Source organism: Callospermophilus lateralis, unplaced genomic scaffold (genome assembly GCF_048772815.1).
Source record: "Callospermophilus lateralis isolate mCalLat2 unplaced genomic scaffold, mCalLat2.hap1 Scaffold_105, whole genome shotgun sequence".
Classification (NCBI taxonomy): Eukaryota; Metazoa; Chordata; class Mammalia; order Rodentia; family Sciuridae; genus Callospermophilus; species Callospermophilus lateralis.
The window spans coordinates 2,681,579-2,825,757 of record NW_027510702.1 but is presented as its reverse complement, the minus strand read 5'-3'; the positions used below and the strand labels follow the sequence as shown (position 1 = coordinate 2,825,757).

Sequence of the window (144,179 nt, the reverse complement as noted above, 5' to 3'; positions counted from 1 at the left end):
TCGGTTTTATAGACCATTTAAGTTACTGAAAAAAGATGCCATAAATGAGGTAGCTTATAAAAAACAGTAATTATTTTTTCACAGTTCTGAGGATCAGGAAGACCAAGATCAAAGCAGACAGATCCAGTGACAGTTCATTTTCTGGTTCACAAATAGTATTTTATAGCTGTGTCTACACATGGGTAAAGATAGTTCTCTTGGGCCCATCCATGAGGATTTTACCCTCATAACCTAATCATCTCACAAATATTTTCTAATACTACAAGAATTCCTATTTGAAATGGTGGTGGGGGTGGGGAATAACATGAGTGGTCCACAGTAGTTCTGAAATCCATTCGGCACACATTGAATGTTTCTTCATTAGAACTGAGTCCACCTCCCACCTTAAAATGACTTCCCATGGTATCCATCTTCTGGCAACCTGGTTCTGCCATTTTTCTTTTTACCTATAATGACATATATTCCCACAGGGGTTATATAAATATACTTGTTTCCCTATATTATAGCCAATACTTGATATTGTCATATTTTTAATCTTTGCCAATTCAATGGAGAAAATGAATTCCACATTAAGCTTTGCCAATTCAATGGTTTTAATTCAATCTTACATGATTTCTTAATATGCATTTTCTGATTGCAAATGAGTTTAAGTTAATCATCATATGTTTATTGGGTATGGTAGGCAGATTAATGCTCCCATAAGATATCCATGAGCTAAACCCCAGAACCTATAAATATGTTATCTTATATGAATAAGACCTTAAAGTGATTAAGGTTAAAGATTTTGTGAAGGTATCATTCCAGATTGGCTTTTTTCAGTATAATTACATGAGCTCTTAAAAGCATGAAAGATGACAGAAGAATCAGAGAAATCCAATGTAAGAAAGTCTCCTTCTGTCATTGCTGGCTTAAAGATGAAAGAAAGGGAACAAGATCCAAGGAATGTGCAAATTCTAAAAATTGAGTGGACTGTTTAGAGTATGCAAGAAAATAAGGACTTTAGTTCTACATCTTCAAAGAACTGAATTCTGCAAACAACCCAGATGAGCAGGAAATCATTCTTCCTCAGGTCCTCTAGAAGGAATGCAGTCCACTGACAAGTTCAATGTGGTGAGTTGACAACCATCAGACTTCTGACCTTCAAAACTATAAGATATAAATTTATGCTGCTTAATCCATTTGGTTTGTAGTAATTTATTATGGTAACTATAAAAGTTAGATATTATTGCTGATTTTTTATAGCTTACCCATTCATCTCATTTATCCATTTATCTGTCAGATTGTTGAGTTATACTTATTAATTTGTAGTTTTGTACATTTTTTTTCACAATCCTTTTTTTTATAGTCTCTCATATAAAAGTTGCAAAACTCTTCTTTAGGTCTATCACTTATGTTTTTACTTTCTTTATGGTCATTTTTATATACTTAGGCTTATAATTTAATGTAAAATTTACCAAAATATATCCACCAAAATATGTATCTTTGCTGTCTTAAGGAAACACTCTTTTTCTTTCATTACTAAATGATAACCAGACTATATGCTGAGTTAATTAGTAAGGAGATTTTTATCCTTTGAGTGCTGATAATGTAAATTGACTTCTTTAAGTTGCATATAATGAGATTCAGAAAAGGAGAGGTGAACAAGAGATAAAATTTCAGTACTTATAATTTTCATTATAGCACATAGTTGGCATTTAATTATTATAAACAATGTAAAACTGATATTTTTGGATCAAAACACACAATATTTTTCTCATCATTCAACATATATCCTCTGCACCCAGTTATTTAAATTCCTTGTAGTAATTTGTCCAGGTTTACAACTTTTACATGTCAGAGGAAGTGCTAATGTTACTTCAATAATTAGAATTCCCATACAAAATTCAAACTATTTCATAAATTATAGAAATTTATACATTTAAAAAATTAGAAATTTATACAAATTAATCTCAAAATAACAATGAAAAATATACAGAGAAATATGCACAGTTTTCAGGCAACATGTCTGGGATAGACATCTACAGCTTTTCTTGACCATGAGTTGCAGGATCTTGTAACTATGGCTAGACTTGCAGGCAGCAAGAAAAGAATTCTGCTTGGCCTAAATTTATCACTTAAATCATATTTATGTATTACTACTATCATGCAATGTGGTGATTTTCCATAGTGGACTTACCCTGGTTTCTGTTTTACTCTTCAGCATATGCATGCCCTTTCACTTAGATTTTTCTTGTCTGTCTTGCATGGTTATTTAGGAGCCCTATAGCTGATGTTGGTTTATCATTCAGTTGGAACATCTTTGCTTTTTTGCAGAGGTTGCAAGCTACCATTTTTCAAAACTGGCTTTGAAATGTTTTGCATTATTGTTATTTTTGTTGTTGTTTCGTTTTAAATAGAAATCAGGCAAAAAAGAGAGTTGGATACAAATACCAGCCCTTAGGCAGCAGACTGTTGGGGAAAGGGTAACCTCCAGTTTCTCTCATACATGTCATGAAATTTTGTGGATTTGAAAATGTAGATATAGTTTATGTATCTAGTGCAAAGGTTTAGATATTAAACCAGTGGGAGCTTTTCACATGTAATGAAGCTCTTCGTCATCCAGGGATGTAATCCAGAAAATACCTAATGCATTTTTTTCAAAGTCCAAATTTTGTGTTGGCAGATGGAATTAGACTAAGAATACCCAGAAGCCAGTTCTCTTTCTGAAGAAATAATAATGGTGATGAATATCATTATTACAATGATTTATTTCATCAAGAGTCTAAGTATTTTATTAACCAGAGTTACAGTTTGGTATACTCTCATGATAAAAATAGAGCTCTTTTCTCCCCTGCTGACAAACAAAGATTTCTGTGTTAAAATTAAAGCACATTTTAATAACAAACTTCTTTCATAGTTTGGACAAAAGGGAAAGGCAAACCAGAATATAGATAAAACCAGTATGTGATTTATTTATTTGAGATTGTTTATTATTATCTGGCCAGTTAAAAACCATTTAGTCTGATCATTAGTGAAATTCAACACACAATAGCAACCTTAAAAACATAATGGGTAAATTGACAAATATTGAATGGATAAAGTATATTATACAGAATTTACTCCCTAAGATACTTTCCAAGGATAAAAAAAAATAGTTCTAAATTTAAATGCATTTGAAAACTGGAGTATGTGAGTTTGTGTGTGTGTATGTGTGCATAACTATATGTATGTGATCACAGTCTGCATTAACATTTTATAGGCTCTGGGATGTACTTTAATAAGGAAATCTGTCTGGGGCTGGAAGTGTAGCTCAGTGGTAGAGTTCATGTTTATCATGAGGTTCTGGATTCAGTACCCAGCAAAAATAATATAAACATTAAGAAGGAGGAATCTGATTTGTTTAAACCAGTTTTTCCCAATTTAATTTGAACACAGATATTTTGTCCTGATTAATACATAATGGTATATTTTAAAACTACATTTCTAAGAAATATACATCTTGAAACTCTGTTTTACTTATATATATCATACTTGAAAGATCAGGACCTTAAATTTCAAATGCTTGCTTTAGATTTTTAAAAAATTTTTAAATTGTTTTGAGTACTAATCATGATCTATATAGAATATATATTTTAAAATATTTTTGCCCCATTCCTTTCCATTTCAAAAAAGTATCATTCCAAAACAGGAAATTGTCCACATCTGTTGCACTACTTCCTACCACTTTAAACTGGGAAAGAAAACGAACTTTTCTTTACAAAGAAAATAAACAAAGTGAATAATGTTTCTTTCCAACTGTTTACCAATTACACATAATGATGAATCATTTTCCCTATGAACAACAAAATTAGTAATGCATAAGCACAAAGTATCTGCTTTTAATAAAGAATCTGAAATCTGCCAGAATATTCTGATATCTTTTCCATTAATGCTATGGCCAGGCTCCCTAAAGAGATTTGGCCATACACACAGCTATCCAGATATCCATATTTTTCTTCTTATTTTTTAAACTAGATTTGAAAATCTAGCTGTGTAGATGCCAGATTCTAAAATGGATTTAGTATTTGCATGACTATCAAAAATCATCAGGCAGAAACTTATCTATCTTCAAATTATAGAGAGCCTGGTTATGAAGAAAATTATGATTTCAGTCCTTTTCAATGAATGAAGTAATATTTTTACAGGGTTCAAAACCATTACACATAAGGAATTAATAAAGAAAATTATTTCCTTCATTTATTTAAAAACTACCTACTAAAGTATAGGCACAAGTTTAAAGCATTATGTTAAGTGTTAGCAGAATGTCTAAAAAGATTGCAGAATCCCAGATTCCTGAAATCATGCAACTAGAAAGCTGCAAGAAGTATCCAATGATTACCACTCTGTGGAAAGACACTTTAGGAAAACTGATTATGGAGCAACTTTGATGTGAAGTTTCTTCGTTTTCCTCCTGGAGCACACTGAACTTAGTCATTGGTGAGTTCCAACCAGTACAAAGAAAGATACTGTAATCATTTTGATCCTCAAATTTTACCATTTTGAGGAATAGTAGATTCAGTCACAAATAAAAGGAAGAAAGTAACTTTTTAAAAAATTGCTATAATTTAACCTAACAAATTTCATTCTTGTAAAAGATACAGTTATCTTTTATAATTCTGCTATGACTTTTGTCTACATGTTTGAATTGGTTATGATTTGAAGATCCATTTTAAAATGTCTCCATCTGTAGAAAAATGGCCATCTGGGGTTAAAAATGAACTTTCTGACATTTTAAAACTCTGAAATTTTTTAACTGTGGTCTATTTATCTCCTTGAAATCAGTGGTGTGAATGAAGAAATGGAAGGTTATTGAGTTCCACCAAAAGTTTTCCGTCTATGGGTGTCCTTATAGGGATTCTAGTCTAGGAGTCATTAGTGGTTGTCAAGTGAGGCTACCCATCAAAAGCTAAATAAAGAATAATCCCAGGCCTCACTCCAGATGTTCATATGTTTCCACAACTTTTAAAAATGATTTCTAAAACTTCAGTATTTGCTGTAGTCAGGTTTTGGATTGCTCCTGGTAACTTTAATATAAAACAAAAGACTATACTCTTCAAAGAAGTACAGAGAATTATCTCAGTATTCCATATTTGAACCATTAACAACATTGTAAGTTAATTGAGGACAAGGAAGAAAACAAACTACTATCAAGATCAAAGGACAGGTAGCAAAGAAACTTAGAATCAGTACAATCAGTAACACAAATAAAGTAACATGCACCTGAGTTTATGCATAAGCGACACCACAGCCTTGGCTTATTCTTCATCAAAAGCTCCAAAGTAGACAGATATGGATCAGAAAAATTTACACAAAGTTATTTTATTCAATCATAGTTTGCAGGAAATAGAATTCCATTCAAAGTACTTTGAGTGAAAGTAGAGAGTCCCTTAAAAAAAAGCACAGATATTCCATAGAATGCAGGACAGACAGTATGCAGCCAGGTTTTAAAAACCAGAAATAAACCCTTTGTTTTTCTTTTTACTGCTGATATTTATTTTTCTTTTTTTTTCCCCCGAAATAGACATTGAATGAAGGGGTATTCTACCACAAAGCTAAATCCCCAGATCCTTTTTATTTTGAACAGAGTCTCACTCAATTGCTCAGGCTATCCTCAAAATTGTGATCCCCTGCCTCAGCCTCCGAGTAACTGAGATTACAGGTATGAAGCACCATGCCTGATGCGTATCTATTTTCTTTGTAGTCTTATCTTTCTAAGACCAGTTTTCTTTGCTTCTTTATGGCCAAGATACCAAGATATATCTTTTTTTTGCTTAAATACCCACAATAATGCACCAATGTGTTACAGATCCAATGTCAAGTACCCAAGAAAGATTATTTGATTTGCTAATTTGGGGCAGATGCTCATCAATGATTGAAGCAATCTTAATATAATAGGAAAGCATAACTAAAGAAGGTGAGCCTTATAGATAGAAGTATTTATTACAAGTAGTTGCTTAGAAAAGGAGCAGTGCTTTGGGAATTTTCAAAGGAAAAGGAAAAGATTATGATTCTGTATTGTGACTTAATGTTAATTTTGCAATGCCATTTAAAAACTTTGATCAGTGGAATTGTGGTTCACAGGTTAATTGATCCAATGGTACTGAGGATAACTAACTGTATATGACAAAAAGAGTTTGCCATTAAAATAAGCAGTCACATATTCCTTTAAATTTAGCTTCCTTCATCAGGCATTTATTTGTATTAAGGTTGTAAATCAACAATTCTCATAACAATAAAAAGTTTTTCAAAATTTATAGAAGATTCATCTGTCTTTGTGGTGAGCAGGTTTAAAGGCTAAAATTTATGACAGGTCACAAAATATTTAATGTAAGTATATGTTGCATCACATTTATACCATCATTATCCTTTTTTTATTACCCATAAAAACAAAGTCAATTGATAATTTAGTCCTGTATTTAGTCCTGTTTACTTTCAAAATAAGTTTTACTTTATGAAAACTTCTTATAATGTCACAGCTTAGATATGAGATGTCTTCCAAAAGCTCATGTGTGAGACAACACAAGAACATTCAGAGATGAAATGATTAGATGATTAGAGGTGTAACCTCATCAGTGGATTAATCCACAATATGAGTTAACTGGACAGTAACCATAGGCAGGTAGGGTATATACCTACCATAATTAGGTCACTGGGGACATGTTTTTGTCCCTGGTGAGGATAGTTCCCTCTTTCCTTCCTGTTTGCCATGTCCTGAAGTGCTTTCCTCTGTTATGCCCTTCTGACATGATGTTCTGCCTCACCTTGGGCCCAGAGCTGTGAAGTTGGCTGACTAGGTACTGAACCTCTGAAACGAAAGCTTTCATTTATAACTAACAGCCTCTGAATATTTAATATGAGTATTAGTTCTGGTTAGATTCAAGATGATGAAATAAAGATATGTTTACATTTCCCAATCTGTCTCTTCCCATAATACCTAACTATAATAAATGCCTACGTAAAAGAAAAACCAGAGACCTGTATATCTGTGAATGAGAGTATAGAGGATTATATGAACTTTTTTACTCTCGAATATGGAAGGATACAGAAATTAACAATAACAAACACTTTAAATATGAAATTTAAACATCATGTCTATATAAAATATATAGATTATTTTATCAATTTTAAGGATATGTAATATTTATCAATTTAAAATATATACACTACTTTGAGGCACCAAAGTCAATGTAAGTTTGCTAGCCTATAATAACATTGCAAGGAAGAAAATGCCTTACATAGGAGGCATTTCCTAATGTTCATATCATTAATACAATTATAAGTCAGTCTATGTCATGCTTCTAAATTAAATCCTAATTTTCTTGACTCAAATGTAAGTGACAAAATTTTAGGAACATTATGGGACTGTCTATATAGGGCATCTGTAACAGTTTCTAATAGGAAAAATAAATAGTTCACATAGTTCACCCAGAAAGAAGTTGGCAAGGAGCTGCTATGGGAAACTGTGGCACTGATGATTCAAAATTGGAAGAAGATCACAGATGTTTGGTTTCTGAAAAGAACGAGGTGCCTACTATAATTTTACTGTGCTGACCTTTTAAATAATGTCAAGTCCCAAAGAACTACCACCATCTGGATGGTTGCTGGCTCTAAGACATGGCATAGAAAGTAAACCAGGATTATCTTAAACAGTGACAAGCTGATTTAATTTGTAATTGTCATTTGTTGGCTCCCTGATTTAGACCCATTACCCTCTCTATGTGGTTCCTAATTTCCTGGGAAATAATAAACATTGGTCTTTTCAGTTACTGTCATCAGAAGCCAACTGACTCAAAGCACAAAGAAAATGCCCATTTTTTTCAGTCCCAAATTTCTTCTAGATGAAGAATCATGTCAAAAGTAGAGCACACAGTATATATGATTAGCAAGTGCATGATTTATTTTCTACACCTAATTCTATAAAAGTTATTGAGAGAGATGCATTGGGTATTTACTGTACTTGGGAACCCTTCAAACATGCAGGTTTAAAAGAATCCTTTTACATGTAACAAACTCAAATACACATTACCAAGCTCTCCCCATGTACTCTCCAGTCAGTCAAGAAAAGCAGAACTGACTAGACAATACAGAGGTCACCATTAATTACTATTTACTTGAGTTCTTTTGGTTTTTCTCATGATAAAGTTTTTCACCAGGTGCTGGTTCTGCGTCCAATAAACAGAAGGGATAAGAGGACATATAATCAATATTTAAAGTTCAATCCTCCTTAGATAAACTCCTGTTTTGTTCTTGACTCTCTTTACCATCTCTGTCAAAAACACAAACAAAAAAGACACACCATAGTTCTTCTGGCTTCGGCTCCTATCTTGTGTATTTATCTACAAACTCTTGGAGACCTAAATTCTTTTTTTCCTCTATGCACTGAAAACCTATTTTATACTTACAAGCTCTTCAAAATATCTTTTCTTCTTTCTGTAATTAAGCAATGAGATCAATTCAAGAATATTTGTATTTATAAATTACTTAATATTTTATTTCAAAATAGATCAGTTCCACAAATATTAGTAATTATTGTTTTCATTTTATGTTCTTAAACACACATGTGCACACACAGATAACTGGGTAGAAAATATGAAATATGTTAATGTAAACATTTTCAGTTATCTACCTCATAATCGAATTATACTACCTCATCAAGACACAGTGGCTCCTCATCTTTTTGCATATATACAATTTGAAAACAGAATCTTGGAAAAAAATCATCTTTATATGATTTGTCTATTTTATCTAAATTTTGAAATTAATGAACTTAGTATGAGGGTCCTGCTTATTGGTTTTGATCCTTTGACTCAGCTCTTTCTATGCTAATGTGTACAAATCATTGTTCTTTGGCCACATACTTATTTGGGAGAAATGGATTCTCAAAGTTCATTCCACCAACAAATATTTAACGAAGACCTAACTGCATCAGAGATGATACTATATGCTTAGGATATAAACATGATTCTTGTCTTTAAGGGCCACTATCTAGTGGGAAGAAAGCTGAGAGCAATGCTAAGTATAATAGTAGATAAACATAGTGTTTTGGTAATGCATAAACCATGGTATAATAGAAAATACAAGAAAGAGTTAAATATGTCCAGTTTCATCAACTCTGCTTAAAACACAACCAAAGAAATGTCATAGCATCTACAGATGTTTCCTTATCTAATATGTAGTATTTTACTCTATGACTGTTAAATGAATAAAGAGTAATGAAAATTTTTGAAAATTTTTGCCCTGCAGTTTTGAAGGTACACAAAACAGGCCAACTGTTTAATGGATCAAGAAGTGAAGTCAAGAAAAGAGGGCTTAATTCTTCTTGAAGGTGATGTGGAGAAAAGGATCTAAGAAGGGGTGACTCATAATTGCAGGCAAGCCAAATCCTAAACTTTGTGTATGTAGAGTTAAGGAGTGTGGACCTAAATATGAAGTTACTGTGAACAATTTTGATAAGATAAGTGGCATAATTAAATTGGCACTTTAGTCAAAAATATCATCTGGGTCACATGGAGAACATGAATTGGAGATGAACAATGTTTTGAAGAGGAAGGCTAATTGGGATGCTCTCAAATAACAAAAAAAAAACAGTTTTATGAAACTTAATTAGAGGAGTGGCAGTGGACAAGAACAAAACAGAAATTGGATGTTAGAGAGGATCTAAGTTTGACTATGAGGATGCTGATTTATAAGTACTGTGTATGTTGTCACCATTCAGTCACCAACAAAATTAAATATCAGATGAGCAGATCTGAGGAGAGAATGATGTTCCAATTGGAAGAGAAATGAAACTATTTTAAATATCAAGTTTCTATGATGAAATTAATCTGATGTTCCCTTGTAGTTTCTGCAACCAGATTGGTAACTTTGTGACTGTGCTGCATAAAAAAGAAAAATAGTTGTTTTGAGGGCAGTGCCAATTGTACATTGCAATCTACTGTTGAAATTTACTTTAGACTTTCTACAATCTGAAAACAGTCCCTTCTTCTTCATAGATATGTAATATTATTTTTTCTATATATATAGTCACACATATAGACTGTATCCCAAACTAGTAAAAAAAAAAAAAAAAAACGAAGCTTGAGGACACAATGGTCTTGTCTTTCTTAGTTAATGTCAATGATAAGCAATCAAATAAACAACTCATCCCTAACAAATGCTTTTGCATCTCATAGTCCCTCTTCTCCCTTATCTAAAAAAATATGATGTTTTCTGACAGATTGTACTTGCAAACACAAAATAACAAATCATCTCTAATGTGATTATGTCACATGTGGACTATCACAAAACCATCGCTGTATAATCTTAATATTGAAACTTTTTTTAAACACCAAATCATCTGTATTATACAATATTACATGATAGAAATCTCTTGAAACAACATGAAGTTCCGTAAATTGTCAGCAATAAATCTATGCATTAAGTTTGTGGACAATTAACAAGTATTTGCATTTTATGGTTGACTACAATCAGAATACAAAAAATAAATGGGGGTTAATATCAAGTCATGTTAGCCTGAATAATAGCCCCCAAAATGCTGATATAGTCATGTGTTGCTTAATGATGAGGATTGTGAGAAATGTGTCATTGGGTGATTTCATCATTTTATGAACAGTAATCGTGTGTGCTATACATTGACATGACTGGCAGTGCAGCAGCATCTTGTTTACACCAGCATTATTACAAACATCTGAGAAATGTATTATACTGTAATATTATTATGGCTATAAAATTTCTGGGTAGTGGAAATTTTTCAAGCTCCTTTATAATATTAAGGGACTATGGTACTATGTGCAGTTCATTGTTGACTGAAATGTCTGTGTGGAGCTTGACCATATTTGAATCCCCCAAATTTGTAAATATGTTACTTTATATAGTAAAAGAAGTTTTGCAGAAATGAGTGAGTGAGAGATTTGGAGAAGGGGAGATTATCCTGTGCCATCAGGGTGTATCCAATTCAATCACAAATACCCTTCTGAGTTGGAGATGGGGAGAGATTTGGCTAAAATAGAAATATTTGATCTATTTTGAGTTGATTTTTGTACAAGCAACAGATAACAGTTTAGTTTCATTCCTCTGCATATAGATAATCAGTGTTCCCAGTGCATTTTGTTTAAAAAAAAAAGTTGTCTTTTCTCCAATATATATTTTGGGCCCCTTTTTCAAAGAACAGAAGATGTGTGGGTTTGTCTCTGTGCCTTTTATACTATACTATCGGTCTATGTCTCTATTTTTATGTGAGAACCATGTAGGTTTTGTTACTATAGCTCTATAGTGTAATTTGAAGTCAGATATTATGATGTCTCCAGCATTGCTTTATTTTTTTATTAGTCAAACATAGTTTTGTAAAATGATAGAGATCAGTTTCTTAAGCCAGATCATTGAAATTTTTTAAATTAAATTATTTATTTATTCTAATATGTTATACACTATGGCAGAATGCAATTCATTTTATATTACACATATAGAGCACAATTTTTCAAGTCACAATTGTACACAATGTATTTTCACACCATTTGTATCTTCATACAGGCACTTAGACTATTGATGTCTAACTCATTCCACCATCATTCCTACCCCCTTACCCGCTCCCTTCCCCTCCTTCCCCTCCTTCCCCTTTGCCCTGTCTAAGGTTCCTCCATTCCTCCCATGCCCCCTCCATTGCCATTATGAGTCAGCATCCTCATATCAAAGAAAACATTTGGTCTTTGTTTTTTGGGGATTAGCTTGCTTCACGTAGCATTATATTCTCCAACTCTGTCCATTTACCCACAAACAGAATTGTTTGTCCTAGATTTTAAAGGAAATTCTTTCATTCTCCCCATTTGCTATGAGGTTGGCTTTGGGTTTTTTCATGTATAGCTTTTATGATGTTGAGATAGGTTCCTCTGTCCCTTGTTTCTTCAGTGTTTTTTCTATCACTAATTGGTGCTGAATTTCGCCCAAGGCTTCTCTGAATCTTGAGATGACTAAGTGACTTTTTCCCCTAATTCTATTTATGTGATAAGTTACATTTATTGATTTGCACATATCAAACCATCCTTGTATCTCTGGAATAAAACCAACTTAGTCATGGTATACAACATTCTTAATATGTTTTTGAAAATGATTTGCTTATATTTCATTAAGTATTTTGCATCCATTTCATCAATGATAATGGTCTGTACTTCTCTTTCCTTCATGTATCCTTATCTGATTTGGGTATGAGTTTGATACTGGCTTCAAACAATGAATTTGGAAGTGTTCCATCCCTTTTATTTCATGGAATAATTTGAGGAGTTTTGACATTATTTCTTCTTTAGAAGAAACCATTTCCAAAAACCAGTAAAAGAAAGAAAATAAAATCAGAGCTAAAATTAACAAACTTTAAAATAAAAAATAATCCAAAAGATCAATGAAATAAAGATTTGGTTCTTTGAAAAGATAACCAAGATTGATAAACCCCTGGAGGAAATAACCAAAAGAAAAAAAGAGAAAAAAAACCACAAATTATCAAAATTAGAGATGAAAAAGGAAATCACCACAGACATCTCAAAAATCCAGCAAATCCTTAAGGACTATTTTGAAACCCTATACTCCACTAAATTGTAAAACCCAGAAGAAATGTCTACATTTCTAAACAAATGCAATCTGCCAAGACTGAATCAAGAGGACATAGAAAACCTAAAGAGACTAATAACTTTAATGAGAGAAAAACAGTAATAAAAAAACTCCCAACAAAGAAAAGCCCAGCACCATATAGAGTCTCAGCTATCTAAATGTGGATATTTAACTGAAAATATTTCTACTAAAAGTACTGGAGGTGCAGCCTGGTTTATTCTTACTACTTTAGTAAAATGTGACAAGACAAAAAATGGAATAAATAATATCTGTTAATCAAAAGGGAACTAGGACTAGATGACAGGGAGTGTTGTCAGCCTATCTAGGTATATCAGAGATGCTAAATTAGAGATTCATTGTCAGAAAGTGGCTTGGCTTTGTATAAACTGAAAGGTGTGGTTGTATAACATTTTGCTAGTGTCTCTGAACAATGTACAAAGGTCAAATTGTAGCTGGGATGTGGTGTGTGCCTGTAAACTCAGCAATTTAGAAAGCTGAAGTAGGAGGATGGCAAGTTGGAGAATAGCCTCAGTAATTTAGCAAGACCTTCAGCAAATGAGCAAGACCCTGACTCAAAGTGAAAAATAAAAAGGACTGAGGTTGTAGCTCAGTGGTAAAGCACCTCTGACTTTAACCTCTAGTAATATAAAGAGAAAGTCAAAACGCTGAGATACAGAGACTTTTGAAGATTCTTGATATGAATTCCCTCAAATCCCTGATCCATCTCAGGAGAAGAGACCCTCTGTCTCCTAAAACTTGACATCTGTTTTAGTCAGCTTTTTCACTGCTGTGACGAAAGGACATGGCCAGCACAAAAATTATAGAGGAGGAAAGATTTATTTTGGGCTCACAGTTTCAGAGGACAAGGTATATGGAGAGGTGACTGTATTCCTCAGGGCTCAAGGTGAGGCAGGACATCATGGCAGGAGAAGGTATCAGGGTGAAGCAGCTCATATCATGGTGATCAAGAAGCAAAGAGAAAGACTCCACTTTCTAGATACAAATATAGACACCAAAGACATACCCTAATTTCTACTACCTCCAGCCTACCACTTCAGTTACCACTCAGTTAATCCCTATCAGAGGATTAAACCATTGATTGGGTTGATTCTTACAATGCAATCATTTTTTCCCCTGAGTCTTTTTTCATTGTCTCACATGTGAGATTTTGGGGGACACCACATCCAAACCATAACAACATCCTTCTCACATGCAATATTTTCACCCCATTGCAAGGTCTTGGACATTTTAAACTCATTAAATGATTAATTTAAATCTAAAAATCTCATAAATCTCATCAAATCAAAATTCTCAAATCTCATGGTTTCAATCATCTCAATTAGGGGTGGCTGAGACTCTAGCTCTAACCCAGCTTACAGCATAAATCCTGAATTTTAGAGACCATTTTGTACTTCTTCAAATTTTTGTTTGTTTGTGTTGAACCACTAATCCTCTAGTAACTTTTTAAAGCAGCAATTAGAAACTATAAAGGAAAATTTACAAGTTTAAAATTTTAATGCTAATATTTTGTGAGCCTTCCGAATTTTTTTTTAAAAAAGGTCTTATTTTAAATGGAGATTTAACCCACAAATGCTAAAAATTTAGTTAAATTTTTTTTAAGCCAACAAAATGGAAAAAAATTGCAGGTTAGTAGGGACTGAGTGAAGAGAGTCTGTTTCACATAATATATTTTCATCTTTGCTTGAATAAAAACTAAGATATTCTTTTAAATCTAATGTCATTATATTAATTTAGGTCAGAAATCTTTGACATGCTACTTAACTTTTCTGAGTTCAGATTGCTAATGTATAAAAGAAGCACAATAACAATATCTAATTTATGAGTTATCAGTGGAGATCATATTACATCATTTTAAAATGATAGCAATGTTAATCATTTATTACTTTCATCTTTCTTCACTATTTCTTTTATATATTTTTGCACATATATGTATGTATTTATATAAATCATTTTTGACAAGAAAGGAGAAAAGAAAGTTTATATTACATGAAAATTTATTTTTGGAGATTAGGTAAACACCCATGATTATTATCATTATAATAAATAAAAATTTTAAAAACTCAGACTCTTTATTTTTTAATTCATTTTAATTAGTTATTGTGACAACAGAATGCATTCTGATGCATTCTACACAAATGGAACACAATTTCTCATTCCTCTGTCTGTACTTGGTACAGAGTCACACAGTTAGTGTAAACATACATGTATGCCGGATAATAACATCCATCTAATTTCACAGCCCTTCCCATCCCCACACTTCTTCCCCTCCCCTCACTCCTCTCTGCAGAATCCAAAATTCCTTCATTATGCCCTATCCCTCTCCCTATTATGGATCAACATCCCTGTATCAGAGAAAACATTCATCCTTTGGTTGTTAGGATTTGGCTTATATCACTTCACATGATATTCTCCAGCTCCACTCATTTACCTGCAAATACCATAATTTTATTTAAGACTGAGTAATATTCCATTGTGTGTGTGTATATGTATATATCACATTGTCTTTATCTATTCATCTGTTGAAGGGCATCCAGGTTGATGCCATAGTTTAGCTATTGTGAATTGAGGTGCTATAAACATGATGTGGCTATGTCACTATAGTAGGTTGATTTTAAGTCCTTTGGGTATAAACCAAGGAGTGGCATAGCTGGGTCAAATGGTGGTTCCATTCCAAGTTTTCAGAGGAATCTTCATACTGTTTTACATAGTGGATGTACCAATTTGCAGTGCCATCCGCAATGTATGAGTGTACATTTTCCCCACATCCTTGCCAACACTTATTATTGCTTGTATTCTTTTTTATAACTTTTAAAAAATATCTTAAATAATTTTTAATATTTGTTTTAATTATACATGACAGTAGAATGCATTTATGCACTTTGATATATCATACAAAGATGGGATATAATTTCTCATTGTTCTGAGTGTATGTTTTGTAGAATCATTTTGGTCATGCAGTCATATATATACATAAGTTAATAATAACTATTTTATTCTACTATCTTTCCTATCCCCACATCCTATCCTATCCCCTCCCCTCCCCTCCTCATTCACATCCCTTTATCTAATCTAAAGTAACTCTATTCTTCTCTAGTGTCCTGCCTTATTGTGAATTAGCATCCACATACTAGAGAAAATATTTGGCCTTTGTTTTTTTGGGATTGGCTTATTTTGCTTAGCATGATATTCATCAACTCCATTCATTTACTGGCAAATGCCATAATTTAATTCTTCTTTAAAGCTGAGTAATATTCCATTGGGCACACACACACACACACACACCACATTTTCCTTATCCATTCATCTATTGAAGGACACTTGGGTGGGTTCCATAGTTCCATATTGTGAATTGAGCTGCTATAAATATTGATATGGCTGCATCATTGTAGTATGCTGATTTAAAGTCCTTTGGGTATAAACTGAGAAGTGGGATAGATGGGTCAAATTGTGGTTCCATTACAAGTTTTCTGAATAATCTCCATTCCGCTTTCCACAGTGGTTGTACCAATTTGCAATCCCACCAGCAATGTATGAGTGGACCTTTTTCTGCACGTCCTTGCCAACATTTATTGTTGCCTGTATTTCTTGATTATTGCTATTCTGACTGGAGTGAGAAATCTTAGTGTAATTTTAATTTGCATTTCTCTAATTGCTGGAAATGATGACCATTTTTTCATATATTTGTTGATCCACTGTATTTCTTCTTCTGAGAAGCATCTGTTCAGTTCCATAGGTCATTTATTGATTGTTTTTTTTTTTTTTTTGCTGTTAAGTTTTTTGAGTTCTTTATATATCCTGGAGATTAGTGCTCTGTGTTAGGTAAAGATTATCTCCCATTCAATAGGTTCTCTCTTCGGGTTATTGACTGTTTCCTTTGCTGAAAAGATTTTTAGTTTAAATCTATCCCATTTATTGATTCTAAAAATAGCATGGTATTGGCTCCAAGATAGACATGTAGACCAATGGTACAGAATAGAAGACAGAGACAAACTTACATAGATAGGGTTATCTCATAGTAGATAAGGGCACCAAAATCATACATTGGAGAAAATATAACTTATTCAACAAATGGTGCTGGGAAAATTGGAAATCGATGTGTAATAATATAAAATTAAGCCTCTATTAAATTAAACCCTGCACAAAAATCAACTCAAAGTGGATCAAAGACTTAGGCACTAGAACAGGTACCTACACCAAATAGAAGAAAAATTAGGCCCAAATATTCCTCAGCATCTTTATTTTTATACGTGAATTGTTAACAATTAATGATAGAATTTCAGGCAGACCTTATTTTAAGGACATTAGTTTTATGATATCCCATCCCTACAGAACAGATCAACGAATTATTATTTATTTTTAAATAATCACCCATGAGCTCCTTTCAATAGCCATTGGAAGAAAGAAATTTACATTTAAATGTTAAGTGTCTATGATACAATATTTTAAATAGCTAGGTTTGTGTGATGAGGTATTCTCTGGAATCAATTTGTTTTCTTTCCATGTATGTACATTTTCTTTAACTTAAAGAAATTCCCATCATGTATACAAAGGCTATGTTTAGCTCATAATGAATATTCAGGAGACTGTATGTTATTAATAATCTCAGAGTTGTTTGCTTTACACTTCTGAATTTCCCTTACATCTAGCATTACAAGACACATATTTCTAGATGAGCACTGTTATGTATTTCCTACCTTGGATTAGAGAAAATGTGTTTTAAATTAATTTTATTGCTAACAATTTTGTTCCAATTAAAAATAAATATGTTAAACAAGATATACACACACATATATAAGCTTTTATTATGAGTTGTTTTGTACACACACACACACACACACACACACACACACACACACACTTTCCATGTTTCAATTACCCATAGTCAACTACAGTTCAAAACATTAAATGAATTAAATCACAAAAATAAACAGAGATAACATTCACATTGTAACAGTAATTCACTTGCAGGTCAGCATGGGAAAAGAGAGAAGAAGAAGAAGCATAGCAAGCAAAGCAGCAGCAGAAAAAAAAAGTCCTTTATTGTGTACAAGCAATCTTTGTATAGTATTGTGAACAAAGAAGGCAGCCTTCCAACGTCAATAAATCAGGTCTTTCAGCTAATTAAACATAGCATACAGAAGTTTTACTTTCTAATCAGAAGTGACCCGCTTCTCATGGCTAATGTACTTTCGGCCCGGAGTATGTTGAGCTCTGCTCTTTGTTAAGAACAGATAATAAAATTTTTCTCAGCGCCCTCCTAGCCCACTTGGCAGAACATCCCTTTTGCAGGCAAGTCCTCCCAAGGACAGCAAACACCTCGTTATTCAAGCATGTCCGCTGTTACCTTATCTAAACCTTGAAGGAGCCTCTCGTTTGCGAGCAGGCATGTCCGCTGTTACCTGTCTATACCCTGACTGAATATCCCGTTTGCAGGCAGACTCCATCAAGGACAGTAATAGTAACACAGTCACATCTGATTCTCTACACACATAAATTTTATTTCAGTATATTTGTATGCATATAACTGTTTGATTCTACCATTTGTGATTGTTGCCAGTTTCTTACCATGCCAAATTTATAAATTAAAATTTATCATTCATATGCACCTGTGGGGGGGAAAAAACCTCTTAATATATTGTAGGATTCAGTACTATCTGCAGTTCCAGGCATCCACTGGTTCTCTCTTGGAATGCATCTTTCTTGAATATATTTATATATTTATTTCACATATACATATATATTCATATATATTATCAAAATACGATATCCACTTGAATATGAAATTAGAATTGGTACTGAAATTTGTCATTATCAGAACACTAGAAGCAGAAACAGAAATCCTCAGAATAATGCTATAAGACATATCTGCCTAACTTTAGACTTATAATCTTATTACTTAGAAAATCAATAAATCTCCTTTTTGATTTGAAAAGGTGAAAGCATTAAAACTTTTTGAATCCTATAAACTTGGAAGTTCTTTTTATCATCATCATTACTCATATACAATTTAATCACTACTGAATCTTAGGTGATATTCCCATAATAAAATTTTCTATATTTAGTCTTACTATGCCATCATTTTTACTTATGTTTATAGTAGAACATCTGTTTGGTTGATATTTTAAAGGTGCTTACACTGAATTAGGCTGACAAATGTTACTTGAAACTGCAAATAACTAAAATTAATAAATATCAAGATGTATAACAATAATACTAAGTGATATTTACATTGTTAAAAGAAAGACTACCTGAGTGACATAAACATAATTCACTGTTAAATAGCTTTATATAACAAGAAAATACTTTCAGAATTTCATATAAAAATAATCCATTATTAATGTATATAGCAAAACATTACCTTAGAACAAAAGGTGTGTTGCAGTATGAATAAAAATCTGACCCAATAAATAAAGGGTAATACTCTTTCTAGAAAGCAGAAATTGTTTTAACTTCAGCTTTCTATCAAGAGCAGCAATTTAAATACAACTAAGAGCAATGTTCATGAGAAGTATGGCAGATGGGAGGCACCCATCCCTTGGTGCATCTCTACAAAATACAACCAAACATCAGTTGTATAGCTGCATGTTGAGGTAAGTGGTTATAGGAGAGTGAGGCAGTTCAAGAGAAGAGTCAGTGGCCAGGTGAAGCCTAGAGATTTTGGATATTAGAATAGTTCAGAGAAAAAGAGTGCCCCAGCATCAAGCATTTGACCATCAGCAAGAAAGTACCCCTTGGTTGGATATAGGTGAAGGAGACAGAGTCACAGCATACTCCACAAGTATAGAATATAGCATTTTGCAAACATGTAGTCTCGGGAAATAAGAGTTCTGTTATCTATATAGCAAGGAAGTGTTGAGGAAGAAGTTTTCTGCATTACCCAATATGTTCACATGGTGCTAAAGCAGGAGCCATTTGAGAAGGACCCTGCTCTGAGGATCAGAAGTCCCTGCATTTTCTATCTCCAGGACTCAATGACCTCTCCTCTATACTGATCAAGCAAGTGGCCACCTTGTGCCATGGTTTGGTCTCAAGACAGTGACTCTAACACAAATCCATTGAGAATTCTACATTGTGGGAAACATACACTGTGGTGTGGTGAGATGGAAAAGGACTTCCCTCTAAAATTGGCAATTTGGGAAATCTGCTATTTTTATACAGCCGTGTGAACAGTGAATTTTCATTTAATATAGGATCCAAATTTGTGGGCTTTGAGATTTGGGACTGTGAGTGTCATGGAAACTGCCATCCCTGTCTCAGCACAAATCTTTGCAACTTTGTGGCCTCCCTCCACCTACAGAAGCAACTGGAATATGCATCAGCACTTGCCCCATTCTGAGTGTAGCCCAGGGAGCTCCAGAGAGAATCTTGGCTTAATAAGTTACGCATTCCAGGGGCTGGGGATGCGGCTCAGTGATAGAACACTTGCCTAGCATGGCAAGACCCTGGGTTCGATCCTCAGCACCACAAAAAGATAAATAAAATAAAGATATTGTGTTCAACTACAACTAAAAAAATAAAATAAAATAAATAAGATATGCAATCAATATTTGATAGTAAACAGGTCACAGAGGCAGCTTGTCCCAACCCTCAGAGTACATAGCCCCGTAGAGAGTCTTAGCCTAGTGAGATCCACATTCTGCAACTGGCTCATTAACATGCAGTGGCACCAGCACTGGTCATGCCCTTGAAGCATACAACCCAAGAAACTATGAAGAGAGTTATTACCTCGTAAGTTCCAACTCCACACTAGCCTATTCTAATGGAAAAAGCAGCAGAAAGGAACCCTAACTAACTACAGCACCAAATAACTCCCGCTTGTCACCTGGTGAGCACCATTCAGAAAGAATTGGGTACACGAACAATCCTCAGCATCCACTCTTTTTTTTATGCTGTTATTATTTTCTTCTTTTTTCTTTTCTCTTTTTTTATTTTGCGACTTTTTAATTTTTCTCCTTCTTTTCCTCTTATTAATTTTCACTTTTGTCTTCCTTCCTTTATTGTCTTTTTCTATTCTTTTGCCCTTTCTTTTCCGTTGTGGTTGCAGCTGTGGTTTTGCTGTTTTCTTGCTGGTCTGTAGATCAAGCCCATTCATGCACAGCAGGCATGTGCTCTGCCACTGAACTCTGCTCCCAGCACAGAGAAGACTAATTGCAAGTAGTTGCAGCCATGACTCAGGACTTCTTGAACCTTGATGGATACTTCAATTTAGAGAATAAGAGAGACAAAAGCCCCCGGCCAATGACTGACATGTCCCCAAGTCAGCACAGCATATGGGGTCTGATGTCCTTCTCCTCGATAGTCACACCCACAGTAACAGCAAAGACAGATAACATAACTATGTGGATCCTGAATCAATGAGGTTCCTCAGAATCAGCTGCTCTCACACACAGTCAGATCACACCCTACTGACAACACTAGAGTGTTGTGAGTGCCAAACACAGCAAGCTCTTATCCCAGCTCTCACCTATCCACATGAAACACCAGGAACTTCATCAGTATCTGAACAGAGTCTTTCACTACATTTGGAATAGCCAGTATCAGAATCTTTTTCAAGAGTCAAAATCAACAGTGCTTATGGAAAACCACACCACCTAAGATGGGCTTCCACTCCCATTGTGGGAGTATCTATATAGGTTGCACCCACATGCTGATGTTACACTTCACTAATCTCAGTTATCAGAGAGTCCCTGGACCACCAGGAGCCTCTGCACAGACAAAACCCTAGCTTCCAAGTTGATCACATGACCAAGAGCATCTGACTTCCAAAAACAAGAAGGTTCTATAAAGGATAAAGGGGCAGGTTTCCCACACCAAGTTTTTTGCAATATTTATAGTGATGAGGAAGTGGGGAGGGTAGCATTGTTAACTAGTGGAGCTCCCCCCACAGTGTGCAAGAAACTTTGAGGAAAATCAAATAAATGTTCTTCTGTCCAGAGTGAGTATTCACTAATCCCATGCACAAGAAATATGCATGAATGCAGTTCAGATTTTTTTAAAAGGCACAAGAGGATGTAACAAAAAAATTCAATAAAGGAATATAAATATCCTAACATCTGGATAATCTTTGGCATCCCCTGTGTGTACTGGACCCAAGTCCCCACAAGTGATTTTTTGGAAAAATCTATACAGGCAGGCATACCTGATTTTTGTTATAATCTCTTAAACTGATCTAGGAAAGTAAGTGTGCAGTTTACTAAAATAACTTAGACAAAGATTTATTTTTTTTCTCCCAATTAGGTCTATCTTTGAGTGAGTTGTACATTTTCTCCCTGTTCTTTCATCCTAAGAGGAGACTTTATAACGAATTTGTTTTCTCTTAAGTCTCTAGTTTTGAGTTTTTAATGCAATAATGACTCTTATATCTTAGTCATCTTACAGAATTGTGTTTTCAAGTATAAACAAAATTTCTATTCATTTATTCATAAATGAGAATATCACAGAAGTTTTAAGCCCTGTTTCTATCTTTCGATAGAGCTATGACTAAATATAGTTAAATTTTTTTGGTCTCTATCATTTAGATTGAACTATTGCATCAAATAGCCTTGTCTTTAGTATATTTCCTATTAGGCATCATTCCGATTCTTCTTTGCCAATTTAATTATATATATATATATATATCACTCTGCTGACACCCACAGTAACAGCAAAGACAGATAACACAACTAAACACACACACATGCCTTGATGAAAAGTTTTAAGATTAAATTAAAGAATATATAACTAATTTAAAATAATGAACTCAATTTTTATTAATTTTAGATTTATGTAAATAAATCTCCGTGAGATTCCTATGTGTTTATTTGCATATGAAAATCAATAATTGTAAACCAATTTGGAAAAATAGAAAGTGTGTTTGTTGGTTGGAAAAATAGAAAGTGTGTGTGTTGGCAGGGGGGATTGTAGAATGGTTGAAAATTTCCACACTTTACTCAGAACTTTTTTTCTGACACACAGAAAGCATCTAACTATTGCATGCTAATCCATCACTACTGAGAGTTTAATTTACACACCAGCAGCAGCATCTAGGAAATTCCTAGTAATTCAAGTTTGGGGTCACACCCCTGATCTACTGAATTGGCAATTAAACTTTAACAAGGACCCCAGTAGTTCTCATAGACGTTACATCCGAAGAATCACTATATTCATAATCCCTCTTTTATTGGTTGAATTGTTGAGAATCTATATCTAAAAATCAGATGTTCTTGATTTACCTCAAGGAAGAGGGGTTGAAGCTGGTCTGGAGAATAATAAAGTTAACTTTTGGAGGGGAAAGAAGGGCTTCCACATGTGGAAAGGTTAAGGGATCACCCCGCCTGCAAATAGGCTATATGAAAGATGAAGCAGCTGTGATCAAAGCTTATAAAACCATGAAAGCAGAGAGCATGGTCACCAGTATCACTGTCAGGGAACAGCCTATGCTGGAGAAATATGTCCAGCCTTCTTGCCAACACATGTAGATTAAATGTCTGCTACTCAGACAGAAAACCACCTGTTTGTAGTTATCAAGGGCTTACCTGCATGCTAGGTTCAGTTAGGACTGAATCTCAACCAAGTGAGAGTAATATGAAGGCAGTGGAGGCCAAGACAGGAAGCTGGCTCTGTGTCAAGTCCACCTTCAATTCCCTCCCCATTGTCAAACACCCTTCTTTCTTATCCTTTCTATATGGTTCTCAACAATTACCTTTTCCTGCCTGCCAGTAATGTCAGATAATTTAGCTGAACTTGGGCACTCTATTTTTCTGCTCACTGTTATGGATGTTCTCTTGATGGCTTTTGCTTATCTGATCGCTGACTGACAACTGCCCAAACTCCCCAGCTTATCAGCCTCTGACATTCCTTCAAGTCACTTCAGTTCTTGTTGCCTGGTGATCCAGGGTTATTAGTTACAGGGCATTCCTTGTACCCTAGAGCCCTGGACTTCATTTTAACAATGAAAAGCATTTCTCCATATAACAGTAAATCCTGTAATTGGTAAACTACAAAAGTATGAAGATCATTATATATTTAAATCCATGGAAATGCTTAAAGAAAGAGATGAGAATTAAATATTTCTAATTAACATAGAGGATGACTTTCCATAAAACAGATCTAAATATCCAGAGGTATAATGCTGAGAAGATGAAACATGTTCTCATCCAGTATGACATATTTCAATCCTAATTTATAAATTAGCAACATTATCTTCTAATCTATCATGGTTAAGGAATCAGGGACAAAATAAAATATTTACTGATATTTAGAATAGGTACTTTTCTAAATTGTTTCTAAAAACAATGGAGATCCTTTTCCATTTTCCTCACACTCAATATTTTATCACTTTAATGATGTTTATCTTAACCAAATTCTCCTTACTTTTTAACAATTTTGGAAGCAGATGGGTTGACAAAAATGTAAAGGAATCTGTGATATGATATATTTATATAAGAGGACATTTATAGAAATGAATTTGTGGGAAAGCAAGGGATATAGTATATTTCCAATTCCAGAACATTCTAGAAATGGCAAAACCATGAAAAGAGTAAAAACATCAGTAGTGCCAGACTCTGGGGAGTGAGAGATGGGCAAAAAGCAAAGTGGATTTTGGAACAGTGAAGATATTTTGTATGATACAATAATGGTAGATACATGTCAACCTGAATCTGTCCAAACCACAGAATGTACCACATGATAAGTAAACCCTGTGGAAAATGATGCATTCTGGGAGATAATGATGTGCCAATGCAAGTTCATCAACTAGAATAAGTGCACCAGCTTGGTGAGAGATGATAGGAGATTATGCATATGTGAAAGTTGGGATAAATCACTATGCTTTTCTTCATTTTCTTGTGAACCAAAAACTGGTCTATAAAACTAAAATCTCTTTTTAAAGTAACCCCAAATTTATCATCCTTTTATTCCCAATAGTTATGTGTTAGGGTCCTGACTTTATTTCATATAGCATAAAATTCAGTAGATTGATATTAAGTAAATTATTAAAAATACAGGGTACTATAGAATTGATTTGGAAGGCCTAATATTGTTTTGGGGTTGGTCAGGGCTACAGTGATCACTGAAAAGAGAAAATTTTAAGTGACATATATGGAAGGAAAATGGTATTGGAACAATTCAGATAGTTCCTTACATGGCAATATCTTCCAAAGAAAGAAAAAAAATGGGCACAGGTGAAACAGAGCACCACTTACATTTTTTTTTCTATGAAAATATGAGAATGGTCTACCAATTTTATTTCTCTTATCTATTCTGTTTATTAAATATATTTAATCTTTAGTCTACCTTTAGGATAAGTTTTATAGTTTCTCAACATGAATCTTCTGCTCAAACTAAATTGGTTTGTCTCCTCTTGTCTACGTACTTTTCTGGTAGGTTTGTTTATAGAATCCAAGTTATTCAAATAAACTGGATGCCTCCAAATTTACCTATCTTACTCTGATAAATCCTCAAGCTATAGGTGAAATCTCATATCTTTATGAAGATTTCCTTGATGAGGCCAACTAGCATTGCTAAACTACTCTTCTTAAGTGGTGCTGACAATATTTTTCTACATTTATTTGAAAATTGATTATGAACCGTCTAATGTTCTTTCCAATGTTGGACTCTTTAACACTTTAAATTATTTTTGTATTTACTTTTCACATGTTTATGGTATCTTTTTCTCAAGTGGATTTAAGCTACCTTAGAGTTATAACACGGAACTGTTCTTGTTCTGTTGCCCCTAACAGTATACCTTAAAAATAGTAGGTTATAAGCATATTTACTGATTTGAAATGAAAACACACAAATTGATTAATTAATAAAAATGCTTAGGTTTATTTTCTTACTTAACTTTAAATGTCATATTATTAACTCAAACAAAAAAAATATACTAGAAAGCTAATCATAAAATAATTGTCCTTTTTCAGTATAGAATGTGTTTACCATTGTACTTCATCAATTAAATTTACATTTACTTTGTAAAATTCAGTAGAAAAGAGCACATTTATATTTGTGTCAGAAAGTCATAATTGCACTTTCTTTACTTACATTGGTTTATTCCCAGATATATTATACTTTTAAATAGAAAACTATATATTTAATCTTTCCAATGAAATTAGCCAGTTATATCCTATAATTTGTGTAGTCCATAAATAGTAAACTGTTCTTATTTTCAATAATCTACTAGAGATATACCTATGGAATGAAAACACAAAATGAACATAAGAGAAAGGAAAAGTGTATGGTATATGCATCACATGTGTTAAGGTAACAGAAAAAAACATGGTAGTAAGTTGTATTAGATTCATTTTTATTATTCAAATAATATCAGGCAAAGAAGTGTCTAAACACTAAAACATTATTTTTAATACTATGTAAATGCATTGCATTGTGTATTAAATGACTAAAACGTATTTCATCACCTATCTCATTAACATACTCTACATTTTATCACCAATTCTTCTACGTCCTTTTTCAAAGTTACTCTAGAACTTTAATATACCAACTCTGTATATAAGTCTACATGCAGTATATAAGCAAAGCTGGGAAAAGTCCATGGATTCAAAGTGATTTGTACCAACATTAGATAAATAAACAAAGAAGGAAAGAATATCCAAAGAAGAAAAATATGAAAGAAGAGAGGAAAGGAAGCTGGGATATAGTGCAAATCAAAATGGCGAAGAATTGTTCATCATCTCTGAAATAGTCAAGTCTTGATCCATTCCAAAGGAACATATATTTTAGGCTTAGTTCATGCAGCTACTAAGGAAGGATGAAAAGACTACAGATGTGCCTATGAAGTTTATAAAAATGTACATCTGTTTTGATAGTTTTCTTCACATTTTATAATACACATCTTATTTGAGAGATAGAATTTTATCTTTTTCTTGTGTAACATTAAAATGAATGAAAATTCTCCTAATGCCAAACCATAGTTCTTCTGGCCAACCTTTCCTAGGGAAGTGCTTGTTCTTTTGACATTCTGTCAGTGAAATATGAGGCGTCATGTATGTCTTGCCTGATGAATAATGATAAAGATGACGGCAAATCAATGCCGCATGTGAACTAACTTGTTAAAGGTCAAATACAAATATCAAATTACTAATAAAAAATACAATAAAGTTCAACACTAGCAAAAGCTTGTCAATCTCTAATTGCAATAACAAAGCAAAGCACCAGTTTTATACTTAATTACTATTCATTGCTTCCTAGCATCATGACTATAATAAAATGTATATAATTATAGTGAAGAACTAATACATTTTAACACTATTTTTTCTAACTAAAGATGTGTATTGATGAGAGAGAACATTTAGCATTGTTACCATATTATTGAATTAACAATTAAATATTTTGTTATTTGGACAATGCTTTGATAACTTTTGGTATTTAGTATTGTAAGGAAAGACTGGTCCAAGAAATGCTTAAAAAGAAAATTGCTGATTTCTAAACACTTAGAAATTATACTAAAAATTGCAACAAAACTAGAGACTATATTTTCCAGATCACAGTTTTTATCAGTTAGGAATTGTGCCTAAATCTACTCCTTTCTCACCTACCCACTTTCATAGTCTTATTTTACTGCCTTAGCATTTTTATATCATATGATTTCTAGATCATATGCTATGATATCTTGTATGTGATCCACCTGCAGTCTCATGTCCTTCAGCATCATGTTCTCCAATCCATCATCTGTATTCAAAAATCAGAAATTTCCTATGGCATTAAGGATTCAAGATGAAAACTAAGACTCCATGTCAGATGTTGTCATACAAAATGTAGGTTAAAGCTCATAAAACCACATACAGAAGCCACCAATTGCTGAAGGATGCAGACAAGTAATTAAAATAAAGTGCTGAGGGTAGGGCATGGAAGCGGGTGGTACTGAATAGGGGCAACTAAGAGAAAAGCAGATACCTCTAGCTAGAATAAGGCAGGGTTTCCAAAGGAAGACCAATGGAGCTATTTCTACTCTCATTTTCTCATCACACATAGTATTAATTTTAATTTTGTCTTCCCCACAGAAATTTCTTTCCATTTGTTCAAATAGTGACCTTAGTATTGTTTCAATGCAGCTATTGATTAATGACCTATTTCTAGTACATAAGATCCATTAGATCAGAGACTTATTTCTTGTTCTCCTTTGTCCTTACTTTTTGCTCTATATCTGGAATCTAACAACCACCCAACTTGGCAATGTTCTTTATGAAGAAATGATTCAAGATTCATGGCAATATTCTCCAGCTATCAGCTTTTTGAAGACTTAGCTGCTTACCTGGCATCTATGATTATTCCTTGGGGTAGACAAATTATTTTTTGTATACAACATTCCCTAAGAGCTCACTGTACAAAATCGTGCATGTCAGAGAGAAAAAGATAGAGACATAGAGACAGAGAGATGGAGATGCATAAGTGTTGTGAAGGGGGTTACTATCTAGAATGTGCTTTCTATCTTCCCCTCTGGGTCACAGGTCAGTTTTCCCTAGTAATTGTACATTTATCTTGTGTCTCCTAAGTCTCTTCCAAGTACAATGCTTAGCACTTATTATACTTGATAGAAATATTTGTGGATTAAATTATCTATTATGTTGTTAGAAATAAAAGTGTCATAATCTGTATATCTCTGTAAGTAGTATAACTGCAGAATCCTTGATGGATAGAAGTAAAAATTATCAAAAGCAAAAAATTAATTCTAAAGTTTCTGTACTTTGAATATGAAGAAAACCTCAAGCCTAAATTATGAAGTTTTCACACTAAAATATAAAAAGATTCTATAGAAGTTCTCATCTGTGAAATAGTCAATGTTAATTTCATGAATAGCAGACTACAACCTGAGTCTAATAATATTTCCTTTTTGGTAGTGTGAGGTTTGCATATTAGAAAACACCAAAATGTAAAGATTATATACAAAGGAACAATATCAGTCTCAGCTTAGTAAGTTTAATTTGTTCTTTTTGCATTGACTTTAAATATGTTTTCATCACAAACAATTGAAATAAAACTTACAATATTCTTTGAAAAAAAAACAAACCTAAAATAGAAGTAAATCTAATTCTGCGGTTAGTATTATTAACTGTTTAAGACCTAACCATTACTTTGAGCAAGAATGACTTTTTTTCAGCAAATACTAGGTAAAGTGATAAAAATTCAAAGGTAAATAAGGACTAAAATACATCCTAAATAGACTTCAAATATACATATGAATACATATACACATGCACGTAGATATATACATATACATGTATATGGTCAACAAATATAATTTACCTATTTAAAAAATCAAGTTGATATTATAGAAATCTTTAAAAAGGGATTTTTTAATATCATGCATTTTGGATGAATATTTAAACAAATTAAAATCCCCTTAAGAAATAAGTTTTTGCTTTATATCTTGATATTCTGAAAATGATTTTGTCAAAAGATTACAGTCTGCAATAGCATGTGTTATTTCATTATCAAATTAGTATTTCCAATTCTACTGCTAGATAAAACAAAATCAAGTGATAAGTTTAGTACTCACTTTGATGGAATTAGTTTTATTTTAATGAGTAACTGGCCTTATTATATTGTATATATATTTCAAAGTAGACTCAACAAAAAAAGAAAATAGAAAGAATTCCAAATTACCCATAATTTTTGTGTGATCTGTGTTTGCAATTTTATGCTTATAAAGTTTTAATAGCACTGCTTTCTCTTCATATTCATCTTTTAAATTTCATTCCCTCATTTTGTGATGATTCTGTTAAAAATGCAGACTGTAAAATTCTGTGTGATAATCTTTTCTTATGGAATATGTATCTTTTTTTTTTTAAAGAAAGAGTGAGAGAGAGTGAGAAAGAGAAAGAGAGAGAGAGAGAATTTTTAATATTTATTTTTTTTTAGTATTTGGCAGACACAACATCTTTGTCTGTATGTGGTGCTGAGGATCGAACCCGGGCCGCACGCATGCCAGGCGAGCGCGCTACCGCTTGAGCCACATCCCCAGCCCCTGGAATATGTATCTTTGCTTTTCCTTTTCTTTTGCAGTGCTGGGGATTGAACCCAGGGCCTCACACAGGCTAAGTAAAGAAAATTTATGCAAAGAAAAACTGTCTGTATTCTCTATTTTAGGTTACATAAAGGTCTAGTCAAAATAAACAGTGACCTAGGAATTATAAGGAAGACATAGGATTTATTCATACAGAAAAAGAGAATATATTCTTTTGACCTGTTTTTTTTTCTTTCAAATAAAAATTATCTGTGTCTGTGTTCAAAATCAACTAACACTTAAGCTTACAGAGGACACTAACTCTTGCTAGATGTTTCAAAAGAAAGAATCAGAAAACTGATCACATTTAAAGGTCCTCAAAGGAAATTTTCTAATTTAAAAAGGTTTTGTTACAGAGTGTGCATTGGCTTGAACCTCTTTTATTGTCCCTGCCCCTAAATTCCCATCAGAGCTGATGATTAAAGTTCTACCCACTGCCCAGGTCCCTACAATTATCCCATTGTGATGGCGCTCTACCGTGGCACCCTGCTATGGCCAGACATCATGTCATTAGAGAACTGCAAGGGATGATGAAGAAAGTTATTTTAATTCCCTTTTCAGCCCTTCTCAGGAGTGGCTCTTTAGTTCACAGAGCTGTGGACACTTGCTTTCAAACTAACAAGCAATATTATAAATGTAGGCTGCATTATCATGATTGCAGACAATCTGAGGCACTTGAAGCCCAAGGATTCACAGTCCTCAATATGTGCTGTTTTGTGTTTATCAGCTAAAAATACACGGACAGTGCAAACAGGAAAGAGGGAAAATGTAATGAACAGGGTGGGAGGGGAGCTAAGAAAGAACACGAACTCAGGGCAAAAGAGAACAATAGAGAGTGGAATGCAGCCTGGGCCATTTTGTTGGTATATAAAATAACATTTACCCATTCCCTTGCTGTTCCACTGCATAGTGTTCCAGCTCTGTGCCAGGAAGGGGCTGAACTGGGGGAGGAGGTAGAGGGACATTGGCCCAGGTCGATCCATTGTTTTTCTGTGGTTTAGAGGAGTTTTTATTTTTCTTCTTTTTTCCACCTTTCCCACCTGGGAATAATAATGCATTTATTCAGAGATGGTGAATATCAGAACAAACAGGCAATATCAGGTGGAAAGATGTATTTGTTTTCAAAATACCAGAATCACTATGTTAGAGATGGTAAAAGCTATAAACAATGAAATGATACAATCAGAAACACATTTTTATAAATCACTCATAATGATATTGTTTCTTTCTCATTGCATTAACTGCAGAGCTGAATAAACCAAAAACATGGCTACTGTATCAAAAGAACATTTATTGATTTATTCATGTCTGCTGCCTCCACGTTTTCATTGTTAGAGGAAATAATGGTCCATAACAAATTCTTTTAAATGTCAGATTTTAGTGCATTTAAAATGCTCTTTTGCATAATCTCTCTCAGTGGAAAATACAGTGTCTAAGGATACAGGCTTAACTTTTCCATTAGAATTTGTTTAATTTAATTAATCCTGGAGAGTAACATTTTTCTCTCAAAAGTCACTGATAAAAATCAATCAAGTACAATCTGGAGAATACCTGTAAACCTCTCACAATGATACATTTCATAGACTTTTTGACTAATAAATGGCACAATTACTTTTGCATATAGTGAGAATATTTCCCAGATGTTTTAACTATCACATTTTGTAAATTCCAAAAAGGAGGGAAAATTAATGATAATATAGTAATCAGTTCAGTACTATTTGTTACATGAATGAATTCATGCACAAATATTAGGAGAACATAAATGAAGGGTGTATGAGCCATATCTGAGATTACATGATGCTTAATGAAGTATAAAAATAAAATTCATCATCTGCATAGTGGTGTACTTTTTAAAATCAAGTAAATAAAGCTTTTTCATAAAAAATGGACCTCAGTTGGATGCAGAATGAATACTTCTTGAGCAAAATGAAAATGACCTTTCAGGGGTGACTCAGTAACTTCCAATAATCCCACCTCAACTTATAGCTAAATTTTAAGCATAGGATATTTGTAGCAGGGCTATCTAGCCATTTAGATCTCACTAAGATGTCAATCCATCCTCTTTCTTCTACAACTGCTGAGTCAGATTATGCAATTTGGTAATAATGTACTTGAGTGCCAGAAAGTGATAAAACTCTTAAACTAGACACTACAGCCAATTATTGAGTTGTGAACATTTTCCACATAGGATACATAAATATTTAAAAGAAGATCCCTACAAACAAAGTGCTTTCAGCTTTCCTCTCACTTCTATTCTTTGACAGGACAAAAGATATTAAGAGGAGGGTAAGAAAGTGTCCTCTGTTTAGTGAGTAAGAGTTTGGTTTCTGAGTTTGAAATTTAACTCCTCACTCAAAAGGTATTGCCTTAACTTATATACATGTAAAAGAAATATGAATTTATTTCATTTTTTTTCTTTGGTACTTGGGATTGGACCCAGGAATGCTTTACCATTGAGCCACATCCCCAGCCCTTTTAGTTTTTTTTTTTTGTGACAAGATCTTGCTAAGTTGTGTAAGGCCTTGGTAAGTTGCTGAGGCTGGCCTCAAATTTGTGATCCTCCTGAGTTGTTGGGATTATAGGCATGCAAAAGTTACTACTTCCTTGAGTTGTCATGAGGATTTTAAGAGATACTGTATATAAAGTGCTCAGATGCACAGAAAAACTCAATAAATGCCAATCATAATTGCTTTCTTCTGTCTTCTCTTCCTCATAGCAAAACCAGTTTCACTTGTTTTCTGAAGTCTTACTTGTCAGAAAAGGCCTCATATTCAGAATAAAAATAATAATAAGCTTGCTCGGTTATAAGTATGTAATTTTTGTCTTTAAGGTAAATGAACCTGAATTCCTCATTTTCTTAACCCACCAATGACTAAGGTCTATTTCCTTTTTACAGTATCAGAACTATATTTCAATGATTGAGAGAAGAATGCTTGAGCTATTTGTTCTTCCTGATCACTCCCTTTCAACTTTATGTATGCACAATCCTAATCACATTCTACAGCATTTTAGAAATGTCATTTGAATCTCACCTGAACCAAGTGCCTAAGAAAGAAGTTCCTACACCTCCGTATTCTAGATGATGACACTAAGGCTCTGAATGTTATGTGATTCACCTTCACATAGCAAGAGAACAATAAGATTTACTACTGAGCAGCTTCACTTGAAACTATTTCTAGAGCTCCGAACCTCATTGTTGAAGCCCTTTCTCAGGTTCAAGAAAGCTACTCATTATTATGCTTCCAAACAACAACAGGCTTTAAAATGTGTTCTGGAAATAGCTGAAGCACAGAGAGAATTACTGAGGACTTTACAACCAACACTTATTTTTCCCCTGTTCTGGAGAAATATCTGTTCTATCATTTGATCAGTCTGGGTAGGACTATTATTCATCAACACGTGCCTCTTAGGACGTCTTAACAACACTTTGAGGTAGAGGTGAGCTTGATATAACTGACAACTGTTAAAATCTCTTGAGATCTGAATCTTTAGAGAAGCAAGCCACAGTCTGCTGCTTCACCTTGAACCCTCTATCATCTGAAGGCCAGAGTACCTAAATTATGTTTTAACGGAGCAGATATTGATGCCTTGTAAACATATTTGACCCTTTTCTCTTAAAATAAAAATGTAAATAGTTGGATAGTTAAAGCTTAAAAAATGACTTCTCTGTAAAAAAAAATCATAAAAGTGATTCATTTTAAAATTAAACATATGCTCTATTTTTAAAAAATATTAAAAGATTTAGCTATTGTTACCAATATTTTATATTATATACACATACAACTATGATTTCAAATACTATTTTAAAACATCTGAGTTTTATTGTATAGTTTTTACTGGTTGGATTTTTAACGAGAAGTACTCAGAACTTATATATTGAATGCATTATAAAAGTGTTTCAAAGAGGGTAAGAAGTTCACTCAAATAATTCAGAAATGCCCAATTTTCTTTGTCACTGTGATTATTTTAAATTGGTTACACCAATGTGCACAGATTTAAAAAAATCCCATAATATATGATTAGCTAGCCATGGGGCAGTAACTTCTTAGATTTGGCCCCTAGGAAACATAGCTATAAATAAAAGAATTAAACAAAAGTGTAACATTAAACTCAATTAGACTAAACTGTAAAAGGAATAATCACCTCACTCTTACCTACTAAAAAATGCTTTCTATCACCAATTCAAGTAATCCTGTATTCAAATGTAGATGAAGTAGTTAATATAATTCCTGGATATATGTTAATGTCACTCAAGAGATTAATGGATTCAAAAAGCAGCAAGCACCATTGTGAATCCTGTTCTGCTTTCAATTACTCAAAAGATAACTTTTAAATTCGGTGACAATCAATCTATACAGAACATTTAATGAAAGATTTACAGGTCTTATGGAGTCCATGGCTTGCAATATGGAGATTTCTTTTCTTATATTGCTTGATCTTTACATATATTTAATGAAATAAAAAGGAAGATCCAACAAAATTACTTTTTAATTATTCAGAAAAATTGTGGGACTAATTATAAATAAATGCCAGCATAAATGACATGCAAAGTCATTCAAAACATTCCCTTATATTATTAAGCCAGTTTAAATTCATAACAGATGTTTAAAATTTTCTGAATTCTATAATGTACCTAATCCTACCAATAGGCAAGAAGAGCAAATGACTCATTTTGGAGGGAAGAGAGAGCATTAACATTTTCATTCTGAGAAGGTTCCATCTCCTGAGGAAAAGTAATTTAGTAAATGTAACCCTAATGATAAGAAAAAGTTAACTCTTCATAGTCTTGATGCCTGGGAGACTGCACAGTATCATAGTACACTATAATCCTTTAAACAGGGTCCAGAAGGGGGGAGGGAAAGAGAGAGAGAAGGGAAATTGCATGGTAAAGAAAGGAGACCCTCATTGTTATACAAAACTACACATAAGAGGAAGTGAGGGGAAAAGGGAAAAAAACAAGAGAGCTAAATGAATTACAGGAGATGGGGTAGAGATAGAAGATGGGAGGGGAGGGGAGAAAAGGGGAGTGGGGGTAGTAGAGGATAGGAAGGGGAGCAGAATACAACAAACACTAGTATGGCAGTATGTAAAGAAGTGAATGTGTAACCAATGTGAATCTGCAATATGTAAAAAGGGTAAAAATGGGAGTTCATAATCTGCTTGAATCAAATGTATGAAATATGATATGTCAAGAGCTTTGTAATGTTTTGAACAACTAATAATAATAAAAAAAGAATAAGTAAAAAAAAGTGGCATTTATACACAGTGTAATATTACTCGGCACTAAAAAATAACAAGATCATGGCATTTGCAGGGAAATGGATGGCATTAGAGCAATTTATGCTAAGTGAAGTTAGCCAATTCCCAATAAACAAATTCCATTCTCTGATATAAGGGAGGTGATTCAAAATGGGGTAGGGAGGAAGAGTATGAGAAGAAAATTACCACTAGATAGGAAAGAGAGATGGGAGGGAAAAGGAGGAAAAATGGGAATTGCATAGAAGAGGGAAGGACACCCCCTTTGTTATACAGAATACAAGTATGACGATGTGAGGGGGAAAAAAGAAGACGAAGTGGGTCACATTAGTTTGGGGAGAGAGAAGTGATGAAAGGAAATGGGAGGGGAAGGGGCAATGAAGGACAGCAGAATAAAATAGACAATAATATTGCCGGGGGTACATACATGACTGCACAACCAATGTAATTCTGCCATTACATTGAGAAATTATGTCCCAACTGATTCAAATGTATGATATGTCAAGATCATTGTACTATCATGTGTAACTAATTAAAACAAATTAAAAAAGAAAAAAGAAAACCTGGTGCTTAAAAAAATTAAAAATATGAACAGAGATAAAAAGCCTTTATTTTTAGAGACATATTTACAGACAGCACATTATGGACAAGTTTGGAGGAACCACCACAGGAAATGCATTTCAAATACTATTCTGCCTATATCCCTATTTATTATTCTACCAACATGACTTTACTCTCACAACACTGACACAGAAAGTTGTTACTTGACAGTGCAAACTATCACAACTCATGAATCACAGATAAGAAATAGGAAACTACAATACAGAAACCATTTGGAAAAGAATTCAACATTATACATTTAGCCAATAGCATAGGACATAACATCCAGGGAAACCTATTTCCTAAGCAGTCACTCACATAAATGTGGAAAAGATATATATCCCAGAAGATGTACAAATTTCAATATAGAAATATAAGAAATATAAAAAGCAATGTAGCATGACTGTTTCATAGTTTATAACTCTAGAAACTGTTTGCAAAGATAATGCAATAGACAAAAATGCCAGAAAAAAATTTTTAAAAATCGTTAAAATAGTGAATTAATTCAAAGATAAAGCAAAGAAAAACTGAGTAAATTAAGGAAAAGAAAGCAGGGCATGAAAGAACAATTCAGTACGTATTCTGGAAAAGAATCAATTAGAAATCTTGAAAATAAAGAGCCCAATTCCTCAAATAAAAATATCCAGTTGAAGTCAGACCGATAGACTAGATCAAGTGAAAGAAAAAATATCAGAGCTTTAAGTTGATGATGAAATATCACATTTAGACACTATCAACAAAAATTAAAATGATTGTAAACAACTTCCAAACCCACTAGACACAATTCATCTTATATGAATCACTGGTACACACAGTGGAGAAGAGGTACAGGCTACAGGCAATGCAAGCTTTCTCAGTGAATAAAAAAAAACAATTTCTTATGTCTTGTGAAAGTTATGGGCATCCAGGTATAAGATTTTAGAATACCAAGTGGACATGGCCAGAAAAGAACCTGTCCCAAATCATAGTATATTAAATTACCAAAGGCAAACTGAAATCCATAATAAAGGCCAAAGCAATCATAAACACATCAGAAAAATATTAGATTTTGAGTAGAAATTTTAAGGCCCAATATAGTAGGAAATGGTATATTTAAAACCCCAAATAAAAAGGTTAAAAAAAAGCAAAGACAAAAATCTGTGAAATGAATGGAAAGGGTGGTCATTATGTTAACATGAAAAAATCAGAAACAAAAATAAATTTATCACATTCTTTCCCTAATATGTGGAATCTGGGAAGAAAATAAGAATTACTACAAAATGATGGAGGGAATATTAAAGAAGAGGGAAGGTAACTGGGGATGAAAAAGAGAGAGGAGGAGAGAAATGAAAGTAAGCAGAGTGGTCAGGATTCAAGTATTTTATATGAGTGCATAGAAATAACACTGTGAAATTCACTAATTTGGGCACACAATAGGAGTTGATATTAATAGTTGACAAGAACACCTGTTTTTATAACAAGTCCAATTTGCTATCATGTGACCATATACGAAACACAATGTACTAATTTAAAAATATTATTCTTACTTCTGCAAAGACATAAAATTTCAGGTTCAAAATTAATATAAAATTTCTTCAAACAATATAATTTAGATGATAAATTTCCTGTAATTAATTACTAAGTTAGCTTGTATTCTATATGATCAAGAAAGACATTAAGAAAAATATGAATGGAATTTGAACACTTATTTTTTTCCACTGTTCTTTTGTGATTAAACCTTCTTACTCTTATTTACACAGGGCATGAACACCAAGAGTAACTCATTTTTGTAAGTATTACCTGGACTGAAATTTACTGATGTTCTAGATTGTGCTTTCATTTATCGAAGAATTAGATTCCTGTTGCTATGTTTGAAAAAAAAAGTAATGAAATTGGTATTTTCATACTCATATAAAAACACTGATAAAATATAATTCCATACTTAATAATGTTTTAGATCTTGTATCAGAACTTCTTCATATACTCTCCAAATTTGTATACCCAATAAACATTTTATTAACTTGAAAATTATTTGAACAATGTTTGTTCTGTTCTGTTTTTGAGATGGCATTTCATAATAATGGCCAGGCTGATCTTAAATTCCTGAATTCAAGCAATTGTCCTGTCTCATGATCCCAAGTTACTTATAATCTCAACTAGAACTAAAGTGTAATTTTCACAGGTTCTATTATTCAAATGTTAAAATTATTTTAAAAATGATCAAGTCCTATTATAATTTGGGCTCTTCTTGTGCTTTATAACTCAGAGCAAATCAGCAATTAATTTATAACTTCTATTTTATAAATATCTCCTTAAATTAGAGAATATAATCATCCCTTCTGTGAGACAATAAAAACAAAGCAAGAAATTAACAAATGCCCCAAACTGGTTTGGACTACTACTATTTCTTCTCTACCTAGTTGAACAGAATCAGCAGACCTTTGTAAGAGTAGCTACATTTCCATGTTGATCTCCAACTGACATGGAACTCAAAATCCTCTTTAACACAATGAATACTGAGGAGTCATGAGGGGGCTTAGCTCTCTTATATTCAATAAATCTGCTTAATCTCTTCCTTTTGAGGTATAAATGATAAATGCTGAAAACTGTAGGCAATGATTCCAACAGCTTGCAAATTTTTTATTACTCAGAAAAAGCACTAGAAGTGCCAATCAAAAGTTGGCACCCACCCTGGACAACAGGGGGCCTCCTGCAGTGAAAGGAAACCTATTTCAAGGGATGGAAAGATTCAGGGCACAGATCTGTTAGTCATGATGACAGAAAACTTTGATATCTTCCAGTGACTTTACTTGAAGCTCTCTAATAGCTTTGACTGATTTTAATTTTATGGCAGAAAAGACAAAATCCTCAAAGGATAATGCACCATAAAGGGTGAGGCTAATATGGGAATTTCACATAAGGTTCCTTAAAGGGGACAGGGTCAGAATGCTTCATATTTGTTGACCAAAGCTAGAGGCCAAGTTGTCAAAGCAGAGTGCTGCTTCTTGGGAACAACTGGTGAATAAACAAGCATGAGTGCATTAGAACTAAAAAGAGTGTTGTAAATATTGAATAATTATGGTACATGAAGACTCAGGGATTGGGATTAGTCAGGACATGTTGTAATAAAAGCTATTCACTACCAGACTTCTAGGCCAGTTCTGGCAGAAAAAAAAAAAACATGAACAGAACAGACAAGAGAAAAAGGAACAATTTAAAATCTATTTATCCCCCTCCATCTCACTAGAATTATCTTCCTGGGGCTTCAAGGATATCATTAGGTCTTGAAAAATTAAAAGAAAATGGTAAAATAGCTAAATTCTGCTAAACTGGGAATTTTAACATTCAAATATCAAATTAAAAAAATCATAGGTGTGACATTATTTATACCTGCGAGTAGGGGTTATGCTAGAAATAAAATGGATAATGCTGAAAACCCTAAGGATAAAGTTTACAAAGTTCTAAGATATTGGTTAGTGATATATCTCAGTGGTAGAAAAATCTCCTAGCATGCTTGAGAAGAAAAGGAAAGGAGAGGGGAGAAGAGAAGAGAGAACAAATCTTGGAGGTGACTCATGCACACATCACTACTTTTAAAATTAATTTATTTTAATTGTGTATTATGACATCAGAATGAATTTTGATTCCTTGTACAAAATTGCAGCACAACTTTTCATTTCTGATTGTACGCAATGTAGTATTGCACCATATATGCATTCATACATGTTCCAAGGTAATAATGTCAATCTCATTTTACTATGTTTCCTGACACCATGTCCCCTGCCCTCCCTTCCCTCCTCTTTACCCAATCAAACTTTCATCTCTACTTCTGGGCTAGACTTTTGAAGGGTTTCTGACTTATGAACTTTCCTAACTCACTACTGTGCTATATATATATTTGTAATATAAAATCTTACATCATTTTTAAAATGCAACATGTATATCTATTGTGGCTCTAAATCTAATGTTGATTAGTACTGTAATGTAAATACTCATGCAGTATTACCACTAGCAGTGGCATGAGGAATCTGTCCACACTTATCTGAAGCAGACACATTAAAACCACATTGAAGAAGCAGCTATACTATTTGTGTTGATTTATGTTCCACAGCAAACATGAGGGCTGTTCTAAAATAAAAGAGATAACTTCAAACTTAGGTATTTTAATAAATTTATTTAAACAGCCAATTTATTACATTTTACCAATTTGATATCTAGCTTTACATACACTAACAGACATAAACATTTTAGAAGATCAAATCTTCATCTTTGTAAATCATTTTAAGTCTAAAAGGAAAAAAAAAGAAATGTCTTGTCCCAAAAGGGGAGAGTTACCAAATTAAAATCCTTCAATGAACAGTAACTACAATGAGGTCATTCATCTGGAGATTGCAAAGATTTCAATGAATAAAATTCCATTTTCTTCCGAGGGCAATGTAATATATTGTAACTCACAGTCACCCAAAGGTCAAGAAGTAAAATAGCTATTTGCAGCCATAACATAATAACTGGTGATAATAATATTCATTGTTGCTTCAGTAATTCACTCTGAGAAGCTTTTGCCAGGCATTAAAATCAATTCCATGTGTATTATCTTGCCAACAGCCTTTAATAATATGTTATTCTCTTTTTCATTAGAAATGGATAAAAACTGTCAATAGCAATTAACCGTAACATACAAAAAATCTAAAATAAACATTCTACAAAGAAAGTAATTTAAAGAAAACAGTCATCCAAAGAACAAAATTATTTTCAATGTCTATTTATGCCCCATACAATATTTCTAAAAGAAAACTACACCAGGCGAAGATAAAATATAACAGAAAGTTTAAAAAGTGAACTTTTAAAGTGAACTGAATAAAAAAGAATACTAAAAGTGCAAATTTTGCAAAACTAATATGAAAACTCTAGCTAACACAAGATCATATGATCGATAAAATTTATTTTAATTGTGTATGTATGACATCAGAATGCATTTTGATGCCTGGCACAAGATTGCAGCACAACTTTTCATTTCTGATTGTACACGATGTACCATTGCACCATATGTGCAGTCATACATGTACCAAGGTAATAATGTCTATCTCATTTCACCATGTTTCCTGACACCATGCTCTCTGCTCTCCCTTCCCTCCTCTTTGCCAAATCAAATTTTCATCACTACTTCTGGGCTAGACAAAATTATATAATAATTAATAAACATCAGCCAATAATTGTAAGGGCATGTGAATTATACTGCACACCCTCATTTTTTGCTCAGTATGAATAGCTTTTTTTCTCCCTAATTGTAGTTCATGTTCATATATTTCACTCTATTCCAATGATTATATCATTCTCATTTACTATTTTTAAATTGAGTCATTTTTACTACATTATTAATATTTTCTTTTTAAAAAATATAGTACTATACCTTCCCTTATCATCAACTGCATGTATGTTTGCTTTATTCTTAATTAAAAATTCTACCATTATGTGTCTGTTTTTCTTTATGGAGAGTAAAAGTGGTTTTTGGCCACTCTGAAAAACAACAAAAATAGTTTATTCACAAAATTACTACTTCCCAACTGAACTTAACCTTACAAAATACTGTATGAATGAAAGCATATAATATTAATGCAAATTAAGAGTAGCCACTCCATTCTCTTTCCATTCTGCTTCCATATGTGCTGCTCTTTCACTCTGAAATGCTTCTAGACTGGACACATGAACTCTAATCATTTCTAAAACTGCTTCAAACATTTACTGTTTCCACAGATCTTTGCCTCTGACACAGCATTCATCATGGCATCTTGGAATTAAGTAATCTGCAGCTACCTTCACCAAGCGTGTCTAGAGGACATGAACTATACCTTCTATCTCATTAGCCCCATTACCTAACACATATTAGTAAAGGATGTAAGTATTATATTTAATTAACAAGCTAAATTTTCAACTCACTAGTATGGCAAATCAATCATTTTTTTAAAAAAAGTCTACTTTTCCAGAAATACCAGCCCTCATCAGAAAGATTTCTTGTTTTACTCAGATAAAAGGTACAGAATTGTGCATTGTATGTCCAGTATTACAGAAATAGCTTTACCATTGCTTAACACCTATTTTACATTGATTTCTCACAGTAGATATTCACATGTGAAGAATTCAAGTAGAAGGAATAGAGTTCTGTTCGAGAGCTTTCCAATGACATGAAAGTTTCCTCCATGTTATACAAGTCCTCTTGATTCTTTTCTATTTATGGAATCAGAATCCCAGATACCAATGTCAGACATTCCTGCTTAAAACTGAGAGACTCAGAGTAAACTACATATATATATATATATAATCGGTCCCTGTGTCTTCTCTTATTATAAAATGAAAGATATTTATCTTACATGTCAGAAATCTCAATACAAAAATATATTATTCTTACACAATTGGAGAAAAAAATGACAGCTAATTCACTGATAGGGGTTAACAAACAGAAATAACCAACTCAAAAAAATCAACACCAAGCTGGGGTTGTAGCTCAACAGTAGAGCATTCACCTAGCACATGTGAGGCCCTGGGGTTGATCCATAGAACCACATAACATAAATAAAATAAAGTTATCATGTCCAGCTACAACTAAAATATAAATATTAAAAAAAACAAAGAAACAACAACAAAACAAAACAAACAAAAACAAACAAAAAACACCAAGTCAATAACTGGGCAAAAGAACTAAACAGAAATTTCTTGAAAGAAATACAAATATCCAAAATATATATGAAAAACTCTTCTACATCTCTAGCCATTATGTTAATAACAATAATAACTACACTAAGACTTTATCTTACTCCAGCATAATGGTAATAATCAAGAATACAAACAGTGATACATACTGGTAAGAATGTTGGGGAAGGGCACACTTGTAACACTGCTGGTGGGACTACATACTAGTACAATAACTCTGGAAAACAGTTTGGAGATTCCCCAAAATCTAAGCAGGGAACCACAACAAGAACCAGCCATATATGTATCTGTTGGTTACAATTCCATGTGGAAACAGAGAGTCTTGGAGGGATAGTGTGGCTCCATGTCTTCTGTGTACACATCATCCTTCTCTTGCTCTCCTACCCCCAAAGTTACTGTGAAATGAACCTTCATTTGCAATCTATTTTAGTATTTAGAGGATTGAAATGAAACTAAGAGTATTGTTTTTTAACAGAGAGTTCCAGCCAACCATAGTAGGGAGGTCTGAAGTGACCAAATGAGACAAACACCATTTGCAACCTGAAAAGCTGACTTTGTAACCAGTTGAGTTGTTTTTGTACCTCACATCTCTTTTCTGTTTGTAAATGCCTCCTGATCCTGTGGCCCTATTCTTCTACTTTTGTGCTGTTGGATTGTGAATTGTTCTTTTTTTTTAAAAAAAAAGTTATTCAATAAATTGCTTTGCTTCACTTGGTGAAGTTTCTTCATTTAAAAATGACTTGGGGATGTTTATTATTTTATTTTTTCCCAACCTTTCCCATCTCTCCCCCCTTCTTTCTGCAGCTTTTGGTAACTTCTAGTCTACTCTGAACTTCTGTTATTCTTACTTCTTATATATTTTTACAATTTTATTAATCTAAAAACTTTATAATTTTTACACAAAGTGCTCAATTTTTAAACAAATCATGTTGGGATTTTAAAAGAACATGTATGAAGCTGTATAAACTAATGTGTAAAAATACATTGTAACAAAAATATATATTCCTTAATACTCAGCCATAAAGAAGAATGAAATTATGGCATTTGCTGGAATGGAAGTGTTATGGAGAGGCACTCCAGGAAACACTGTAAGTTTGAATTTGGAATCAAAAGAGAGTTTTATTTACCTTGCCAGCGACTGTCACCCACCATAGAGACTCAACCTCTGTAGGATGACAGCAGCTTCCTGGTCCATCCAAGAAGAATATAAGCATAAAACCTACAACTTAGTGACTTGCTGATAATCATGTAAGCTAGACAATTAGAGAAATTAAAACATTAACATGTAGGACCTGTGGGCTTTAGGCAGGACTAGAAATTTCCAGTCAGCAAGCAAGTGATAAACAGAAGCACTAATAAGTAGCTGAATAAGAAATAAACATAGAGAAATAAATGTTTTTTATGTATGTATTAATCATAACCAGTTAGGAAAAAACATATAGGTAAAAACATTGCCTTCATAATAGCTACAGCAAATTTATAATACATTAAAAATTTTTATTGATCTAGAAGAAAATTATAAATCTTTTTACTGAGATGCTTAATAGACCACAAGTCCTCATAGGAGGAAGGACACAGGTCTGGAGAGGAATACCATAAATATTTGGTTTTTGCTTAGTTGAGACAAGATTTATGTTGCCCAGGCTGGCCTTGAACTCATGGGCTCAACTGATCCTTTTACCTCAGCCTCCCAAGCAGCTGGAACAACAGGCATGCAGCACCATGCCTGGTTAATAAACCTTTCATGGCCATGATTGTGTTGTATATTTTCTTCATAGATAACTTCTTACTTTTTATAAGTTAAAAAATACTAGAAAGGGCAAGCAGCATAGGCCCTCTCTTCATTCCCTGACCCCAACTTAAGCCTCTGGAGATGGGGCAGCCCAGGGGACTCCGCTGCACAGCCAGATTTGGCAGTGACTCAGAAGCCACTTTTTGCAGAACAGAGACCTCTGAATTTCTTAGCATTCTTGACAAGAAATAGATTTCAAATAAACACTTAATTTAAGACTTTTTAATGATTCAAACTATTGAAGAAGCTGTACTTACACAATTTCAGCATTGTCTTCACAAAATAGTTTTGTGCAATACTGTCTGAATTATTTTGCTCTATAGGGAAGCTGCATAAAATATTCTACATCAACCAGGATTCTTAAAAGTGAAACAGAGATAGTTCCATTACAAACAAAAATTTTGAATAATATACTCATTTAAAACATACCTATATAATTATTATGCTTAATGTAAAACAAAACACATACAAAAATTTTTTCTAATGGCACTACTACAGGCAAGGCAAAAGCTCTTTCTTGAAGAATGACAAAAAAATCTTTATTTTTATGTAAAAAGCACAAATATAAATATACATATAGTACATAAATTGATGGTGAGCATATGTTGGTATAAAAATTTCAACAAAGAAGCCCAAAAATTTTTTTAAAAAAGTGTTTCAATGAGGATTTGGTGGTTGAGACATAATGAACAAATCTGTGAAAAAATTCTATTTATGATCTTTAAATATCAACATTGGTATAAGACCAGAATTACATGAAAGTTTCTGTAAATAGATGGATTTTGCAATAATTAGTATTTGCCAATTTTGCACGAAGAAATAAAATACTGAGATTGGATAATAAGTTCAATATCAGGCTGAGGGTGGGTATGCAGCTCAGTGATAGAGTGCATGCATGGGTGAGAATAGCATGTATGGGTTCAATACTACAAAACAAAACCAGTACCAAAAAAGTACAATGTTTTTTTCTTCAGATTAAGGCAAATGACAGCCCACTTTACCAGATTATTTCAATGTGAACTAGTCTCTTCCCTGGATCCTCATCATGCCTATATGTACATCATCTTTTGTCTCATAAAGTTTAGGAAAAGGTGATTGCCTAATTTCATCATCTTATTCTCCTGTCTCAATACACCTAGATCAAAATACCAAATACAAAAAGAAAGTCCCCAAGAGCTCAAAACAAGTTATTTTAATAACAATTGTGGTTATAAACATGCAAAATTGCAAGCTTGAGAAGGATCTACTTTTTTCTTAAGTACCTATAAATCCCCAATATCTGGAAATTCCTGCTGTCACATTGTTCTTTCTATTCAGGAGAACCCTCCTATTGCAACTGAAGGTTACTTGGTATTGCTCCTCCTTCAATAGAAGAGTACTCATAGTTATTTATTAAACTGACAATCTCTTACTCTGAGAAGGAAACTAGAAACATTATCACAAAATGCTGAGACTGACTTGTTGCTCATGTTTTCTAGTAAATGTGACATGTGGCCCCAGAGTCAGTGAAGACTGCCCAGTCACCACCCAGTCACCAGCTCATTACGATCTCTCTCTCCACCTGAAGCCACTTTGATAAGCAGGAGAATAAGGAACACACACTTGAGCACACAATCTGATCTCTGCAACCTGAGGCCGGACCAGCAACCTACCCTTCTGGGAAGATAAGTGTTCCTCTCTACTCTTGTTACTGTCTTTCTTGCAGCCACCCTTCCCAAATGGACTTGCTCCATCACAGGAGCAAACTGAGGGAATGCAACAGAGAACAGCTGGTGAAGGCTCCAGGAGATGCAAAGCAAAGTTCCCAAACCCATATGCCCTTTCCAGGAAGGAAGGTGGAGAAGAGAGAGGCTGCCCTGCACCACCACTTTGGCTCCTGGGAATATACCACACAAACCTACAAAAGAAAAGAAAGATTTGGTTTTTATGTTTGATGTCAAGAATCTCTAGTCACATAATTGGACCAAAAGTTCCCTCTGGAAACCATCTCAGCCTACATTTTACCTTACAGAAGAGGAGAGATGTCACCCTCTGGACCTGCTAAGCTAAACACAGTCTCCAAGTTAAAGAATTTCAGGAGGAATACAGGTCTCCCAGATTCTGTTCCACTGTTTTTCTTACTACAGTAGTCCCCTCATCCACAGTTTCAGTGCTCACTGGTTAAATAAAACTTGAACATATTAATAGGAAATTCCAGAAATAAACAATTCACAAGTTTTACGTTATACTCCATTCTGAGTATTTTGATGAAATCTCACCATCTCCTTCCATCTCGTTCCATCAAGACCAGAACATGAAGTATTCCTTTGTATAGTATACCCATGCTGCATGTGCCACCTACCCATTAGTCACTCAGTAACCATATCCATTACAGAATTGGTATTGCAGGTGCTTATGTTCAAGTAACCATTAATGGCCCCAAAGTGCAAACTATTAAAGTGTATTATTATTATTATTATTTTACATATTATTATTAATCTTTTACTGTGACTAATCTCTAAAGTATCATAAATATTAATGTACATGGAAAAACCCAACCTATATTCAGAGGTTTTCACTTGGGGTTTTAGAACATATCACCCTCAGGTTAGGGGGAGTACTATAAAATTATTGTGACTCCTTAACTAAGGAAAATTTTTAGAAAGTAAAAATTTAAAAATGCATTGCTTTTACTTCTGAAATCAGAAAGTTTACAAATGATTGTCAGTCATGTCATGTGTGAGACTGATATAAAACTGCAACCACACGGTTATCCTCTCCATTCACTTGCACGGCTTTTTCCACTCTCTAAGTTTTTTTACATCCTGTCACAAATGGATTTTGGCTCTATGAAGATGTGTATTTTTATTTGTTTTGCTTCCTGCCATATTTCCAGGACACACCACAGTGTCTGGCACATAGTAAGTCTTCAAAAACTACTTATTGAGGGGCTGAATGAATAAATACTTGCAGCTACTCTTAAGGGGAACCACTTCCACTTAAGTGACATTCCTCAACATCCTGACTGAAACACAGGATCATCATACTCAACAGATAATCCAAAGCCTAAAAATCATGTGTGTGTGTGTGTGTGTGTGTGTGTGTGTGTGTGTGTGTATGTTTATTTTTCTCATCCCTCTTTGTCCCTCACTGGAACCTACTAGTTTGGCTATGCTGGTTTTGGCATCACACAGTGGACAATGGGCACTGATATTGCAAGAAGTCAAAAAGAGGCAGGCCATAACATGGTGTAAGCAAAATACAGAAGCATGCATTGGGCCTAAGTCTAAAGCAACCAAAAGGGAGGTGTCAGCACTAGACTGAGAACTCCAAGCCCTCTGCTGAAGTGTCTACACTGGCTGAGGATTTAATATAATTTTCTCATTCCAATACCCTAGACTATGACTCTAATGCCTGGATTTGGATGTTTTGCCATTTCTAATTTCCCAACATTGATCTTACACAACTAGTCTTTGTATGGCTATCTTCTACCTTGTGCTGAAAATCCTAACACCTTAGGTGACAAAGTATTCTACATTGTGAGTAGTGTTCCAAGACATAGTGAATAAAGCACATATAGAACATAACTGCCCCTCTTCCAGTATGCATGGCTTTATTTCTGTATCTAGACACAAGCTGTTATAAAAGTCTTTCACTGCAGTATTTTATTATGGATAGTCCAATTCACTTTGTTTAATAATAATCCAGAAGCAACCTGGATTTACAATCTGTAAAATTTTTAAAAGACAGATAAACAATGCATAATTTAAAAGTAGAACCATAAAATTATAAACCTTACAATCATGATAACTACTTTTAATATAAGTGAGCAAACAAATTCTTAACAAGTAATTTTGTCTTAAATTGTTAGACCAAAGGTAAATACTAAATTGTATAAGCAGCAATAAGTAAGTCATTTTCAATGATATGCAGGCATGCCTTTTATCTCCATATTTTGAAAATATCCATAATTATATTTACAAGCAGGGGTCACAGCTATATTTTAACATTTTTTTAAAAAAGTAAAAGTAAGTAGGAATACATGTATATTGTAATCATATTAAAAAAGAAGTAATGATAAAAAAACAAAATAAATATAAACTATTACCTATAATGGAACAGAGAATAAATTTAAAGAAACAGAATCAAAGTCAAACCTGTTGGAATATATCATGTTACATGTTATTGTTATTAGAAACCCAGATTTCATTGTTAGAGACAAAATAAAAATATAAAAAAAATAAATTTGAATTGACATTCTAAGAGTTCATGACTTTTCAAATGTATATTTTTGTTCTGCCTAATGAAAGGGCTTAGAAGCAATGTTGTCCTAAATTTTAAGATCCTAAATGCCAAGAAGCAGGAACACAGGTATTTGTAGTCATATTATTCCTACTTTTCCAATTATTTAAACATTTTATATTAAAAAATGTAAAAAAAGAATATTGGTGGGCTGGGGATGTGGCTCAAGTGGTAGAGCACTCCCCTGGCATGCACAGGGTGCTGGGTTTGATCCTCAGCACCACATAAAAATAAAATAAAGATGTTATGTCCACAAAAATCTCAAAATAAATATTAAAAATTCTCTCAATTCTCTCTCTCTCTCTCTCTCTCTCTCTCTCTCTCTCTCTCTCTCTAAAAAGGAACGTTGTTCATTATAATTCTAGTAATGATATTATCTGCAGGTAACAATTGTAAACCCTGGGGCAGGGGTAATGATCTGAAGTCACTGAAGTGGTGCTCAAAGCAGACAGGTCCTAAAAGACATTTGGTTCCTCAAAGTAGAAAACCTCACGAAAATCCAGGTTTTTGTAGCTTTTCCCAGAGCACCTTCCACTGCTCTGACTCCTTTTCTTAATATTGGAGTGGTGGAAAGGCTCTTTTTTTCTCTTTATCCCCATCTCCTGCTGGCTCACAATTGCCTCAGATTCTATGTATAAGCTTTTTCTTTACTAGGATATTAGTTTCTGTCAACCCACCTCCAAAGTGTAATGAACATATAGCCCTATGTGATCCCCAATCTTAAATAGGATCTTCTGAGTGAGACATTTCCTGACTTCCCAAACTTTATCTGATTCTGTTAAGATAAAGAAAGCTTATTACAGAAATAAGGAAAACTATTGTAACACATACTTCCTCCTATTTTCTGGTAATAAAGGATGCACCAATTAATTTTAGGAGGGGAATATCTACCAAAATGTTCAATAAAAATGTTTAATCAAATTTAGTTACATTAAGATAAGGTGGTTTCATTATCCAATGATTTGAATTTTCCCACCTACTTTTGAGAAAATTGAATATACTTTCTGCTATACAAGAGTATAGAATATATTGATTGCATTTGCCTTGAAATGTGGTTACTGCTTGCTACATTGAAGTGTGATGCTTGACATTATGTGTCAACTTGGCTTGAATAAGTCTCAAAATTTTGATGAAATTCCCTTACAGAGGTTGCTATGAAGATTTCTTTAGATGTGGCTGATATTTAAATAGATTTTCAGTAAGACAAAATGCCTGTAATAATTTGATCCAATCATCTGAAGGCTTTATGAGAAAAGACTGAGTTCTTCTAAAGAAGCATGATTCTGCTGCCAGACTTCCTTTAGACTGAAACTACATCATCATCTCTTTTCTAGCCCACAGGAGTGCTCTGCAGATTTTAGAATTATCAATCTCAGCAAATGCCTAAAACTAAAGCTGTATCCCCTCTTCTCCCGCTACCCCTCTCCTCCTCCTCCTCCTCCTCCTCATTCCTTCATGCCTTCTTCATGCCTTCTGCCATTCTTAGATTCTATCTGCCTGTGAGAGACACTGGCTAGGGAAACTTGTATTAGCCAGAGACAGCACTATGCTCCAAAAATAAGAGAGACTCTTTGGATTAGAGAAGGGTAAAAATAAACCTCAGAGTTATTGTTGGTAAGCTGTGATTGTTGCTGTGGCTTTATTAAGCAATAATTTTTTTTCTGACATTGTGCTGGTTTTCAGAGATTATGAGATAGTCCCAATTTTAAAAATAAAACACAAAAATATATTTCTTCATTCCATTAGTGAGCTGAGAATGGTTTTTATTTTCTTTCAAGTTTTTTGCCCAATTTTCTTGATGCAGCCCCCATATTTGTAAGTTTCACTGAGACTAGACTAGGACATACCTTTGTCCTTCAAATGGAGCATGTGTTTCTATTTCAAAGTCTGTGGCCCACGTGTACCTTGGGTAAGAACAATGAATGGAAGAGTTGCCAAAATTATAGTATCCTAGGGGAAAAGCAATGTAGACTAATTGTACTCTCTAAAGAGTAAAATAAAGAATAGGCTTCTTTGCTCAAAGCCAAAATTATTTCTATATATCTCTAGTATTTAAAAGTTCTCAAGAAAGCATCCCAAATTTATTCTTAGGACTATAGAATATGATGGCCTTAAGGCACCACACTAGAGGTAGAAATGAGTTTGAGTGGATGACATCTTTTTAAATAGAGAGAAAGAGTTTTCTGATGTTAATATAAATGTATACTTTGATTGATTTTCTTGGAAACCTCTCAAAATATTTTAGATGAAAACATGAGTCAGTTAAAATATGATAATAAAATCAAATCTTTTGTACATATTTATGTCACTATATTTTTATTTTGGAACTGGTTTTAAGACTGAACTTAAATTTTATAGCAATGAGTTATCAATTTATTATTTCTGCTGTTTTTTCTCTTTTGTATTGATCACTAGAAAAACACAAGCTTGCAAGAGGAAATGTCAATATTTCAGACTAAGCAGAATGGAGGCTACCCCCTAACTTTTCTGACCTTAAATTCAGAAGAAATATATTGATAGGAGATATAGAAATCAAAAGCGAAAAAAGAAAAAGAAAATTACCTCAACTGGGCTTAAAATCTGAGAGTAGTATTTAGAGCTAAGAAATAAATTTGAGTGAAATGCATCTTAGAATAAAAGCAAAACCAAAATTCCAGTGAAGAAACCAAACCATATATGTAAGATGGAAAGAGTAAGACAATTCATTGGAAAAGCTAAAATTCTAGTAGAAATGAGATTAGAAAGAAAAAGAAGATGCAAAATGGATGAAAATGAAAAGAGAAGATCTGTGAGATCTGAATGCTGTGAGAGTTTCATTTAGCAGGGCAGAGGCTCCTCCATTGCCTTCAGGTTGGATGAGTCCCCAGGCCTTTCTAACGAAAGAGTCGCATATTGTGATTTCCTCATTTCTCTCTAATGATGACGCTATCAAAAAGTTCCTCCTTAGCTCTGATATTTGGAACTTTTCCCCACTCACCAAAACTCAAAATAATTATTCATTGGAGAAACTGTCTTTTTTTTTATCAAAACAAATGCTGCTCTTTGATGATTTTCTCTATTCATGTTAGTTTTAATCTTTTTACAACTTATTGGTGTCTTTCCCCTTACTAAACATGACCTTTTCGTTTTAATTAATTTTAGCATTTACATGAAAGAATACATTGTATAGATTCATTTATTCAGTGTTTTGACCTTAATAACACTCTCTGGGAATAAAGTTATTTTCCATTATTTTGTTATTGATGTTGTTTTTCCAAATGAAATTATGCTCTTTTTATGCATGGTATTATATTTGAAGAATGCTAATGCAATAATGAAGCCATACTCAAGCTAATTCATAGCAAAAAATGTTGTTTAAGCACCCACCAATATTGTGACTCTCTTTTAAGCTACAATTTTATGCACTTCCTTTTGTTTGCTGTTATTTCTAGGGTCTTGAATTTCCAACTAGACTATAAAATCCTCCATAATAGCAACAGTATTTTAATGCTTTTATGACCTCCATTGATATTGGTATAGTGCTCAGTAAAATGTGCATTTGAATGAATGTGTGTTGAATTGATACAGTTCTTTAACATGCATATAATTGAGTCATGTGACATCTCTGAGTTGTCAAGTTTTTGAGTTAAAAGGTACTTAAATTAAAGTAGCAAGCTTCCTTAAAATTGATAAGATTTTTCTAAAATCTCATTATTCCTAATTCAATTTGTTAAAAAAGATGCATATTTCAAGATCCAGCAATTTTAGAATATCACTTATTCAATTGCATTTTTGCTATTTAACTTTAGAAATCTTAAATAAATCTTATTTAGTATACATCTTTTCTTTTTGGCAAAGAATATACTTAAAGAGTTAGAACTACATAGGTTCATTTTTGGCAAGAATTCTTACTATATTGGTAAGGTTCAGTTGTTTCTTTTAAGATATTTGTATTTCTTAAAAGCTTCACAACAAACAATAACAATATGTGAATTATGTGAAACTGAAGTTCATTCTGTATGTTATGCATAGATTTATCTTCTCATATACTAAAATATTTGCTGTCCTAAACACATTTTTACTGGCTCTGGTGCAATATAAAACTTTGGTAGCTCTCAGTTTTCCTAAACATTTTTTTAAAGTTTTTTTTTTGTTGTTGTTGTTGTTCTAGCTCAGAATTATTTTTGTGTGTGTGAAAGTTCTTGACTTAGAATTTTTTAAAAAAGTGTAAGAATTATAAAAACTTTCAGATCCATGTTGTCTTAGAGATTTATTGGTTAAAAATTAACTTTTTAGTACTTAAAGCTACTCTTTTTTTAATATATACTTTTTAGGTGTACATTGACAGAACACAATGCCTTTATTTTTATGTGGTGCTGAGGATCGAACCCAGGTCCCACCCATACTAGGTGAGCAAATCCCAGACTTCAAAGCTACTTTTTATGTGAAGTTGCGTGTATGATTCTCTCTTTCTCTCCTTCCCTCACTGAATCTTGATTTCTATGTTATCTATTTCTCAAAGCCATCAGACTTCCATCTGTTTAATAAAAATAGTGTAAATGAAACATTAGTTTTGTTATAATTAGTGGATATCTTAATAATTTTAAAGAATTTTTTATCAATTTCTTTTGGTATTTATGCTTGTAAGAGAAAAATAACATTGACTTTCATACAAATACTATTAACATTCTGAAAATGGTGAATCCACATAATGAAAAATTTGTGTTCACTTTTATGTGCAAAATACAATAATTAAACAATTTAGGGTAGTTTTTCAGGGCTATTCTGTAAATTTTCATCCAGGAGATGAGGCCTGAACATATTTTGAAGCAACTGTGTTCAGGGAAGTGAAAATATAATATACTGGAATTATGTGAAGAGGGTAAAGAGATCAAGAAAGTTCAGATCTGTCATTATTTAGAATTAGACTTCATCCTTTAGTTGGTATAGAATTGTAAAAAAAAAATAAAAAATAAAAAAATTGACAATTGAACAAGACAGTATGTTAAATTGAAAATTGAACAGGACTGTATGTGATATGTATTCAAAGGTAATAAGAAAGATAATTCTTTTTGTTCTTTTTAGACAATTTCTAGGGTGGCTCATGGGCCCCAGGAGGAGAGATCAGAGTAAAGTGGAATTATATCACTTATTAAAAAGAAATAAGAACTCAAGAGAGAAGGAAGGAGTTTAAATTTACCTAATAAAATACCTTCCTTAGCCTTTTTTTGACAACAGATAAGTAATGTGCAGATGTAGTGACAAGATGTAGAGCAAGGCACATCTCCCACACCAGCCACATGAACACCCAATAATCATCACACTTATAAACCAAAAGTATATTTATTCTATTTTTATAAGTTATAATAAAGATTGTTGTCATGATGAAATAAATGATTAAAGTTTAATTCTTTTTATATAGGTCATAAAATCCATGCAATTATATCTTGGTTAGTATAACAAATTGAGTCATATCATAATTTAATCATAATCATATCATAACTTCATGATATACAAAGAAATTTGATGTCAGGAAAATAACTAAAAGAATGGTCTGAATACTTTTTTTCTGCTATTTTTTCCATTTTTTTCTGAACCTTTTATTCTGTTATAATTCAGTTATCAATTTCATTTATCAATGGACATGTATGAAGTTCTAACATATATTTCAAACTAAATGTACTTGAGAAGTTCACTTGAAGTTTGCACTTTAGTGTAAAACAGGAAGTTATATAAACTTATCCATGTCCTTCTCGATTATGACCATCCTTATTGCTATTCTCCTTTCAGTACTCAGAATCAAACTAAATATCTCTGCTCAGTCTTTGTCAGTGCCAGATTTAGTATTTGTGCCATTTAGTATTTATGTCCTATCAAGTTTCTTAACCTTTTTGAGGTCATAGATTCCTTCTATGAATTTTGCTTAAAAATATTTACATCATAAAGTAGTTCTGAGACTTGGATAAAATAAAAAATTATTTAGAATATATAGTGCCTCAAAGAGATGCTAACACTATATGTCAATAATATCTTGGTGTATCTTTAATATTACTTGTTTGCATTTTAAATCCTATCAGAAATATGTTTTAAAATTTATTTTTATAAAATAGAAAAAAATCTAGCACTGACAAAGATTGAGCATAGACAAATTTTAATAAATTTGAAATTTTTAATAAAAATTTCTGTGTTATCATCATAGTTTTTTTTCTCTATATGTTTTACCTTATCAAATTAAACAGCTAAAATTGATATTTCTAAATATGAAATTAAAACCAACTGTGGCTCTACAGTGATCTTTAAAGAATATTATAATTAATGATGTTCTTATTAAGATAGTATGTCCAGATATCTATGCTAATTTTTGATTTTGAAAGCCAAGGTAAAGAGCACATGCATTAAATTTGACATTAGGATAGGATAATTTTTCCTCAGTTTGCCCTTATTTTAAATAAACTATTCCCCTCCCACTGTGGCAAAAGATGTGTAGAATTTATTCATACTTTACTCTTCAAAAAGTTCTTAAGAGTAAAGAAAATGTCATTTAATATTTTATGACATATCAGTTGAGGAAAAACTATGTGAATTCTCCTTTAACATCTAGATAAATTTTCCCTCTCCTTGCATCCCCTTAATATGCTAATTAAGGTGTGGAGCATTACAGAGTATTGTATGGATTGCTGCAATTAAGTGCACATCTCCAAGCAACATAGAGCCATTATGCAAAACCATTGTGAACAGATGATACATTTAGCAGCACAGCTCTGCTGTGTATCTAGTCCTTGATACTGAAAAATTCTGCAGTTGAGATGAAATATGCAAATAGAAAATCCACACAAGGTCAGAGTGAGAAGACCAAAATGCCACCCTTTGTTGGTTTCAAAATGAGAAATCCATTTCTGCTGCATAATCAAGTTAAAATAGAAAAATAAATCTGTCAAAGAAAATTCAGATATTTCTCCTCCTTTTTTCTTCTTTGTAAAATAATTCCTTGACATTTGCCACTAGAGATAAATAGAAGAATTATTTTCACTGTGTATTATTCCTCTGGGGTGATTTTATACTTTTATTAATTTCCTAACATTTTTCCTCTTGTATTTACTCTAATGAGAGAAAATGGTGATGAACCATTACTCAAGAAGTCACTCATGATCATTGCTTTATTTATGCTTTTCCACTCTCTGAGTTGCCTTGAGAAAGAGTCTTTTCATTCATTTCTTTCTCCATCTTAAGTACAACAATAATAATAAACAAATAAATGTATATACTTTATTTTCCTAATAGGATAAAATGATTAATAAATGGTGAAATTATTTTTATTTAGGTAAATAAATTTGTAGTTGTTTCTCTTCTGTGTTCATCTCAGGTGCACAGGAGTCATCTCATGATTTTCTGCATTTTGTCTCATGCTATTCTCCTAACTCACCTTTTTCTTATCCTTCATCCCTAATGCCCACTTCTCTGTTTATGCAGATTTCTAATGAGTTTTATGTATGTACATGGATAAATATAAATATGTCTCACTAAATAAGTCTTCTGTGCTTAATTACTACAGCTATAATTCAATTTTATACATTTAAAATTGTACAAATCCAGTATAATTATCTTAACATTGTCTCCAACTTCTCCTGATTATCTCTAATTCTGGCATTTCTGTGAACAATGCCAAAATAAAGCAATCATGTCTATGTTTTTTTCCAAACTTTTTCAAGAATTGCTCTAAACTTAAATCTATGAGTAAAATAACTGGAACAAAGGATATATTACATTTAACTTCATTTATAGTCAGAATAATTCAATGATCTAAATTTATATTTAAGTATTAATTTTGTATACATAAATTTAGAGTATTCATATATTTAAAGAATTTCTGAGCAAGATGTAGATACTATTTATTTTATGTCTTGAGATATATGGATCTCTCTTTTTAATTTTAAGAGAAAAAATTAGATTCATAGAAAAATTGAGGGAAGTTACAGAGACTTTTTATATACTCCTTGCCCCACATGAGCAGGGCTGCCTCAAGTTAACATTCTGTGCCACTAATAATATATTAGTATTTGTTATGAGTGTGTGTGTGTTATACTCCTTGAAATTATACTGATATAATCAATATCCAAAATAGATAGTTTTTCTATCTAAATAGATAGTTTTTCAATATCCAAAATAGATTGATTTTCTTTTTAACCTGGCAGATTTTTATTTTTAATATTTAAATGTTTGAATTATTAAATAGTTAGCCATATGCTTTTATTTCCTTTTAGCTCTCTAATGTGATGAATTAGACTGTAAGACTTCTTGATATTGAACCATGTTTGCATTGTTGGGATAATGCCCAATTGATTATGTATTTTTTTCTTTAAAAAATAACCTTTTCCTATTCTGGTGAAGGAGACATAACACAAAATTTCCTCTTGTGATTACTATGAAGCATACAGTTCTGTGGCACCCAACTAACACCACCATGCCATGTATTGTTTTGTAGTACCTCATTAAATTTTCTTGTCAGGATTTTGTATCTAAAAGCAGAAGTGAGGAAAAATGAAACCATAATTTCATTGAATTCTTGCTCACTGATTTGGGAACCCAGGTTTCCCAGCCTTCTAAATAAGCTGCCAGCTTTCACTCTGTTTGCTAGAAATCCTTGCATGGGAGCGAAAGCAACAGTTTCCTCCAGGCGCATGAAGAATCACCTATAAAACCTCCCTGCTGGTGTCTCTGTGACATTTTTGGGTGCATTTGAGTGTAAATATTTTATGGTTACTTTTTGTCTTTGCTAGGCAAGCACTCTACTGCTGAGCACACCATTCTTTTAAATATAACCCAATGGCACTCTTCAGTCCCCTGCCTGGCCCCTCTGCCAGGCCCTACCTCTGATTCACCTCTTCTGCAGCTCCTGATTGTGTTCTTCTAACTGATACTATAGCCGCTTTCTCTGCTGCTCCAGGGGCAAGTGGCTAAAATCCTCTGAAGCCACAGTCTGCAAAGGAAAGTGAGGGTTGAGTCTGGGATTTTGAAGCTGAAGCTTCCAGGCGCTGCACACTCCTGAAGATTCAAGTCCACCTTCCTCCCCTTCCAAATATCTTGGGAGCAAGGTCATAGACAGAGTGAAGAAGGAGTGGGACCCAGCTGGCTGCAGAAAGCAAGCCAACGGTCCACCACCTTGCTGATGGGGGGGCCAGTGCCATCCCTCCTCCCAAAGTCCTCACTTACCCCCATGGCCTCCTGGAAGGATCTGGAAGGATGATAGCCACAGATTGACTGACTTACTGATCTCACTCAATAAGACCAAGGGATCATAGACATAGCTGGTAAGGAAACCCATTAGGCAAGGCCAAGGACATGACACCCTCTAGGGGGAAGAGGGTTGGGGGGGCATGACTACCAGCTGGGTCCAGGAGGGGACAGACAAGGAGGAGGCAAGGGCAGAAAATGAAGATGGACAGAAGGATGAACATAAGTATTGATGCAGAGAAGTAAAAGCAAAAAAGAAATAAAAAATAGTAATAATATCCCAAATCAAGATGCATAATCACACAGAAAATACATGTAAGGGCAACACAAAATCTGATAGGTAACAAGGAGGACATTAGACTCAGAGAAAGAGGTCACACCTCTCTCTACCCCATCTCCTACATCCCTTGACTATTAGGTCTAGGGGCTGGAACAAGGATGCTATAGTCCACTGGGCTTTCTGGACTCAGTTTAGAAGGAGGTACAGGAACCATTTGCATAAAGAAAGTCTTCAGACACAGGCCAAAGTGGCATGCCACTCATAGAGGTCTGTGGAAGGCAGAAAAGGTCAGGGGTTACAGCTTAGGAGGAGAGGACTGAAGACCAGAATGGCTGGTGCCAGTGGGAGGTGTCTAAGGCATACTAGGGAGTCAGGAGCTGTCCAAGATATAAACCGGTGGTGTAAGGGTGTACGTCTGATGCTGAAAACACACAAACAAACAAAAAATACCAAAACTATAGAGCATAAGGATCCATCAGATGGATAGAGATCTGGGGTTAGGGGCACTCCTAAAAGACAGGAACACAAACTGTCAGTCCAGCACGAATTCCACCAGAAGATCTTCTCCCAGCATCCCGAGCATCAGCAGACAGATGCCACAGGACAACATCCTGCCCTCCTCAGTCTCAGGGGACTCCCAGGCCAATGTGCTACTGACTTGCCTTCCTTCCCTCCATCCCAGGAACGTAGCAAAGAGGAAAAGTATGGTCCAGGACTCAGCGTTCCTGTGGCTGGGCTCAACTCATTAGGGCCTCAGCTGTCCCCACTCACTGTCTTCTCACACAACATTCTGGGCCCCCACCTTGCTCTTCCTGCCAAAAGGCCAGCACTTGGCACAACTATGGCCAGGGCCCTGGAACTTAGGCTCTCCATCTGAGCAGGTGTCCAGGCCATTTTCTGAGTGTGCACAGATCACAGGCTGGCTGAAGTCCTCAAATTCTACATCACCAGGGCGGGCATAACCTGACTTGTGTACCTCTATGAGAATCTGGGTGTCCTGGGGGAAGGAACAGTGGGTGGGCAGTCAGGGGCAAGGCCCTACCTAGTTTGGGAGATTTCCACAGTGCCCACTCATTGGCCTACTCAGGCACCCACATTCTTGGCATCCACAGCTTAAGCAGCCACCTTCATGTCCTCAAAGCACTTGGTAATGATGAGTAACACCTGCAGTTCCATCTCTGACAGCAGCCAGTACTCTGATTTACTGATCTCACTGAAGGTGGCTCTATACTCTTCCCTGACCTGCAGTTTCTGTGGGGACAGGGACAAGGCATGAAACACATGAGTGGAGGCAGATCAGGTATAAAGCATTCTGCAAATATGATGGTGCCCTAACTGTCAGTACTAGCTCCTACCCAGTGTGGTGGGGAAGACACACTCCTGTAGGCAGAGCTGCAACATAGGGCTGGGGGTTGAAAATGAGTTATAAACTGTAAATTGCTTCAGGTCAATTTGGTATCACTTGTGTTTTGACACAAAGTTATGGAGTATATCTTGTTTCCAATGTTTATTTAGTATAAGTGATTTCGGATCTGTATGTACTTTTTTGGTAAATTATTTTATTGAAATTATTATTTGAAATGATGATTTTTTCATTGAAATAAAAATTTACAAAGAATAGGTAACTATCGCCAAGGAGTTTATTGATTAAAAATATCAACTAGTTGGCTATTTTATCTGCACATAATTAGTGGAAGTTTTAGTTGTTTTATACTGATTGGACTAAAGTAAATTTGAATATATATTTAAGATAAATATGAACTCTGATAAATTTTAAGTTATTCACTTCATAAATTATATTTTTGGAAAAAACCTCATGGTACTTTTAGTTGAGGAATTTAAATGTCTTATCTGGAGCTTGGCCCCAAACAAAGAAAGGCACCTTGATTTATTTCACTGAGTGGGCCTTGCTATGTTTTCTTTCCATTGGTAGTGTGTCCCATTACTAGGCACAGCTAAATTCTAGAATCACACATTTCAGGAATAAGGAAACCATAAGCAAATGTGGACATGTTTAGGTAGCTTGGAAGAAAAATCATGTCCTGTGATGTAGAAGAAACAAGTGATCATATCTTTTTTTCAGGTATAGTGATCAAAATATGTTCAAACTAACAGGACTTCTTTCCCTGTAATGATATCCTATTAGATGCTGATGAGTAACCAAAAGCATAGAAACATGTGATAGGGAGACTCTCTTGATGTTATTGACCCGTGGTTATAGCTTAATGTGAATCAACCAATGTTCAGGCTTAAGTCATTTTATCAGAGGGAAGATTCAACTTTCACTAACCCAGATAGCATCCAAAGACATAGCTTTTTCCTTATATATAAGTAAAGCCATATTTGGGGCATACAGTGGAAGAAATATATCAAAAGTGATAAAAAAGTACAGTGTTGCTGGCAACTCTAATGGGTTTGGATAAAAGTGTATGTTCACATCTTGTCAATGGTGGTACTTCTTTCCTTGGTTGTCCAAATTGACCTTGACCAAACTCCTTATTATATATATATTTGAGATAAATATGAACTCTGATAAATTTGAAGTTATTCACTTCATAAATTATATTTTTGGAAAAAAAAACTCATGGTACTTTTAGTTGAGGAAAGTAAATGTCTTATCTGGAGCTTGGCCCCAAACAAAGAAAGGCACCTTGAGTTATTCATTCTCAGCAAGTAACATTTCTTTCCATACCTTTATTCATTCACTATATAGCTATTGCAAATCAGTGAAACTATTTTGCAGTAAATTCAGAAAATATGAATATCCTCTTCTAACCAGTTCTCTATCTCAATTTCTTTAGGAATAACGAGCAGCATCTATGTTCCCAATGGAACCTGGAGGAAATTAACAATAATGTTGAGGAAATAGGTCCTCCATATGATTAGATTGGTTTTATATCCATCAATCAATCATTCAATAAATGTTTTGAACATTAACCAGCATTGTGTTCCACAGATACATGGTGATGTATCTGTGGAAAACAAACAGACAAACATTGTTTTTTTTTTTTTAATTCTTGTCTTTCTTTATAAAATTTGCATTGTTGTTAGGATAAATAAACCAAGTTATTGATTGCTTAGCATAGTTATATTCTTCAGCTATTATTTTCACTATACTTAGTATTCCAAAATAATGATAGTTAATCTCATTAAATAATGGCTAATTAACAAGATTTTAAATTGGTACATTTCTGGGAAGCCCCTTGGAATATAAAACAATAAACAAACAGAGGTCCAATATTCCCATTTGACAAGACACAATTATTTGCCTTAATTAAATTAATATTTTCAGAATTATTGTGGGGATCAATTTGTTAAACTGGTGCTTCAAGGAATTTCAGGTTTCTTATAGTTCTTGTAAAATCAATTCTTTTATATTATTCGGGGAATGGAAGCAAGTGCAAGTTTAGAATTTCATTTTTGTCAGGGTAACCCATTTTTGAAAAGCTAAGCTTGGTTTCTTTCTTCTGACTTATAGAATAAGAGTCAAGAATTATCTTCCCAAATTAGTATAAAATACTAAATATCAATATTTACCTCCAACTCATAGATTTGGGCAAATAATAATTTGAAAAATTAAAGAAACTTGTTTAATGTAATGAACTCAGGGGTGTGCTTCTACTGAACTACTCCTCAGCCCTTTTTGTTTTGTGAGACAGGGCCTCACTAAGTTGTCCAAGTTGTCCTGGAGCATGCAATCTTCCCACTGAGACTCTGGAGTCACTGAGATTACAGGCCAGCATGATACTATATGGATCTTACATGGAGCTTATGGAAAGGTAAGAATAATGCATATGTGTGTATCTTATACATAAATATATGCTTAGTCTGAAATATATCTGTGTGCATAAACTGTGTGTGTGTGTATGTACATATTATGGTGGTGCTAAGTGCTCTGAAGTCAGTGAAGGGCTATAATGCAGTGGGCAGGGATGGCCTCCCTGATAAGGTAACAAATGAACAAAACATAAAAGTGAGAAAAGGGACCATTTGAATAGATGTACAAAGACAATAAAAGCAGCAGAAACTCCCTCACAAAATCAGACACACTGACTTATCAACTTGGAGTTATAGGACTGAAATCTACATTAAACCCAGGGAGAAAAAAATCCCAAGTTAAGAATATTATATACAAGATTGACCAAATTATGGGCATGTACAGATGTGGCATAATGAATCCTATGATTATGTATATTTACAATATACCAATTTTTTAAAGTTATAATCTAAGTTGAGTGTGGTGGTGAATGCCTGTAATCCCAATGACTCAGAGTGAGGCAAGAAGATCTGGAGATCAAAGCCTGCTTCAGCAGCTTAGTAAGGCCCTAACCAACCTAGTGAGAACCTGACTCCATATAAAAAATAAAAATTCTGGAAATGTAGCTCAGGGTTAGAGTGTCCCTGCGTTCAATCCCCAGTACCAAAAACCAAAAATAAAATAACAATAATTAAAATATATATAAAAAAGAGAACATCTAAAAGAAACCCAAAAGAACATTATGCATCAAAGATCAATAATCAGATTAACAGAAGATTTAACAACTGCTGCAGACACAAGCAGATAAAAGAGATTTCCAAAGGACTGAACAACAACAACAACAACAACCTGTCATTATAGAGATTTATGACTAGTTAAACTATAACTAGAGTAGGGGCAGGAAAGGACAGCTTTCTCCCTGAAAAAAAAAACTATTAAGCTATTATTAAACAATTAAACCACATATTTTGGTGCACACCAGTAATCCAAGCAGCTCTGGAGGCTGATAGCAGAGGATCGCAAGTTCAAGGACAATCTCAGCAACTTAGTGAGGCTTTAAGGAATTCAGGGAGATGCTGTCTGTAAGTAAAATATAAAAAAAAGGGCTTGGGATGTGGCAACCCTGGATTCAGTGCCCAGTACAAAAAATAATACATCTGAATAAAGCAAAATGACCCCAGAGAAAAGGTATCATTTGAAGGAGGAATAATTCACACAATACAATTGAAAAAGATCTTTATCATTGTGGAATTAGAAAATACATAAACAAAGAAACAAAATGGAGTCAGGTGACAACAGTGTTCTGAGGAGAGCAAGATGAGAGGTGTGTCAGAGCAACCTGGAGGGGAAGGGCTCTGCTTTGGACAGGGCAAGTTTTCTTTCTCAACATCAGCACAACTGAACTTCTGAGCCTGAACAGTCCTTAGGGTGGGAGGTGACCTGGGCATGAAAGGATGTAGACAACACCTGCCATTTTAACAACCAAAAGTGTCTCTAAACAAAAATCACAGGCCCTTAGGCCCGTTCCTGAGGGCCCTAGAAAGAAGTGTTCAAGTAGGCAGGGGCAGGCCTGAGATGCCAAGAGGTGCAGATAGGGACCCAACTCCAAGCTGGCCCCAGCGTGTCCAGGCACAATCTAGAGGGGACCATCCAATTACTAGTATCCAACAGGATCTCAAAATTACTCTTCTGTTTCTGAGCTGGAAAGGGGACTGATGTATTCTTTGAGCAACTCCAGCGGGTACAACAGGGTCGTCTCTGCTGCCTTGATATCTTTTTCCAGATTTTCCTGAAGCCGCTGGCAAAGCGACCAAACCAGAAGAACCAGTAACACCAGGCACAGAGCCCCCAGGGCAACCACAGCCAGCCACATAAGCCATAGGCATTCCATGTGGGCCTGAACCTCCAGGTCACTGAGGGGCCCACTATCACAGCCACAAGATACCCCTCAACAGCCAGCCATGTCCCCTACTCCTCTGAAAAGCAGTTGTAGGCCCCAGCATGGTGATATTGGGCAGTCATCACCACCAGGGCTTGCAGATGGGCATCATAGTGGATGGAGTCTGGCTCGTCTGCAGGTAGGTCCTGGCCCTCAAAGATCCAGCGGGCATAGGCCAACTTGGAGGAGAGGGACAGGGAAGTACCAAGTCTGTGCCCACTACCATTGTGATGTTTTTCAGCATTCACCTGACTGTAGCAACAGAGAGAGAAGGTAGCAGAGTCAGTGCAAGAGACCAAGGGCCAGGGAGGTGTGATGTGGAAAATCCACCTAAGGACCACAGCCCATCTGGAGTGGAGGGGAACACAAAAAAAGCTCACCTTTCTTAGTGCCATGAAGGTCACAAAAGCATATGGTATCTGAGATCCCCATGTTCTGAACAAGTAGAGATCTGGCAGAGGAAAGGGGTATCAGAAGCGTGGTTCCAACCACCATATCCACACACCTTCCTGGTCTCAGCCCTTGCAGAACCCAGCTCACCCAGAGTAGCTGGCCACAGACAAACAGTGACTAGTGTTGATGCTCCAGTCAGAGTAGGAGTCCCGTGCAAGGACACACTCTGCACAGATGTGGTACTTCACAGAGTCTGCCAGGGGCAGCTGGTCCAACTGAGAGCGGAGCCAGCAAAGAGCAGCTTCTGTGGGAGAAGAGGAGTGAGAGGGTTGGTAGGGCCACATGCATTCCAGGGCTGCTCAGACCCCAAGGAGCACAAGCAGGAGAGGTGCCCACATGAAGAAGAGGCAGAAGACAGCAATGCAAAGGAAGGTGCAAGTCTCAAGAAAACAGGGAAGCTATACACACAGAAGGCATGAAACATTTTCCTCCAGTGCCCTTGGCTCTCACAATAACACCAGCACAGCATAAGGTGTTCTCTGTTTGAATGGTAACTGCCAATCTGAGTGTTTACACAACCCCATATTCTTTCTGCTATTACTCCATGTGCTGGGAAACAATTGTAAGTGATAATAGCTGCAAAAGGCAAACAAATCATCATCCAGAGGATGCTGCAAATGTGTATGAGGGTTAAGGAAAAAAGACAACACTTCAGGGGACATGGTGGGGAATCAGCGGGTCAGGCCCAGAGCACCACTGGGGACTAGGCAGAAACCAAAGCTGGGAGGGCACCATAAACATGTCAAAGCTGGGGAAGTCTGGCGAGTATGGAGAGGATAAGAGAGGAGGCTGTAAGCAGAGTCCTGGACCCACATAGAGGTGTCTAAAAAAAAACATGAGTTTTCTCCAGGACTAATTCTGGAAATGCAGCCCTGCAGGGACCAGGGAATACATAATGCTCCTGTGGAGTGCCAATCCTGTCAGCACACACCCTGACTTCCCAGGCTTGCCCTGAGCTGACTTAGGTGTGCTGAACTGGCCAACCATGCCAACCTGATTTGGGGATGGTGGAGTGGGTGCAATGGCAGTGCATGGAGTCTAATTAGCTACCTTGCTTGGTGACAGCACAAGGCTTTCCACAGTTTCCTTATCAAACACTTGCAGTTCCTCAATCAGGTGGACCCCAGGCCTCAGGATTACAGCCTTGAGCAGCCAGCCATCTCCTGGAAAAGTCTGGAGAAGGGAGTGTCAATGACAGGGAATGAGGCTCTTGGGTGTCTCCCAGCCCCAGACACACCCAAGAGCTTACCTACCTGTGCCAAAGAAGAGCAGTGTATAGGTGGCATTGTCAAATCCTGTAAATTGGTCAGCCACCAGGTGGGTGAAGTTGGTGTTTTCATGAGCAGGGGTTGGCCCCATAAAGGCTTTACCTGCTCGTCCATCAGTGGGTGCTTCTTGATGAAGATGAGGGTTCTGTCAGCCAGCTCCAGAGAACTGGTGTGACCATGGTGATGGTGCCATTTGTTGATGCACTTGTGGGGGTAGGGGTATGGACAGGGGAGCTATCAGCTGTTGGGAGGCCACTGGAACTGACAGGGAACACTTCCTGCCCAAAAGACTCACTGAACCAGGCTGGGGGCTGGGTACTGGGTCAGTGTATTGACCCCACTTCTGCACTTCCTCAAACAACCCAGGGTTGGTTTCTGCCTAGTCCCCAGTGGTGCTCTGGTCCTGACCTGCTGGTTCCCAACCATGTCCTCCTCTTTGTAGGGACCTTGGAACACCCACTGGATCTCTTCCAACTGGTACTCACAGACTGAGGAAAGGTCCACATTACCCCTGTTGCAATGAGAGAGGGATCTCAAGGGTCAGGTCTGATGCCCACCTTAACATCTCACCCCAGCTCCAGAGATTGCAGGAATGTAGGGATCAGCAGAAAATGCTCATGGGCAGAAGAATATACCAGCAGGCAGATCTAAGGTGCCACCAGGCAGGGCCTTGCCTTCTTTCCCCAGGGGCCTTTAAAAGGGGCAAGTACTCAGTGTTCCAGACACTGACCACTTGGATGTCCCTATAGGACAGCATGGTTCAGGCCCTCCCACCCACATACTGCCCTTGACGTGAACACCTGCTTATCCCCACCCCAGCATTCCTGGCCAACTCACCATCACATATGAAATACACCAAAGAAGGTGGTCTTGTGCCAGGAGGCACCCTGCAGGGTGTGCACAGCCTGCAGCTGGTTGAAATAGAGCTGCTGGTTGGGCACTGAGCACCCCAGCTGTGACTTCACGAATTTGGTCCACTTCTTCTGCAGTGTGTGTGCACCGGCTATGTCACTCTGGAAGATATCAAGGAGATGCAGTGGGTCAGCCGATGCCCAGCCCACAGGGTTCCCAGGGCTCATGCTGGGGGCTCAATACCTTGCAGACACGGGCAACTTGGGCCTGCAGCTGCTTGGTACAGCAGTCGTATTCCACCACCCTCTCACTGAAAAAGTACACCTTGTCGTCATCCCCTGTGATGCTCCCCACACTCTCAGGGACATAGGCAGAGGCAATGAAGTGGGGCCCTGCAGCAAGGCAAGGAGGTTCAGTCATAAGGTGACAAGGCCCTCACAGGTTTCCCACCCTGGGCTTCCTCAGTCCTTCTCCCTGCTCACTGTTGAGCCATAAGGCCTCGTACTCTGCCTTCATGGGGTGATAGGGCCCCATGTTCTGGAGGATGACAGGCTGGGTGCCCAGGAAGTTATTGAGGGTGGCTGAGTACAACTCACCATCTGTGGGAAATGGAAGGATAGTCAGGCCATAAACAAGGTGTAGACACCCCAGAGTGTGTCAAGTTCCAAGGGACTCACCCAAAACAGGCACATCCACTCACCTACAAGAAGGCCAGTGTGGCCCTTGGCTGGGTCATAGGTACAATTCCCCTTCCCATCATCAAAATCTTCATGCTCCAACGTGAAGGTGAGCATGTTCTAGAGGCAGAGGGAGCCAGTCAGGAGGATAAGCATGAGGGCAGGACCCCATACTGGAGGCCAGGGTGGCAGGCAGCCAGGGTAGGGCAGCAATCACAATATAGGTGCACTTGGGCTAAAAGGCGTAGGTACCACAGACATACAGATGGGAGGTGTTGTAAGACTGCAGGAAGCAGATGCAGTTGAAACACTCCATCTTGGGGATAAAGGGATCAGTCAGTGAGACCCCTAGGTGAGGGCCACTGGTGCCGAGGCTAAAGAGAGGTCTGCCCTCCTATGACAGTACTCCAGGGAAGAGTGCCCTGTGAGGCTCAGGAGGCCAGCGGTGCCTGAGCATCCACATGGTTGCTCTTCCCTTTCTCAGAACACTCGATCTTCTTCTCAGCTGGTGCCTCCCAGAAGATCTAGTGGACAAGGAATATGGTAATGTCATAAGTAGATGCAGAGAAGGATGATACCCTGTGGGAAATCTTGATCCTCATCCTCCGGAAGCTTCTTTCAGTAGAGGACAGAAGCCCCTAGCCACCAGCAAGGAGCCCTGGCACTTGTCTTCCAAGTCACTCAGGAGGCTGAGGCAGAAGTATTACAAATTGAAGGCCAGCCCTTGCAACGTAGTAAGAATTTGTATGTAAATAAAGTTTGAAAAGGGACTGGGAATGCAGCTCATAGAGTGTCCCTGTGTTTAAGCTCAAGTACATGGGTATGTTTGGGAGGAGTCCCATAGTACTTCATCATGGCATAATCCAGTAAGTGCCATAGAAGGGAAGAGAGAGCTTGCTGATCCTGATGGGGGTTGGGAAGGCCTGGGGGCACACTATTTGATGAGATACCATGTGGTTTAATTGGGTCAAATGGTGGTTGCATTCCAAGCTTTCTGAGGAATCTCCATATTGCTTTCCAGAGTGGCTGTACCCATCCAAATTGATTTATTCTAAGCAATTGTCTTCCCATGTCTTTTAAGTTTAGAGGCAAGGAGTTCTTTTTCCAAGGATGTCATGCCACTTTTTAAATTATTGTTGAAACTCTAAATATGTGTAGCTTTTCATCCACCCTTCCCACACACAAGTAAATGAATATCACAGTATCTCACTGGATCTCCAGTGCCCATACGTGTTTGCAGCTGATGGCAGGATTGAAGTTTTGTGGCAGAGATCAGACAGCACAGGCTCAGAATATTTCTCTCCTCCTTAATTCCCATCCTTTTATCATTGTAGATGGAGCCCAGCAGCCTGCTTGAATCCTTAGGTAGTGTGACCCTAGAATATTGGTGGCATTATTTCTACTCTCCATTAGGCACCAATAGCAAAAAAGCAAATTGGGAGCACACTTATAGCATCTGCTGTAAGTATGAAGTTTGTGTGCATCTGTTGGGCTGCAGTGATGAGATAAATCCTCTTTGTTAATATGTGACTTGCAACTTGAAGCCTCCCCAGTCTCTGAATTATAAAGCAGGTTGCTCTGTGGGCAGCCTTTCAGCCAGAGAACACATGGAACAGAGCAAGGGATAATCCTGGGAATGCAAAGAGCACACTGGAATTCTTTTTCCTTTCCCTTTTGGTGGTGACTTTAGGTAACGGCTTTGTCAAAACCTGGCTGATTCCCTAAAGCCTTGGAAGTAAGGGCTGCTAGAAATGAGAGCACACTGAAGTATGTCATCAAAAGAAGAACAAGGGGCTGCTCTTGTAACATGCACTCTAGTACCTTGATCCCTCTCCTAAAAACTATAGTTCCGAGTCAGGCATGATTGTGCATACCTGTAATCCTAGTGACTCTAAAGGCTGAGGCAGGAGGATTGCAAGTTCAAAGCCAGCCTCAGCAAAAGCAAGGCCCTAAGCAACTCAGTGAGACCCTGTTGCTAAATAAAATATGAATAGGGCTGGGGATGTGGGTCAGTGGTTAAGTGTCCCTGGGTTCAATCCCCTGTAAAGGGGGGGATTTTTTTGTGTATGCTAATTATATAGAATAGTGGGTTTTGTTGTGGTATATTTGAAACTGCATATACCATAACTGTAGTATAGACAAAGGGGTCAGAGGGAGAGTTGAAGTGATGCAAGGGGAGGGTACCCTGAATGAAATATATCAATCAGAATATCATGAATCCTATAAAGAAAGAAACTTTCAAGCCTGCCACAGAACTAAGACTCTGTCTACCACCAACAGATGGAGCTGGGGGTGGGGGGCTTATGTCATGTCCCTTTGGCTTGGAAACAAATATTTGTAAACACTTTTTAAGAACCTAACATAAATTGAGACTGAAATTGAAGACAGGAACTTATTATACATGATCATGACCTGTTGGCATATTACTTAAGATTTATTGATTCCCTTCTTCTATAATTCCATAGTCATAAAGAGAATTGGAATCATTTTGTTAAAAGCTAGAATGCTAGGTAGTGCTTATCCTGGAGAAAATGTACCAGAAGTTTGTGCCTCAAAGAAGTGGAATGGAGTTACAGCTACAAACCTGTTTTCTCTGATATCCATTTCTAGGAAATTGTTTTCACAATATCTGAGCATCTCTTAATTAATTGGTAAAATGAATTTCTGAGCAGAATTGTACTGTGGTCTGATAAGCCAGAAAATCCCCTCTTATTCACCCCTCACAAACACTCTGCTTAGCATTTTTACAAGGATTCTCCCCTCTTCAAAGATGAAGAATGATTGTTGTTTTTATTTTATCAATCCACATATTTAAACAAGTTTTTTTCTGTTTTGTTTTATACCTGAAATTGAACCCAAGGGCAGTTAACCACTGAGCTATATCCCCATCCCCTTTTCTATTTTATTTAGAGACAGGATCTCACTAAGTTGCTGAGGCTGGCTTTGAACTTGCAATCCACTTACCTCAGCCTTCAGAGCTGCTGAGATTACAGGGGTGCACCACTGCACCCAGCTAAATGTAACTTTTTAATTCCACTTCTACACATGGGTGTATAAAGTCAATGTGACCTCAACTGATGTACCCTGCAGATTAGCCACTGGTAAACACAAACAAGATTGGTGACTTTTTAAGCAAATGGTTAGACATGTCATCACTTTTCAGTTTGTCCATGGTTAGCATATACAGTTTCAGCAAGAATCTTGCAGTTTCTGATGTAAGTTCTTGCCATAAATTTTTATTGGGGGGGGGCAGGGATAGGAGCTGGGATTTTCACACTAAAGCCTGCTGTCTGTTGTGTGGATAATTCTCAGTTTTTTTCTTTGTATTTGACTGTGCAGATGACATAAAAACATTTTGTGAATTGGAAAGTATGATCACATTCCCCCTCAGGTTTCATTGAGGCACAGATTCCTAGTGAATCTAGTATATGCCTGCACATTTTTGGGGAGGTGAAGTACTTTTGCTCTGAAGGATGCTGCAGCCACTTTTCAAGTGGGAAAAAAGTTATCTCTAATACATGTGAAATTTTTCACTACCTAAGAGGAAGGGAGTTGGAAAACAGCTTTTTTTCTTTTTTTTTCCTTTTTCTTTCTTTCTTTCTTTCTTTTTTTTTTTTTTTTTTTTTTTGGTACCTGGGATTGAACTCAGTGGCACTCAACTACTGAGCCACATCCCAGCCCCATCCCTTTTTTATTTTATTTAGAGACAGGTTTTCCCTGACTTCCTTAGTGCCTTGCTAAGTTATTGAGGCTGGCTTTGAACTTGCCAACTTCCTGCCTCAGCCTCCTGAGCTGCTGGGATTACAGGCATGCCCAGCTAGGAAGCAGTTTTAAGTCACAGAGACATTTGATGTGCATATTTGTGTGAGTTAGAGTCTTACTAGAGACATTTTTTAAAATAGTTTTTAAGGTAGAGATGAACTCAATATCATTATCTGGTTTATGTATTTTTATGTGGTGCTGAGGATTGAACCCAGTGCCTCACTTGTGCTAGGCAAGCACTCTACCACTGAGCCACAATGCCAGTCCACAATATAATGTATTAAAGCTCAGATTTTCCTCCTGTCAAGTGGAGTATTACCAACATACTTCACAGGGTTGCAAAGAGGAGTTAGAAAAAGTGCTTAGAAGAATATATTCTCTATAATCCTTAGATATTGTGATTAATGTATCATGCACAATTTCAAGTAGCTTACATCATAAGACACAGCTAAAAAGGGTGAAATGAATATCCCCCAGTGTAGAAAGTGGTAGAAAAAGCAATTTGACACATTCTGGAGTCCTGATACATTTTTACTCTGGAGTCCTGATACATTCTTACTCAGATCGTGAATGGGGTTCTGTGTGCCCCTCCTATGGTCCATGATGGTTTTGCTAGGTTTGTATATAGTAGGAGTACAGGTAGAGCAGCAGATGATACAGCCTCAGGGCCAGGCTGTATTTATCCACATTATCTGGGAAAAGACCTGAGATTCCTGGGGGAGGAAACAAACAGTAGCTGATAAAGTTTGGTGGTACTAAGCATGATTCCAGAGAAAGCAATGCTCCCCAGCTAGCTGGTGACAGATTCCTGCTTGCTCTTCCTTTAAGCTAAGAGATGAGCAGAGGTTGATGGGCAGGGAGTGGGCGTGAGTTTGATTCTTCCTCATGGCTTTATCTTTGTGAAATATGTTAGGGAGATTGTTATTTGGACCTTCAGGATATTTCTGTACCCCATAATGAGCGAGTCTGTGCTAGACAGATTGATAGCACTCCATAAATAGAGATGGCCCCCACCTTATGATGGGTTGACTTAAAATATTTCAACTTTACAGTGATGTGAGAGCAGATCTTGGCAACCACTGTTTTTTTTTTCACTTTGAGTTCAATATTCAGTGAATTCCATGAGCCTTACAACACTGTGTTATAAATTGAGCTCTGTGCTGGGCACAGGGGTGCAGGCCTGCACCTGTAATCCCAGCAGTTTGGGAGGCTGAAGCAGGAATATCACAAGTTCGAGTTCAGCTTTAGCAATATGGCGAGGCCCTAAGCAACTCAGCGCAACTCTGTCTCTAAATAAAATACAAAATAGGGATGAGATGTGCCTCAGTGGTTGAGCGCCCCTGAGTTCAATCTCCAGTACCCCCTCGCAACAAAAAGAGGTATGGCATCAGTGATTTTGCTCTGCAGCAGACTCACACCACTGGAGTTTGTTTAAGGCAAGCTAGGCTGAGATTTGATATTTGGTGGGTTAAGTGTATTGAATGCATTTTAATACAATGTTTTTAACTTCCTGTGGGCATCCTTTTATTGTAGATTGAAGAGCACGAGTATTGGTTAGTGGGTTGAGGATTAGGGGACAACCTCTAAATGTTTATGTCATCTATAGAAAAGCAAAGAATTGACATAAACTAGTCTGTGTTAGTTACATATTAAAATTCTTGATGTGCCATATGCTGATAAACGTATAACAAATTATTGCTGTAATGACTGATAACACTCAGTTTGGAATTGGGTAGACATGTTAGCATATGACTCTTTGGACCCAGTACAAACTTATAAACTCACACAACTAATTTATAACCCTTGTGTGATGGGTACTGTGCTAAGTGGTTTAGGCATATTTGTTCATTTAAACATCACTGTAACTTTTTTTTTTTTGGGGGGGGTACCAGGGATTGAACCCTGGGGAACTTAACTACAGAGCCACGTCCCCAGCTCTTTTTTTTTTTTTTATAACCACAGATGCACTTCCACAGCTCTTTTTTATATTTTATTTAAAGACAGGGTTTTGCTAAGTAAGTTGCTTAGGGCCTTGCTAAGTTGCTGAGCTGGTTTGAACTTGCAGTCTTCCTGCCTAAGCCTCCAGAGCTGCTGGGATTACTGGTGTGTCACCATGCCTGGCATAGAACCTCTTTTGAAAGGAGAAAACTGAAGTTCATAGAGTTCAGGAAGCTAGCCCAAGGTTACATGAGCTGTTAGTGAGAGAATTTCCATGGGAACCCACACAGCCTGGCTTCAGGGTTCATGCTGTGAACTCAAAACTATACTGTCACCTCTCAGCAAAATTTCAACATTGCTAATCTGAAGTTTCCTTAAGTTAGAAAAAGTCACACAAGAGCACAGTCTAAATCAGAGCTAAATTTGCCTAATCCTCTTGCTCTGTCCCATTTGGAAGCAGGTGCAGCTGTAGGTCGGAGAAATAGGTTCCTCACTCCCTTTGAGTGTCCAGAATTACCCCTTGAAAGCCACACACTCCTCCTGGCTGTGTCTTCTCTCCCACAGGCATCCCACTTTCCCCAGACTGTGCCAAGCATACATCACTCTCTTCATACAGGAATCTACAAGAGCCTCCAAAAGCATATTTAAGTGTTACCTTATGGCTAATTTTCTCCCTGGAATCAGCCACTGTGGAATTCTGAGGAACCAAACACTTGCCTTTATCACATTGTTTACACTATATAAGCCATTTTATTTTATTTTATTCTTGTACCAGGGATTGAACCCAATGATATTTAACAACTGAGCCACGTCCAAAGCCCTTTTCTTGTATTTTATTTTGAGATAGGGACTCACTGAGTTGCCTAAACCCTCACTATATTGCTGATACTAGCCTTGAAGTTGACATCTTCCTCCCTCAGCCCCCTGAGCTGCTGGAATTACAGGTATGCACCACCACCCCTAGCACATTCCCAGCCCCCTCCATCACTCAGACACTCATACTCCACCCAACTGTACACTTTTGAGTTATTTTTCAAGTTACCCCCTAGGGCCCTCTTCTTAATAGGAGTGCTCCTTTTGTCACCAAATAATATAGATCAGTGCCTTTAAGATGAAAATGTCTTAATTTGAAGATTATTTTTCCCTTTGGTCATTCTAGGCAAAGAAATGGCATTTCTTCTCACTGTGAACCATCAGGACGCTGCAATGTAGGACACATTCTTTGTTGATATTTTGTTCTCTCAGTGGGATCATTGTAGATATTTCTGCTACATCAATCTGGGTTGTGTTATCCATCTGGCATACACTACAGAGGATGGACATGGTCAGGAAGAAAAGGGCAGTGGTGTCCAGGGATTATCTCTACCTAATGGTGGACCGTTATAGTGGCCTGAAGCAAAGGGTAGAGCTATTGCACCTCTGAAGGGTGCACAGCTGCCTACAGATTCACCTGTGATAGTTTCTTACCCTGAAGTGTACAGGGTAGACCAGGCACAGTGGTGCAAGCCTGTCATCCCAGCATCTCAGGAGGCTGAAGCAGGAGGATCACAAGTTCAAAGCCAACCTCAGAAACTTATTGAGGTGCCAAGCATACCAGTGAGACCCTGTCTCTAAAAAAAACACAAAATAGTGCTGAGGATGTGGCTCAGTGGTCAAGTGCCCCTGAGTTCAATCCCAGGTTACCCTGGTCCCTCCAAAAAAAAAAAAGAGCTGCTGGAAAGGATTTGACATCTTTCTCACTCTGGGTAACGTGACTGGCATGTCAGTATTTTAGCCTCACATCAGTGATGCCCAGGCAGCTTTATCTATTGATGGTCATCTCGCATGCCCCCAATTGTAGCCTGTCTTATGTCTTTTGCATAACTCAGTCCTGCACCATCAATGCTGCTTGATGTTGATAGTGACCATGAAATAATAAGAAGGTGGGGCATGATCTAGGTGGGTACATGCACACTTGGTGGCTAAAAGTTTTCATGGCTCTGTGTGTATTCATAAAGGACCATGAAAGTGTCAAGAGCATTGATTTTTGAGGTTACAAATTAAATCTGGTGGGTAGGAAAATTTGCACAGATAGAAACTATTAATAATGAGGATTGAATGTCTCTCTCCCTGTGTGTGCAGCTGGAAAGAGGAACCACTTTTGTGATGCAGTGAAAAATCCCTCACCTACCAATTTATAACACTTTAGCTTTGGCTAAATCTCCAATTTCTCTTATCCTTCTGTAAAATGGAATGATACCATAGGGATTTATGAGCATTAAATAATTTGATGACCTTAGAACAGTAGGTAGTTGATACATATGTGTGTCCCCTGCATAGATAGTATTATTTTGGTGGATGTGGGTGGTGGTGATGGTGACGTGAGCCTTGGAGACATTAAGCATCAACCTCAGCATCTTAATATTGAAAGGAATAATGTTTCTGGGTATTCTGGTTTATTTTCCACTCAGTACATACTATAATAACTATTTGGAAGACTATTGTGAGCATTCAATAAAATATCCTGCTGGATAGATTTTGGTCATCTTTGAATCCCAATACAATTGGGAGCAGTTTCACAGTCATGGAACAGTATAGATATCACTTATCATTTTCCTTCTGATTATAAGTATCACCTAGGATATGTAATTTTTTTTCAGTATTGAGGGTGGAACCCAGGGCCTTGAATATGCTAGGCAAGTGCTCTACCACTGAGATGCATCCCCAGCCTATTCTGATTCTCCTTCTTCTTCTTATTATTATTATTTTGAGACAGGGTCTTCCCAAGTTGTTGAGGCTGGCCTGAAATGTGTCACCCTATTGCCTTTGCCTCTCAAGATGCTAAGATTATAGGTATGTGCCACTGTGACCAGCAAGAAGCACAAGTTATTTTTTTGTACCAGGAAATGAACCCAGGGCGCATTTTATCCACTGATCCACATCTCCAGTCCTTTTATATATTTTATTTAGAGACAGGGTATTGCTAAATTTCTTAGGGTCTCACTAAGTTGATGAAGCTGGCTTCAAACTTTCAATCCTCCTCCCTCAGACTCCCAAACTGCTGGGAATACAGGTGTAAACCACTGTGCCTGTCAGGATATAGAAATTTCCATGGATGTTATCTTTCCATGAGAATTTTAAAGTTCCTCACTACTTGGCATATTATAGTTCTTGTTAATAGTGATTATCAATATTTTGTCTTATGCCAGTCATTCATGATAGAGTTGATTTTTCTGTGGGGAGACACATGGCAATGTTTTGCTTGTCACAATTATGCAGAGGTGCTACTACCATCAAGTGAGTAGATAACAGGGACACTGCTAAACCTCCTGCAATGCACATGCCATGCCTTACAGCTGGGACAGCCCAGAATATCAATAGTGCCAGGGCTGAAGCACTCTGCACTAACTGAAAGCTCCTTGGAAGCAGCACAGTGTCCTACTCCCTATACTGAGCCCTGGCATGGATCCCTATCAGATCTACCTTGGGTCCTCAGGCACCTCCTGAGTTACATAGTCTACAAACATTTAGCCCCTGGGTTTAGCATTTCTGCAGATTAACTTTGTGACTTCTAGGTTTCAGGATTCATACACAGCCATTTTTAATATTTTATTCAGGACAGGGTCTCACTGAATTGGTTAGGGCCTCGATAAGTTCCTGAGGCTGGCCTTGAACTCATAATCCTCCTGCCTCAGCCTCTTAGATGCTGGTATGACAGGTGTGTGCCACCATGCCCATCTCTCTTCTGTTTTTATTTTACATTTTTGATGACAGAGATTTAACACAGGGCCTTGGACATACACATATAACATACACTATAAATATAATTTTATCCTCTTAAAAATATTAATCTCATAATATCACAGACATTAGGAAAGAAAACAGTATAAACACAGCTCAAAGCACTGTCCGTGGACTGCCCTCACTCTGTTGAACTGTTGATCCCCAGGCAAGCGAGTACAGAAAGTGAGAGAGTTCAGAAACTTGGGAAGCCATGGGCCAGTGCTTGGTGGTTTCTATTCTCTGTAGGTATCTGTCTTCACCATATTCAAGAATATGAATTTCTTTTACAATGTATGACCTTTTAGTATATAAACTTTGCATAATAGTTAAAATTGTTGGATAATTCAAAGACATATTTTTCCAACTTTTACCATGTAAATGTTAAAATTTACAGAGAAGCTGAGGGAGTTCTAGAGTGAACAATTATAGAACTACTAAAAATGTGGATTGGGTTGCCATGCTGCTGCTTGCAGGTCCAGCCAGTGTGGAAATAAAGCCTCTGTTTGGAAATGAACTTCTTCTGGAACAAGTCCTACCCCTTATTTCATGTATTGTTTCTGCCTGCTGTTGTACCACTAAATCAGGACTGAGTAGTTTCTACAGAGAACTTTAGGCTCTGCTCCTTCACCAAGTAGCAATACATGATTGTTTCAGAAGCACAGAGAGCCCATATTTGGATCCCCAGTTTTAGCAGGTATTGACATTTAGGTGTCTCAAGTGCACATTTATGTCCCTTTCCCAATCTTACCCTGTCACGTCCTACCCCCAGTCTTCTGCTTATTTTATGGTTTTCTCCTTTCATTCACCTTTTGGTTTATTCTTATCCAACTTCTTTCCTAAATTTATTAGAATTTTTGGTAATTTTTTTTGGTCTTTGTGTTTGTATGTGGGAGTGTATTATGGGTTTTTGTTTTTATTTATTTGTTTTATTTTGGTGGCAATAAAAAAGATATCCAGAGACAATTACAATAATAGTAAAACAGAAACACTTACAAGTGCCAGATGCAAGGCATAGTGAACTATGCCTTACATCAGATTGAATCTGTCACCCCCTATTTTTTTTTTGTTTATACACTTCAGTGAAGGAAATAGAGATATGTTTGATGTCTTCGATTACATTTTTACCTTCCATAAAGTAAGATCATTATCGTATTAAAAGAATTTCTTATAAAATGCAGGACACACACAAAAAAAGATTTCTCCTATTTACATTTAAAGCTTGAAAAACACTAAGTGCGCTGTATAACAGAAAGAAAGTTTCAAAAGGGTGTTTTTAACCATTTAAAGTTTTTTCTTTCTATAATGTATATCGTGGGAAGGGACACTTCAACAATTGCTTTCTGGTCACACATAAAACAATTCTACCTGTCTTCTATGAGGGGAACTATGTTGTATCAAAGGACTTTTTTGCAACATTTTAAGGACCTTTCTTTCCTGAGGAATTCCTGCCAAGTATTTCCTGTGGGACAATAAAAATAGTTATCACTTGTTAGGTTTTTTTGTTAAGAAAATAATTATGATAAAATGATGAAGATAGTTGTGTCTTAAGTGTTGTTTTAAACTGATTTTTTTTTTGGTAACAGGCATTGAACCCAGGGGCACTTAGGCACTGAACCACATATTCAGCCCATTTTTTACTTTTTATTTGGATACACGGTCTTTCTAAGTTGCTCAGAGCCTCAATAAGTTGCTGAACATTGCTTTGAACTTGCAATAGTAATGCCTCACCCCAGAGTTATTGCAATTTCAGACATGAACCAGTGTGGCTGACTGAAATTAATTTTGATGAATCCTGGGGTCATTTGGAGATCAGAAAGCTAATATATCTTGCCTAGTAAGTCTCTCCATGAACCCTGAGAAAATTCTCATACTTCTATCAGCACAATACTCTTTGTTTTAAGATAGCTTTAGAAAATTGAACATCAATGTTTATTCTTTTTTTAAAGAGAGAGAGAGACAGAGAGAGAGAGGGAGATAGAGATAGAGAGAGAGAGAGAGAGAGAGAGAGAGAGAGAAAGAGAATTTTCTAATATTTATTTTTTTATTTTTCAGCGGACATGACATCTTTATTTGTATGTGGTGCTAAGGATAGAACCCGGGCCGCACGCTTAAGCGCGCTACCGCTTGAGCCACATCTCCAGCCCTCAATGTTTATTCTTAAATTGCAGTTTTCACAAATGTACTGGGTGAAACAACACAAGTAAAATATCTAGTAATTTTCATAAAGATCCAGAGTTATATTAAAATGCTATATCCACTTTCTCAATAATTAGAAAAAATGGAGTAAGATGGAATATATTGGTTTTGTATTTTTTTTAGAGAGAGGGTCTCACTGAGTTTCTTAGCACCACGCTATTGATGAGGCTGGCTTTGAATTTGTGATCCTCCTGTCTCAGCCTCCCAAGCTGTTGGGATTACAGGTATGCACCACCATACCCAGACAGAATATACTGTTTTAAATGAGTTTTAAAACTTCATTTTTTCTTGTTAATGTAAGCACGTGAATCAAAGAGAACACTAGTGACATGGGAATAACAAGTCTGTAGTTGCATTAAACAAATTTCACATTTTAGCAAATTTTTCACTGTAGGCAAATTTCTTTAACTATTCCAAAAATGTTAGACTACAATGAATTTTGCTGATAGGTGATAAGCCAAGTTTCAGGGTCTTGGTGATATAATGTGTATTTGCCTCCAATTCCTTTCTGGAAAACATCTGATAAGAATTTAACTTTTAACCAAAGAGAAGTATCTATACAAATGACTCATTTATTTTTCTTGGTCCTATCCAATTTTTTTTTTCTTGAGGAATTTTAAAATTTTGAATTTAAATGTTTATCTTGACTATTTTAATTAATGTTCTAACATTTGATATGTTTTTCTCCTCACTTTTCTAATTTATCAGAAATTGTTTTATACTGCTTATGGCTATTTTCCCCAGCTTGGTAAAATTTCATATATTTGTGGAGCATATTCATCACAGTGTAGTAAGTGGAATAACTTGATATTTTCATTTCTTTCAAGAATGTATTCTCATCAAACCCTAGAATATTCAGTGGAGCAGGGGATAAATTATTTATCACTACCCAATAATAAGGGAAGGTATAAAAACTATAAAAATGAAGATTTACTTTTTAAGAAGGAATGGAAATTTTTTGGAGAGAGAAAAGGTAAAAAATTTTCTTAACGATTATAACAAATAAATAATTATTATTTAAAATAAAATCAGGTTATGTTTTTGAATAACATTTCAGAAGACTCCTCAACTTATGCCACTACCATTTTGGGGCGTAATACTTTTAATTATGTAATTATACAATTTTACTATTCAGTAATTTGTATAAAACCAGTAATGATATACCATATTTTCAAATCAAGAATATGTATCAATCTACATATATATGCACAATTTACAGGCCATTGTAAAGCTATCTTCAAAATACTTTCAAGATAATCAACATTTAATCAGTTCTGTCAGCTTTAAAAGTATGATAAGAAACATTTAAACAACAGCAACAAAAAAAATCAAAACAATGATCAAAGACTGATTAACCATTTATTTTTTAAAACTAATAATTTGTTCATGATTGCAGATAATTAGTCTGCAAATTATTAATATAATACTGCATTACTCTTCTATGACAGTTCTTCCATGTGATAAGGAGGTAACTTCCTTCAGAGTATGGGCAAATTGTCCCATGTTTTAAACACACCCCATAATAATTGCACGTAGAGATATTGTTCATTCAAATTAAGAAGAAATGGAAGAGCAGCAGTGAGCTTCACTAGAACATTTTAGTTGACAAGAACTATTCATTAATTCTTTTTTTGGGGGGTGGGGGAAGTTTGGTAATCATTACTTTTTAAATGCTATAAAAATAAGAAAAAGAAAAGAAGCAGGTGGTTCCTTTTAGAAAACACCAAAAGAGTGCACTGCTCATCTGTCATGGATGGCAATTTATTAAAAGCAAAGACTCAAGGTACTCTTGGCACAAGGCTTCCAGAAAATTTACAGTCTGTGTTGCCTGCATGTCTGCTTCAAGCCCCCAAAGTAGACAATAGGACTTCATGGGAACACTGGGAATGCTTCTGAGACTAGTCTGCACAAAATCTAAGTGGAAAACAACCCTTAGTAAGCAGTAGCAAGGTGAGTTTGGGGCAAATGGGGGAGTTGAAAGGCTTAAGCTTATAACTGGAAAATTCTACAGAAAATTAAAGCCACCACTCAGCACAGGCAAGGGTGCCTGTGAATGAAGCATGGCTTACCATCAACCCTCTCTGTTGTTGAGAACAGTGTTCTAGTGTCTTTTATACACCATGATTTTCTCTATGCTAGAGGAGCATACTTTTTAGACACTCAGCTCTGGGACTCTTCCTGATGGTTGATGATTTGAGTGAAGTGCACCTATGAATATTTATTTCTAATTTTAATCCTAGTGGAAGTGCTTGTGGTGTATATTTTAAGGTATTTCAGGCCCACAAGTTAGCAGAATCACTCTATCTGAAATGTACTCCTTCATTTTCTATAGAAGGAAGGTCTCTAACTGGACTCCAAGTTACAATCCTTGAAGATTTGTGCATTTTGTGGTTTCCTGTTGGATGGAGTTTGCACTTATTTGTTGCAGAAGGAACTTTCCATGTGTCAGACCCAGAAATTTTCTGGTTCATACACATGTCCCCAGTAAGCTTAATCTTGTTGCTATAACATTCTTTTGATGTAATAGCACTAGTCATCTGGGAATCTGAAGGAATGTGCCTTCAACAAATCCAAAGTGTCCTCTGACTAATTTAGTGAACTACTTACATACAGTGATTATGACAGTGATTTTAGCTGGAAAGTTGAGAAGCCACCCCAAAAAGGCAACTTATAGAAAAGCACTGTGGTTATCAAAAGTTTTGACCAAGTCCCCAGATGGCTGTGCACTACGAGGGGCCAGAATATGGCATGAGCCAAGGTGTAAAGAACATCTACTCATTCTGCTGCAGGACACAACCATCTGCTGCAGATGGGCATATGGATTGGCATCCACTGAGATTAGTTATGGAGGACTTGACCTTTACAAGTTTCACCCTGAGTCACAGCAGTTAAGTCCTGGGCACAGCTCAAGCATTTTCTCAGCATGAAACAGCACATGGAATGGTCCTCCTTCCACCCAGCTCTTAGCATTTTTTGCCTCAGGGACAAGAATACACTGCTTTCCTTGATCTAGTCCCCAGGTTTAAGAAACTGGCAAGATCCTGCCCGCTCAGAGTCTACTGCAGAAAGAATTGCCCATAAAGATATGGCCATCTGACTTGTGCCTTAGTTCCCATTCATGTCATGTTTCAATCCAAGGACAATTTATCCTGTCTTGCCTCAACTTTGAATAAAGGCAGCTCTGTGCATTCAGGCTTCCTCACACATTCACCTAGTCTTTGAAGAAAAGCATTGCCTGCTATCCCCCCTCCCCCCCTCCCCTCCCCTATTCTCTCTCTACACCCTAGATAGTAGATGATAGGAAAGGCAGCAGAATACAACAGACACTAGTATGGCAATATGTAAATCAATGGATGTGTAACTGATGTGATTCTGCAATCTGTATACGGGGTAAAAATGGGAGTTCATATCCCACTTGAATCAAAGCGTGAAATATGATATATCAAGAACTATGTAATGTTTTGAACAACCAACAATAAAAAAAGAGAAAAGTATTGCCTGGTGTTGCCTTCCAAAAGGACCTCCGTCCAGGATTCAGACTAGGAGAGGACAGCATGGTTAAGATGGATGGATAGTGTTCACTTCTTAGGGAAGTAACCAATGTGGTTGCAAAATATTCTTTAATTACAAAAACCAGTTTTTTTAGCAGCATATGAATAATTTCTCTGACAATTGTGCATCACACACCTGGCTGTGTTCCAGGAAGGTTAAGGAAGAAGGCACTCAACAATTAAGTGCTGTCACTGCCAACAACTGTAGCTCAAAATTAACGACTTTCACTGGAATGTCTTCAGTGTGATTACACAGAAATAATAATCCTAATTGGTACTGGGAGACCATGAAAACTATTGATATTATTTTTTTAAAGTCACCATAATGTGGGATTGCTCTTTGCAGAGGCAAAGCCCAACAGTGAGTGTGTATGTGTGAGTGTGTATGTGTGAGTGTGTGTGTGTGTGTGTGTGTGTGTGTGTGTGTGTGTGTGTGTTTGTTCATACATGGAAGAAAACAAAATTTTAATTTTACTGACTGGGATACCCAGTAATGCATCGCCTTCCGATACTTTGGTCCCTAAGTAATATCAAAAAGGAAGTTCCTTGGCACAAGGCTTCCAGAAAATTTACAGTCTGTGTGGCCTGCATGTCTGCATCAAGCCCCCAAAGCAGACAATAGGGCTACATGAGAACACTGGGAATGCCACTGAGACTAGTATGCACAAAAACTAAGTGGAAAACAACCCTGAGTAAGCAGTAGCAATCATCTTCCAACTTAGAAAATAGTTCTGCCTCCTAAGTTTTTTAAAGTATCCATAAAAGTTCCCTGGCAATGTACTACTTGGTGTTACAATATGAAACAGAGTTTAAATGTCATTTTCAAAGGTTCTCTCTTGTAAATCATGCTTTTTTGAAAGGAAATCAGTTGAGTACTTCATATAGTGAAATTCACAACAATATTTCAAAGAGAAAAGGCAGAATGGTTAAAATGAATAGTATCCCATTTGGAAAGATCCATGGCAGGAGCATCTGCTGAGATTACAGTGTAAATAAAAAATAAGAACATCAAAATCTCTCATTAGATACACTTCTGAGGGCCATCAGTGAATATAATAATCAGCAGAAGGACAAAAATGCACCACACAGACTGGGCAACACTCCGGATGGTGAAATGTGTGCTACTTTCACCTGAAAGTAAGTTGATAACAGTGTTTTTGTGGTTTAATTCAGAGAAAAGTGAATCAGGCCCTTCATGTCACTGCTCAAACCTCAGACTCTGAGTTACTGAAACTCTAGTGGATCTTTTCTTGTTCAGATAAAATTCTAAGGGGGAAAGCAACTAAAGCATCTGAAATTTTGTTTTGTTCTGTGTTGAGAGCCAGGTCAGTCATAATGATGCCTAGCATTTGCCTGAGGGAATGTTTGAAAGGTGAAGCCAGTGAACAATTTAGATGATGATTTGAGTTAAGCTATATATAATTGCTATGATGCTGGCTTGATTGTATTGTATATTTTACCTTTACCATCAGGCAATGGGGCGGCTCTTGATGCCTCGGGCACCGGCTACTTTGGAGTTCTTGTGGGGATTCCAGGAGAGTTCCCATTGGTTGGGGAATTGCCGGAGGCAGGATTTCTGGTGTGGGGGGTTTCTGGAAGGGCTGCGTGGGTGGCGTTGGCAGAAAAACGTGAGTGCAGTGCCAGTGAGAGTTGAAATAAAGTAGTTGCTGTTTGAACCTACAAGGCTTTGTGGCGGCTCAGTTATTCTTGTCCAGCCAGACTGCGGCAGTTCTGAAAGAAATTTTTCTAAATCTTTTCAGAGTTTTCTATTCCCAGATTCTTTCTTCAGTTCTGATCACAACTTTTTATTTCATGCAAAAATATTAGTCCTTGTTAAAGAGGGACTGCTAAAACTGCTTTCCCTCAAAGCAGATTACTTGGTTGTTTTAATAAAGTTACATTCAAATGTTTAAAACTGTGAAGTGTGTAATGAAGAATTACTATGGGTGATATAATGTTTGATTGTATTCAGCTTTTCAAGGCCCCAATTCTATCACCATGTGGAACCCCATTTATTATGTCACCATCACTACCTTGTTCAGGTTTCTGATTGTCTTGATTTTCCACACTGCTTGTTGAAATACCACCTAAGAGAAGTCTGGTGAAGATTGATGCGGCTTAGTGTGCTCCATTCTTCTGCCTCCCTATCTTTTGCTGAATATGGTCCCTATCCAGCCAGACACTGGTTTGTTTCATGACCAAATCCTTCTGCTGAGGCCTGATCTCTGAGCTGGGTCTACAGATTTGGACCCAGGAAATAGTCTCAGCTGCTCTCCTCCCATAATGCTTTATGATGTGGCCTATTTGAGTGGACATTAGATCAAGGCAGACTTTACAGTTGATGGAAATGGCACCTTCCACATTTTCATACATACCCAGAAGTTATTTTACAATGGCATCCATTGGGGTGCTATCATCCACAAGGAAAAAACCATGGTGATCAAAGAGTTTAGCAACATATATCCTTTTACTCAGAAAATACCTATAGTAACATTTTGAGTCTTACTATCAGGAGAATGTTGTGTATCTTGCATAAATTCTGCAGAAGGTGGTCTGATATTTTCCATTTTAAATCTCAATTTTTTGCTATTTCATAGTGTTTGTATTTATCAATGTCAAATGTGTTGAAATTTAAGAAGCCACAATGTGTTGCCTTCTTCAATGGCCCAAAATAGAGTAACAGCCATGGACCATGCATATGCATGCCCAGGAGGCCTATACCAGCCCCAAGCGAGTGCTAGTAGGCGAATGTGAGATGCTACCGTGGGGACATGGGGTGCCAGCTGAGCCCAAGGAAGCAGCTTAATGTATGCAAGTCCCTTTTGAGGACATATGTTTGTTGTTAAATATATCTCCAAAATATTTTTGGAATTATGCATTTCCTCTAAATAAATGAGAGTATTTGCTATTGAGCCTAGTCCATGCTTCAGATAATTACTGGAATAATTGGAAATGTATCATGAAGTAAATATTCACTTAAATATTTCTCTAGACAAGTGAATACAAAAATGAAAAGAACAGTATCCACCCCTACAAAAGATGCCTAGCTGGTCAGGAAGCACATGGCATTAAATTCAGTTACTCAGGAGACTGAGGCAGGAGGACTACAAGTTTGAGTTCAGCCTTTGTGACTTAAGAAGTCCCTGTCTCACATTATAAAATAAAAGGTTTGTTCAGTTGTAGAGTGCCCCTGGGTTTAATCCCAGTCTGCATACATGTGTGCTTGCGTGCGTGCACGTGCGCGCGCGCACACACACACACACACACACACACAGCCTGAACTTACTTTATGTTCCATTTGTCAACTATGCCAAAATTGTTGTGTGCTGAAATGAAATTTAGATTTTAATACAAGATATAAAATCAGGAGGCTGAGGCAGGAGAATTGCAAGTGCCAGGCCAGCCTCAGCAACTTGGCAAGACCTTGTTTCACAGTAAAAATTAAAAGAACTGGGGATACAACTTAGTTATTGAGGGTCCCTAGTTTCAATCCCCCAGTATTGTACAAAAAAGGGAGGGAAAGTTAGCAAAGCAAGTGTTCCAGAAGGCTACCAATATGGAGTTCTGCATACCTGGAAATAGTAACACATCTATGAAATGGCTTCAGGGTTTTTTTTTAGCTCATAAAATATCACAAATAAAACATGCAAGACTCTTCCTTAGACAATGTGGTAGAGAGAACAATATATCACATTGTCCACAGTAAGGCAATTCTGGGGTCAGCACTGGTATGAGGACCTTTGCAAAGTTTTCTTTAGGGATGGAATTTAAAAAAAATATTACAGTACCTTTGCCTTTATTAACATAAACACATGAGCAGATAATGTAAAAAGAAAACAGTTTTTACTCATCATCAGTACTTTCAGTTCCTGAAACTGTGATTTTAGGGAAGCAAGGCAAGACAATTCAATGAAACTTATTTCCAGATACACACATAAATAGTTCACAGAGTAACACTTCAGTTTACATCAATTGTATAATTTGATCAGTAGGACTAATTTTTTTTTGTACTGAGCCACATCCCCAGCACTTTTTATATTTTGTTTTGAGATAGAGCCTCACTAAATTGCTGAGAATGGCCTCAAATTTGTGATTCTCCTGTCTCAGTCTTTCAAATTACTGGGATTACAGGTGTGAGCCACCAGGCTTGGGGTAGGACTAATTATTCTTTCCAGTATAAGCTAGAAAACTGGAAGAGAATAAATAATCAAAATTTTGACTTATAACAAAATTCTGCTTAGTACAACCATCAGATAATTTAGTTAAATTGTTAGGAAATTAAAACATGAATAATATCTACAAATTTAGCTGCAAAACTATATAATACCCTACAGATCCAGACAATTGAAACTTTTTGGTTTGCATTTTAGTTATGCATAGAAATTACTTGCAACTTATTAGTTGTACACAGGCTATCATCTAACATCAGCCTGGACCTAAGTCAGAAAGAAATAAGTTAGATAAAGTTTTCATCTCATAAACTCTAGAATAGTACTGTCAAATAGAAATATGAGATAAATGTATATAACTTTAATTTTCTGCTAACTACGTTTTTAAAACTTAAAAAAAATAAGTGAAGTCAGTTTTTTAAGAATCTTTTTTATAATTGTAGATGAGCCTTTTTATTTTATTTATGTTTTTAATATGTGGTGCTGAAAACTGAATTATTCTAATATATTAGTATAATTCAATTATATATATATATATATATATATATATATATATATATTAGTATAGTTCAGTTATATAATATATATGTATAATTCAATTATATATAATATATAATTTATTAGTATAATTCAAATATATATATATTTCAATTCAGTTCTTCAGCTGTTCCAGCCTCATATTGAGGGCTCAACACCCACATGTGGCTACCATACTGGAGACATCTGGGTCCTGGAGCACAAAGATTTTCAGGAGATCTTGTAAATGTTCCAATACAGACTACAAAAAGGCACATGGCAAAATTATTGCCTCAATTACAAGCTTTGTATAGATTTTATTTAAAAAAGTGGATTTGTAAACAGTGATATGGCACTTACTGAAAAGTCTAGGGATGAGGATCTGGAGCTAGATTTAATTTGCTTTGGGAAAACAAAAACAAAAATGATGTGTCTTTCTTAAGCTCTGCAGCAGTATTTACTATTTAAACAGCAGTCTAGAATCTTAAGTGTGATTGTGGCTATTTTGTCAGACACTTTATTGTTCTAAGTAGCAGCATAATGGAGCTTTTAAGTTCAACTGCACTTCACTTCCTGCCTTTTTTATTCAGTCCTAATTCATAAAGCTGTGGGATAATCTGGACACAAAAGGGTGCTTGTCAACTGGATGGCTCATGTACCCAGCCCCTTCCAGTCAGTGGACTACAAAGTTACATGTTAGTGAATAAAAGTGATGCTACAATTTCCTTTGGTCTATTTAGTAAAGTGAATTAGTAATTGTGACATTTTGGCTTTGTTTTATAAATTCAACTAGGGAGAAAGAGATCAAAAACCATTGTGTTTTAGATGAAAAATGATGGAGTCCATTTGCCACATGTTACAGAAATTCTAATCAGTGATTGACAGCTGGGCTGCGTAATTTGCATATGTTGTCTTTAATGACAATGAACTCTGTAAAGGGATTATCAGTTCTCTACTAGAAGCAAACAGTGTCAATAAGTTTATGTCATTCAAGCATTCAAACTCAAGTTTAATTGACTACAAATATTTTGCTATTACTACTATTTTTGTGCCACCTCCTAGCTATACTGAAGGGATTGGTCATAGATTTAAGAGCACTGGCAAACAAATTATCCAAATAATAAACATCTCTGGGGTTAATTTTGAATTAAACAAATGTGGATCACACAATAGATGATGGCAGTCCCCAATATATGTAAAACCTCTTGTTATATGCTGGGAAGTCTTCTAAATGCTTTGGAGGTAACTGGTCAGCTTGATTTTTGCAATAACCCTGCAAAGATATGCGACAATAATTTCCATTTTATCAGATCTATAATATAGTTAAGAAAACTGAAGCACAGAAAAATTAAGCTACTTGCCCAGAAATGATGAAACCAGGACATTCTGGCTTCAGAGCCTGCATTTTTAACACTTCCACTAAGAATCACTCATGGGAAATGTGGAAGGGAGAAGTCTTAACTGTGTAGTAGCTGAATCTAATCGCTTAAGTCCTTTCCAGCAATATGATCCTCAGAAACTTGGATAGCGGTACAAGCAGAACTGTCACAACACTTCTCCATTAGCTTTACCCTTCACAGTGTAAAGTGTAACAATTTTATTCCAAACATGAACATTTGTCACTTGCTCAAAGGAAGGTGACCACAATTCCTGGTAGATGTTCAGCAAGGCTTCATTAACCACCTAGATGGGGAAGTACTTTTTGAGAGACGCTTGGTCTCTGGAGTATTTGAGTTCTTCTGTCTGAGTCATATAGCAGTGTAAAACCCAGGCATTGATTTTTTCCATCATATTCAAAACATCTTTCTTTACATTCTGTTTTTTTTTTTTCAAATTCAAAATAAACTGTCTTTCTGCCTCACCCAAGGGTTTTAATTTATGGCTTAAGTCATCTGTGAAGTAATTGGAAAAGTTAGTGGTCTACTGCTCTCTGGAGCAAGCCTGTTCTTCCATATTGCCAATATGTTAACAAGGTACTAAACATATGAAAGCTCTATTATAGCAGCAGATTTTTACACCCTAGGGTGATTAACAACTCTGCCTTTTTCCTTGAGCACCACCAAAACCCAACCATGACTCCCTTAGAGCACCAACAAAATTGATGTTTACCTCAAAGAACTCTAACTTGAGGTTGTAATCCAGGGATCAAAGTAATAGTGAAACTAAACTTATGTGCACAATTATTCTTCAGTGAGATTAAGCTGTTAAGAAAGCCAAGGGAAAGAAACCAGATGTGACCTGTGGTCAGTATTATCTATAAATTGCTCAACATATCTGAAAGCCATGAGTTTAGTTTCACATTGTCCATTCCTACAAAGGAGAACGATTTGGATATAGCAATTCTACATTTTAGATGGAGAAACTTCTGGGCATCAGGCTTTATTTACTACCTTCAACTGTTAAATACTTGTTTTGTCTTTGGGTAAATAAGTTAGTGCTTCTCTATTCATTTTTCACAATTTGTTACACATGTTAAGATAAAAGTATGCTTTGGTTTGCAAGGGATATGGGAATTTAGAGGTTGCCTCACACTGTGAGATGGAGGCAGTAGTCTGAAAAATGCCATGAATAAAAAGGAGGACACTCATAGAGGATACAAAGTGATATAGGTTTGATTAGGCCTCTTAAGAGTTAGATATGAAATGTTGTGCAAAGGCCATTTGCTAAAGGCTTGTTTGCCAACCTATGGTCCTATAAGGAGGTGGAACAACCTTTAGGAAGTGGGGCCTAATTGGAGGAAGTAATTCACTGGGGAAGGCTTTCAAATGATATATTTTGTATCAAGCCCCTCCCTCTTCTGTGTTCTCTTATGTGCTCATTCTCTGTTTCTCTCCCTACCCTCCCTTTCTTTCTTTCTGGCTGCCATGAGGAAAGCAGCTTTGCTCCACCTCTCACCATGATGCTCTTATTTAACACAGATCCAGAAACAATGTATAAACCTTTCATTCCTTAAGTTGTTTTTCTCTGGTATTTTGTAACAGTGACAGAAAGCTAACTAACACAGTTTGTGAGAGAGTGTATAAATGCAGGCAGGAACAGGACAATTCACTTAAAAATAAGCAAATTTCAAATTAGAGGGAAAACAATGAAGGAGAAATGTCAGCATATGTAGTCACCACTAAAAAAACCTCAAAAAACATGTTGTGTTCCTGAACCATCCTCTTATATAACATGGATTATATGGCAATATCCTGCTCACATCCCTGTTGTATCCACTAGGTAGCAAGGACTTGTCATATTTCTTTCTACAATCCTACCACAGTATGGTATAATCTACTAGGTAATTATTTCATATATGTCTCACCAATTAATAAATTATATAATAATAAATATCATTTATGGAACACATAATTCATATTCCATGGATTTTAACCTATATATGGCTGATTTTAACACATCATTCTCCAACCTAATTAAGTTAACAAATGGATTTCAAAACAAAGATGAAATATTTTGGAATGTGGATGAAAGTGAATGAAGTTTGAAGGGGTTAGTGGGGAGAGAATAAAAGAAATCATACTTTGGTTTGTAAATTAGAGATATAATGACAACAACAATAATAATATATTGTGTCTGAATTATTCAACCATTTTCATCATGATGAAAGAGAAAATAAAGAGAAAAAGTAATCATTTCTTTCTTGGAATGGGGACACTAAGACTGAGAGGATAGGTAAGTAAGAGAGTCCCAGAGACTAAATGTCATCGATGTAAAAGCCATGATTTGTACAAGATTTATAAAAAAATCACTTAAAATGGATGTGAATATAGCATTCCTATAATAGTTTTGATATATATTATTTTATATTACTTTCATATATTGACAAATAGTTCCTGGAGCAAAAAATGTTTACATTTTATAATATAAGTTGTTTCTATTTATGTCAGCTTATTTCATGCAAATTCATAAGTAGTCAAGTTTTATATATATATATATATATATATATATATATATATATATATATATAGTTATATATATAGTTATATAGTTATATAATATACACATATATGTTTTATATACACAATTTATATATTATATACACATATATGTTTTATATTTTAAGCCAGAAGATCTAAGTGTTCCTGACCTGTTGTAACTCTAACTTTGTATTAATCTCTTAATCTCTTTCTTGGGTGAAATAGATATGACCATGATTTCCTTGACACCCATCTCCTTTCCCCACCACCAGGGAAGATGAGATAGTGTTTTACACATGACTACCATTGTCTAGGACTCATGTAATAAGGCAAAGGAGGAACATTGTGAAAGAAGAAACAACAGCAGAAAGAGAAGTGTCATCTTCTGTAACAGTAATAAATACACATGAGTTTTTAAAGCACCAGAAGCTGGGTACTCCAAGGCCTGAATTTCCACATGCTGGTGGTGGACACCTAGGGACCTCAGTAGAGTGCTGGGTTCACCATCAGCTAACAGAAAACAGTTTACCTCCCTAATTTACAGGAACTAAGGTGGGTATGTTTTGGAACTGTGCTGAGTAATAAGGGAGTAAGGTTTAATACCTCTTGGTCTGTGCAAGAAAAATAAGGTGGAGACTAAAAACAAAGAAAGAAAAAAACTGATATTGACAGGAAATGAGTTTTTTAATTCCAAATAAATGCAGTTTGGGAAGGCTAGATGTTTTCTTAGATAGTCTTTCTAGAAGATTATTCTGATTCTCAGATATCGAGTAAGGTATCAATCAGGAAGCAGTCGCCTGGGCATTGGCTCCCCATGACTCAGGTTCTCTCTGCCACCTTTACTTACAATACCACATTTGCCTTGGTGCTCATGATGATCAGCTACAGTTTATGGCTACTAAAATCCTACTGAGTAAAGAAAAAAAAGCACTAAATGAGGAATTGACACATCAAGTAATTTAAGCAGAAGGAATCTTTTTGCTACATTCTTTTAAAACACAAAATAATTTTATAAAAGATGTGTTGAAGATATTCACTCATACATAAGTGAATATAAAACTAAAACTGTGCACATGCCTCCCTTATGTTTTTTGGTGTTTACAATTTACTAAAAGACATTTTTTCCCCAAGTGAATGTAATTTCATTTATATAATTTTGGTGTATTTTATTAAAAAGACAATCAGACTTTCTATCATCACTTTTCTATTACTATGAAGAGATTTATGTTTACCTTTGCTCAACACATACTTATATAATATTTTTAAGTCTCAATTTACTAAATTCGATTAACTACAATACTATGGTATATCATAACACAGACCTGTGTCAGTACATGATGGGGACATGTACTGAGAAATGTGTCACAGAGTATTCCATCATTGTTCCAACATCACAGAGTGCATTTACACAAATGGATGATATAGAAAAACTCTTTGATGTGACCACTTGATACAATCAAGAAAAATGGTAAGCAGGAGCTGTATGAGGCTGCTGCCGACCTAACAGGTCATACAGTAAACTTTTTAAAATACAAGCAAAAGGTGCACACATTAAAATAATAATAAAAGTATAGTATAGTAATTCCATAATCCAGTAACACAGTGATTATCATTCTTAAGCATTATGCTTTCTGTATACTTGTATATGCCACATTTTTATAGACTGTCAGAGCAGTAGCTTTGTTTACAACAGCAACACCACTGACATGTAAGTAATGCATTGCAGTACTCCAGCTACCACATTGTTAGGTGAGTAGGAATTTTTCAGATTCCTTATAATTTTATGGAACCATGATAGTATACATGGTCCATCGCTGCCAGAAACATCTTTTTCGGGGCATGATTGTCCCACTATGTAGACAGTATGTGTGAAGCTTAAATGCAAACCTGCTTAAAATAGATATAAGTGATCCATATGCTCTTAGGAGCTACAAAATTAATCATATGCTTATCTAGTCACCACTTTTCAGTCTTTTGTGAATTAAATATGGATTTTCACTGTTATTTAGGAAAGTGAGAGAAGAGAAAGTTGAGTCCAGGAGGTGAATTAGGGCCACACTATGGCAACTCTTTAATACCAAAATAAGAATGATAGTCCATATCCCACAGCAATGCAGAGCTATGGGAGTCTTTCAGGCTTTATGGACAAAGGTAGAATTGGTACTCATGAAGGGGTCCTGCAGAGGTGGGGACTGAAGGAAGGGCTTGCAGGGAGCAAGGCAGAGTGAGGGGTGTTTTATAAAAAGAGAATAGGACGCTGCTTTTGATTATTGTATCAGAAGATGAGATAATGAACAATCAAGAATGGGTGGCAACAGAGACCCTTTCATTTGGAATACAATTCTGTGAAGCTTCTTCAGTTCCAAGTTGAGTTCCTGGAGCACAAGTGCATTTTGTGTTTTTGTGTTATCTTCTTTCCTAAAAAATATATCAAAATGGTGTTTACCACTCTTCCTCCTGGGGCAGGATGTAGGCCAGCCTTCTTTCTGCCTCATGTGTCAACTGGATTCATCACCTGGGCCCTGCAAAGCCTGTCCAGGTCCCTGAGCCCTTTGTCCTTCAACAACCTGTCAGAGGGGTAAGTCAGGCTCTTCTGCTCAGGAGAGCATGCCTTTCCCACTCCAGGTATCTGCTGGGAAGAGATGTGGACCAAGACCTGAGAAGCCACCCCAAACAGGGCCCCTCAATCTTAACTACAGTTGCCAGAAGCCTCGACCTGAGGCTTGTTAGTGGCACTGGGGTTTGACAACATTGCCCGGCAAAAGTGATCATGTAGCTGTGGCAGAAGGATTACAAGTTTACAATCAATCTGGGCAATTTAGCATGACTTTCTTAAAATGAAAAGGGCTGGGGATGTAGCAGTGGTGAAACACTAGAGTCCTAGCACTGGAGCTGGACCCTCAGTTACTTCCACTCTCAATACTGAAGTTAAAAAATAAATAAATAAAAAAATGGAAATTTTAGAAAAAGATACAGTTTATTCAGTGAGTTCATGAAGTGGCCTCACTTAGCCCTGAGTGAAATTCACAACCATAAACCCCTCAGGGAAAGTTGGACAAAAAATGTAAGTGAAAGACAAGAAAATGAGCACAGATGGGGAAGAGAAGGGTTTCAGGGTTGGGTAACTGAGCATCTTCAGTGCCCTTGAATTCTCAATGGTAACATGTTCTGTCTCTAGCAGAATCTGGAGGAATTGAGCTGTCTCTCATTGGTGAGCAGAGCTGTCTGGAGGAAGCATGTTCAGTTAAGGACAGCCTACTAATTCTCTGTAAAAGTGATATTAACCACATGCAGCCCCAAAAGCCTTCTTTGTACATGATAGTTGGGCAAAACAAAAATGCTCTTCATTCATTACTGACTGGAATCTATATTTTTGTTTCTAGTTTAAAACCATGAAAAAAGGCAAATAAAAAATATAGATTACTAAAATATATACAGTGCACTTTTTGCAACAGATTTGCTACTAAAACTATGATTTTAAAAATAAAGAAAAATAATGGCAATGAGACAGTGGACAAGTAAACTCCAGGCCCTTATCTCTAACAGAAACATTGAACAATGGGAAACACTAAAAGAACTTTATAGGAGAATAATAGAAATTTTAAAAGAAGCTGAATTTAAAATGGTAAGAATTTTTTTTTATTCTTACTTGCCCCTGCCCTACTTTGCAGTTTAGGGGGTTCAGCAGCTGGATACTCAGTTACTTCCACAACCCAGAGACAGCAGAGAATGATTTGTAACTCTGCCTGAGCAATTGGTTCCTGAAGCACAAAACTTAAGTGCTCAAAGAGCCAGAAGTGGCTCAGAATAGGAGAAACCATTGAAAGTAATATGTAGAATTCATGGAAAACATTCTTATAGAAACTACAGATGCCTAAAGCAGGAGACCACTGACTGAGGAATATGATAGGGCATATCCCTATAAAGTCCCTATAAAAAAGATGGTGTAGACTCCCAGGGAAATTCAAACAGGGTGGAAGCACAAACAGGCATGCAAAGGAGGCAAGAGAGAGAAACAGGTAGGGAAGATATTGCATAAGAATTCTCAGAAGGCACAAGCCTTCAAGGAGGCTGGCTAGTGAGGTCTACTCATGAACAGAACTAGTGTGGTGGCTGTTTTCTTTAATGCTCAATTTTCAACAAGCAAAGAAAGAATAAAACTTGGTCTACTCAAAAGAACAAAATAAATCTCCTGAAATCATAGGTTTTGGACTTACTAGAAAAAGTTGTTTTTACTTCCTTTTTTGCTGTACTGAGGATGGGGCACAGGTCGTCATTCATGCTAGGCCAGTTATCTAACAAAGTATTCTAACATGCCCAGTCCTTTTGGAATTTATTTTGAGTCACATGTCATCACTAAGTTTACCAGGATAGACTTGAACTTGCAATTCTTCTGAATCATTCTCTCACATAAACAGTGGCTAAAAGAGTCCATTTTCATTATACCTGCCCTACAAAAAAATGCTAAACAGAGTTCTTCAAGTTGAAATAAAAGAATACTAACAAGTAACTCAAAGCCATATCAGAGTATCAAGTTCTCCAGTAAATGTAAGTAAGTGGTGCATTGTCCCTAGAGCAAAGAAGTTCAATGATACTTTATGTCCCTGAATGTCCCCTCTCTGTTCCCAAAATACCTCAGCAAGTTAAGGGAATAATGAAATTAAGACTAAACTGGAAAGTCTGGATGCATTCTGTCTCAAAGGACACTGGCATTCTTTTTTGCACACTGGAAACTGAAGAACAAAAGTTCTATGTGTAGAAAGCTACTTTCTTGCATATACATCAGGAGAGTTGCTCCTCAGGATCTATTCAGGCTAAGCCTGCTAATGCTGATGACCTCACTGCTTCTGCAGCCTAACATATCAAAAAAATAGAAAATAAAAACCCTTCTCTGAGTGGGGACAGACATGGATCAGAGAACTTTGTGGAAAAGATATATATCACTTGTCCAGCCAGCCACCAGTGAACAAAACACTGAGAGAAAAGAGCTATTAGCTAGCAAAGTACTGTGAGGGGCAGAATTGATGTCAGCCTGTCAGCACTGAACTATTCTTACAGCAGTCACTAATCTCTCACAAGCTTTCTCCAGTGAACCACATGTCTTCCAAACTGTACTCAGTCACTTTCTTTGGTCTGTCTGTAACCCACCCTACTACTCTGGCACACTTGGGCTGTAGATAAATTGGACATGGATAAATTTAAGACCAGTAATTACTGAAATTTTAGTTATAGCTAAAATTTATTTCCCTATAATATTTGAAAGCGAAAGCCATAAAATAGATATAAATATATGCTGATGGGTAAAAAAAATACATAAAGATGTAATTTGTAACACCAATAATAAAAATGAAGGAAGCAGTACTAAAGATTTTTGTATGTGATGATATTAAGCTGGTATCAATTTAAAGTTGATTGTTTTACCTTTTGGATGTTACATGTGAAATCTATAATAATTACAAAAAAATTACAGAAATTACACTAAGGAAAAATAGAAGTGTCTAAAAAACTCTGAACAACAGAAACTCAAAGAAAGCCACTAAACAAAACAAATGTAAAACAGAGAAAACAAATTACCAAATGGCAACTGAGGCACTAAGCAATTCAATGAGACCCCATCTCTAAATAAAATATAAAACAGGACTCAGGATGTGCCTCAATGGTTGAGTGTCCATGAGTTCAATCCCCGGTATCCTCACACACAATTGTAAGGCCATCAGTAGAAGTCACTACTTTAAATAAAATAGGGTTCAATTATCCAATCCAAAGGCACACGTTATTGTAATGGTTTAAATAAAAAAAAAAACAGGATTGATCTAAATGCCCTACAAGGAACTCACTTAAGACTCAAGTATACAAGATAGTTTATGAAATTTGGAGGAGAGCCATGCATGGTTATTAGTAACAGCAGTCAAAAACAGAGGATGCCAAAAATTGTTTCAAGAGGCAAATAACATAGTAACATGATCTAATGACCAAAATGATGTAAAAATCATAATAAAAATATATGTAGCAAACATTAAATCCCTTCAATTAAATAGAAATCATTGACACTGAACATAAAATGAAAATATGAAAAGAACAAAAATTGAACATAAATTAGATATACCCAAAAGAATGGTCAGAGACTTCAGTAGCACAGTTTCAATACTGGACAGAATAGAATAAGATCAAAATGAATTAAAAGAACTTAGCCAATATCATTAACCAATTAGACCTAACAAGATATAGAAAACACTCGGCCTAAAAATAAGCATATACATTTTTCTCAAATGCACATGCAGCATTTTCCAACACCATAAATCATAAGAGAATAATTAATGAATTTTGTAAAATTCAAAGTGTCTGTATCATACAAAGTATCTTTTTATCACAATGGAAAAAAACAAAGTAGTGATTGATAGAAAACTGGAAAATGTACAAATATGTGGAAATAAAACAACATACCTTGAAATAAATTACCAATGAGCCAAGGAAGAAAATGCAAAAGAAATATAATGAGATTGATGAAAATAAAAAGATATCATGCCAAAATTTTATACCAAAAGTGCCTGGACAAAGAACAAATTAAACCAAGAGCTGAAAAAATTAATTAAAATAAAGTGAATAGATAAATATATATTTTCCCTCTCTCTCTCTAACATGAGAGATATTATGCTGAGTGAAATAAGCCAATCATGATATGACATATACCATGTGATTCTACTTTTATGCGGTATCAAGAGTAGCCAAATTCATAGAGACAGAAAGAATGATGGGACTCACAGGAGCTCAGAAAAGAAAGGTCAGTATTGAATGGCTATGCATTTTCCCTTTGGGAAAACAAATAATTCTGAAGATAGATAATGATGATGATGAAACAGCAAAAAGAATGTATTTAATGCCAATGAACTATTCACTGAAAATTGATTTTAAATGGTCAATTTTGTGTATTTGACCACCATAAAAAAGTAAACAAATAAAGGAACATCTTCATTAATGTGAAGATTGCCAGTAAAGCCCACAGTGATTAGTGATATGGAAAGAATTTTAGAGCTTCTGGCATATAAACTTCCTGTGGTGATGGGACCCCATCCACCTGTTCACACAAGTAGAGACTTCTTGTGCACTCTGGGCCTCTGCCATCTGTCCTCATCCCCATTTGCAGGCCATCGAGACACTTGCCATTACACTTCATATGAAGCCACCCAGTGGTGGAACAAAGGTATTCATCCTACTTACCCACAAGGCAATGTAAACAAGATTTTCTCTACCTATAAAAATTTCACACAGTAAGAGTCCCACTATTTCATCTACATATTGCCATTACTAAAATATTTCCATCTTAAACTAATGAATAATAAAAGACAGAAATCACTGGGTACAGTGGCACACCCCTGAAATCCCAGTGGTTCAGGAGGCTAAGGCAGGAGGTTCACAAGTTCAAAGCTAGCCTCAGTAACCTATTGAGGCCCTGTCTCAAAATAAAATATAAACAAGGATAAGGATGTAACGCAGTGGTGAAATTACCCTGGTACCAAAAAACAAAACAAACAAACAAAACCCAGAAATCTTCACACCCAGGATTCCACTGAGAGGAAAAGTAAGGATCTACAGCCTCCTAACCTATGATTTGGATGTTACACCAACTAACTACAGTCAGTTGGTTTTGATGGAAAGCACCTACAACTGAAATCATCCAGTTAATAGAACACTGAGAGCAGAGTTTCCCAGGTGACCTTTAGACTGGATCCCTTGGGAACAAAATGGGGCTGCCAAATAGATGAAATAGATATGAAGACTACAAAATCAGCCTCTGGCATGCAGAATAAAATGGTGTTAATCAGTAAAATGGTACCTGAATAAAAAAATAACTTGGAATAATAAAGCTAAAATCAGGAGAAAGAAAACAAAGCAGAAAGCAAAAACCAAGCAAGCTCAACTGCAAATTAACCTTACATGAGAACATAAATTTTAAAAGGCATTTGAGAATTATATAATAAATTATAAATAGATAAGAATCAGTGTGGGCATATTCTTTGACCACCAGCTAGGAGGCCAAGTGAAATAAGGCTGCAGAAATCAGGTGGACTCCCTCCTCTTCTGAAGGTGGGTCATACCCCTCCAACTTCTCACCTGTATCCTCAATTCATCCTTTCTCCCTTTGCCTTGTTGATTCTTTGCCTGCATCAATCACAAAGAAAGCGTTTTTCCCAACACTGAATGCTTCCTCAATGCTGCCTTTTGAACTTAGGAAACCATGCCTGTTCTCTGTCTCACCCTTGCTAGGAAGACAGAAACCATATAGGCACTGCACAGTTTGGTATCTTTGCTTCTATGTGAAAACTTGAACAAAGGTGACAGGCATCTATGAACAGGAGCCCAGAAAAATGACATAACTCAGCATCCTCACACGAGCAATGCCCCGGGACACCTCTGGCCACTGTCCTCATGCTTGGGCACTATTGAAATGATTAAAACAAAGCCTGATACACAGAATATTATATGCCACTGTTCTTCATCTTGACTCAAACTTGGGCTTTCTTTCTGGATCTAATGCCACATAGCCCTCAGAGTTGCTGTTCTTTCATGCACACACATTCTGTTTGATGAAGAGTCCAAAAGCATTTTGTAATAACTTTCTTATTAAACCTCAGATCTTAGTTCTTCGTCCCTTCTGAAAAACAAATCAAACAAAATGAGAAAATACCTCTTCTCTTAGAAAACTATCACTTATACCACCTTTGTCTTTTCTGGCTACATTTTCCAAGACTAATCAGAGAAAGAATCAACAGGAAATTCAGACAGATTACAGATACATAAAACAGATAAAACAGATGAAGATATATGGAGGTTTATTCTAGTAAATGGCATACAACATTATGAAAGCCAAGAAGTCTCACAGTCTGCTGTGTGCAAGATCTAAGCCTGAAGGTCTAAGAAGCAAGAAGCCAAAGGTTTAAGTCCAATCTGAGTCTGAAAGGCCTCAGAACCAGCCTCAATGTCAAAGGGCAGGAGGATACCAATATCTCAGCTCAAACAGGAAGGAAACTTGCTATTCCTACAAGTTTTTATTCTGATCAGGACCTAAATGGATTGGATGAGGTTGAGGGCAATCCTCTTTATTCAGTCTACCAATTCAAGTGCTAATCTCTTTCAAAAACAACCTCCAAGATATACTTAAATAATATTTTGACAACTATCTGGGCATTCCTTATCCTAGTAAACTTAACACATAAAATTAACCATTACAGTGACCACTATCATGTTGAAGTGTTGTCATGTTGTTAAGAATTTGCCTTAATCTATTCTTTTTATTGCTATGACAGAAGTCAAAGACCACATAATTCATAGAGAAAAGATATTCATTTTGACTCATAATTCTGAAGGTTAGAAAGTACAAAATAAATTTATGCTACATTATAACATGCAGGATGGCATCATTTGGGAGAGTGATGAGTGGGTACATGCAAAGAGGCAAAACACTTGGTTTAGAATAAACCCTCTCTCACTGACTAATACAATCTCATGAGAGCAAGAACTCACTATTGCAAGACAAGCATCAATTACTCCTAAGGATTTAATCACTTTTTAGGCCTTATGCCACCACACTGAGGATCAAGTCTCAACAAGAGTTTTGGTGAGGACAAAATATTTTCAAACCCTAGCAACTCCAGGAATCTTTAAATGTCACTTTATTTGAAAAACAATTGTCTTTGCAGATATAATCAAGGTGAGGTGACTGGGGGGAGCTCTAATACAGTATAACAAATGCACTTATAAGAAGAGGAAAAACAAAAATAGAAAAGAATTCTTATGGTTTAGGTATGGGGTGTCCCCGAAAAGCTCATGTGTGAGACAATAAAGAAAGTTCAGAGGGGAAACAATTAGATTATGAAAGTCTTATCTCAATCAGTGAATTAATCCACTGATAGGAGTTAACTAGATGGTAAATGTAGACAGGTAGTACGTGACTGAAGGAAACACTGGGGGTGTGCCTTTGGGATTTATATTTTGTCCCTTGGGAAAAAATCAGAAATACCAACCCCCTCTATCCCTCCCTTTTCTGGTTGTCATGATATGAGTTGCTTTCCTTTCCCATGCCTGTCCACCATAATGTTCTGCCTCATCTCTGGCCTCACCTCTTCCTCACCTTTGACTAATCCAATCTCATGAGAGCAAGAACTCACTGTTGCCCAGAGCTATGGAGTTGTCCAATGATGGACTGAATCTCTGAATCCATGAGTCAAAATTAGCTTTTCCTACTTTAAGTAGTTCTTGTCAGATCTTTTGATCACAGTGAAACAAAGCTGACTAAAAGAGAAATCAGTAATGAGAGTGGGGCATTGCTGTGAACCTGTGGTTTACAAAGCTGGTTTTCTGGGGAAGTATTTTGAAAAGTTTAGAAGCATAAACTGGAAAAGCTTTAGAATACTGTAAACAGAATTTAATTTGTGATTCTCCTGGGAGTTTAAAACACCAGAATGCTGATAGAACTGTGAAAAATAAAGACTGGGCTCATGAAGTTTCAGTAGAGGAGGATTTTATTGGAAATTTTACTAGGGGCCATTAGTGTTATAGTTTGGCAAATAACTTCGCTATATTTTGCCCATGCCTTGAGACTTTCTGTGACACTTAACTTAAATGTGATTAAATTAATTTGGTGGTGGAAATCTCAAGGAAGTACAGCATTCAGGTGGTGGCATGGATATTGCTGGTGGATTTTAGCCAATTTATCATGATAATCAGAAACAGAAAGCAAAGCACACAGATTTGAAAATCTTGGACTTTAGCCAGAAAGGTGTGAATAAAACTGGGACTAAGGTAGTTGTGATTGTTAGAGTTTATAGTCACTAAAGAGATGCTAAGTAATTGGCATACAGAAAACAGGAAGATTGACTGAGAGCATCCTGGAAATTGGAAAGAGCATACCCATTTCAGATTCAAGGATGTAAAACAAAAAAATTTCATTGATAAGAAGCCATGGGGGGATTCTTCTTGCACAGGGTGGGGGGTCTAAGAAGTTGTTTCATCATGCTCAATTGCCCAGGCACTCAGAGGCTGCTGTAGCCAATAGTGTAAGAGGTTTGTGTACTGCTCAAGATGATGGCAGACCTTGGCTTCAAGCATGTGGTGCTTTTTTAATGAAGGAATATAGGATGATAAAGTTAGGGTCATGAAGGCTTCCACTGGGATTTCTAAGAAAGATCTGGGAGACCAGCAAAGTGCAGTAGGTTTGAAGTTAGTGGGCTAGCCCTGAGACATGATACAGGAATATTTGAGAAGGAAGCCAAAGCTGCACTGGAGATCCTCAAGGGTGTTAGTAACATGGATCATCTGCTGAGGAAAACTGTAGAAACAGATCAGAAAAAAAGCAAAGAGGAAGGCCATGTGGGCTACAAGCAGCAAGTCCAGATGTGAAGTTATACAAGCCCTTTGGGAAAAATTGTGGTGCCATGTGTTCCAGATACTGGACATGGAGCTTCAGAACTTGTTTGCCCAGGTGGATTTTGTTCTTGTTTGGTTCCATCCCTTCTATCTGTGTCCCTATTTCTCTCTTATGGAAATAAAATATTTACTCTATGCAAATTTATATAGGTTATATGTGACTTACTTTTGATCTTTACAGGGAAAAAAACTTTCACGAGTTTGCTTTGAATCTCAGATGAGGGTTTGGACTTAGACTTTTGGATAATGCTAAAACTGTTAAGACTATGGGTCTCTTTAAAATAGACTTAAGTCTATTTTGCACTGTGAAATAGACATGAGCTTTTAGGGGTTTGGGCTGAATGTTATGTTTTAGACATGAAGTCAAAAGCTTATTTGTGAGACAATACAAGAATATTGAGATATAAAATTATTAGATTGTGAGAGTTTTATCTTAATCAGTGGTTTAATCCATTGGTATGGATTTACTGAGTGATAACTCTAGGCACAGCAAGATGTGGCTGGAAGAAGTAGGTCACTGGAGGATGTGCCTTTGGAGTTCATATTTTCCCCCTGGTGACTAGACCTCTCCCACTTCTTCCTTATTTCTGTGTCCTGAGTTGACTTCCTCTGCCACAGCTTTGTACCATATTGTTCAACTCACCTCAGATCCAGAGCTATGGAATTATCTGACCATGAACTGAGCTTTTAAATCCATGAGCCAAAATGAACTGTTCCTCTTTTAAGTTGTTTTTGTAAGGTTGTTTGGTCACAGTGAAGCACCATTGACTAAAACAATGATGTAACAGAAATAGAATGCCACATGATAACAGATTGGAGTGATGCATCTGCAAACCAAGGAACACCAATAATTGCTGACAGTATCAGAAACTAAGAACAGATATTTCCCTAGAACCTTCAGAGGAACACATCCCTTCCTGCACATTGTCTTTGGACATCTAACCTCAAGAACTATGAGAGAATAAATTTTTGTCATTTCACACCACCCAGTTTCTGGTACTTTGGTACAGGACCCCTAGGAAACTGAGACAAAACTCTTTCTTTTCAGTTTTAAGATTCATTGCTCTGACTGACAGGCAGGTGTATCAATAAAGTCTGGATATTGCTGAAAGCTAATTGATTGTACACACTTATTGATCTACTTCAAGAAGATAGAGCTAATTAACTCTTTCGCTCATTACTTAGGGATGTACAGATTAAAAAATATTACCACAGAAATTTTGTATTCACTTCTTTTTATAAAATATTTGTTTTTTAGTTGTACGCAATACCTTTATTTTTGTTTATTTTTATATGGTGCTGAAGATCAAACCCAGCACCTCACTTGTGCTAGGTGAACACACTACTGCTGAGCCATAACCCCAGTCCCTGTATTCATGTCTTAGAATCTTTTTGATAGCTCTAAAACTTTTTTGCAATACAGAATTGTATAGAATTTTTAAAATTCAAACTTCCAAAAAGAACAAACAAATATAAAATAGAAGACAAGTGCTCAAACCCAAAAAACTTTCATTTGCCTGATGCACAGAAAATGTGATTTATTTTGAGCATTGCTCAGTGTGTTGCAGACATATTTTGAGGACAAGTTCTGGCATTTCTTCTGTCTTCCCTTCTTCTTTGCTTGCAGCTTAGTTTTAGAAATGTGCCCTGATTTTTTAATATTTTTTTAAAACTGTGCTCTCCCTCAGTTCTTAGCGAGGGAAGACCTGTATTCTTTCTTAAAAAAAATGAAAGGAATTCTTGCCAATCATAAATCAGGGAGCAGAGGGTACTTATGATATGAACAGAAGGTGAGCTACATGCTGCTGTCCTGGAGCTGTCCTTGTCGGTATTTATAAAGACACCATATCAGACTTAATAGCTAGATACATCCCTAGAGGACTTGTTATTTTATCTTTCAAGTAGAAATATATTTTATTTATATCTGTTAAGACTATTTTTAACAAAATGATAAATAAGTAGAAAAAAACAGTAGAAAAAAAGAAATGGGAGCAAAGAGAAGAAAGAAAGGAGGAGTACTGGGGCTTGAATTGGAGCAAATTATACTCATGCTTGTATAATTATGTCAAAATGAACCCCAATATTATTTATAATGATAATGTATGAATTTAATTTTTAAAAAGGTAGCTGGGCACAGTGGCACACACCTTTAATTCTAGCAGATCAGGAGGCTGAGGCAGTAGGATTGCAAATTCAAAGCCAGCCTCAGCAAAAGGGAGGTGCTAAGCAACTCTGAAAGACACTGTCTCAAAATAAAATACAAAATAGTGCTGAGATGTAACACAGTGCTAGAGTGCCCCTGAGTTCAATCCCTGGTACTATAACAAAAACATTTATTTTTAAATGCAGTGGTATTTATTTTTATTTTTTGTCAAAGAGCTTGTATTAGGAATATATTCACTGCATAGATAAATGATTTAGATTATATTGATATGAAGGAAACTCAAGACTAAATCATCACTTAACCAATAATTTATAAAAGCAATGAGTTTTTTAAATATATCAAATTAATTTTAATTCATTAAATTTTGCAAAAAGTGTAGAAATAATGTCTTCTAGCCATTATTATATACATGCTATATGTGACAGAATTTACGCAAATGGTGTAATTTGAAGGAAGAGATCAACGTGGAAGACCCAGAGAAAAGAAAACAACTGAAAGTGCTTTAGATGCATAAAGGAAAGCTTAGGCAGGAAGCTGTAGTTCTGCCAATCCAGGAAACTCTCTAGACAGTGGCAGGATTTTAGAAAACATCCCACAACAGAGGAGAGTAGGCTCAGTGAAGATCATGTGGGTTCCCTGGGGCTCCCTAAGTAATGACCCAGAGTGCAGCATGTGTGCTGATGCACACAGCAGGGTGCTCCACAGCAGAGGAATCCTGAGTCACAGGAAGGACAGCAGCAGAAGGCCTGACTTTCATCTGAGGGGCAACAGCACCTCACTTCTCAGGATTATTGTTTCAAATACACCTTGCCTGGATAAGCTGCAGCCAGAGCCTTGTGTTTCTGGGAAATCCAACAAGAAAATGCAACAATAAATCAGGGTCCATGGAAGACTTCTTCTCCCTACACATCTTAAGGGTACAATTGTCCCCTCATCCCAAAGTGAACCAAGTTTGGACACCCCAGAGGATGCCCAATAATACAGATTTTGCCTATACATACACAATTTTGATAAAGTTAAATTTATAAATTAGAAACAGTAAGAAATTATCAACAACTAATAATAAAATAGAACAATTATAAATATATAATAAATGTTATGTATGTGATTGTGGTATCTCTCTCTTCAAAGAATAAAAACAAATGTTAGTGTTTTTAAGAAATGGTTGACCATAGTAACAAGACACAGAAAGAGAAACATGGATAAGAAAGAACTACTTACTATATTTCAATGGGTAAAGGAAATGAATTAAAACAATTTTATGGGAAGAGTGCACATAAATTACAATCCATATGTGTGGTTGATAAAAAAGCAAAATAATGCAGCCACTATGGAAAACATGAAAGTTTCTCCAAAAAAATTTAATAGAGAACTACATTCTAACCCAGCAATACTACTTCTGAGTATATATCCCAAAAACATTGAAAGTCAGATATCAAAGAAATAGTTGTATACCCATATTCACCAAAGCATTATTTGCAGTAGCCAAGAAGTAGAAACAACCAAAATATTTATGAACACATTAATGGATAAAGAAAATGTGGAATGTACATATAGTAGATACAGGCAGCTTTATAAAAAAAATGGAAAACTAATCACATGCCGTAACATGGATAAACCTTAAAGACAATATGCTAAGCAAAATAAGTCTCTAATAAGAGGATATACACTGTATAATTTCACTTGGTATAAAGTATTTAAAATATTCAAAATCATAAAAACAAAGAAGAAAGTTTGCTTCCAAAAGACAAAGGGATGGAATTTTTATTCAGTGGTACAGAATTTTAGTTTTGCAAGATAAAAAAGTTCCAGAGTTCTGTAGCCTAACAGTGTAAGCATTTTTAACACAACTGAACTACATACTTTAAAAAAGGTTAAAATGGAAAATTGAATGCCATAATTTTTTAAAATTCTCTAAAGTATTTTTTTTTCTCTGTTCATTTCAAATCCTTGTATTTAATTGAATAGCAATGCATGCATGTTATTTAAAACTGGAAATAATTTTATGTCCTTTACCTCTACTTCTATATCCAGAAAAAAAATTCCATTAATAATTTCTTAAATATTTTTCCAGAAATACTCCATACATTTATGTGCACAAAAGTATATATGTTAATCCCAAGAATTTCAAATCGTTGCACAATGTAGTATGATGTATCTCACAACTAAACACTCAAGGTCACTCCAGGTGAACTGGGTTGCATGAAATAACCACACAGAGATAGACAAATACCTTTTTATTTGGATCCTGTGATGGTTCCTCTGACCTTAGGGGTCCATGAAATTAGAGAGAGAGAAAGAGAGAGAGAGAGGGAGATAGAGAGAAAGAGAGAGAGAGAGAGAGAGAGAGAGAGAGAGAGAGAGAGAGAGATGAACCCTTTTATTGGAGAGAAGACATTCAAATAAAGCAAAGGGTCAGGGTTCAGGTGGTTGAATCTAGCCTCATGATTTCTGCTGTCAGCAGGTTGACTCACATCTAGGGAGGCCACACCCATCTTATGAGTGTGGGGATTATGGCAGAGCAAGTGAAAAGAACAAAGAACAGAGGGACAACAACAGTTCAGTCCACTTTGTGTGTTCGATGTCCATAGTTCACATACACACAGCCTATGGCTGGCTTGCCACATTTCCACATTCTCATCACTCAAGGCTAAGGGGTGCTCATTTCCTATGTGGCAGCTCCCAACAGTAGTACATTGTTCTTCTGTGCTTTACCAAAAGTTTCTTAAAGCTTGTTTATCAATAAGTATATTTACTTCATTCTTTTAACAGAAAAGGCCTGTATATTCCAATATTCCATAAAACGAAGGTGTAGTGATGTGTCATGTGCTCATCTATTTACATGAGCTGAATGATGATTGTAAATAATGAGGCAATGGGGTGGGTGGCTGCGGTTGTGGCTCAATGACAGAGCACTTGCCTAGCATGTGGGTTCAATCCTGAGCACCACATACAAATAAATAAATTAAAGGTCCATCAACAACTAAAAAATATTTTAAATAAAGAATGAGTCAATAAGTAGTTTGCACACACCATCTGTTCACCTCTGTGAGTATCTCCTTGTGATTAATTTCAAAACAGTGGGTGTGTCATGTGGTGTAGATGGTATCTTTAGGGAACTTAAAGCACTGATCCTGGGCTGGAAGTAGAGCTCAGTGGTACAGTACTTGCCTAGCATGCACAAGGCCCTGTGCAGGCCCATAGCCCTGCAAAAAATCCTTTTGCATTGTCATTTCTTGGAGAACTGAAATACAGTAAATGCATTTAGACACTGACTTAATTTCATAGAAACATCCCTGAAAGGGTTTAGTCATTTTATGCCCCTGCCTACATTGAGAGAAACTGCTTCCCCTGTGCAATGAGGAAGAGGATCCCCATGCTGAATCATCTTAACTTCACAGTCACAATTGCATTTCTGACCTGAATCCCCCATGCTGGCTCTGACAAGGCAGTTTTGGTGTGGATCCTGCAGCTGATGGCCTGTGACTTCATAATGATCTGTGTTACACTGTACAACTGGTGTCATCTTTCACACAATTTCTTTATTCTTACATAGCAGGGCCCATGTGAGGATTTGGTGAATAAATGTGCAAAAAGCACAGAGCATGGGTTCTGGCATCCCCCAGGCATTCAGCTATGTTAATTTCTTTTGTTTCTTTCATAATTCTCTTTCTTTAGTTTTATGCTCTTGCTATGCTGTGATATCATCGATCTCATATGCTATTTACATTTTAATCTGAAATTTCAAACAAGATGCACAAATTTAAAATGAAAAGCAGTTTTTACTATGGTACCTTTGGAAAAATACTGTTCTATGCAAGGGTTCTGGAAAATGTTTTGTGTAGCACACTGTTGTATCTTGCATTTCTTCATGGGTGAGAGGAAATGAACATCTTATTAACACAACTTTTTTTAAATATTGTTAACTACCTATTTCTGTCACCACAGCTCTCCCACTGCCCACAGCATTAGCTACTTGTCTCTTGCCTCCTCTTCACCATCTTCAGTCTCTTCAAAGAAAGCTTGGCAGAATAAACAAAACAAAAGCATCAACAACAAAAATCTATTTATAGAAATAAAAACATGTCCACAGGGCCCCAAATGCACAGAGCAAGCTTCAAAAGTCTGGGAATCCATCTTCCACAGAAACATTGTTCCCCCCTAAAAGAAATTAGGATAAGTTTATTTTAGGATTGTGTGAAGATACAATAAGAAGATGTGTGAAGTGCCTAATAATTCCCCTCCAGGTACAACCACCTGATGAAAGAAAGTCAGGCTGCCTGCACCAGATATTGCTGCCCTCATGGCAATTACATCAAGAGGTCACACCAAGTGCTGCAATTTGCAGCAATTCCATGACTTAGTCATCAGTCATTGCCAGCTTTACTACAGGTTCCTCAGGAGGTAACTAAAAAATACTGAATAATTTGCAGAAGAAGATGAGATGATGAAGAAAACTAAACTAGCAACAATCATGTGAAAAGCTCAGGACTTGCCCTGCCTTCATTATTCAGGCCAAAGATGATTACACTGATCAATGCTGTGGTGGCCCCTGTGAATACACTGCCCTAAAGACTGTTGGAGTGTCAGCTTTTTCAAGAGAAAAAAAATACTCAGAGATAAAAGGTGAAAATAAGTGAATGCTTTCTCATTTGTGTGTGTGTGTGTGTGTGTGTGGTACTGGGATTGAATCCAGGGCCTTGTGCCTGCAAAGCAAGCACTAACAAGCATGAGAGCACAGATAAATTAAAAGATTTGCCCAACTTCAGGGCATCCCAATGTCACTCAAATAAATGCTAAATTGGAACTGTAGCCAAGGTAAGTTATCCCCCAAATTACTGTTAACATTTTTTCAAATGGCATAGGAACCAGCTCTGTTTCTTTCCTCACTTAACTGCATCTGAATTCACAGGTGTCTCTTTTGTGTTTCTAGATAATTAGTGTGAGTTGGAGGGCAGAGAATAAGCAGTATTCACATGAAGATGCAGGCAGCTGGATGCATGCTACTTGCTCACTCTCTCAGAGATCTCTGGGATTTACACCTGAGATTTTGAACATAACCCTGGAATTTACAAAACTATTTACTTTAGCTTTGGTTCCTCAGTGAACAATTCCAGTTATCTATATGCAAGTTTTCTAGCTACCAGGGTGAAGAAAATGCAGTCTTATCTCTAGAGCCATCGAGGTATGCTCTGACTCCTTTCCCCATGCTTATTGAAATTTTTCAGAAGCCTGAGCTGGTGTGCAATTTCCCAAAAAGTGCATCCATAATTAAAAAAAAAATCACACTCAGAAACCTAATGGTAAAACAGTTTCTAATGAAATGCATACATACTCTATAGTGGCTGTGCAAATAAGCAACTCAAAAATAAATTGAAAATATGTTTATATTGGTCAATCTGAGATGTTCATTAAATGTCAGTAATACTGAGGCAATTAAAGTATATTTAAAATCCAACCCTTGCTAGATGGGCCACAATCATCCCTTGGGCATGTAGTAAAAGAACGACCTACAATGGTAAATATGTGTCTTCTGAAGCACAAAGGCTCCATCAAGGTCAACCTCCTATTCCCCACTCAGGTCATTCTCAAGAACTTAATCATAAGAAGAATTTTTCTCCCAAGTCTTCAAGGGAAGAAAGAACCCTAAATTTGACAATTACTTGCCTATAGCAAACACAGCTAGCCTACTCTCACTTAAACTAATCAAGCCTTTGTACTTCTCTGACTCTGAGACCCTATTCTCCTTGCTTAGTTACTTCTTTTCATTTTCTTTAAAAATCACTAACTCTGAAGGTCACTCAGTTTAGCAAAATAATATTAGTCTCCTACTAGCCTTGCTGTAGCCAGTACCTCTGGCACAGGCTTTATAATGATAATCATTACCTAGGTTTCTTTTCAGGCATGAGAAGGCTGTTTTTTATTTTGTTTTGTTTTTTGTTTGTTTTTTTAAAAAGGACTCTTTCCATGGGCCTGTTCAGGTATGTAATGGGTGTCCTATTGATGTTAAAAGGCCAAAGCTCCACCCTCATATCATGCTAATGCTGACATTTTCTGAACACACAACCAAGGAAGAGCCATGAATGTTAATTACACCTATAAAAACCACTGATTACCTCACCTCCAATCATGCCCATGCCTTAAATACCCTGTTTCCATATCCCATAAATGTCCTCAAACCCTGTTCTCAGGAGGTCAATATGAGACTTAGGCTTCCCATCTTCATGTTTGGCTACCTTGTGGATAAACTCTTGCTCCTTTACAAAACTCATTTCACAGACTGGCATGCTGTATGGTGGGCAAAGGAGACTGGTTTGGGAACTCAGCTTGAGAGGTCACCACTAGCTTCCTGAAGTTTTGTGGGTACAATCCCCAGCGACAGCTTCCAGTGCCTTTTGGCATTTGATATGCACTTATGTAGCTCTCATAAAAAAAATTTACCACTATTGTATGTTACTCTGTTTTTTCATGTGCACAGTCTCCTGGACAAGTTGAAAGGAAAGAGGCCAGAGAGGCACCATGACATTTTGAAGATCTGTTTTGATCTGTTGCTTTCAGGTCTTAGTTGTTGGAAGTTCTTTACTGACAAATTCTAGAACAGTTCTGCTAACTTTTCACATTAAAAATAAAGTTAGAATTGCTTAGAAAGCCTATAGACAATCTGAATATATACAGTATGTAATTTATGCATGAATAAGTTATGCCACCAAGCTGATTTTATCATGTAAAATCCTCACATTTGTGAGGTGTTATTCAGAGATCTGACCAGGGTCAATGAAAGCATCTGTGTGCATCTTCCAGAGGTCCTCTGAGTTACCTCAATACATAAGACTTCATATTGCCACACAGGAGATCAGAACAGTAGCATGTCCCTTTGTTGTCCTTATAACAATTAGTAGTCTGCCCAGCAAAGCAGGAGGCCAGATACCCCAAATGCTGAAAGCTCTCTGTTACTTTTTCTAATGAAGTTAGTTAGTCACTATTTTTTTTTTCAAAAATTAAATGTAGTATACATCCATGGCAGGAAATTCAAGGGTGAGGCCCTCAGAAATAATTTCATGAGAACTAAATGCTCTATTTATTGGTATGGTCTGCCAAATGATTCTGGGAAAGAAATCCCATTGATGGAAAAAACATTTTCTTTAAGGATACTATGATAGGTTAATTACCTGCAATTTGTAAATGTGCTGTGAGGGTCTTGGGAGAGAAGAGGCACAAGTAGATTCCCTGTCATAGGATATATATTGCTCTAATACACATGCAAAATAGAGGAAGTCCAAGTTTCACAAATGGTGAATTCCACTGAAAAAGAACATTCCAAGAGGGGGCATGTGTCCCCGTAGTGTGATATTTGACCTTATTTCCATGGAGCAACATCATAGGAGTTAAACTCCAATGATTATGGGGAAGAGAGATGAGGGAGTCCCAGAAACAGTAATATAGTCAACCCCTACTCAGGAAGGTCTCCACTAACTTTCAGCAAAATGAGACATTCCATTAGTCTGGAGCAATTGCTATGCTACAAATTAGACCTGCTATTTAGGAATCCTATGTGCTTTGATTTAAAAAGGATTCATGCACTGTAGTGATCCAAATTGCCTCATGAAAGGTCACTAATTCAACCTCAGCCTTTGGGCAGGAATGAAGGCCCTCCTTGTTGGTAGGCCTTTTACCAGGATCCCTGAATGGGGAAAAGGGGAATCTCTCATTCCCCAGAAGAGGCAAAGCAGTTGTTTGTGCATGAATGAGGAGCCATTGAAAGTATGGCAAGCCATGGGCAAAATACACCTCCAAAGGGACAAGCATTTCATTCATAAACAGGTTAAGTAAACAAAGACACCTTGGTTATAAAGAGAGCACACACTAATATTCTCAATGCACTGCAGTGTATCAGGAATAATATAAGAAGCTAAAAAAAATAAGAATAGTTATTTTGAAAAAGAAAAGAAATAGAATTTGCTACCCAACTAGGTTAGAATGTGGTTGGTCCCAAGAAGGCCTCCCAGCAACATTTGGGAAGGTACCAAGTGAGCCTTAGGTACTACTTACTTACTCTAAGATGATTGGAAAACTTTCAAGGAAAAATTGTGGTCACCATGATATACTAATCACACAGATCATATACACAGAAATAATTTTGAAATAAGCTGCTCTAATTGTCATTCCTCACTTTTAGTTATTGCTGTTTGCCAGGGATCATTGTACTATTAAGTCCCAGATAATCCAGGGAGAGTATAAACAATTCAGAAAAGAGGAAAGTAGGATGTGATGACTTTGTGCTGCTCAGGAGAAAGAAATGCCTAACACATGGTGGGAAAGTAATCCACACTCCTTGCTCAGTAACAAAGGCCCAGAAGATCATAAAAGTCAGAGAAATATGAGAAGCTTATAGGCAGGCTTTTGCTTTTGCTTTGTTTCCCTATGGAATTTAGGGATATGATCTTGTAGGGGCAAAGTGGTCATCAGCCATTACCACCCTTTTCCAAATACTAATATTCCTTCACTTAACATGGCATTGCAAAGTGGTGAACTCATCATCTAAAAACATTATAAATGGAAAAATGCATTAAGTACACCTAACCTATCAAATACCACAATATGCTATAGAGCACAGGTTGTTCAAACTTAATATAAGATCATGTGGCCAAAGAAATGTTAAAATATAAAATTCAAAGTACAGTTTCTACAGAATGCAAATCACTATCACACCATAGTAAAGCTGAAAAATCACATGTTGGACCATGCCAAGTCAGAGACAGTCTGCAGTTCCTGGTTTTACACTCCCTGGTCATGTAACGCTTTCATTTTCCATGCACTCTGTGGTTTCACTGGACAAAGTGACTAGTTGTTGCAGCTGAGCTGATAGGTCAGTTCTGAGCCTAACCTGCCAGGACAAACCAATCAGTACTTTTTTCCACTGGCTCAGAGTGACTCAGAATTTCCATCAAAAGGTCATCAAAAGGAGGCAAAGAAGTAAGCTGAGTCTAACAGAATCTAAACAGAAGGTCAACATGACAGTGACAAAGTAAACATAATACAGGCCCTGACTTTCTGCTCAGGCCATAAATGAAACTCACAGACTTCAGGGAGGCCACACCATCAGCAAAAAGCCAAATGACATGGGACACATTCAGCACAGGATGATGACTGCTCCCTGGGAACACTTAGAAAGTCCACCACAGGCTTCAGGAGAAGATGTAATTAATTAGTCTTCAGGGTTAAGGCCAGGCAAACTTCCTCAGCACAAGCAAGAGCCAAGGACCAGCATGAGGAGTTAATGTATACCATGATGTCTCCTCCTATCATACAGTTCCACAAAAGCAAGAGACTGTCCTGTGCATCCAAATACCATTTTGCAAGGAAGGAACAGCACTAATAAATCAAAGCATTCCTGGAAAGTGTTCAACCATCCAAAACAGGCAACTGAGTCCAGCAGAGTCCAGATTCCGAGGGTACTTCTATAATTTGACATAGTTGAAGACAAAGTCACACCTAACACTGCCTCTCTGAAGGCTGCTGACTACACAAACCTGGCCGGTTTATTCTGTTTATCTCATCTGGTAACTTAAGCTCTATGGAGAATATGGAGGCTCTTAAACTAGAGGAGGAGCATAGAAGAACAAGAGCAGATGAATGTTTACCTTCCATATAATTACTCCAGGGAAGATTCTGTACAAACCTTGTTGGTTCAAGGTGCTTCCCTATGCTACCATTTTGCAGTTTGTAAAAGCTGACTAAATAAAGCTATGTAACTGCCAAGAAAGGGCTCTGTGCTAGCACATGAACATATTGAAAACACACATTTTTACCTTTGACCTGTCCACAGCACTTCATACACATAGTGCATCTTGCAGGGTTAAAAACAAACAAACAAACAAACAAAAAACCCTTTTTATCTCAGGACAAAACATAATGTTAGCTTAAAAATAAAAAATTTCTTTGCCCTCATAGGTCTAAAATTTTTTAAAAAGTAAATAGAATTAAATATCTGATGTGCAAAGGCAAAATCATCCCTGTATTTCATTCATCTTATAGAAATCTAGTTTGCAAGTCCCTTTGCTGTGATTTGAATTGACCTACTTGATGGAACATAGGCCAATTCCATTAGGCATCTGCCTGTGCATAATGATGAAAATAAAAAAACAAAACATAACAAAACAGAAAACAAACCTAGGTTCTATGGAAAAAATATGAGGGTAAGATTCACATTGAATATTTAGTAATATTCTGATTTGTATCAGAGATTGACATACTTTCAGATATTTTAAATTATCATTTACTCTTTTAAGTTTTTAAAAAACATTTCTTGAATTAAAAGCCAATAAATTTTATATCATACACTATTTGGGAAATTTCAGAATTGAAATTGTAAATATTCATGTTGTAAAAAGCTATTTAGTATCTTACGGACAAATTTAAATATTTTCCCTTATCTAATCATTTTTATTTTCTTATTTATCTTCCTGATGCCCATAACATAAATGTATATACTACTAACTGTATGGAAGTGAGAAATAAGTATCTTAGTGTTAACAAGAGTTTATAAAATGCTTGGCAATGACTAGTATTGGAAGTATTAGGCAAATATTTTCCTGGATCCACAAACATATGGGGTAAAAATGTTAAAATACAAAATTCAAAGTACAGTTTCTACAGAATGCATAACACAGATTAGCTTATGCTAACTCACAATGGGGTAAGGGGAGAATAGAAGTACTTTGGATTAGATAAAGGGAAATGAAGGCAGATGAGTGCAGTCCATGTTCTGTGGACACATATTCAATGGCATTGGTAAGGCTGAGAATTACAAGGAAAAGAGGAACAATCAAATCAGTTCCATATGTCTCTATCTACTTTTGTTTTGCAAAAACAAAAATTGATACTGCATTCTCAATGCCACTTTTGATTCAGTTGCAATCAAAGAAGTTTACAATTTCCAGTGTCTCCAATGGGATCACAAATGCACGTGGCCACTTTCAGCTTTAGAGCTCACAATTTCAGCATCTGAGTTATGAACAAAGCAGTCCTTTCCTGGAAAAGAGCATTTATGCAAGCACTTGGGGAATTAGAAAAGAAAAAAAAAACACTGGTATGATTTTCTAGTCAATTTCAACCACCTCTGCCAAGATCATGGCTCTGATATCTAGGTCTGCACCTACAGCCCCCATGACTGACAGAATGAGAAGGTGCCAATGAGGCTGGAAGTCACCAGCATCTGAATGCTATAAGTCAGCTTTATCTATGGTCCCTAGAGTCCATGAACAAGCAAAATGTGGAGTGAAGCTTATATAGAGATAGTTTTTTGTGTTGTTTTTTTTTTTTATTTTTTACTTTTTAACATTTAACTGGATAAATGTGGAGTAAAAAGTTTCTTAAGAACGATTTTGAAAAGAAAAAGTGAAAATTAATATTATAGCATGTTTTTTATTTAGAATGCATATTCAGCAATCTGCTTTTATATGAAACATACTAACTCTTAATTTTAGAAAATACAAATTTAATTTTGATGGCAACAAAGTAAACAGTCAAATTCAATTTTGTTAGAAATTTCACCTGTATCAATTGCACGAAAGGTGGAAGAAGACCCTCATCATTATACAAAATACATGTATGATGATGTGAGGGGGGAAGAGAAATGTATCACATTTGATTGTGTAGAGAGAGGTGATGGGAGGAGAGAGGAAGGGAAGGGAGGATAGGAAAGGCAGAAGAATAAAATAGTCACTAGTGTTGCTGTATGTATATACCTGGCCGTATAACTCATGTGATTCTGCAACCTGTACACTTGGAAAAAATGAGAAATTATACCCCATTTGATTAAAATGTATGATATGTCAAGATCATTGCATTGTCATGAGCAACTAATAAAAAAATAATAGATAATTTTAAAAATTGCAAGAATATGATTCTTGTTGGACCATGTCAGTCCAAATACATCTCAGTAACAATGCCTTAGATATGCATTTCTGGTCAAAAGCTATAATTGAGAGTACTTCTTTAATGGGGAATCCAAATAAGTAAACTTATAACCCCTAATTAAAGAGGAAAATATTTTGGTGCAAAAAGATAGTCATGATCAAGGCATTAAAATTGAACGGATATTTAATTACACTTAAACTTGTCCTGAAAGTAAACAACAATAAAAAGTGTCTCTTTAAATAAAGGAATTTTACCTGTATCTAATGACATGAATTTTCTTAATTGGGAATAAGTTGTACTTCTTAAAATCTATCAATTTTGGGGCTGGGGTTGTGGCTCAGTGGTAGAGCGCTTGCCTCACCTGTGTGAGGCACTGTGTTCAGTCCTCAGCACCACATAAATATAAATAAACAAAATGAAGGTATTTTAAAAATCTATCAATTTAAAAAACTTTAGGGGAGGCATTGTGAGATGTTAACTTTTAAACAGTTTATGTTTCTTGAAATAAAAATGTAAGGCATATCATATCAGGGCCACTCTATTAAATGTATACCTGGAACCTACCCTCAGGCTTTAAATGGGAATTCCAGAAGAATCACCACAAGCAGAGCTTTTAAAAATAAACTCTTAAAATGTATTATATATACACAATGGAATATTACTAAGCCATAAAGAGAAATGAAATTATGGCATTAGCCAATATATGGATGAAACTAGAGATTATCATGCTAAGTGAAATAAGCCAGTCCCCCCCCCCAAAAAAAAAAAAAAACAAAAACAAAGGGCAAATGTTCTCTCTGATATGTGGATGCTAACTCACATTAGGGTAGGGGGAGAATAGAAGTACTTTGGATTAGATAAAGGGGAATGAAGGGAAGGGAGGGGGAATGGGAATAGGGAAGATTCTAGAATGAATCTGACATCACTTTCCTATGTTCAAAGATGAATACACGACCAATGTAATTCCACATCATGTACAACCAAAAGATTGGGAAATTGTATTCTGCTTTTATATGTTAAAATATATTCTACTGTCATGTATAAATAAAAAAAATAAACTTTAAGAACATTTAATTCTATGTTGAATGATAATACAAATCCATTACTATCGCTACAATACTTTTTCTCTTCCAGTAAGAAACTCAAAAAAATCACTGACTCAAATATGGCCACAAGATCACTTGCTTTGATGCTCAGCCCCTTGGGAACTTCCTCTCTGTCTTTGGTCACTGTAAACACCTGAACCTGCCCAGACATTGATACTCAGCCTTCCCAGTACAGTTCATAAGACCCCTTTCCTTTATTTGTCATAAAAGTGTTCCTAAAAAATACTTTATTACTTTTAAAAAATCAATAGAAAACAACACAAATACAGAAATAAATAAAATGCATTAGTATAAAAGTAAAATCATACACATAAAACAGAAAACACATAAATAATCTTTAAGAAGAAGTATTGATACATTAAGCTTTGTAAATCACACTTCAGGAATTAGCATGAAGTTTGGTAGCAATATCAAGGAATATTCATTGAAACACACATTACATGCAATTAGAGTTGCAACTATAAACACTAAACCTAATCAGCTGAATGCTACTCTCTTAGGAAAAATTAACTTAAATATGCAGTGAAAGTAATCTAAATATACATGGTGAATTTAGTACTACCATTTTGTAATGACTACTTATCATATTCTGAGATGTTAACTTTTTAGAATTATTAGTAATGGAAATAAGTAGATTTTAAACTAGAAGACTTTTTCGTCTATATCTTTATGACCTCCAAAATACCTACTGCAGGGAAACCTGAATCATAACAGGTTTTTGTCTCTGCAGATCAGAAACACAACATGCAAGATCATTGGGCTTTTTTAAAATAATTGAATTGACCCTTCAGTAAATGAATGGACAAGAAATGTGGCATATATAAACAATGGAATATTACTCAGCAATAAGAGAAAAAAATCATAGCATTTGCAGGTGAATGGATGGTATTGGAGAAGATAATGCTAAGTGAAGTTAGCTAATCCCCCCAAACAAATGCCAAATATTTTCTCTAATATAAGGAGGCTGATTCATAGTTGGGTAGGGAGGGGGAGCATGGGAGGAATAGATGAACTCTAGATAGGACAGTGGGGTAGGAGGAGAAGGGAAGAGGCAGGAGGTTATCAAGGATGGTGGAATGTGATGGAAATCATTGTCCAAAGTACATGTATGAAGACACAAATTAGGGTGAACATATTTTATATACAACTTGAGATGAAAAATTGTGCTGTATATGTGCAATAAAAATTGTAATGTTTTCTGCTATCATTATTTAAAAAATAAATTTAAAAAATTTTTAAAAGAAAATAAAAAATTGAGTGTTTATTTAGTTATTATAATCTCTGCAACCACTGAAAAATTTAGGTGTTAATATGGTATTGGATTAATCACCAGACCAAAAAATGTTAATTTGATAATGTAAATAATAGATGAACTCTGGTTTCAATGACAGTATATTTTACAATATATTGAATGAGATTTGAAGTCTAACTCTCAGGCCACAGAATGCTCCTGCACATTTAAAAAATGAGAGAGGACAATCATGGGCAATTTAGATATTTTATATTTAAATATCACATTCTGGGTTTTCCTCTTGTATCGACTGTTTCCTATCAATGTATCTGATAACTAAGCATCATGCTTGATTTTAAAGGGATGAAGAAACTCAAGGCTGTACTTTCACCCAGATCTTTGGAATATTACATAAAGGGAGAAAATACTCAACTGCAGGCTACATCACCAATACTTACAATGATGTACTTAGAAGGGGTAGAGCTTATATTAAATTGTACTTCCTGAATTAATTAACTCACCTTTCACAGAAAAATCAGTCTACCTCTTTAGAATTTTGTAGAAAGATTTATCTTTAATTGTATTAACTTATTTAATCCTCTGAACTACTATTTGTGCAACAGAAAAAAGTAATTTACTCAATGATACTGGAGTCCTAAGATGGAATGATACATCTCCAAAAAGCAAGTTCACAGCTTCCTTCATACTACCTGGGAAGGAAATCCCTACTATCAGAACAACCTTCCCCTGGCTTCCTCTCATATGATGTCCCAGGATGGTGCTCATTGCCCATCAGGCAGCCATGGACTCTTTTCATCACAGAGATACTGTGTGGTGGCATGCTGACTAATCCCATTGGCTCTGACATTTGCTCTTTTACTTATTTATATATTTTAGTTTTTCATGATCAGCTCACTGGAATAGTAACCTTTTCATAGTCTATTCTCAAACTAAAAAGATTTGGTAGAACTGGAAATAATGAATAGCTCCAATAATTCCATTCTGACTAAATTTACTTTATGAGTATTTACTGGCAACCAATAAGGAAGAAATTTATCCAAATAAAATAAAAATAAATTTAAAATAAATGAAAACATGAAATTTCCAATTTCTTCAATTCCATTAAATATCAAATAATTAATTTTTGAGCTATAGGAACAGAAATAAACATGTAAGCTCTCTCTGAGGAAGGAGCAGAGACAACAGCTGACTCATCATTCGCTGATTTAGACTTGCAAAGCCAAGGCCATGGCTACTGGGCATCTCTGAAGAGCTGCTGAAGGACACCCAAGGCAAGGCAGAGGCCAGCAGAGCATCATAGATGTCTGCAGAGAAAAGCAACATATAAAGGTTAGCACACTGGGAGAAGCTCTCCTTTCTCCTCTTCCTTCCTTCTCTCATTTCTTTTTTAGTTAAGAGGTTAGAATTTGAACCATCTTGGTCATAAGCTTATTAGTCTTTGCCTGACAATAGACTAATAAGGAAAATAAAAGCCCTAGTTTCCAGTCTTTGTAATTATTTTATTATAACTATTCCCATCATGGCCAAGTCAGTGTGATGTGACTGGAAGGCACACAATCACACACCATGGAACACTTCTATCCCACACACACAGAAGACACATAAACAGCCTCAAGTGCAGGGAGCATAGCAAGACACCATGAAAAAGCAAAAGTGGTGAGTTTTGATAATTGATTACCTGTATTTTTAATATGATTTGATTAGTTTCACATTTACATAATTTAATTTTACTTTTTTATTTTTGCACAGATTCTATCAAGAATACTTTTATTATACAGGTATCATATGCACACTTTGCTTTGAGGAATATTTACATGCAGGGAGTTCAATTCTAAACCTCCATTTTATCCATATCAAGTATAACACACATTCACCTTACAGTGAATGAGCCTCACAAGAACAAGATATGAAGTTATTGCTTTCTGAACAGAGATCCCTGATTAAACAGAATCTTCCAAACCAAGAACAAAACTGTGTATCCTCTTGCTTCTTCATACCCTGTGTACAGATTAATAAAATTTAAAGACATGTTATAAATTACCCCACCACCATTAAAATAATAATATTAACTTTTATTAATTAAAAGTTAATATTAAAATCGAATCCTATTTCTCAAAAACTTGAAAGTAGTGCACCAGTATTTACAGATGCCATTAAACTATGCATAAATAAGTCTGTACACTCAACACACTGTTTCCCAAAATACAGAGCCTCCACAGGGGTTTGAGGGGTGACAGGCAGCAGCAAATGCTTAGTTCTCACCCGTTTCAAGTTTACTTGAAAAATCAAGATCTGAAATAAATATGCAAATAAAACTTTTAGTTCCTTACAGGAATGTGTCACTCCAAAGAGTCACCCATTTAAAGAGTTAACTTTCAAAGTTAAAAAAAAAAACAGACAAAATAAAAATGAAATGTCAGTAGAAATTTTTCCTACAAGTTTCCTACAACAAGAAGGCCCCTCTGTGCACCGGGTTTGCCCCAATGTAGCACCTGCTCACTGGCAGCAGAGCACATGGTACCTTTGCCTCCTCCTGGAGTGCACCATCACCTAGGTAGGTAGATAATCTGAATATCATTAATCTAAACTTTCAACAGCTAGGTGTATGATTTCTTGTCAGCCCTGGGGAACTTATGAGAAGGTTCTAATACTCTGTAGCACCACTTTCAGAGGAAGGAGGGATGGGGTTCCAAAAAATAAAGGCTGAACAATTAAAAACAAAACAAAAACCAACACTTGTCACCTTGGGATAATGTGTTCAAGGACAGACACTGCAGTGCTAGAGAATCCGCAGGGATCCCAGAGGGCAGGTCAAGATCCTGCATGCCTCAAGTGACAGAGGACTTTGGATAGTTGGATAAGAGGGGTTGGAATCTCCTCCCCCAGCAAGGGTGCCTCCAGTCTGTCCCAGTGGAGATGGATTCCTCTGTCCTTTCCCCTCTGGCCCTGTGCTCACCTCCGTTTTACTCCCTCTGCTTCTCAATTTTCTCCAGAGTCTTATTAGAATCTGCTGGACTCTGGTCTCTGGGGTTAATATAGGATTTGTCTATGAGAATCAGGGCTTCTTTGATGTAGTTCTGCACCCCAGACACAGGAGTACAGATGACATGGCTGCCAAACCCGTGGGTAATCAGGCTAAAATAAGACAAGCAGTTCTGTTTGTAGGTTTCTAAGACCAGGGAGTGCCTTTTGTTGCCATTGTGTGTTTGGTCTTGATTGAGAAGGTCCGTGAATTCTTTACAAACTTGCTGAGCCTCCCACAGTGTTATTCTTTCTTGTTGCCATCTTGGTTTACTCTCCTAGGTAAGGCCTGGCTAAATATTTGGCCACTGGCTTACTAGAAAACTCCACTTTACAGCCATATGCAAAGCCCCAAGCCAAGTGAACAGCTTTTCCTTCCACCAAGAATGTCAGGAGGATCACAAGAGCAGCTTTCTGTCTCCCAGCTGGAAGTTTCAGGCCAGTCTTGTCCAACTTTTCCCACAACTATCAGCCAGTTTTGGGCTTTGTTTTTTGAAAACACCTCCCAGCAGAGAGGCCTTTAAGCATTCAGAAAATGACAATCACCTCTGCACTTCAGCCACAGTCACTTACATTTGGATGTGGAGCTGAAGAGAGACAATCTTCCCAGAACCAAGCAGAAGACTTCATAGGATTTATCAGGGCTATCACCAGCTCCTTCTGACAGGGGAGACTCAGGGGGTTTTAAGCCATGGAAAATGGGACCTTTGCAGATTACCGTCTGATCATGCCCAGGCAGGTTTGGGTTGACATTCTTCACCTCTTCTATCTGGTGAACCATGTTGTGGAGCCTCAGGTTCTTTGCCAGGCCTGTAGCATTCAGGGTGTGCATGTGGGGCAACAGCAGATCTGAATGGCTGTAGGCATCCCCGAGGACGCCCACAGCACTTCCTCTATCCCAGAGAGTTGAGGAAGCAGGCCGGCCAGGCGCCCTAGTTGTAAAGGCAGGGCGGCCCCCTCCTGACTCTGGCGGCCAGGCCAGGACCATTGCTGACTGTTGGCGGCCACAGGCTGGTGCAGGGGGCTAATGGCTGCAGCATAGGCTTTACTCAAATGTGAGTAGGGATCCACGGACTGAGTGTAAGCCAACTGCTGCTAGGGCGGTGGAAAGTAGGGTGGCTGCTGGTATTCAGGACTCCAGTGTGGGACCGCAGTGTGATGGAGCTGTAAAGATGCTGCCCTGCAGTTAGGTGGGAGATGCGCTGGTGGGGGTGGGGCTGAGTCCTCAAAACCCTGCGGGAAGGTCTGGGCACTGGGTTTCCAGGGCATTCAGAAGCACCAAGTCAGGACATCTGATCCCAAGCCAGATAAGTCCAAGCCTGTGCTCCAGAGGTAGGTCAGCTTGCAGCAAACACTGTGCCAAACGTGCTTGCTCATCAGCCACAAATGTTGGAGTCATAATTTAATTTCAAATAATAACTATATTCTATTTTTTATTTTTATTTTTTTTAAAGATGAAGGGTATCAGGCAGTGCATTCTTTTAATATTTATTTATTTATTTATTTTATTTTTCGGTGGACACAACATCTTTGTTTGTATGTGGTGCTGAGGATCGAACTCGGCCGCATGCATGCCGGGCGAGCGGGCTAATGCTTGAGCCACATCCCCAGCCCAATGACTATATTTTAACACTGATTTGTGAAACTCATGAAAAGTTAAAGGTTGGCTCTTGCTAGCTGCTGAAAATTGGTACTAGCACATGACTCAATGGGGACATATTGTAAGGATTTTCTGAATGTATCCCAGGACGAATACATAATATATTTCATGCAAATTTAAACAGGAAAATTTAAGTTATGTTTTAAATACACATGGAAACTGATATTCATGTAGAGGCATGGATTCAAAATAGCTCTAAGTCTTGAGGTAATATTAGGTTTAGTATTGTACAATAAGGTTGTTTGGGTTTTGCCAAGAGATCGTGCAACATCGACTCTATATATACTGTGAAATTCAATTGAGTTAATAGAATAAACTTAGAGTTAACATAAAATTTTGAGTTGGGTGAGGAGTCATTCTAGAGGAAAAATATCAGTATTGGGAAACATGAATATACATAAGAATGTATCAGTGAAAAAATTAGACCAAAACATAACATCATGTATGATCTGAATCACAGAAGGACATTAGGTGGGGAATTTGGATACATAGTATGTGTGTGTGAGAGTGTGTGTATATATATATATAAATTCTGCGATGCAATGATGTATCCTATAAGTCAATAAATGATGACACAGTAAGTGTACCATTAATAATGTAATGTCTTAGTCAACATCCACTTAAATGTGCACAGTATGTAGGTTTATTGGGGAGAACAAAGAGTTTAGGCTTAATAATGAATTATCATTCACAGTAGGTTTTGAGTGATGTAGTGAAAGGATAATGTCAGCCCCCATGAGAATCCATAAGCAGGTACATTGGAAAATATGTATGAAATTTGATAAAAATATATAAGTTCTGAGATATAGAAATGTATCTCATATGTTATATGATTATTAGTATTTTTAAATGGAGAATGGCAGAATATAGAAGATGAAGAAGACACAAAATCTACAGTCACCATTGGCATTGAATATTCAATGTTTTACTCAAGAAACACATAGGAGTTCATAGGTATACTGAAATGTCCTACAAATTCAATTTTGGTATTAACATAAGTTGAGGATTCATATTGAATTATCTGTCAGTCACATTACTGTTATGAAATGAATATGAATATCAGATAACATGCATTTTTTTCACTACACCTCTTAAAAACTTTGATAACTATGGTGTTTTGATAGGGCAATATATATGTTTACTAATTTTTTTCCAGTTGATTCATGAATATAACTCAGGACTTATACATAATATATTTCTTACAAATTTAAAAAAAATGAATTATGTTTTAAGTGTACATGTAGTCTCATATTAATATACAGGCATGGATTGGAAATAGCTCCAATTCTGGTGGTAATGATAGGTTTAGTATTGCATAATGAGTTTGTTTGGGTTTTTATTAAGTGATCCTATAGGTTTCTCAAAAATTATGTATGATTAATAGATTGTTCACACCCAAATGAGTAGTAAAACAAATATATGCATTAGAAAACATTAATTTTAAGGCACTGGGTTTGATCCTCAGCATCACATAGAAAAAATAAATAAAATAAAATTATCTACAAATATATATATATATATATATATATATATATATATATATATATATATATATACACATATAAATGTAGCAATAATTTCTTGGGCATATCTGAGAACTTCACCAGAATTAAAGGGAACTTTCTTTCTAGTTCAGGCACTTGATGTAGTTTCCAAGGAAGAACTAGAGTAGGTATATTCTTAGGTAGTAAAGTGCACTAAAACATTAATTCAGTGGGGTAGCTTTTAGTGATAAGGTTAAAATATCCTTTTTTATACTAACAAAGCAAAGATACTTCTGAAAATAAACAGCCATATCCCCCCTTTTTGGAGTTCAGTTGCCTAGTGGCATTTTATTATTGAAAGCTCAGTCCTGATCCCTGATTCCAATCCAATGATGAGAACATGGTTTTGAGAAAAAGGAAAAATAAGTTTTTGCTTTGCTAGCAAAGGAAAAATATAGTGGACTGCTGTTCCAGAGGCTGTGATTCTCCCCATTAGGGCCACCAACATGTGCTTAAAGGAGTCACTCAAAGACTAAATTCCAAGTGTTCCCTATTCAGAGTTGTAATTCACTTCTTAATTTGGGTAATAATCAATTATTAATTTTCAGACTGTACCTGCCCTAGTGCCTCCACAGTGTGTAGAAAAGCAGTGCTCAGGCTGTACCTGCCCTGGGTGCCTCCATGGTGTACACAACAGCAGTTCTCAGGCTGTGCATGCCCTGGGTGACTCCATGGTGTACAAAATATTAGTTCTCAGGCTGTACCTGCACTGAGTGACTCCATGATGTGTAAAAAAGTAGTTCTCAGGCTGTGCCTTTTCTCGTGACTCCATGGTGTGTAGAACAGTAGTCCTCAGGCTGCACCTGCCCTGAGTGACTCTATCATGCACACAACAGCAGTTCTTAGGCTGTGCCTACCCTGAGTGACTCCATGGTGTACACAACAGTAGTTCTCATGCTGTGACTTCTCTGAGTTACTCCATGGAGTGTAGAACAGCAGCTGTCAGTCTGTGCCTGCCTTAATGACTCCATGGTGTATAGAACACCTGTCTCAGACTGTGCCTAAACCTTTCTTACTCCATTCTGCAAAGCAGTAGTTTGCTGTGAGCTTCTCCATTTTGAGTTTATGTGCTGAGGTAGAGTGACCATACCTGTTTGTTCAAGTAAACAGCTGCTTTCTGCCTGATACCCCCACAAGGCATAAGTTACTAAGTTTCTTATACATGCCAGTGTTATGGTTAAAGCTTTGTCCCGGGTTTCATAAACTGACTTCTAGACCACTCACATATAATTGAATCAAACCTTTATTGAAGCACACCGGTGGTGACTGACCAGAACATAAAGATGTTCTACTGATCAGTTCTGAACAATTGCAATGGCACTCCTTATAAGCCTGAAAACTGCAAAAGAGACATATGGGGGTCTAGTCAATGCAAGCAAGCAGGTTACAGAGTGGGAGAATGCAGTCAGGTAGAGGGAAGCCTAACCAATCACATTAACCCAATCACCCCAGTTACAGAAACAGGGCCCCATTACCCTAGTTACAGAAACAATACCCCATTAGGTCCATGTTCTTAAATGTTTCTGTAGCAAAAGGAAAAGAACATCTTGCCCCAGTCATTACTCATGTACTTGGAATGTTTGTTTTACAGAATGGAGTCACAAAACAAAATGGAGTCACATATACTATCATATTTACTATCACAATTAGACCCAGTTAAATATCTCTATGAGCCTCCATGCTTCACTTGCAAGACTATTTTCAAGGATGATACCATTATGCCTATAGTTGAGCAAACTTAAGACAATATATATCAAATATCCTTCAGGGAAATATGTTAGGATACAAAAGAGCTGAGAAGTTATTCCTGAGTGTGAGGAAGAACTGGAAGCTTCTTTATATGATTCTAGAATGTGATCTCTGTGATCATATGGAATCTCTGTGCACCTGTGTATTTGTCTCTGTTCTCTATCTCTACAACCTACACCTTCACTACCTTCACTGTTAGTTATCAGTATTCTCCCATATGTGACTTTATATACTTAGTTTTGAATCCTAGTTTTGCTGTTAACTAACTATTGCTTTGTCTAAAATTTCTTCTTGTAAGGTAGACATAAAAAAAATAGTAAATTAATTAAATCAAGGACACTAAAGTACTTATTAATTAGTTGGGCACCATGTAAAATAAGGTGATATTACTTGTGTTTGTTAAATGTTTTTCTCTTCCATGTGTTTAAATTTTAAATTATACATAAAAACATTTCAGAAATGTGTCCTATAGACTAAAATAAATCTTAGGTGTTTTAACCACTAAACTACTTAACTCCATTAGCACACTATAGATGACAGCCCTTTTTATGAGTGACATTGAACTGGCAGAGGACAGTTGGAAATATGGTACAAACTGAGTGTTAAAAAAATATAAACTTGATACATAAAAGTAGGGAGGAAATAAAAGAGAGAGATTCTAGCCTCTGTGCTTAGATCCCTTACATCTCTTCTCCACCTCACACCTAACATTCTTGAATAAAAAGCAAAACTTAATACATTATAAAATCTGCAGTATGGGAACTGAGAGTACATGGATTTGGAAAATCTTTGAGGAAATGTGGAAATTTTCTAAAACTAGTATGGTATTATTTGCACAACTCTGAAAACTTACCAAAAATATTGAATTTTACACTTTACATTGAATTTTTATACCAGGTGAATTTCATGATATGTAAGTTATACTCCAATAAGGCTACTTTAAAAATTCAAATTACATTGTATTTTAAAAGCTTTGAGTGCCTTCAGTGATGCTTATATCTTAACAAAAAACACACACACACATATTATAATTATTAGATAAAGTTGAATGTACTGTTGCTAAAATAGGGGAATAAAACAAGTTATAGCAAACCCAACAATTAGAACTTAATTCAGAAGATTCAAATGGCTGTGACACAAATGGATCTGGTGCTAGGCAGTTTACATATTTTATTATATGTCCCTTTTACATTTCCCTCTCTCTCTCTCTCTCTCTCTCTCTCTCTCTCTCTCTCTCTCCAGGCAACTGAACCTAAGGTACTTGAACACTAAGCCACATTCACAGCACTTTTTGAAATATTTATTTATGGATAGGGTCTCATTAAGTTGCTGAGGGCCTCACTAATTTACTGAGGCTGGCTTTGAACTCAAGATCCTCCTGCCTCAGCCTCCAGAGTCTCTAGGGTTACAGGTGTGCACCACCATGTCTGGCTACGTGTATCCTTAAATTTTTTTATTATGTCTTGGACTGATTTGCAAAATAATTTAAAAACATGGCGCAGTCAGGCTGCAGCAAAATAACCGGGGGTGACAAACAACTTGTGTACATTGATACAGCAGGAGTGCGGAGCCGTTTATTGTAGGACAGGAGGGATATATATATATATATATATATATATATATATATATATATATATATATATATATATATGTATTCCACACAGCTTATCTTAATTAACATAAACTAGATACAACAGTCAACCAATAAGGAATCCCATACTTAATGGCTCGCTGGCGTTACTTCACAAACCACTCCCTCTGCAAAATGCCAGGCACCATCCTGACTTGTTTACAGACCCTAACAAGAACAAGTTTATATTCCAATGTTTTGTTCTTTTTTTAATATTTGTCTTTTAGTTGTAGTTGGACACAATCCTTTATTTTATTATTGAAGAATAATCATCTCTATTTTAAATGGAATGCTGTATTTATTCTTAAATGCAATCAATCATGTCATACACCAGAATGTTTTAAATCCAATTGGTGAATGAATCATTTTCCCTTCTTAATATGGAGATTATCATACCATCTTTCTATTTACCCTTATTCTGAGGTAAAACATATTTAACCATGTTTCCAAATGCAAGTATACACTAATTTATACAAAAATAGCATATGCATAAGAAGCTCCAAAAATAAAACCAGAATTTTCTATCTGAAGATTACTGTCACAGTTTCACAAAAATAACAGGGGTGAGTTTCAATTAAAGAACAAAACATTGGGCTGGGGTTGTGGTTCAGTGGTAGAGTACTCACCTTGTATGTGCAAGGCTCTTGGTTCCATCCTCAGTACCCACAGGAGCAAGAGTATCTGGCCTTGGGGATGGCACCAGAGAATCCAGAGTCACCCAGGTTGAAGAGTAAAGAAATACCCTTGTGACACATCTGAGGGATACTCCTGTGCAGTGGGCAGGTGGCCTGTCCTCTGTCTTTCCCCAGCTCATAGGCATGGGCTGCCCTCTATGTGTCCCTCCCCACCACAGAAGTAGTGAAGTGCCCAAAGCCTTCACAGAGACCTCCAGCTCTCTCATGGGACTGGGAAACAACATGCTGTATCTGGGGTGTTTGCAGCCCTTGGGGGGAAAACCCTCCAGTCTCATTTTTGCAAATAGCATTTATACTAATGTGGGTAAAAAGAAAATGCAGAGAAGAAACTGTATGAGACACTTGAAGTCTCTGACTGAAGCTCAGGTCCTGCTGGTTTAGCACAAATCAATGACAGTCATCAAGGAGGACCATGATGCAGATGCCCTTGAGGCCTCTAGAAGTTTCTCTCATGGAAGCTTGGGATCCATCCAAACTAGTGCATTGCAGCCATGACACACTGAGATGTGCCCCATCCTGGGCTCTGTAAGCCAGTTGGCCTTAGGGTTGGGAATTTGGGCCCCCTGGTGACAGCAGTGGCAGGAAGTTGTAGGCTTCTGTGAAATTGTCACATCATCCTCTTACTTCTTGGGATCATTCTGTGCCTCTTTAAGAGCCCAGTAGCACAGGAGGGCATAACCCAGTGTGTTCATTGAACTTCTTAGTTTGGTAATTGCATGAACTTTTCAAAATCCTTCCTTTCTTCAAAAAATAAGCAGTAGTTATTTCTATCTTTGGAAAATTCCACGAAGCACAATATATTCTCACTGCATAAAATCCATGTACTCTGTGGCACTATCTAAGTTTCAGTATTAGAACTATACTTTCAAATTATTGAATCCTCAATTCAGAGTAATTTCATAGGTTTTTGTTACAAATACTTCCAGCTTTAAATACTTTTAAGCAAATTGAGATGACAGATATAATTTTAAACCTTGCAACAAGAATGACCTCAGACTTTAAATTTTCTCTATCTCATTGTCCCCAAGAATGACAGAAGGCTGGGGGCCACTTGTTTTACTCATCTTTGTTTCTTCTGTGACCAAAAGACTTCAGATATCTCTGTTGATGTCAGAGATTCAAAAACTACACTAAAAGGCTTTGAATGAATGATGCATACCTTAACTACACAGAAGAACTGCAGCCAAATACAATGGTAAGAAAAACTGACTTGGATTGAGGTTAGGAGAAAAACATCTGTCACAGGACAGAAAGTGGCTTTCATCTTGAAGGTGGAGAGCACCATTGGACAGCTAACTACAAGAATGTTACAGAGCTAATCCTATAACTTGGCTTAATTTAAAAAGTCTTTGCTTTTGATGGTCTCATATGCATGATCAATATTTCCTGAAGGCATTGACCACCTGGTGGAAGGGCTCCCCAGAGGCTTGGTGTGGCCACACTACCTGAGAACATGAAGGTCATTGGCCCTTCATTCTCCAGGAAGCAGGCATTTTTAAAAGGTCATGTCTTTGCTATGGAATGTGTGGGAACCCTGAGTGAGATGCTCAAAGACTTCCAGTGCATGCTCTTCCTGAAGTAGTTGGGAATTTTGGAATGGACATTTCCCATTGGTGTCTCCTTGTGTTCATATAGGGTGAGGGCCTCCTTCCCTTCCATCAGGTCAGCAAAGATGCAGCAGTAAATTGACATTGTCTCCTGCTTGGTCTCTCAAACATAAGACCTGTGCTCATACCTCGAATCCAGACCCAGTTCAGTCAGGGAGACATGGTCTTGCTGCTCCAGCCACCCTGGACAAGACTCACTTCTGAGATGGAGTTAAGTCAAATTCCATGATTTTCTCATTTATTGGAATAATATCAGGCAGTTCTTATAGAAGCCATTGGTAGTCACTACAGACTATCACAGAAAGAATTTGAACCCGCTTCTCTCATTTCAGGATTTAAAAAGTGAAATGTTCATTTAAGAATCTGTTTTTCTTCTAATAACTTGTTTTCGTCCTAAAAATTCTTTTATCCTAAGGGCCATATGTAATCATGTATTTAAAGTAACTCAAAAGAAGTCAGTGAGATTACTAAGAGTATGCTGCTTATTGTCCCCAAGAATGCCAGGAATCCAGGGGCCCCTTGGTTTACTCAGCTTTGTTACTTCTGTGACCAAAAGACCCAACAAGAACAATTTGAGAAAGAAGAGTTTATTTTGGGGGCTCATGGTGAGATTGCAGTCCATAGACAGCTGGATCCATTACTCAGGGGCCCAAGTGAGAAAGAATATCACAGCAGGAGACTGTGGTAGAGGAAGGCAGCTCAGGACATGTCCCCAAGAAACAAGAGAGAGAGAGACTCACTCACCAGATCAAAAATACATACCCCAAATACATGCATCATTGACCCACCTCCTCAAGCCATTATTCTACCTGCCTGCAGTTACCATCCCATTAAACACCATCAGGGACAAATACACAGTTTGGGTTAAGTTCTCATAACCCAATTATTTCACCTCTATGCCTTGCATGGTCTCACTCACCAGCTTTTGGGCACATCTCACAAGCAAACCATACTGCCACAAAAGGAACCCTAGAGGACTGCACTGCTGGGATATCACATAAGACTTCAGGAATAGTTAAAACCATGGCTGAGAAAATATTATCCAAGATATAAAGGGAAGTCAGCAATCATGCCAGAACACAGTCTCTTAGCGTATTCACAGCACTACTGGGGAAGCCATGAGCAAGAATCTGAGAATCTATTTTAAGATAAAGTAGACACATGCATGGTTTTATATATAAACTTGTTGAAGTATGAAGCTCACCATATTTTGAATTTTCAGTACAATTAGTGTTCTGGGGGAGTGATTTCTTCACAGAATTTTTATTTGCCAAAGTCAGAGTATTCTCAAGAATGTACCTGTGATAGCAAGTAGGATTTTATATATGTATAAAAAAATATATAATGTGACCCAGGCGACAGAGACAGGCAGTCAGGAAGTTACATATTTGTTAACATTGAAAATTCATTGAGAAGTATTACAAGGAAAATGTGACTGGTTTTATAAAACATATCCTTGACAAAGCAAAAGGCAAGTCCAAATATACACCATGCCTCCAATGAACTGCCGATACTTCTATTCTTTTAGGATTATTTTTATCCAATTTAGTATAAGTAGTCAGAGTCTAATAGGGTATGGATTAGTATCAGAGATTCAATATTTCAAACAGAAAAATGGAAAATGAGTCTAAAAAGTATGCCAACATGTGCTACACAATAATCTTCCAGCTCTCAATCAGAATTATTCCTTGACATGACTATCACCCCAAGTAAGAAACAATGAGAGGAGGAGAGGAAGAAAATCTGTGAATACATATCTGGAATGGAAAATTCTTAGGAGCTCACAACCTTGGGGGTGGCAGAGGAAATCCCAAATGTAGGGGACACGTTAAACATTCCACAAACATGGAGCTGTGCTGGCCTAATGACTTCTTGACAACCTGCCTCTGAGCTTTGGGCACTTGAAATATAGGTTGGTGTCAGGAACATTAGCTTAATTGTAGTGAGACCATCAAAGCTTGGTCTACGTCTTTGTGAACAGGAGGATATGGTTTCATATTTTCCAATACAAACATGAGGCAGGAGGGCTGAATCCTCCTTTTGTAAGTAACTGTGGCAACTGGGGTATGAATGTCTTCCTGTGTGGATTTTGAAGACATTGGGTCATCCCCCAGTTTTCATGGTGTTTCTTGCAGATTCCCTGGGAAAATATTGTTTCCTTGATAAAATAAAAGAAGGTCAACTGGGACACAGTGATGGGGGAGTTCTGTCATGTGGGAAGAGTCAGGGTCTGCAAGAGAAAACACTAACTGGGATGCCATCCCATATATCTTTCCACTTGAGCGTAGCAATCTGATTCTAAGCATCATCCCAAAACCTCTTCTTGCAACAAGATGCCTTTATGTTTTAGGGTCTGCTTCCCGCATCATGTCAGTCACTTGTCATTTAAAAGCAAATGGCTGAACCACAAGATTTTGGAACACACACATGCACTCCACTGCCACAGGCCCAGTTCCCAGAGGGCTCCAAATCACTGGCATCTCTGTTCTTCACCATTGTCATGAACTCCAGTCAGTCAAAAAAGGCACTGTCTGCTTCAGTCATGATGAGGAACAGGATATCTCTAGGTTTTCCAGTGATTTCTGGTCATGGGAATCTCAAATATTTCATGGTGTTGGCCTAGCCATATTTCAAAAATGAAGAAGATGGCACTGTGGGTTTTGATTCTATTAGGAGCCATTAAGTAGTGTGGAATCTCCTTTCAATATAAACTCAGGAGATCTCTTGAAGGCAAGGCCTCCAAAGAGTTGCCAAAGATCACAGGAATCCAGGCCCATTGGGGTCTAAAATGTGAGTTTCATGATTGTTTTTGCTCTCAACTATACCTGAAAAGGCTTTTACAAGAAAATGATATAAAATCCTGCCTCAGATTCCCAGGGCTGTGGACAAAGCCACCCGGGCCTAGATCTCAGTTTCCAAAGGTTCCTCTCATGCCTGGCCCCCTAATATTCCAACACAATTCATGGCAATAGTTCTCTGAGGTCAGTTCCTCGACACAGTCTCCACTGGGCATTACACTGGAGTTCAAGTGAAAGTAGACCTATTCATCATTTCCAACAACCACACAAAGTCCACTATTCCAACAATAACTCTCCCACATGGCCCTCATCTTCTTCCATATAGACACTCATCATAACATTCTGGCTGTGGGTTTCCATAGGGGGAGCACTCTAAGATGGTGTCCAAAGTAAGCTCTCATGCCCCTCATTTGCCTAAATCATGGTGGCCTGCACACACTTCCTGAGATACAGGATAGATAAAATAGGCCTATAGATAATACTTCTCTGCTTCTCAAATTAGAGGCCTACTGCCTGCATGGGGGATATTCTTTATGTGTACTGGACTCATGAAAAAATCCAACCACCTGTGTGCTAGTTACTTCAGGGCTTGCAACAACTCATTTGACACAGAGGATCCCTATTCTTACTTCATAGGGGTCAGGAGCCTGAGCAGAGGAAGGCAAGAGACTTCATCCAAAATTACTCTTCTTTTTATGCTTTTAGTTTTGGATGGACACATGGGATCTTTATTTAATTTCCTGGGGAGCTGAGAATCTAATCCACAGCCTCACCCAGGGCCAAGAGGCTAATTCAGACACATCTTTTACAAAGCACTTTACCTAAAAGCCACAGATGAGGCCTCTTCATTTCCATTTGAAACTGTTTTCTTGAGGTTTCAAAAAGGGGTGGCCTAAGGCAAAGACCTTCCTGACATTCAGGGGAACAGACCATCAGTAAGAAAAAATCCTGTGGAAAGACTTTTCCACAAGATGAACACTATGGCACTGACAGCTCCTGATCATGCTACTTGGGTTGCTATCTATGCTAGCAGGGATTCTCCAGAGAGAACCTTACTGGTCGCACTAATTTTTGAGTTTTCTGAGATGCTTGGCATTCCCTTTAACAATCCATTCCATGGCCATATCACAGAGCTTGGAGGTGGTACACATCTTTAACACAAAACCCTGAGCCCCTTCAGAAAGTGGCCAAATTCAGGAAGAATACAGGAACTTAGGAACATGGTAGGTGTTGCCCATCTGCAAAGCAAGCAGCGGTCCATTCATAAATTGTCCATGAGGAGTGCTAGAAAGCTTTCCACTAGACAGGACACATACACTGCTGCATTCTTCTCTCTACTGTCTTTAACCACAAACCCAGTGGGATCCACTGACATAGAAACACTCACCATTAGCAAAAGGACTCACTAGTAAACAATCCATTTCAAACCCAAGAAGGCCTTTTTCCTGCATGATATCAGAACATGAGACAAAACCACAAATTTAAACACACATCCACTAAGACACACAAAACCCCTCTGGAGTTGGTCTTTGTCTATCCACAGTGTCCTCTGACTGGTGGGTGAAACTATATTCCCCAGCAGTGGCCTGTCCTGTCTCAGCTCTGGTCTCCTTGGCTATCTGTGTGTAGTTGTCAGGAGCCAGCAATGAGCCTGTAACTTCTTTCTCAGGAAAGGCCCCTCTTCAGACTTTTCCTGGCATTTGGCTATCCACACATCATTAGGTGCCCAGAAAGAATGACTCTGGCCTTGGTACATCCAAACAAGTGAGCCCATTGGGACTGGGACTGTCACTGGGTGCCTCACTACCTGGAACCCAATTTTAGAGAATTCCATCACCAAGGATGTGAAGTGAGGTCACTTCCTTTAGGGAAGTGAATGAGGTCACTTCCTTGGCAACCACTTTGTCCTAACAGTTGTTTCCAAGTATTCCATGAGATGGAGGCTGCCCCATCTTGACGTTTTCACAAATTATAAACATATACATATCATATAAGCCCGTGATCAGCTATCCACACAGGCCTGGGAGGGTCCTTCTTCTTTGCATTGAGAAGAAAGAGTCTGATTCAGCCACATCCCTTCATCCTGACAGGGTTGTTTTTCATGGAAGATGACTTTAGATCTCACAGGTCCAACCCAGCTTCCTACATTTTCTCCAGGAATTATTTCTGCATCTACCTTTGTGGTTCTGAGCAGCTGTAGGATTCCCTACATCCCTGTATGGCAACATCAACTCTGGACCTGCTGTTATGTGAAAATAGATTGAAGGAACAGAGGATGCTTAAGGTTCATATCATGATCGATTTGGGTTAGGAGTCATTCTGCTGGATGAATACTGGTATTGAGCAACTGGGATATTTATAAGAATGTAAGGTGAAATATTAAGTGTGAAAACAGAAAACTAGGTAAGATATGAAGCACACAAGGGCATTGGGCCCTTGATTTGGATACATAGTTTTGAAATAGGTTCTGCACAGTTGAATCCTATAAATCAATATACAATGGCATAAGATCTTCTACCTGGTCTACTGAATATAAAAGAGAACTTCCAGTGAAATAGAGATAGTAGGTAAGATTGCAGTATAGGTTTAGGAAGAAGAGTGAGTTTAGGATTGATACAAAAGGCCTTTTGTGACAGAATTTCTGTTAGAGTGTCAATGTGAATATCAGCACACATGAAGTGTCAGCCACAACAAGGAACATGGGAAAATAGATATCAATATAAAAGTTAGAAGATCAGGCAAAGTACAAAATGATTGATAAGATGAGGGATATTTTCAACAGGGGGACAGTTGAATACATTACCTTAGGAAGAAACAAATGTATACTCACCAATAGGATTGAAATATGAAAACAATAGGCAATGTAGACATGGATGACTTAAGTAATCCATGCTCTCATTAAAATTAGGCTTTGGAAGAATCATAAGATAAGTGTAAGTTTTGCATTTTGTGTCCAGAATATTACGTGATGAAAGGAATATATAGAGCAGGTGGCATGCATATTTCTTTCACCTTATCTGGGAGCTTGTTTGAAAACCCCATCATTTAGTGTTTGGGGATAAAAATAGGTGTATATAGAGATGATGCCTGAATAGACCATATGGTGAATAAAAAATGTAACACATTACTATTTTAAATAATGGATTGAATTGGTATTTTAATATATACACATTGAATCTGGTATTCACATAGATACATTCAATCCAAGTAGTTATACATCTAGTGGTAATATTAGGGTTACTATTTATAACAAATTGTGTTTGAGTTTTCCTTCGAACATGATAATGGAAATCAAAAGTAATGTTTTATAAAAGAACTCTCATGAAAAAGCAAGTAAAGAAACATGGAGAAATACAAGTGTTCTAATGCAGGAAGTGATTGAAACTGAATCATATGCATATAAATTTGTGAATTTGTGGATGAAAACATACATGGTATGATGTATATATACTGAATAAATAGGAATATAACAATCATGAATGAAAATTAACTTGAAAATACACATCATGTTCCATATGAATATACTTGCATTGATATTAAACTGGGTTAGTTACTGTAGAAATCGTAGGGTTAGCACTAAATATTCACTGAGGTTAGTTTTGAGTATTCATAAAGAATATGTATGTCAGAAAAATAAATATTTCTGAGAAATATCTTCTTAAAAGTTGATTATAAATCCACACAGATAAGCGTGAAAGAATCAAGGTAGTTTATATATGACACATATTTTTCATGTTTGCAAAACCGTGGAAAATACATATATTATATATTCAATACATTAAATAGTAGCAGTACATATTCCATTGGAAATTCATAAGGGGATATATATTATTCACGTATCCCAAAAATATTCATTTTGTTCTACATGGTTTTATGTATAATCTTGTTGAAGCATGAAGCTCACCGTAGTTTGAATTTTCAGTTCCCTCAGTGTTTGGGGGTGTGATCTCTTCACGGAATTTGTTTATGCCAAAGTCAGAGTACTCTCAAGAATGTACCTGTGATAGCAGATAAGACAATATATATGAATATAAAATATATATTATGTCCCAGGCAATAGAGACAAGGAGTCAGGAAGTTACACATTTGTTAACCTTGAAAATGCATAGAGAAGTATTACAAGGAAAACATGGCGGGTTTTATAAAACGTAACCTTGATAAGCAAAAGGCAATTCCCAGTATACACCAAGCCTCCTATGAACTGCCTGTACTTCTCTTCTTTTAGAATGATTTTTATCCATGTTAGGATAAGTAGTCAGAGTCTAGTAGGGTATGGGTTAATGTCAGAGATTCAATGTTTCAAATGACAAAAAAGAAAATGAGTCTAATATATGTGGGAACATATGCTACATAAAAATCTTCCTACTGTCATCCAGAACAATGCCTTGACATTACTATCATCCCAAATAAGATACTATTATAGGAGAAGTGGAAGGAAATTTGTGAATATATATCTAGAATGGAAAATTCTCAGGAGCTCACAACCTTGGGTGGTGGCAGAAGAGATACCAAAAGTAGGGGACAGGGTCAACATTCCACCAACATAGAGCTGTGCTGGCCTAATGGCTTCTTGAAAACCTGCCTCTGAGCTTTGTGCTCTTGAAATATAGGTTGGTGTCAGCAGCATTAGCTTCCTTTGTAGTGAGACCATCCATGCTGGGTCTGCATTTATGTGAACAGGAGGACGTAGTTTCATATTTCCAATACAAACATGAGGCAGCAGAGAAGATTCCTTTCTTAGTAGAAAACTGTGGTGACTCGGATCTGAATGTCTCCCTGTGTGGATTGTGAAGATATTGGGTCATCCTCCAGTTTTCATGGCATTTCTTGCAGCTTCCCTTTCATGGTGTTTGTCCATGAAATACAAGAAGGTCAACTGGGATACACTGCTGGAGAGAGTTCTGTCACTTGGGGTGAGTGAAGGTCTGCAAAAGAAAACACCAACTGGGCTGCTATCCTGTATATACTTCCCACTTGAGTATAGCAACCTGATTCTGAGCATCACCCCAAAAGCTCTCCCAACAACCTCTCCCCACAATAACATGCCTTTAAATTTTAGGGTCTGATGGCTGCACCATGTCAATCACATGTCATTTGGAAGCCTATGACAGAATCACAGGGCCCCACCACAGATGTTTGATCACATACCTGCACTCCACTGCTACAGGCCCAGTTCACAGAGGGCTCCAACTCATTGGCATCTCTGTTCACTATGGTCATGAATTCCAGTCAGTCAAAAAAAGCACTGTCTGGTTCAGTCATGATGAGCAACAGGAGATCTCTAAGTTCTCCAGTGATTTCTGATCATGGGAATCTCAAATATTTCATGGTATTGGCCTAGCCATATTTCAAGAATAAAGAAGTTGGCACTGTGGGTTTTGATTCATTTAGGAGCCATAAATTGGTGAGAAATGTCCTTTTAATATAAGCTCTGGAGATCTCACGCAGGCAAGGCTTCCAAAGAGTGGCCAAGGTCACAGGAATCCAGGTCCATTGGGGTCTAAATTGTGAGGTTCATGTTTGTTTTTGCTCTCAACTATACCTGAAAAGGCTTTTACAAGAAAATGATGTGAAATCCTTCCTGAGATTCCCAGGAATGTGGACAAAGCCACCCAGGCCTAGATCTCAGTTTCCAAAGGTTCCTCTCATGCTTGGTCTCCTAACATCCCAACACAATTCATGGCACTAGTCTCTGAGGACAGTTTCAGAACTCCGTCTCTAATGAGCATTACACTAGAGTTCAAGCTAAAGTAGACCCAGTCATCTTTTCCAACCACCACACAAAAGACCATGATTCCAACCAAAGAAAACTTCCACATGGCCCTCATCTTCTTCCATATAGACACTCATCATAACATTCTGGCTCTGGTTTTCCATAGGGGGAGCACTCTAAGATGGTATTCAAAGTAAGCTTTCATGCCCCTCATTTGCCTAAAGTGATGGTGGCCTGGAAACCCTTCCTGAGAAACAGGATAGATAAAATGGGCCTATAGTTAATACTTCTCTGCTTCTCAAATTAGAGACCTACTGCCTGCAAGGGGGAGATTCTTTATGTGTACTGGACTCATGAAAAAATCCAACCACCTGTGTGCTAGTTACTGGAGGGCTTGCAACAACTCATTTGACCCAGAGGATCCCTGTTCTGACTTCATAGGGATCAGGAGCCTGAGCAGAGGAAGGCAAGAGACTTCATCCAAAATTACTCTTGTTTTTAACCTTTTAGTTTTCGATGGACACATGGCATATTTGTTTAATCTCCTGGAGAGCTGAGAATCTAATCCACAACCTCAAACAGGGCCAAGAGGCTGTTTCAAACACGTCTTTTACAAAGCCCTTTACATAACAGCCACAGATGAGGCCTCTTCATTTCCATTTGAAACTGTTTTCTTGAGGTTTCACAGAGGGGGTGGCCTAAACCAAAGACTTTCCTAACATTCTGGGGAACAGAACCATAGGTAAGAAAAAAGCCTGGGGACAGACTTTTCCACAAGATGAACACTATGGCACTGACAGCTCCTGATCATGCTACTTGGGTTGCTATCTATCCAAGCAGAGATTCTCCAGAGAGAGCCTAACCAGTCCCACTATTTTTTGAGTTCTCTGAGATGCTTGGATTCCCTTCAGCAATGCAGTCCATGGCCACATCACAGAGCTTGGAGGTGGTAAACATCTTTGATGCAAAACCCCAAGCCCCTTCAGAGAGTGACCAACATTCAGGAATAATACAGGAACTTAGAAACATGGTAGGTGTTGCCCATCTGCAAGGCAAGCAACAGTCTATTCATAAATTGGCCATGAGGAGTGCTGGAAAGCTTTTCACTACACAGGACACATTCACTGCTGCATTCTTCTCTCTACTCTCTTTAACCACAAACCCAGTGGGATCCATTGATATAGAAACACTCACCATTAGCAAAAGGACTCACTAGTAAACAGTCTATTTCAAACCCAAGATACCCTTTTTCCTCCATGTTCTCAGAACATGAGACAAAACCACAAATTTAAACACACATCCACTAAGACACATAAACCCCCTCTGGAGTTGGCCTGCATCTATCCTCTGACTGGTGGTTGTAACTATATTCCCCAGCAGTGGCCTGTCCTGTCTCAGCTCTGGTCTCCTTGGCCATTTCTGATGAGCCAGTAACTTCTTTCTCAGGAAAGGCCCCTCTTCAGACCTTTCCTGGAATTTGTCTATCCACACATCACAAGGTGCCAAGAAAGAATGACTCTGACCTTTGTACCTCCAATCAAGTGAACCCACTTGGACTGGGACTGGTTCTGGGTGCCCCACTACCTGAATCCCAAGTAAAGAGATTTTTATCACCAAGGAAGTGAGGTGAGGTCACTTCCTTCAGAGAAGTGAATGAGGTCATTTCCTTTGCAACCACTTTGTCCTAATAGTTGTTTCCAAGGGTCCCATGAGATGGAGGCTGCCCCATCTTCCTGTGACATTTTCAAAATCTATAAATGTATACATATCATAGGAGCCCAGGATCAGCTATCCACACAGGCCTGATTGGGTCCATCTTCCCTTCATTGAGAAGAGAGAGGCTTATTCAGGCTTATCCCAGGGTATTTGCCATGCAAGATTACATTATGTTTCTCAGGTTTTACATAGCTTCCTACATCTTCTCCAGGGATCCTACTCTTATGTGAAATTAGATTGAGGGAGCAGAGTATGGTTAGGGTTAATATCATGGTCGATTTTGGTTAGGAGTCATTCTGTTGGGTGAAAATTTGTTTTGAGAAATTGGAGTATTTGTAAGAATGTATAGGTGAAGTGTACAGATGAAAATTTATAACTAGGTAAGATCTGAAACATAGAAGGGCATTGGGCCTGTGATTTTGATACATAGTGTTGAATTAGGTTCTGCACAGAAGTACTGTAGACATCAATACCCCATAGCAGAGGATCCCGTACCTCAGTTACTTCAGTGTAAAAGACAACATCCAGTGAAACAGGGACAGTAGGTATGTTAGCAGTGTCATTTAGGCAGAAGAATGAGTTTAGCATTTGGACTAAAAGTCCTATTGTAATAGGGTTTGTGTTAGAGAGTGAATGAGAATGTCTGCATACATGAAGAGTCACAAGTATATATTTGTCCAAATATGTATAAATATAGATGTTAATAAATAAAAGTTCTGAATTAAAGAAAATTATCATGTAAAGTTTCAGAGGGGAATGGGGACTCAATTGGAAATTGGTCAGCATGTTTGTGTTATATTCTGAGAAATAATTTGGCTACATTTTACTCATGTCCTGAGACTTTGTGTGAGGCTGAATTTAAAAGTGAAAGACCAATTAATCTGGTGGAGGAAATTTCAAGGCAGGACATCATTCAGTCCATGGCATGGATATTTCTGGCAGTTTTAAAACAGGTTTATTCTAAAAATTAAGAGCAAAACTAGATCAAAAACATTGTAAAAATTTGCAATTTGGCCAGAAAAATGCTTTCAAAACTGGGGTCAAGAAAGATGTGGTTGTGTCAGGAGCATGGTGGCACATGCCTGTAATCCCAGTGGCTAGGGAGACTGAGGCAGGAGGATGGATTCAAAGCTAGCCTCAGCAAAATCGAGGTGCTAAGCAACTCAGTGAGTTTCTGTCTCTAAACAAAATACAAAAAAAAAGGGCTGAGGATGAGGATCACTGGTTGACTGCCACTAAGTTTAAGCCCCTGTACCCACCTACCCCCTCCAAAAAAAGAAAGAAAGAAAAGTGTGGTTGTGGGCTGGAGTTGTAGTACAGTGGTGTAACTTAGAACCATATAAAAATAAATAAATAAAATAAAGGTGTTGTGTCCATCTACAACTAAAAAAAAATTATAAAAAAAGAAAGTTGTGGTTGTTTTATTAAAGACATTATAGCTACTAAAGAGATGCTAAGTATTGGCACAAGACCTGATGACTTGAAGGCATGGCAGGAATTGACAAGATCACATTACATCATACGCTCAAGTGTGTAAAAGGAAAAATTCTTTTGAGAAGAGTTACTGGGCACCCTACACACACAGTTGTTTCACTGCTGCCCAGTCACTCAGAACTCCTGCAGCTGTAGTCCCAGGAGGCCCAGGTACTGGTTAAGATGGCAGTAGACCATGGCATTCAAGTGGTGCTATTTCTGCAGGAATGCACGATGATGGATTCAGTGAATCATGGAGGTTTCCACTTATGTTTCAAGGAAGGCCTGGGAGGCCAGGCAGAATTTACTAAACATAAAACTTTTGTGGATAGTTATCAGAGAAGTAACTGTTTTTCCCCATCAGAATTGTCAATTTATTCCAATTATTTATCAAATAATTCACTGTTTTTGCACTGTTCTGAATTTCCATCATGGTAATTTACTAAATTCATGTACATATTTTTGGTCTATTTTTAGATTTTTCTAACTATTTCATCATTTATTTTAGATTTTTTAGTATCATATTTTCACTACTCTCACTATGATAGATAATGTGAATCTAGTTTTCACACTTCAAGTCATCTTTTCAAAAATTTTCTGACTAGTTTTGTTTGCTTATTTATTATTAATGTAATACTGGAGTAAAGACTGGAGTCGCTCAGCTAATTCATAATCTCAATATCCAGATTGTGAGTTTGGAAAAGCACTACTTGTTTTACACTTAAAACTCTTGATCTCAAAAATAAAACTTTAAAATAGTAGCAATCTTGAGGTATATTTTAGACATAGTACTGAGATAATTTAGTATTCTAAAGTTTGATCTTTAAACACACACACACACACACAAATTAGAAGTGGTTTTAGAAATAAAATTCTAAGTTTCATAAAAACAAGACAAAATACAAAAAAACTCCCAATCTATAACTGTATAATCAATTAAAATGTTTCAAAAATGAAGGTCAAAAAAGTAAATAATAACAATAATAATAGTAAGAAAAGGTTCTTTTAGACATGCATAACTTGAAAGAATTCCTGATCAGTTGGTTTACATTATGAATCATGTTGAAAGAATGTCCTTTAGGCAGAAGGAAAATGACACCAGATAGAAATATGCAACTAACTAATTGACTGAAGATTAACAAATATAGCACCTATATAAACAAATATATTTTTAAAATTTAAGTCTCTTTAAAATTAATGATTATTTAAAGTAAAAATGATGAAATGATAATTTATTTAATACACTAGAAGTAAACTATTGATAACAATCCAAAGGCAGGGGAAGAATAAATTTAATAAATTGGAAAATCTTTCTTTGTGTGTGTGTGGTGCTGGGGATTGAACCCAGGGCCTTGTGCATGAAAGGCAAGCACTCTACCAACTGAGCTATAGCCCCAGCCCTAAATTGGAAAATCTTTAATAATGTATACAAAGTTGTATAATATTATTAGAGATAGTGTGTTAAGTTAAAGATGTTTACTAAAACCTTGAAGCAGCCACAGAATAACAGAATAACATGACAAATATTAATAGCCAACAAAGTAGATAAATTGTGATCACAAAAACTATTCAATCAATCCAAAAGAGGAAAAAAAAAACAGAAAAAAGGAACAGATGGGATAAAAAGGAAACAAAGAACAGGGAGAAGAATTAAACCATCCATACTAATAATCATAATAACTATAATAAGTCTAAATGCCCCAATTAAATGGACAATTGTTAGAGTAAATTAAACAATAAAGTCCAAATCATATATCTTCTGCAAGACACCTCTTAAACACAGATAGGTTAAAAGTAAAATGTGGATGGGTATACTATATTATAGTAGATTGGGTGGGGACCTCCAAAAGAGATTTCAATGTTCAAATCCTAGAACCTTTGAATGTCATCTTATTTCGAGAAAGGGTCTTTGTAGATATAAGTTGAGAATCTTGAGATGAAAATACCTTGGATTACCATTGTGTACCCAAAACTCAATGACATATGTTTGAAAAGTAGGGCAGAAGGAGATTAAATAAAGAAAAGAGAAAGAAGCAATAGACTATAGACAGAAACTGTAGTGATGTAGCCAGAAGCCCAGAAATATACCAGGAATCAACAAAGTTTGAAGAGGCAAGGGACAGTCACTCCTGGATACTGAGGGCTGCAGCCCTGCCAACATCTTCATTTCAGACCAATGATCTCCCAAACAGAATAAGTTTCTGCTGTTT

At 36.4% G+C, this 144,179-nt stretch overlaps 2 pseudogenes; both read right to left on the bottom strand.

Annotated features, from left to right (window-relative positions):
* Nucleotides 1-53,462: 53,462 nt before the first annotated feature.
* On the bottom strand, nucleotides 53,463-53,571 carry LOC143389814 (small nucleolar RNA U13; annotated as a pseudogene).
* A 4,540-nt stretch (nucleotides 53,572-58,111) lies between these two features.
* LOC143640003 (semaphorin-4C-like) lies at nucleotides 58,112-122,372 on the bottom strand (annotated as a pseudogene).
* Nucleotides 122,373-144,179: the final 21,807 nt, after the last annotated feature.